We start from the raw sequence: 144,179 nt of genomic DNA, 5'->3' as shown, positions 1-144,179 counted from the left end.
ACTGCTAGATAATTTGTTTCACTGCAGACAAGAAAGGCAGCATATACATATACAAGATCTGCCTGCTACCAAACACAGAAATCAAACCCTAGGTATCTAAATCTTAATGCCTTTTCCTTTCACCTTTTAAAGTCAATGGACTTTTGACTGTCTTTTCCCAGCCTTGAAACTGGAATCCACCTGTCCATGATTACACAGTTGTTCTATCTGGTTTAAGCCATGCTAATTCTCCCTTCACCATCTTTACCCCTTACAGCTGCTTCAGGAGAGGGGACTTTTTATCCTGAAAAACAATCTTCCTCAAAATGCACCAAGACAATAAAGGGAACAGTATTTCCTTATAAACAATTTCTCTCCCATGATAACACAATTTTAGGGAAGAAAAGCAGAAGATGACAGACTTACCGGTTGGGTGTTAGTCGAGACTCTAGACTACCAGATTTCATTGTGATTGTGTCTGTGAAGAGCACATCCTTTGCTGGAGAAGCTAGGGCTTCAGAATGTGACAGAGAAGGGTGCATCCTCTGCTGTTGTAAGCGTTTCAGCGTTGCATATCCAAAAGCATCTCGAGAACTGGTATAACTAAAATTATAGTCAGCTAGGCTTTTTATAGTAGCAAGGGAAGGAGCTTTTAGTGATTGTGCTCTCCGGGGAAGCGTGTGCGAAGACCCTGGTGGTACCAGGGAGACAGAATTTGATTTTGACAGAGGGAGGTGGTTAGATTGTGGGGTTGAACACTGAATTGTTTTAATAGTCTTGGTACTCACCACAGTACTTAAGCTCCCACAGTCAGTGTCTATATTGGTAGAGTCCACTCCCATAGTCTCTCGGGAGGGGCTTGAGCTCATTGAACTTATGCCACTTGTAGTAGTATCTGTATTGAAACTCAAACTACGACTTTTGAAATGAGTCTGTGTTGTAACTTCTATTAGTCTCTCTCGGCTGGTGTTTTCCCTATGATTTTCATGGCCAAGACTTTTGGGAAGCTTAAGGTCATTCTCACCAATACTTGGGGTACTATCTGCATCTTCACTGTGCTTGCTCCCAACAAATGAAGTTTCTAGTTTCAGAGTGTGAATTTTAGGAACCTTGAACACTGGGGTGAAGTCATCCCCCCGTGTAAAATCCATGCTGCTGCAAGGTTCTGTTACTGTCCGATTTCGCCTTAAGCCCATCTTGTTCTCTGAGGAAGACAGCTTGCCTCCTTTAGGATCACTGCTGCTCCTCTGCTTTTTATTGGGTAGGGTAAGAGAATTCAAGATGCGATTCTTGACCAGTCTGCGGGAGGAGAAAAAGGGGAAGGGATTGCGATCTTTATCCTTCAAGGGCCCAGTACGGTCATAGAGATTCTGTTCCGCATCTTCTGAGATATTTAGGAAAAAGGTACTAGTAGAAGTGCTGCCAATCCGATCGTCTTCCAAGATGAACATGCCTGAAATGAAAACAAGTGCTCATATTTTCGATCCATTACAGTTTGGATAACTAAGGGTAGTTCTGCAAAAAAGCTGCATATTATATGAAAGCAACAAGTAGGGGGATTTCTTATATTATAAAAGGCAGAAGAATATAACAATCTCCTGGAGTTGAAAGGAAACATTTACCAATATCATTTTATAATTAGGCCTATAGCCTAGGACATTCCCCCCTCCAATAATACCTGGATCTCCCCTCAGCATATTAATTATGACAACTATTTATGAAACTGTCTTCACCAACTTAAACTTTTACGTAAATGTTCTTATTTAAACATGCATTTGAGATCCATATTTTCATGTATTTCTGATGTTGATCACATAATTAACAAATGAAAAAATGATTTTTCAAAAGTAAATTGTGCTGAGAATGGAGCCCAAACATAGGTTGAAAGTCCCACTAGCTCTTGTATCATGGTCCCAATCTGGATCTGCCACACATTTGCAATTTACTTCTTAAAAAGCAAGCAACTGCTAATTATATGGTTTCTGAACTAATGTTGATCTCAAGTTCTTGAAAAACTAAACTATCCTTTCCAAAAATGAGTTCACAGTGGTGTGTATCTGGGTGCCTTTCTAGCTCAAGGAACTACTGATTGCTACTAGCAAAACAAGCAAACTAAATTCACCAGCCAACAACTACATCTCACAACCATAAAGTGTGCCCATCCCTTTGCTAATTTATGACTGGACTGACAATAAGCATCATTTAGCATAACCTAATTTGGAAATATGTTCTTTGTCCACAATAAACCAGAATTACAAATTAGCTTTAAAGTACTCTGTTGATGGCTTACAACATGATTCTAAGCAATCTCTGCTCAACAGGAGGAAAGCAAAAGAGAATATATTGACCTATGAGCTAGCATGAGCTAATCTACACTGTAGTTTATGAAGTACGTGCAAAGAAAAAGGTCACCCTCAAAATCTACATGTTTTTCTGAAAAAAGAGCAAAACATTTGTTAGCTACTAGTGTTGCCAAATAGCTTACTTGATGGTGCAGATTCACTTTCACTGTTGTGTCTTGAACTGGTAGATTCAGAGTTCAAGCTAAGTGTGCTGGGAATAGAAGAGAGTTCATTGCAGAGTTGCTCCACATCGTCAGGGACTACCGGCCAAGGCTGCCTACGACTGTGTCTTACTGCATCCCAATTATGATGCTTCAGAATATCACAACCTTGCTTTGTTTTGGCTATTAGGCCAAGCACATAGACACAAGTCCTGTGTTTACAAAACAAAAGTAAAATGAAAAACTATCATATTTAAATTAAATGGGAATGCAATGTAGTTGTACTATAGAAAAAGGTTTTCTCTGTATCTTTTGAATTTCCTGTCCCAGGGTTGTCTATGGATCCCCAAAATATTCAGTGTAGCCCCCAAGAAGACACTCCAAACATTGCTACAGTATTCAAGTTTTTAATGCAATAAAAATACAGAACTATTAAATACATGGGGAATAATATCAATAGCTTTAAATAATTTATTTCCCCTTTTTTTCTTTGCCAAATTACACCTGAATGAATAACTGTTTTCACTATTTACTGTTAAACAGTTAAACTATTTACTGTTTAATTGCTTGGCTCACAGACTTCAGTTATTTATCTCCCATATTATTACAGACTGGAGGTAGAATAGATGGTAAACAAGAAACAATAAAATACAAAAAAGGTCAGGAAGATGTAAGCATGATTTCCATAAGGGGTTTACAAAATGTTTCATTCTAAAAAGGTTCAAGGACAAAACTTTACACAATGTTCTGAGCATGAACTGGGCTGTTTTAAGCAATCTGGACACATTAAGAACTTGAAACAGAGCAACTGTGCTTAAGCTCTGACTCCGTCCAAATCGCTTAAAACTTTCTGTTTTGCACTTGGGAGGGGATGCTTCATGTAATTCCACACCTCTGAGATACTTCAAAGTATAATGTTTTGCATAACTGTAATGACTACCACACACAGAAAATTTGCTTTCAAGTGAGACTTAAAATACATGAGATTAAACAAATTGCTACAGGTACTCCCTGCTTAACAATTCATTCATTCAGTGACCATTTGAAGTTATGACAGGACTGAAGGAATGGTATATTTTTTTTTATCCCACCTTTATTATTTTTATAAATAACTCAAAGCAGTGAACATACCTAATACTCCTTCCTCCTATTTTCCCCACAGCAACAACGCTGTGAGGTGAGTTGGGCTGAGAGAGAGTGACTGGCCCAAAGTTACCCAGCCAGCTTTCATGGCTAAGGTGGGACTAGAGCTCACAGTCTCCTGCTTTCTAGCTTGGTGCCTTAACCACTAGACCAAACTGGCTCTATTTATGCCCAGTCCTCAAAGTTATAGCTGTTGGAGTGCCCCTGTGGTCACATGATCAAAATTCGGGCACGTGGCAGCCCACCCACATTTATGACTGCAGGGTGTGCTTCAACAACCCCTATCCACCTATTTCCCCCCATCTCTGCCCTTTTGGCCCCCTGCACTCTGCAGCCCCTGCTGTCTTGCTTCCCCCAACTGACCTTGGCCATCGTCTTCCTCCCGCTGCTACTGAGGGGTGCCCAGCCTGGCTCTTCATGTCGTAGCTGCTGGCCACACGAGGCCTTCTTCCTGAGGTCTCATGAGGAAACCCTGCGAGGGCTCAGGAAGGCCACATGAGATCTCGGGAAGAAAGCCTTGCATGGCCAGGAGCTACCTCATGAAGGGCCAGGCTGGGCACACCTTGTCAGCAGCGGGAGGAAGACAACGGCCAAGGTCAGTTGGGGGAAGCAGGAGCAGTGGAACATAGGACAGCTTGCACGCCCTCCCACCCACAGTAGCAGCCACCCCCAGCCCGGCTGCACTTGCACCAGGCCACTTACCCACCCACCAGCCTGTTTGCAAGCCACCCAAGACTCACGACATCCAGCTGGCTTCTCCATTGACTATGCTTGTTGGAAGCCGACAGGAAGTTGCAAGGAGCTGCCTGCTTAATGACCCATGATTCTCACTTAACAATGGCAACGATGACTGTCAGGATTGCAGTCACTAAGTGATACAGTCACATGACATTGTGCTTTATGACCGCATCGTTTAGCGACAGAAATTCTGGTCTCAGTTACCATCATTAGCCAAGGACTACCTGTATTTCCAACTTTCATTTTCTTTTTATGGTTGTGAGGTGCCCTTTAAAACAGACATTTTTTTAACAAAGTACTGTAAAGGTAAAGTGGGTCCTAATGAAACAGCTGGAAGAGACAAAGAATCTCTGGAGGCTATGAGGCCTTAGTAGAGAACAGTGAAGGAACTAGGAACGTAGCTAGGGTGTTGTGTGAGTTCTAGCAGTGGTGAACTTCCTTGGATGAGGGGTTGCTCCTTCACCACTTAAGGAGGCCTCAGTTTGTCTCCTCCTCAAAAAACCATTGCTGGACCCCACTATACTGGACAATTTTTGTCTAGTATCTAATCTTCCCTTTTTATGAAAGGGGTGGAGAAGGTGATTACACAACAGCCCCAGAGGACCCTAGATGAAGCGGATTATCTGGATCCCTTTCGGTTAGGATTCAGGCCTAGGTTTGGGACAGAAACAACATTGGCTATGCTTTTAGATAATCTCTGGTGGGAGCAGGATGCCGGTTGTGCATCCATCCTAGCTCTGCTTGGTCTTTCAGCGGCTTTCAACATCATGGACCACCCTCAATCCTTCTGGAATGGGTCTGGGGATTGAGGGTGGATGGCACTGTATGGTGCTGGTTCTCCTTTCTCCAGGGTCAATACCAGTCATTGGTGATTGGGGGAAGAGATCCCACCCTTGGCTCCTACTGTGTGGGATGCCACAGGGTTCGGTGCTCTCTCCACTCCTCTTTAATATCTACATGAAGCCATTTGGTGAGCTCATCCATTGCCATGGGGTGAGGTATCATCAGTAGGCTGATGATACCCAATTATACATCTCTGCCCCGGCAAATTAAGTAATGCTGCTGATGCCTTATCCTGATGCATGAAGGCAGTGGGGGTCTGGATGGGGAACAACAGCTGCAACTGAATCCTGGCAATACTGAGTGGCTTTAGGTTTTTGGGCCTGCTGATTCTGGGACTATTCCATCTTTGGTGCTGAATGGGTTGCACTGCCCAAACAGATCTGGTGCACAACTTGAGGGTCCTCCTGCACTCATGACTCCTCCTCAAAGAACAGGTGGTAGTTGTGGCTAGGAGGGCTTTTGCATAGCTTCATGTTGTGTGCCGGTTGTGCCCGTTCCTGGATCAGGAGGCTTTATTCACAATCATTCATGCTCTGGTCACCTCCTGGGTGAACAGACCACTGTAATGCACTGTACTTGGGGCTGCCCTTGAAGAGTATCCAGAAGCTTCAGCTGATACAGAATGTGGCAGTGCAGGCAGTTATGTGTCCCCCTAGAGCAGCACACATTATACTGCTACTCTGCAAACTGCATTGGTTAGCAGTTTGCTTGCGGGTCCAATTCAAGGTGCTGGTTTTGCTCTTTAAAGCCTTCATGGCATGGGGCTGGGTTATTTGAGGGACCGCCTCTTCCCAATTACATCTCCCATCCCATTAGATCTGGCAGAAGAGGTATGTTGCAGATCCCATCTGTTAAGGAGTTACATCTGATGGGACCCAGGAGACAAGCCTTTTGGCATCCACCTTGTGGAACATCATCCCCTGAGGTGAGCTGGGCCCCATCTCTCCTGATCTTCCAGAAGTCTCTTAAAACCTGGTTGTGCCAAAAGGCCTGAGGATCGCAAGGGAACAATAATTTGATTAGGTGGCTCCATTGTTTATAATCTGATGCTCTCTCTCAGCCTTTTACAATATTTTTTTTAACTTTTTGAATATTTTTAAAAATTGTTTTTATGATTGTTTTGTACACCACCCAGAATATGCTATATGAGATGTGCAGCCATATAAATATGATCAATCAATCAGTATGATGGGATGTGCATCACTTAAGGTTGCTAGGATGACACACAGCACTAGAAAGCTTCAATTTATTCAAAAGTAACTCAATCAGTAAAAGAGGGGAAGACATTGCACTGTCTGTAAAGAAAAAAAAAATCTTTGCAGATAAATTCAGGAATCAGAGCATGGTAATTCTGTTGAAAGTATTTAGGTAAGAATAAAAGGAGAGAAAAAAGCAAAAGTAAGTAGAAGATAGAGATAAGGCCTATCTTCTGAATTCTGCATTAGATGATGAGTTTTTCATAAAGCAATGTAACATTAACAATATGGTATTTTAATTATCCTGATATCTGCTGGGAATCTTAACTCTGTCAAAGATCTAACAATTTTTATCGTCTCTTGGTGATTGCATTTGTCAAAAAGTAGAAGAAAGAACAAAGGGATCTGTTATCCTAGACCTAATCCTCACCAACTGGGAAGGATTGGTTGAAGAAGTAAGAGTGATTAGATTAACTGAGAGGGGAGGTATCCTGTTTCAGACTGAGAACACAACACCAGCTTGATTTATAAGTGGTTACTGACAAGCAGTACTGCTCTAAGTTACAAAAGTGGGCAGACAGCACGCAACTCTGTGGAAAATACAAGGAAGCATGACTTTGCTTGGTAGCCAGCAGTTAAGAGAATTCAGTCCAGCTTGGACAGAAGTATCCAACGGAATACTACAGGACTTTGTCCTGGGCCCTGTGTGTTCAACAATTTTTTCATTAACTTTTAGAAAGAAATTTAGGAGACACAAAGTGTGCAAATGACATATATTTGGAAGGGGTAGCTAATACTTCAAGATGAAAGAAAGAAAAATAAAAAAGATCTAGGCAATTTGAGCAGTGGGCTGAAATGAGGAATAGTTAAAGAATATGGGTATATTTAGCCTACCAAAAAGATGACTAAGGGAAGATATTAATCTCAAGAATTGTCACACAGGAAAAGGAGTGGACTTATTCTCTATAGCTTCAGAGGGCAGGACCAGAATCAATAGATTAAATATACAAGGAAGCAGGTTATTGCTAGGAATCAAAAGGAAATTACTGACTGTACAAATTGTCAGCCAATGGAACAGGCTACAAGAAGAAGCGGCTAGTTCTCCATGGTACTGGCCTCAGGCCATGATTATATTTTAATTGAAATGTGAGCTCTCCTTTGCTAGAGGCTTTCAAACAGGCTAGATGGTCATCTATCTGAGATGCTTTACTGGATCCTGCACTGAGCAGAAAGTTGACCTCTTAGGTCCCTTCCAACTCTATCAGTTCATAAAAAATTAACTACTGTATATTAATGATACCCAGACAAAATAAAATACACACAGACTCTTTACAATGCATTTCCAGTTTTCATGTTCTACTTACCCTCTAATAGACAGGACTTCACAATGTTGGGCAAGTGCCATTATATCAGGTATCACATTTTCCTCTTGAAGCAAATTCAACCCCCAATTTGAAGATCCAATATTTCCCTTAAATATAAATATTTGTGAACAAATACAAGATCAAGGCATGGTTGACAAAAGATAAAATAGCAACTTATAGACTTAAAGAGATTTTGCATGAATGCTATACTGTTTCTACTTACAGAAGGATCAATTTGTCTCCCCAATGGATATTCTTTTAAAAGTACTGACATCGCTTTATCATAGTCTATTTTTCAACTACGCAAGGAATATAACTTTTAAAATCTCCTTAACCCATTTCATTACTCTCACCAATAGAAAAATATGGTTAATCTGGTTAGTATTACAGAATTGTAAAATTCCCTTCTTCCACTAGAGGAGTCTTCCTTTGTAGAAGTAATGGGAACCTCTAGATCCAACCCACAGAGTACAATTTACTATACTCAAGATTCAACTCTGAGATCAACAGTTTTTTTCTCAGATCAACAGCCCAAAGTCACGTGATTAGAATAGTAAATTTGATTACTAATAGTGTGAAATCCATGATTTATTAACCAAGAAAAAATTGTGTTACTCAAGATGATGGCAAAATAATTTTGGCAGCCAGCTACTATGTTGTTTTTCTATTATTTTCAGGAGACGGACCAATGACATTTTGCAATATTGCCCTAATTTTTTCTTTGTAATTCAGGTAAGTTAAACCAATCTGAAAGCTAAAGAAACCTTTTATTTTTCCCACTGGAAATAAGCAGAACATAGGGTTACTAATGTTCAATGGCTGGTGCCAAATTTTGACAATGTTTATTTATTGGTTTGTTTAAGCATAGATCATATGTAATCTCTGAGGCTTGAATATTGCAAAAAGGAGAATCCATGAAGGTTGCTGTTATCGTTGCTGGACATAATTTAAAATTAATTATTCTCCCAAATTATTATTTATTTTTTATAATTTATATGCCTTCCTCCAAAACCTCTTAGAGGAATATGAGAAGAGGCCTTCTTAATGACTGTTCCAAAGTCCTAAACTCTTCCAGTTAAGATTCTAAGCTAGAAGTATAAATACAGTTCTGCTGACAATTATATTTTTAAAAGCTTTTGCCTTATTGCAAGTTCATTTGTCTGTCTAAATACAGATATATTATCTGTGTATTTCATTCATCATTTATTTTAATTATTTAACATTTTATTATTAGCTTTTTTAAGCATCATTTGCAGTAGAAAAACTGAATATAAACAAACCCTCGCATGTTATTTTACCTCTCTATAGCAATTTAGCAAACATTTTTAGAATAGAAACAAACTGGTAACTACTGATTTATATTTCATTGTAGAAATATATATTAAAAAATGTGGTAAATATTTTTTAACTAACCAGTGCCCAAAGAGCAGCTTTTAGTTGCTTAATCCCCTCCCATTTTTCCAGCATAGGGGAACGGACAGTGTAACTCAGGTCAGGAACAATACTCTAAACAACAAAAAGAACAATCACAGTGTAATTTATATATCAGATTTAAATTATTTATCAACTGTTATATTCTATTTCCAGATTACAGCAGTGCTCATTATAAAGTGTAAGTATTTATGCATTTTGTCACATAATTTAAAAACAAAGTATTTTATATTGTTAATAATTTCTTTAAGAATACTACAATATAAAACGTGATAATATGTTAAACTGAGAATGTCAATAAAATATTTACTAAACAGAATGTTTCATTTCATGTGAGAGGGGCTGGGGAACATGTAAGCTTCCCAACATCCTTCATCCTTTTCCTTCATTCAGAATCGCTTCAAAACTAAGATGTTTAACAAGGCTGAAAACTGAGCTTAACACGCATATCTCTTGTGCAATCTACTACCATTTCACACTGTTATCATAGTAGCTCCATAGCAGCATCTTGCATTTTATCATAGTGTAGAACAGAGAATGAATGCAAAATAATGCATGCATGAAAAAACAAACTGAGTACTTCCAATTATGACATTCCTTATCTGGAGATCTACGTGAGACTAACACTTCATCCTAGGAAGAGCATAACTTCCAGAAATTCAAGTTTGGCTTAGTGTTATACAAGTGCAAATGCAAGAACTGATTGATTGATTGACTGATTATGTGTCATCAAGTCCTTTTCAACTCCCAGCGACCACAGAGATGCAAAATGCAAGAATAGGAATAACCAATTTGTTTGTCTTCCAAAACTATATACAATCAACTGAAAAGGGCTGTTCACCTAGGTAAACAATACTGACTATTCAATGTTTTCCTTTAAATTCTCTAAATCCATCTCACTGCCATGCCATGTGGGAAAAGCTCCGGATGAAATTGCCTTGTGTTTTTTATAAATAATTATCAATTAAGAATGCATCCTCTTTAGATTACAATGTTCCATTCCAAGAAGAATGAAATATATGCATTAGATGCTTTCAAAGCTGCAGAAAAGGGTTTCTCAAAATATACTAAATTGTAATAAAACTGCAGGTGGTCATGAGATTGGTTATTAATGCCAGCCAGCTGCAATACTGAAAAACAAAGGATTTTAAAATAACCATTCACCATGTGCGAATGGTGGTAGCAGCGGTGGTACTGGAGTTTTTCATTTGTTTTCTTTCCTTATTTTTATTGGTTGATACCGCTTTTCTTTCCTCATTTTCTTTTTTGTGTATTATAACAAAAGTAAATTTTAAGAAGAAAAGGTAATTGTAAAATAACATCTGGAAAATACACATTTTTTAAGAATTGATGAGGGTGCACCATTAATATTATAGCATGAATCTCTCACTACCTTTACCTTCTACAATTTGTCTGTAATACAAACAAATCCTAAAAAACAAGGATACATTTATAATTTAGAAGAGGCATAGACAGGAACTCTAAGATAGTATGTCTTGGTGGAGGCAAAACAGTGTCACTGCAATGCAGGACACCTCCCTACTTCTATGGACTAAAGAAATGGGGCTTAGAATACCAAGCATGAAGAAGCAAGAACCTCAAGAATCAATTCTATATACACCTCAACAGTTACTCTCACTAGTTAAAAAGAGAGGGAGTGTGCAGGAATACTGGCAATTGTTTAACCTTATGTGTGATTTCACAATTCCTGATTTGCATATGGGGCCAATGCTGTGAAAGCCAAGCCAAACTGCCTTGTAGCATGGCTTACGCTACACGCTTCTGAACCAGTAATAGGCAAATAAATGCTAAAGACAATGAAAAGAATATTGCATTTTATTTAATATTAACTTATTTGAATCAGTTACATTAAATTTCCTCACCTGAGCTTCCAACAGATGACAGCCTGTTTTGTGGTGTACCAATTGGCCATAGAGGTGAACTGGCAGGTAGACATGTGGCCGCTGCAATCTGTGGGGAAGAAAAATGGTCGGATTGCACTTAATTAATTATGACAATCTTAAAACCAAGTGCGTAACTATAGGCATTGCTTTAACAAATCAGTCAATATTCTTTTACCTTTGGTTGCTCCGACGAACATAATTATCACCATCAACAGGTTTGCGGTACGTAGTAAGTGCTTCATTTAATTGCTCTTCTATCAGCTCGACATATTTTAAATTGTACTCCTAAGATATAATGGAATATAGAGATTTTCAGAAAAAAAAATTTTCTCTAGCAATATTTGTATTTATAAACACGCTATCCAAGTAAGAAATGTTCTATAATTCCATTATGGTAAAATACTCACTGGAGACAGATTTTATAATCAAAATGCTGCCAAAAATATCTCTCTGTGAGCGACAAGAAGATTGAGCAAGATCAATCTAATGTAATTCCCATTGGATCAGGTTCACAATCTTACAAAATAAGTTTGGCTATCCTATACAAATATCCTATTTGGTTCTTGGTTATGAATTTCTTTTCTATAACCAAGTGGAAGAGTTGCCTTCAATGACAGTGTATCTCCATTCCCATTCATTCAAAAAGCAAGATGTTCATCCTGCAATGTAATCAAAGAATAGGCTCTTCTATTATTGAATCCACACAGCCTCTTTCAGTAGGGCAATACTACAGGTTATGTGGAAATGTTAGTGTAATTCCAGTAACCACTTCTTCTAATGAAAGACAGTTTTGGATGGGATTAATTTAATGTAGAGGATGTGGGTTGTGGAAGAGTAGGCTGTGGAGAAGTATTATGCGCTTTTGGTGAACTTCTGAGTCTGTGTCAATCAAATTGGTTACAGTTTAAAAAAGAACCCATTACATGGGTCAATGCGTAACTTTTAAAAATTGCTTTCTCTTTATCCCTGACTATCCTTCTCCTATCCAAACAAGTTTACAGATGATTTATCTTCAAACAAATCTAAAACCTTACTTCTTGCAAAACAACTAAAATCTGTCCTTTCCTGAAACAAGAGAAGTCAGTTTTCTTATTTGTTTATGCACACCTTGGCCCACTGAACAAAAATTCTGGTTTTTAAAGGAAAACCACAGTTCCAGTGTCTGCAAGATTAATCTTTAAATTTTCACAAGCCATTTATATATGAAAGCAGCACTTCACAATGGATTAGAAGAACAATGCCAAATATTGTACTGCAACTTAGCAACCTTAACAAATCCAAGTAGGCATGGGTCATTCAAGCCCATTTTACTTTGTTAATATAGAAGCATAACTAGACAAAGACAGGAAGAGGCTACTGTATCAATTTCACGGCCACTTATCATTAAACTACTATAAAAAGTAACAGCTTAGGGCTGCCCTATGCCAATCAGAACAGTCTAGAACATTGTTTCTAAAACCTTTTTCTCTAACTCTTCCCACTTTTAAAAATTATGAAGGACCCCAAAGACCTTTTGTTTCTACAGATCGTATTTATTAATATTTATCATATTAAAAATTAAAATTGACACATTTGCTGCTGCTACCGCTTCTCACAATTGTTTGATGGGATTTTAATACAGTATTATTTTTCAACATAGGCTGGCAAATAATTTTGATTCTGTGGACCCCTGAGAGGGTCTTGGGGGACCCCCAGGGGTTCTAGGACCACACTTCAAGAAATACTGGTCTAGAAGATTATACTCTAGGAATGGTATTTAAAAAAAAACATTTTTAAAAATTCAATTTTGAAGAAACTTAAATATTAAATATAATTAATGCTACTTCTTAGGGTGTACTTGCAAAATTTCCATATATGCACTATATTCCTTTTCATAAATCAAGGCATTAGGCACTTGTGTCCCTAATGTTTGCTGCTAACAAGGTAGGCTTTGGCTCAGATAAAACCTTGGCATAATAGTTGATGCACATATAACACTGAGTTTGAGAGAGTGATTCCAATTAATTAAATACCTTCTGCCATTTCTCCATTTGTTTTGTTACATAGCCTCGCTCATTTAGATAGGAAAACCCTTTTGGGATTGATAAAAATCTGGAAAACAAAACAAAACAAAAAAACAAACCACAGTTTATAAATATTTACAGAGCAAATGCAGGTTAACTAGCCTGTTTTCATCTGAAGTAAACATTAAATGTTTACCTTAGCAGCAGAAGCAAACCCTTGTCTCCTAGATGAGAAAGTGCTGGTTTCATCTGAATGAGGGCATGAAGATTTGCCTAAAAAAAGAAGAGGGATGGAGTTAAGTTTAGGAGATAGTAACTTCCATTTCACGTATTGTCATACTGGAAATCTCCCTCATCAATTCAAAATCTAAATCAAATCTGCATATTTAATTTTATTTAATTATTCTACAGTATTTATAACATCAAGAAAAGCATAATAACAAAATCCAAATCAGTATTAAAGACAAAAAAATAGCCAAAAGAGAAAAGCAAGGATAAACCCCAAGATAAATTCCAAGATAGGCATCCACATTCAGTTTATATATATATAGTAATCTAAGCATTATTTTCATAAGCTGCCTATATTAAGTTATATTTATTGAATATTTGTGCTTCTTTCCTATTTCAAAAATGCCAGCCTTGAAAAATCTAAGTTAAAAGAAAAATAATTCAAGCTTCTCCTAAATTAAGTTCTGCATTTTATTCTTTTTGGAATTACATTTGGGAAAAGTCATCACAACACATCACAGCATATATTATAATAATTTTTATTTTTATTACATTAACCCCCTAAGTAGAATTAAGATAAAAAAATAAGCTAGGTTTCTTCACCAACTAAAGAACAAGGAAAAGCTCTCACTTTGTCTTCACATGCCTCATCAAGGATATCAAGTGCTTCAGAAGAAATGGCTTTATTTTTGTCATGAAGCTGTGTGACAAGTAACTCAATTCCCCAATTACTGAAGAACTCCACATTGGCTCTCAGCAGTACTCGGAGGTGTTTTGTAGCATATAACCTACAGTTCTATGAAAGAAAAAAAAAACAGATTAATGGAAGACCCAAAATGGAACATGGTAAGGAACTGGTTTTACATATACAAAATGTCATTATACAATCAATGTTAATGTTAATGCCAAATCAAAAACAGGGTTAGGAGTCTACTTGATCTATAAGCCTCAGCCCTCCATAACATTTTCCCCAAATATAGTGTATTTAATTGAAAGAAAGATTAGAAAGATTAGGTCCCCTGCCCCAATATTCTGCTTAAATAGGGAGGGGGAGGGATAATCTTAGTTTTGTTGTGACTACAGTAAAAGAAACAAACAAACATTGTCTATCAACCTTCCAGGTTGTGGGGGGAGAGATTTTAAATTCAAAATCAGATTTCTTTGGGTTAAATATGGTATGTATGAGTATTTGAATGTGTATATGTATAGTGGTGCTTAAAAGTTTGTGAACCCCTTTGAATTTTCAATATTTCTGCATAAATATGACCTAAAACATGGTCTGTTCTCCACAAGTCCTAAAACTGGATAAAGATAATCCAATTAAACAAATGAATCAAAAACATTATACTTGTTCATTTATTTACTGAGGAAAATGATCCAGAGCTACAGATGTGTGTGTGGCAAAAGTATGTGAACCTCTAGGATTATCAGTTCATTTGAAAGGAAATTAAAGTGAGGTGTTTTAATCAATGGGATGATAATCAGGTATGAGTGTGGGAGGTCTTGCTTTATTTAAAGAACAGAATTGTGGGTGTTCACTATCAAAGTTTGATTTTCGCGACATAGGTATGTGGAAGTGTACTATGGCTCGAAGAAACAATATTTTTGAGGACCTCTGGAAAACAGCTGCTAATGCTCACCAGGGCAGAAAAGGGTACAAAACTATTTCCAAAGAGTCTGGACTCCACCTGTCCACTGTCAGGCAGATCATGTAGAATGAAGACAATTCAATACTGTTGTTACCCTCCCCAGGAGTGGTCAACTAACCAAGATCACACCAAGAGCAAGGTGCGTAATATTCTGGGAGGTCTCAAAGAACCCCAGGGTAATGGGAACCAAAGGCCTCTCTTGCAGTGGTGAATGTCAGTGTTCATGAGACCACCATCAGCTGATACAAACAAACAAACAAATAAATAGCTTACTTTTATAAGGTTTATGTGCAATATTATATTTATCTCTTACCATCTTTCAGGTCACTCCTTCATAGAGGTATGAAGGGTGAGAGAAAGTGACTGAATCAAGTCACTAAGTTAGTTTCAAGGTTATGTCTGAGAAAGGATTCAAACATAGTTCATCATTTTAGCTTCTATACCATACCATGAAAACATGAATCCGGCTTTCACTTACATCGGTTGATGCCGTTAGGATTTTAGAAAGGATGACTCTTGCTAAACCATCTCTGCTGTAGTCTAAACTAGAAACTGTCAGTTTGAGTAAGTGATCTTGATTCTTCAAGGAACACAGATTAAGGAGACTGGAAACAAACGAACAAAAAATGAATGGAATTCTAGTAAGATATGGATATATACCTATAACAAAAGCAGAGTCTAAGAAACTAAGTTCCTTGTTAAGAAAAATAGACTGATCTTAAAAATCCCTTTTCTTTTCCTGCTCTTCCATTGGTGCCTCTGCCACTGTCAGATTTTGAAGTTATTTGGGCCAAAGAATAACTGCCTAAGTTACTTGCCAACAATGTTATATATTATTATGGAACTGAAATAATGCATATTGATTTTTCCACCATGTTTTTTTTTTCCCAGAGGAAATGACTAGTGCTTATTCTAATTACATTCTATAAATGTGAAATGTTTACTTAGAAAGCATTATGAATATATTTATCTTCTTCAATAGTCTTTACATTGCTTGTAATTTGTGTGCAACATTTTTACAAATAAAATCTAAAATAATCTTATTCCTCCAAAAGTAAAAACTTAACATCAACTAGTCACAGTTAATTATAGTTACCACACATTCAGTTCTATAGAAATTATGACATATTAAGATAATTTCTATGTTTACGTTTCTGCAACCCTAATATTTCAAAAACTATTTTTGTAACCGAATACCTACCACTGAAATACATTACACTTTTCAAGCATTTTCACTCCATGGGGATGACAGGAGAGGGTACCAAAAAATAAGAAGTAGTGCTGACTAAGAGTGTTAAGTAACCCATTGTTCTGGAGACTGCGTTCTGGTTTCATTCCAGATGAAATGTTAAGCCAGTGTACAATATCTCTTACTAACTCTTCAAGGTAGCCATGCCCATCCTGCTTTAAAAGGAAAGAACAAAAACTTTATTCAGGTTATTTTTAGCAAGATTTTCCTTGTTCAATGAAAAAACACAATATATTTACAACTTTTCTTGGTATAAAACAAACAACTGCTGAATTCCTAGAAAGGTAAAACCAAAGGAAAATATTTATTGTAAAATTTCTGTAACTTGAATGATTTTTAAAAATTACGCTTAAATTAAAGGACATGTAATATAGAAAAAATATAAAAAATGTATGTGACAATGACAGGAAATTTTTTTTTACGAAATTTAGACTACAAGTGAAATGTGGAGACAGTCAGTCTTGATAATGCCCTCAAATGATCTTGACATAAATTGAAAGTCATTCCTATGGGGATTATGGCAGTAATAAATATAAACAATCCACAGGCAGTCCAAGTTTTTCCAGAGCTAACAATGGAAAGAGAAAGTGGCAAGTCAAGGCCAGGATTTGACAGAACTGAACTTAATTTTCTGCTGCTTTCTTCTGCAAGTTAGTGAGTTTTGCCAAAGAAAATCAAGCAAAAAAGGAACCAGAGCAAGCAATTTTGATTACCTTTTGCACATCACAGAAGGTTAGGAATGCAAAAGGCAAACATGTAAAAACTTTAGACAACTGTTAAGTCTGTATCTACCTTTTGTTGCACCTGCCTTCCTTCCTTCTTTCCTTCCTGTCTTCCTTCCTGAGGGGCAAAAGGGCACGTTGATTGACCCATGTATCACTTCCACTCAATATCCTGAAGCAGGTCAGGCCAGTTTCTCAAAACCATGCCACCTTTTAAATTTTAATTTCTAAATGCACAATTATCTCTAAAAATGCATCTTCTGAAGCATGAAAGCCATGAACTACTTGGCTAATGTACCAAATAAGGCAAGTCTCAGGAGGTATAACTAGCATTTTGTTTCTGAACTGACTGCAATTTCTGTTTTGTGTGTTTTGATTAATAAACTTCGGGATTGACTGGTCTGCATTAATTAGTTATTTTTTAAATTAATGTGTTTGTTCCAAAATATTGTACTGCCTCCAGTATTAAAACAGAAAGTGCGGAATTATTAATTGACAAGCAGTCAGACTGAGTGGAAAACCTAATTAATCAGGCACCATTTAATTAGGCTTATTTTATATTCCCCTGAAGTGCAGAGTTAAGAAGAGGAATAATCATTTCACCAAAAGATTCTAGGCAGGTTACACTCTTTTTGTTTTTAATTTATTTACTGAAGCAGAACATTACCAATATCTTTTATATTACATTTTCCACTGTGACCCAGAATAAACAATACATCTTATGAATTCTATTTTTGCCCAAAGATTAAGCTGCATTTACTACTGAATTTTAAAGATTCAGAATTAAATACTTCCATTTAAATATTTCCACTTTTGCTAAACCTGGTAAAAATGGTATGATTTTGCATTTAGAGTATGTTAAACAGGAATCTGCCAGTCCTTAATTATGGCTTAAAAAAAAATCAATTTTACCTCTTCAGATTCAAGGAGAAATTCAGTAAATTGGCAACCAACAACTGTGAGTTGTTTTGACTTTGCATAATCCAGATCTAGATTGGCATACAATTTACTGCTAGGCTTGTAAAAATACATCAGCCGTCGTACAAATCTAGCATCAAACAAAAGAATGAGGCAATTAAAAAAAAACACTAAAGGCTTTTTGACAATGTATGTATATGTTTATAGTTATTTATAGTATAACAGAATAGTTTTATCATTTCAAATTTAGAGTCAATATAACATTTTCACAAAATCACAGTGACATTAAATCTAACTGCTCCCTGAGGTCTATTGCCGAACTATACTCAATAGCCTGCTAAGAAATTAGAGATAACTCTTTTTATAACTGTTTCTATTTTGTAAGGCATTCTACTTCAAGAAATGATTAATCCAACCTCTTTGTCACTGGTTCTTGCTAGTTAACAAACCTTCTTTTTTATTCCAACGAGGCATTTTTTTCCAGACTGAGGTTTTTTATGCAGTAACTCTTTATTTTAGTTATTCATACCTCCAATCTACTGTTGATCTCAGTTATACAAACACATTAGATATGTTAAATAAACATCTTAATAAATGAATAAAAATGAATCCTTCTGCCATCCTTGTTGCTATTCTCAATTGGAGCATGTAAGTTGGTGAATTTCCTTTTCAAGCTCAATACTTCTGAACTCATGTATATAGGCAAAGATCAAATGATATATATTTTATATTACAGAAAAGGTAGCACCAACTTATCAGGAAATCTGTTGTATTTCTTAAGACATATAAAATAAATGAAAATAAAACATTGTCAAAAGAGAGCACTATTAACAACATATAAGCTAAAGAAGACTCTAGTTATGCATTTTCAAATCTGCACTCTGAATTTCTGAATTTAATATTTAAATCCCACAAATCTTTCTCTTTTATGTTGCTTATCTGCAAATGTAAACAACTACTCTTGATATCCCTCTGCTGACTTCAAATAAGTAAAATGCTTTTTCCTGAATTTACAAGATTCAATATGAAATTTTGAGAGAAAATATATTGTATAAAAGTGGCCAATTAGGATAAAAATCAGTTATTTTTTAAATTGGTGAAAAGGAAAAAAAAATCTTTGTCTGCCATCTAGTACTTACAGAATCTGTTTTTTATTTAAATGAAATTTATGAGAAATATAATGTAACAAACAATAAGGTAATGTAACAAACAATAAGGTAATTTAAGAAAAAATGCATTATGTGGGAAATAAGTAGGCATTATTAGAGGCATTTCTTCAATAAAATAATGCCACAAATTGATAGAGCAAAAAAAAGTTAATAGATAAGTTCATAAAGGCACAAAAATTGTTCTAGTAGAAATCAGCTTTTACAGTAAACGCAGTAAAATACCAGAATTAAGATTTCTATGAAGACACTAAAAAATGCTAAGTGGTTCTCAAAACAAGAGACAGTTCTTACTGAAAGTTACAAAAGTGGATGGGAACTGTAGTATTACAGAGCCATCATATGATATGAGGTACCATGCATGGCGGGTACCCCATTTCTGTTCTTCTGCAACTCAAACCTTGCCTAGCCAGCTAGATTTTGAACTGTGCAGGTGTACACAGGTGTGCTTATATATGAGTAAGTGAAACTTTAGATCACAAAATGGCCAACAGAATTCATATATCTGCTTTTGTTTCCATGTGTTCTGACCCTCTGGATAAATATAAACAAGTATGACTGGAAGAGTTATAAAGATCCTTCTTTATGATGCTGTGTGACAGTATCCAGTGTTCTCTGTGACAGGATCTCACAAACACAATGGTTAAGATAATATTACAACTATTACTTTAATTTCAAAACTCATCCATTTGTTCAACTCCATTAAGAATAACCTCTTGTTGTCTATGCCCATTACTAGAGGGCTGGTAGTTCATCATCTGAAAATAATTGTTTATACCTGATCTTTCTTATGTGAATGCCACACTGGATCTAAAATAGCTGAAAATAGTTTATTTACAAGAAATTAAATTCAAATTTATTGGGGGGGGAGAGAGACAATCCAATTTCTTTTTATCTAACGTATCAGCTGCTAGCTAAAATATTATAATAACAAAAATGTCCAGGACAAACTGAAATATTTTTGTAATTATTTTTCTCAACATAATAGATAGTTACATACCTGTGCAACTGTTCATCCTTGTTAGCCTTTAAGTTAATATTTGGCCACTAAAAACAGCAAATACAAAGCATAGTAAGAATTATTTCAATTAATTCCTTATATTTATATTCTTAAATGTTGATTAGGATATCACTGTACTGTATATCTTACCTTAAGTATGGTCCCTATCAGATTCCAATTCCATTCCAGATTTTCTTTGTGATGAAGAACTTGGCTGTCTCTCAGATTCATTAATAGTGCTTCTTCTGTATCCTTCAGCAGCAGAAGGAAAAAGAAAAGTAAGTTTTACTGTAAAATTACCTCTGTGTTACTATCACCACATTTCAGACTAACCAAACCAAAATGCATAGTTTTTAAAAAGAAAATAAAACCAAAACCTTGGAGTTGTATTAGCTTCTAGTGATACAGGCTCCCCAAGACCCATTACAAATGAAAAAAAAATGTTAGTCTATACTTAGAATTGCTAACCATTATAACAGGAAAGTTTAGGTTAAAATTATATAAGTATTATGTTTTTGTGTTTACAAAACCACAGATAACTCTACCTTTAGAATAAAGATATCTTTCTGCACCCGATACTGATCTCTTCGCTGATGTGTTGACATGGCTTTCTGAACAATGTGATCTAGATGAAGACTGTAAGGTTTAGGTCCTCTTTTCTTCATTTCATGAAAGCGTTTCAAGCAGTTCAGTGCAGCACTGGCTCGTCTACCAGAAGAACGTGTTAATACAATTACTGTACTTAATCAGGATCTGAAAGCATGGTATATTCTGTAAATCCCAGGGATTTTTTATGCTGAGATGGCTTTCAAGCTTAATAATGGCTTGAGCAGAGGTCACCTTTATGATGGGGCCTGAAGCATAGAATGTTATAAAATAATGTTATTTGAATCCAATACAAACTGAGTCCCATTTCAGGAGTCTAAGTGAAATAGCAATTATACTATTCTGACATTTTTAAATGTGCAGGCTTTGGATCTTTTCATTTGTTCTATACCATACAAGTAATTACGAGTTATAAACAAAAATTATTTGAATGTAATTTACATGTAGTGCTATAATGATTGATTCTACAATATATTGGTTCTTACACCAAGATTACACTCCTATCTTTAAAATAATATGCAGGAGTATCAGTGCCACTAGTGGAGTTTGCTGTAGTGGAGAAGAAATTGGTTCAAAAATGAGAATGCAGCATAAATGTACAGCATTCAACATATGTAGTTCTAATACACGGCTATAAATTTAAGTCACGGGGAAACAACTACTGAAAATGTCAACTAATAAAGTTCAAAATTGAAATACAACATGCAAGGAAAACAATTGGGAATTTCAAAACAAAAAAACAAGGAGATTATATTTGCTTTCTTTTGAAAATAGACACAATCTGTCTTAATCAGTATTTTGGCAAGAGAAATTTTCAGATGAAAATAATAATACAGGAAGCAAAAACTGCTCACTAGTGGGTTTATGCAACTGGTGTTCCAGTGCTGATGGAAAGCTCTTTGACGGAGCAGAGATTTCCATCAGCAGAAAGAAAGGAGGCAATTTTCAATGAGCAGAAATTCTATCTATCTTTCTGACTCATCAGTAGAGATATCTATTTCGATGAATAAAATGTATAAAGATGTACCCTGATGTTCAAGAATGCTGAATGAATACTTTTAGCGTATCTTAAGCATGTTACTAAAATGTATGCTTACAGTCTCTTCTCCTTTACAATGTCAAAAGAAGCTGCCATATTCATTAAAGTTGGTAAGCAGTGTAAATGATGGCTGTGACAATGTGGAAGAATGGTGTTTGCCTGAAAAACAGAAACAGCTTTACAGGTTTTGAAACAAAGTCCAGTTTTTTCCACCTAGCCACCCTTCCAAAATGAAAGCTGTTTTACTTTAATGATATAAAATCAGAGCTTATATCAAATGATATAATTAATATAAACACCTTATTAAAAAAGCAAATACAGGTAGTCCCTGGGTTAAGAACACCTGGTTTAAGGACAATTCATAATTAAGAACAGAGCCCACTGTAGCAAAATTCGAGTTAAATACATAATGATTTGAGTTAAATACACAATGGTTCAAGTTCACAATACTACTTAAACAGTATTATACAATAATACTGTTCTGGCTTACATACAAATTCGATTTAAGGACAGAGCTTGGGAACAGAACTCATACTTAAACTGGGGACTACCTGTACTGAACTGGGGAAAAAACTATTGGAAAACGCTCTTTCCTAATTGCTTGTCTTGCTTGTAGACAAAGGAAATAGTCTACTAGCTCTCATGGAAGAGCCATTCACAAAACATTATCTGTTAATTAAAGCAGTCAACAAGCAATTGGTCAATCCTAATCTAAAAAGGAACAACCTGCTGAAATGATAAATTATGACCTCATAATGTTACTTTAGTAGAGGGAGTTCTCAGCTTAATAAAATAATCTTGACTGTGTTTTCTTAAACCAAGAACAGAGGGAGATTTCAGGATCACCAGCAATGCACTGAAAACACGCAAGGATTTTACAGTGAACTGCCCAATTTTTTACAGATGAGGCAACCACTGTTATGCACAACACCAAACCCAGAAAACCATTAGGCTTTAAGGTAATAAAAGAGGTGTGGAGTCCTTGGTGCTCTCTGAGCTTGGTTGTTTGCTTGCAGATGTTTCATTACTTGACTAGGTAACATCATCAGTGCTAGTGAAGTATGGGGTTTGCTCCCTGTTTATATACAGTAGCTTGCCCTGCCAGTGTTGATGGAGGTGTGGTTTTCTCCTTGGTAGTTCTTGATTAGGGTATTATTTTCTGCTTGACTGTTTGTCTGGTGTTAATCCCTGCTTATCTGGCTGTTGGTTGCTGGAGAAGATGTGTTCTGGTCTTTTTGTTTCCTTCTTAGCTTTTTTATTATCTCTTTTGAATGGTGTGTAAATGTGGTTTATCTCTATGTATCTATTGATGGCAGGGCAAGCTGCTGTATATAAACAGGGAGCAAACCCCACACTCACTAGCACTGATGATGTTACCTAGTCGGGTAATGAAACATCTGCAAGCAAACAACCAAGCTCAGAGAGCACCAAGGACTCCACAGTTCAACCCTGAGCTACAGATATTGTCTTCTATTGAAAAGTAAGAGGGAACAGAAAGTAATGTTTGTAACGTTCTCTCTCTTTTACTAATGTAAGATGACAACGTGAATGTATCTTGGCATCTTTAAGTTTTGAACATTATTTCCTTGTCCTTTACTTTTGGAAGTGAATCCCTACTCTTAATGACTTTTAAAGTGAATAGCAGCAAATCAGCAAATGAAAGTAAGTCTTTCTTACCATATGCAAAAGTTCTCCTAGTAAGATGGTTGCTCTGACAGATACATGATCATCACTGCTTGTAATTACTTCGACTAGACCCTGGAATAATTAAGAAGTGAAATTCTAGGTATATAGTGTACATATGACACTCATGTTGCTTTACATTGAACGTACTATTCATACACACACACTGAACATACAGGGATAATTTTTTATAATTGAATTTAAAATTTGAACTTACTTCTAAGAGGCCATTTCTAATGAAAGCAGAAAGAACCAGGGCCAAATAATTGTCCATGAGGTCAGGCCTAGATAAAATAAAAAAAATAAAATAAAAAAGCCACAAACCTTCATGTTAACCTTTTTTTAACCTCTCATATTATCAAATTGATGCAAAAATGTGTTTCCTGTCGGGTGGCTAATAGTTAAGTACCTGGATCTGGCTCGGTGAGGTAATATAACTTTAGCTTCTGCAGCTACAAAGCCATCAGAAAGTCTCCAGCTGTCCTGAAAATGGCTTGGATCTGCACAAACAAAAATATGAAGTAAAAAAGTCTAAGTTTAAAGGTGGGCCACAGAATACCTGTAAAATTATTGCACAGGACCTCTCATTTTATTTGGCATTATTATTTCTCATTGTTTTCTTAGCAGTTTTCTTCCTATTCTGCAGTGATGGAATATATTTACATAAATACTGGGTAATGACAGTGATGGTTCAAGTATAAATTATTTTTAAAAAGTATTTCAAATACTAGCAATTTAGACCACAAATGACTTCCCTCAAAGGGGCCCTATATATATCATAAATAAAATGCTTACAGCTTTTTAAAGTCACAATTCAAGTTCATAAAAGAAAGATTATTGCATCATTATTGCAATTTAGCTGGGGTTAAAGCCCCAGTACAGCAGCAGGTATAAGAATGCTCCTCAGTCATTCCAGCAAATAACATCGAGCATTTCCCCAGTTCTAATACTAACCTACACTGAGAAGTGCTTCTATAAATTCTTCTGTCACAACAGGAAGAGGAAGGCGAAATATATCATATAGAACTTCAAGCAAGCCTCGCTGTAACATAAACAGGAATATGATTACAAAGATGAGCAGAAATGTTTTTTATATGAAGCTATTAGTCAAAGCAAATACAACTTAGACATTAAAAAAATATGGACTACTACCTTCAAGACAGCTGATCTCCTGTCACAACTGCCAAAATTTTAACTGTCTGTTAAACATTTACCACAGGGAACTTTTTTTTTTTTCAAATCAGTGGGCACATTTTGAATGTTGAGAACATGTGATGGATGCACTGACACTCTAGCTGTCATAGGATGGGACTGACCATTCACAAAATGGCTATCATGGTAGACGTGACATCTAAAGCAACAACCAGTTACAAGAATGCAACTTGGCAAAATTGGCTTTGTATTAGGTCCTCTAGCTCCCTCTCCCCAGGGTACTTTGTACCAATCTGATTTACTTTTGTTCTTCTGAAGAAAGGGGAATAGATAGGCATACTGCACAATAAAGCAATAGATTGCAGTCACCAAATGTTATTTTCAAAGAATGCTTTGTGACCTATAGGCATTCTTGGTAATAAAAATGATGTGTGTGGTTGGTGCTTGGCTTTCCAACGTTTAAGCTTTCCATTTAATTTTTTTTTTTTTTTGGTTAGTTAAAATAAATCTAGAATGTGTTTTAAAAGTTGCATGGAGCAGAGAGTCTGGTAGATATCATCTAAAAACATACAGATACCCACAAGTACTGTGTTGGGAACTTAAGATTTATAGTAATTAAAAATACAGGAAATAAAATGAGATTTTAGGCTTCCTTTAAGGTTTCCCTGAAATAGAACAAGGGATATAACTCGTCTTTATACAGATTCAAAACCTGTGGTGGAAGAATGATCTTAGTGTTCAACAGTGCCATTTTCTGCTAGGCTGATCTACACAACAAACCATTGGAAGAACATGAAGGTACACACAACTTTTGAACTCCAACCTCAAAGGGGGGATTATCACTTGGTGGTAGTATGGGTGGCAGGTCTCCACAGAGGCATCTATCCTGTAGAGTAATCTCCACTCTGCTGTACGATATACACCAACACTGGCATGTTTTAGCAGTCTTTTTTTTTTTAAGTCACCTTTTTATAGTGGTCTTTCTCAGCCATTATCTTCCCCCAATATCTCTAGTTTTAATCAACTGCTTTTACTTTGCTTTTGCTCTAAATTTTTTACAATGATATTAAATTGGTTTGGGATGCTTTGTAATAGAAGCTCTAGAAAAATATTTGTAATAAATAAAAAAAAAAACAATCTGCATTGGGCTGAAATAATGCATGTCAGTGAATATATGTCAAAAGGAGTAAATTAAGTCTATTGAATATGATGGTAATTCCTCATGCTTCCATTATGGAAAGTACATTTAAAGTTTTTACATTCTACTGTACTTTAAACCAAAATGTGATTTATAGCCGCTTAAAACCAAATTTGCAGGCAATCCCCATAAATACAGAGGATGATGCCTAGCAATGCTCCTGACACATCCTCACTCAGGTGCCTAAGAAAATAATCATACATTTCCTAGATTAACAACATTGTGAGAAGTGAATATGGCCTGTGAAGAACATGTAAATCTTGCAATTCTAACTGCAGAAGTTGAAAACATACCCGCACTTCCATGTTAGGTATACATAACACCCCAATAAGAGATTGGATCCCAGAATTCCCAGGCTTACATAAACTAATTATACCTGAAAACAAAATGAAACGCATAATTATATAATGGAAGAGTAGGATTATGTATTATGTTTTTACATTTGAACACATAAACAGAGACTTCTGTTAAAGTTTCAGAGGCTATTAAAGCCCAAAAAGTTGGCAGCCAATAAATTCAAACAAACATTTATAGTAAAACAATAAAGAACAAAATGGATGCATCAATACAACAGATAATTTAAACCATCTACTTGTCCAGTGCACGTTATTGTTTTTTCAGCACTGAAAGCTAAGCACTTAATTCATCCTTTTTTACCTGAAAAATTTTCCAATCTACAGATTGCCCACACTAATTCCCCAAAGTTTTGTTTCAAGGAAATTCTGCTTTATCTATGAAGCATATTATTCTACTTACTAACTTCGGTTAAAGTGAGAACAAATGGCCTACCTGCCCAAGATCGAAATGCCGCCACAATTCCCATTTTACTAGCGGAAAGCCGTGCTTCTCTGTCCTCTCTGTTATAAAAACATTAATATGTAAAGACTCTGGAGTTATACCAAAATTGTTATGTTTCATTGTTTTTTAAAATAGTATCACTGTTAAGAGCATATTCCACAAATTAGGAATCTGGGAATAGCAGAGAATGGTTGTGTACTTACTTGAGCTGTCCTTCTGCAGTGTCTGGATTGTGTCTGTAGTGAAAGTCTGTGTATGGAGCTAAAATCCGCTACAATAAAGAAGATTAGTGTCATTTCTATTACCACTGTGCATATTATTATGGTATTTAAATCTATTTATATGCTTTTGAAAATAAACCCCTCTTTTCCTATATAATTATCTATATTTTTGCCAATCAGAAGCTTCTTACTTTTTATTAGAACTGGCATGAGCAGTCAATCTGGGCTTTAACATGAAAACATGCATCTTATCCCTACATTTAAACTCAAGTCATCTAGCTTCTTACTTTTAAAGGAAAGGATGCAGAAAGATAAGGGATTGACAGATGCTATGAACCAATCTGTTTTCTAACTTTATAAATACAGTATCAATTTATTGTGAGAAAAAGGATAATTCATATATACAGTACTGTGCAAAAGTTTTAGGCAGGTGTGAAAAAATGCTGTAAAGTAAGAATCCTTCCAAAAATATATATTGTAATTGTTTATGTTTATCAATTTACAAAATGCAAAGTGAGCGAACAGAAGAGAAATCGAAATCAAATCAATATTTGGTGTGACTACCCTTTGGCTTCAAACCAGCATCAGCATTCTTACACTTGCACACTTTGTACACTTGCACAAAGTCAGGGATCTTGTAGGATTAGAGTCAGGTGTATGATTAACCAATTATACCAAGCAGGTGCTAATGATCATCAATTTCATATGTAGGTTGAAACATAGTCATTAACTGAAACAGAAACGGCTGCGCAGGAGACTTAAAACTGGGTGAAGAACAGCCAAACTCTGCTACTAATGTGAGGTTGTGGAAGAGAGTTTCATGTCACAGGTCATACACTGTGGCAAGACTGAACACAGCAACAAGACACAAGGTAGTTAGACTGCATCAGCAAGGTCTCTCCCAGGCAAAAATTTCAAAGCAGACTGGGGTTTCAAGATGTGCTGTTCAAGCTCTTTTGAAGAAGCACAAAGAAACAGGCAACATTGAGGACTGTAGACGTAGTGATTGGCCAAGGAAACTTAATGCAACAGATGAAAGAAACATCATGCTTACTTCTCTTCAACATCGGAAGATGTCCAGCAGTACCATCAGCACAGAACTGGCAGAAACCAGTGGGACCCAGATACACCCATCTACTGTCCTGAAAAGTCTGGCCAGAAGTGGTCTTCATGGAAGAACTGCAGACAAAAAGCCATACCTCTGACATGGAAACAAAGCTAAGTGACTCAACTATGCATGAAAGCATAGGAACTGGGGTGCAGAAAAATGGCAGCAGGTGCTCTGGATGAGTCCAAATTTGAAAGATTTGGCTGTAGCAGGAGGTAGCTTGTTCACCGAAGGGCTGGAGAATGGTACAATAATGAGTGTCTGCAGGCAACAATGAAGCATGGTGGAGGTTCCTTGCAAGTTTGGGGCTGCATTTCTGCAAATGGAGTTGGAGATTTGGTCAGGATCAATGGTGTCCTCAATGCTGAAAAATACAGGCAGATACTTATCCATCATGCCATACCATTCGGCAGGCGTGTGATTGGCCCCAAATTTATTCTGCAGCAGGACAACGACCCCAAGCATACAGCTAATATCATTAAGAAATATCTTCAGCATCAAGAAGAACAAGGAGTCCTGGAAGTGATGGTTTGGCCCTGATCTCCATATCATTGAGTCTGTCTGGGATTACATGAAGAGACAGAAGGATCTGAGGCAGCCTATATCCACAGGAGATCTGTTGTTAGTTTTCCAAGATGTTTGGAACAACCTACCTGCTGAGTTCCTTCAAAAATTGTGTGCAAGTGTACCTAGAAGAATTGATGCTGTTTTGAAGGCAAAGGGTGGTCACACCAAATATCAATTTGATTTGGATTTCTCTTCTGTTCGCTCACTTTGCATTTTGTAAATTGATAAACATAAACAATTACAATATATATATATTAAAGCATTCTTACTTTACAGCATTTTTTCACACCTGCCTAAAACTTTTGCACAGTACTGTACATATGCAAGTATCAAATTTCAATGTTAATAGATTATGTTCTGCTATCAAATGCCAGAGCTCCAAAACTGTGTGATACGCAGGCAGTCCTTGCTTAAGGATTGCCCTGTTTAGCGACCGTTTGAAATTACAACAGTGCTGAAAAAGTAACTTTATGACCAGTCCTCGCCTACAACCATTGCAGCATCTTTGCGTCACATCATTGAAATTTGGGCACTTTGCAGCTGGTGGGCATTTATGACTGTCACAGCATCCCATGGTCATGGGATCGCCATTTGTGCATCTCACAGCTGGCTTCCAACAAGCAGAGTCAATGGAGAAGCCAGTAGTAAAATCGTAAGTTGCAGTCACGATATCTCGCTTAATAACTGCATAGGAAGTGAGGTCTTAAGTCTGTCATGGTCACGTGATATCTTGCTTAATGACCATGTCACTTAGCAACAGAGTTGCTGGTCCCAACTGTGGTTGTTAAATGAAAACTATCTGTAAATAAGCAATTCAAGGTTAGAACAAATAGATACATTAATAAAATTATATTTAAAATTACCTCTAATTCTACATCAGCTCGCACATACTGTCGGGTATTTGGATGATTAAGAAGATGTAAGACAGTCGTTATGAGAGCTTCATTTATACGGCTTAATTGACAATCTATTACATTTTTCAAAATGGTACTTAGACCACCACGGAAAGCAACTATTTCTGGATTCTGAATTGCTGAAAGAGAATGATTCCATTTTAGAGAATAAGTATTTTAATATTTTAAGAATATTTAATATTAATCACATTTCCACAAAGACAAAAATCTTATATTTAAATGGTAACATTAAATTATATCGTAAATTCATTTTTCAAAATGCTATGAAATATTTCTAAATTCTCTAAATCTTTCCAAGATTACATAATAATTTCACTACCAATCCGTAACAGATTCCTTACAGAAATGTTGAGGACTCTTATTTAACACTCATTTTCAAATTGTTCAAGAACAGGTATTTAAAATTTAGAAACACGTTTTAATATGTTCAATGGGGCTTACTCCTGGTGTGCTGTACAGGATTTCATGCCAAGTCATGTACATTGCAAAGAATGACCCAATATTAAGGAGAATATAGATAATCAATAATTCTTGAGTACTGTCAACTGGGTTGATACAACTGACACAGAATGCTTTGAAACAGTTCTAAATTATTTCAAAAAACATATGGGAAGGGGATGTGATAAAAGGCTGGCACAGCTTTGCAATCTACCATACAGAATGCCCATTCATTCCAAGAGATTGATGATTCTCTCTAGTAGAACATAAAAACCAATAAAGAGCCACCATCCACCAGTGACAATGGATCTAAAAGCCTTACTCTATATTAGCATCCTATTGCAGCAGAGATGTATTCCTTGTGAGATGCTTGATTGGTATGGACAGGCAAGGGGCTAAACCTGCTCAACAGCAGCAATAGTCCTTTTTCAAAAATATTTATCATTTTGCAGGTTTTAAGGAAGTATCTTGTAAGTTTATTTATTTATTTATTTGTTTATATTTCAAATTTAGATACTGCCCATCTCACAAAAAGTGACTCTGGGTGGTTCACAATAAAACAGCAATAAATATTAAAGTACAATAAAACAATATAAAATAGAATAAAAATAGAATAAAAACATTATCTATTACAAGACTTGGGCAACTTGTGCACTGCTTATTATTTTTAATTAAATTCAGCCTGGCTATGGTTATTGATATATTTTACTGCTGCTGAATGGTTAATCTGCAGAAGGGGCAGATTGCAGACCCCACCCGTCAAGGAATTTCGATTGGTGGGGTCTAGGCAGAGAGCCTTTTCTGCTGTAGCGCCCGCCCTATGGAACATCTTGCCGCCTGAGGTGCGGTGTGCCCCCTCCCTCATGGCCTTTAGGAAAGAGATCAAATCCTGGCTCTGCCAGAAGGCCTGGGGGCCAGAGGGGGGCCCGCATCTATGGAGATGGCTGGTGGGGTGAGGGGTTGTCCCCCCCAGCATCTTACAGGTTTTTTAGGGCCAAATTATAGGAGGTTTTTAGGCCATTTTTATATATGTTTTTAACTATTTATAGATTATGTCTATGTCTGGAGAGGCCTGTGTTTTTTTATTATTATTGTGAGCCGCCCAGAGTCACCCATTGGGGGAGATGGGCGGCATACAAATTTGAAAAATAAATAAATAAATAAATAAATAAATAAATTTATGGGAACTGTATGCTCTCTGGGTTTTTTTTGCTATCCTCAGGGTTTTGTGGAGCTATATCATTGAGATAAAAAGAAAAACTAACCAAAGTCAGAAAATAAAATCAACCTTCATATGAGATCAATTATATAAACATAGGAGGCACCAACACAGAAAGATTTTTAAAAGGACAAAATAAATAAAAGAAACGTATTTTATTAGTACTGTAGCATATATTTTTAAAGATTGTGAGAAATGTTCAGAACTCTGAGAACTAAAAAATGAAAAGAAACACCAGGAGAGAACTATCTCAATCCCTTTATGTGTTTGAGCTTTCATGTATTTTTAACCCTGGTGAAAAACAATGCTGGAACAGATGAATTTTGGTGTCATCATGTAACCATTCTTATGTTCTTAAATAATCTGGTATTTCAGAATTCTAATAGAAAAGAATATATGTAGCTCAGGGTTGAACTGTGGTTGAACATCACTGCACTGATGATGTTACTTAGTTGGGTAATGAAACGTCTGCAAGCAAACAACCAAGCTCAGAGAGCACCAAGGATCCCACATTTCAGAATTCCTCTATCATTCTACTTCACAAAATACCTACTGTTTACTTATGAGGCATTAATTATATACTATTAAAATTTAACTTACAATACATTTTAAAGAATTTTTAAACTATCCTTATTCAGTATCCCATATTTAACTGAAATACTTTTTAAAATTCTTACCTAATTCACAGATAATAGCAATACATGCTCGAACCATCCTGTCCCTCTCCTGAAGACCATCATTTCCAACAGCTATCAAAGAATTAGTAACTGAACTGGGAAATAATGAAGCATTCACAGTGATCATCTGCAAAGAATATATATATAAAAAGGAAGAATTTACTGCATACATAGCACAATTAAAGAACAACGCAAAACATTCCGTTATCTGTATTAAACTGTATTTCACCCACTTGAATATTTTGTTTTGGTATTCTGTTCTTATATCTGTAACTTCTTGTTTAATTTTTTTTTTTTTAAAGGTAAATGGTGTACTACAACCATACAAAGAAGCCATAAGGGAAAGGATTGCTGCTAGAGCATCAAGATCTTTTTATTCAATTTATCCATACAAATTGAAGAATAGCAAAAACATACTCAAAAGCTACTTCAGAAGCTGCTGAAATGTGCTCCAATAAGAATAATTTCTCCGTCTGAAAAGTTCATATAAATAATAAAGTCTATAGAAAAGCTGGGAATATGAGAGCTTCATACAGCTCCAAATGTGACTCCGAAAGTCCTGTATGCCATTAAAAATAGGTGCTTTTGAGAGAGGCCAGTTTAACTGCTTTTTTGAGATGGAATTTTAAACTAGGGCATCAATAAAGTAAGTAGAATGGAACACATACATTTTGACCCAGAGTTTAGTTGCAGCTAACCATGTCCTGACTTCCAATAGGCCTTGTCCTGTCCCTTAAAGGACTACAGTATTTGGTACACAGCTGAGCAGCGTTAAGAGGGCTCTCAGAAAGTGGGCCTGAATATTACAGAGCCCTTGAGATATTATATTTATTCACCAGAAGCCCTGCAGAGGAGCTAAATGTACTAAATGTTACATGATTGTATATGCTTCTTTTATTTGATGTTTCTCCTTCCATATCTTAAGCTTTTCCTGAAAGTCCTCTGACTCTGTTTGGCTTTGGAAAGGCACAGGGGCTATAGGGAGTATGAAGGTCAGAACTGTGACCATGGATGAGGGATGCAACCAAACTAATACTTATCTGTATATTTGTTTTATATTTATAATCTTGTTTATATCATCTTAACTGAATTTCATTACCAGTTTTCCATATTAAATAACCAAGCTATCTGCAATATTAATTATTTTACAGTCATATAAGATTTGATATGGATAATTTAGTAAATGATGGTATTATACTGTGAGTCTTCACATACCTTTCTGACTAAACGAAGTGCTTGTGTTCGTTCTACTTCATTACTCTGCTGAATATCTATGCATCTAAAATTAAATATATATATATATTTATGTACATATATTTATATCTACCTATAAAAACATGGTTTATTGTATTAAACATTTAATGTATTAGTCCCTTGTATTTAGGATTCAGACGTTAAAATTACAGCAAGGGTCCTTTATTATTGGCTGACTTGGATCCAGAATCTGTTTCTCACATATACACAAAGCTTCCTTCCTTCCTTCCTTCCCCAGAAGATGACCCTGTGGAATACTTTTGATGGAAAAAAAAGGACAGGTGATGTTTTCCCTATACCTGTTGAAAATCTACCTCCAAAAGATCTGCAGGGAGAAGTGGCATCTTCTGGTTCATGGATTGGAGACTGCACAGGGGTAGCACAGGGAAGAAAGAACAAGCAAGAACTATGTTTTTCACTTCCTCTCAAAGTATGAGTAGAACTGTGCTGGTAGCTGAAAATGCTCAAATCAACCCAAAATTATTTTATAGGATACGCAGATGAGATTCAAGTTCTAAAGATTGCTGAGGCAAAATAATCCAAACAACTATTTGCCTCAAAGCCTCCACCATGAAGTGTTTCAGTTCATTTACTTATAAAATGACTGTAGCTCTACTGCTCCAAATCCAAGTATCAACAAAATAACATCCTCAGCAAGAACAACCCAAGAGTTACAAAATATACCGCAGGCTCTAAGAGGACCTAGACGTGGCTTAAAGCAAAAAAAAGGCCTACAGAAGTTAATTGTTTTATATAAAAGTTTGGATGAGGCATACTGTAATTTCAGAAATGTTAAAAAAATGCTTCAATATGTTTGCTTATGTGACTGAAGGAGAATTTCTGTACATACATGAATCCTGTACATACACTGAATATACATATGGATGGGATCGTGATTCCTATGGGAGGAGGCCCAAGTTACAAATTGAATAATAAAAATGGGCACTGTTGAAGGGTCATATAAATAGCAGATTCTCATGAAAAATCCGAGTAATTCCAAATTGCGTTATGGTAGTATTATTTGGTAATTACCTGGCTATCAAGTAATCCACTTTCAGTTTTAATACCTTCTGTAAAATACTGGAGTCTCTGATAAGGTATCGAAGAGCTCGGAGTCCTGCTGCTCGCACCTCTTTTGCTTCATTTAGTAAAGCTAACCGCAAACTGTGATGATAAAGAAGTCTTCAGGCTATAAATGATCAAAGTATATCCATTCTATATTCCCCAACCCCATTTTATGTGATTAACTTGCTACGTCTGACTATGCTTACTTTAACACTGTAATACTTAAAATGTGAGTAAATACCAACTCTTTCTTTTTTACAACACTTTAATCACCAGCTAATAATGTATAAAATCCTGTAAATATGTCATTTAAAAACCATTAAATATCTAATGTATTATATGTTTAGGCAAATTAACTAAATGAACATGAATCTAGAGAGTGACACATAAACATAAAACAAAATTTTACACTTTGCTGTAAATTTTAATTGTTGAAACTAAGTCAGAATTCTTGGTACCACAGAAGAAACATCTTTGGATCTTTTAAAGAACTGTATAATCCCAAATTTGCAAAGTTTTAAACAATTTATCAATCTACCAATGCCAACTGATTAAATTTCTTGGCTTTAGTTTAAAAAAAAGTTATAAAGAGCTTAAATTTTCCCAAAGCTCATCTCTGTAGTTTCAAGTATACAAACAGAGGCCAATTATTCACTGCTTTCAATTAAGGAAATCCTTCCCCTTGAAACACATGGCCTAGTGACATGTGTTTTAGATGGCCTTGGGAGCTATTTCAGAAAATTATTAAAATTTAAATTCTTTGGCTATTCCATTGTATAGCCAGTAAAGATTCATTAACTTTACGCATAAAAAGTGCTAGTTTCTATTGTCTGGATTCATTTGCAGCTTCTTATCAGAATGATCAAAAGTGAAACCACTATGGGGTAGAGAATCACTACACAGATAAATGTTTTCAATCTTACACTGGTATATGATATTTTTCCCAGAGGTTTTCAGCTTAGCACTTTACAAGATTTTGAAAGTCAGAAGAATGGCCAACTGGGTAAAAAAGCACATGGAAGCGTGTTTGCAACTTTTAAAAAGACCTACGCTTTTTTCTAGGCTTGTGATGGCCTTTAAAGAGTTGTAGACAGTTGGTATGTTTACACTATCACAGGTCCAGAGCACCAAATCTAAAGCATGGCATAGCCCTGATACTTATATTAAATCCCCTGTATATGCTTAAAACCATAACAGAACAATTCAAAAGAATTTAAAAATTAAAAAGAATAAAAGTAATATTTACTCAGATACGAACAATCTTGAGATAAAGATGAGGTCAATAAGATCTTTTTTTTATATCATTAACAGATATTTTTTATTAATGTACAAAATAAAACTGATATTGTTAAAATTGTTTCTGATTTTAACACAGCAGTATAATGCACTCATTTCTGTTAGCAGAAAATGAGTAAGACATAATTGTCCAACTTAGCTGTAAAAGGAAAGACAATGCATTTAAGTACTAAATAAAGTATTTCTCTAACACCTCCAAAAGAAAATATGTCACACTGACATCTATAACATATTACAAATTTATTGTTTTTACAAATATATCAGATCAAATCATAGCATATTTTGTAGTATCTATCTGCATACTCACTGTTTATAATTATTTAGATTCTTTGCTATCCCAACGTATGGCTAGTAATGTCTGGTTATTTATTTTAAACAAAAACAATTTTAATGTAAAGGTTTTCTTTCAGGTCTTTTACACCACAGGCTTATGTTTAAGGAATAGCCTGGCCATATATCCCAACTGTTCATCAGGAACAGGAATAACAGTCAAGCTAATAATCTCTATTGCTCACAACTGTTACTGGATCTGGTGCCCAGCCTAAATCCACATTAAGGTTCCGTTTCCACATTTCTTGCCCATCATGAATGAGAATTTCTAGCACTTAGTTCTAATTCTGCCATAAGCCATCATAATTCTCCTCTGGATAAGGCCCCTTTCTGATTTGTTCCAATCCAGAACTTCAACCATCATATTATTTACAATATGTAATACTTACCATATGATGATATCTTCATAAGTAAAACCTAATTTTTCTTCAGTATGACCAGCGTTACAAAGAAGCTGCAAGTAAACATATACATTTCAGTACTTTTAATAAGATTTAATTCATAAATTCAACTAATCATTTCCTCACACCCCACTAGCTACACTGTTTCCCAATTAACTAATCTGAGCATTTTTCCAGGATATTACAAGAGGAGGAAGAAATGGCCTGGTTGAATTATTCTCATTAGTTTTTGTCTAATTATTTTAAAAGATTACTTCAAAAAAGGCAAGCTAATGATAACTGGATTTACTGAAAATCTGCTTTATTTTTCAGATGTATCCAGGATTCTATAATTACCTTAAAAGACATTGCAAGATTGTCAGGTTTGAACACATAAATTAAAAATGACATATAAATTATTTGGTCTCTCTGAAAACAGCAACTCCACACAATCCTGAATTTTAAAAAAAAATGATTATCACTCACATCTTCATCCAATTCATTTTTGTGGTAATGCTACTACCACTCTTATAGCAAAACTCACCAATATAATTTTCATTCAGTTGCCTGTAAATACATGTTAACAAAAATAATAAAAAATGATTAAACTGTTTGATAACCTGCTATGTAGGTCATTTGTCACAGTAAGGATGTACTGTATACTAAATGGCAGATAATCTTAAAGGCACAGATATTAGAAAAATGAAGCGTCAGGAAATGCAAAAAAGGCTTGAGACTTTGCACCACCAAATTTTATTTAGAAATATTTTTATTGGAAAACAAGTGTGTTATACTAGTATAAGCACTTTGAAAAGGGGAAATGAGATAATAGCTTAAAAACTGTATAGTAGTAAAGGAATAATTTCTAATGTTTTTCACTGTGTTTTTTTTTTTCTTTCATTGTTATTTCAACTTTCTAAAGCTCCTAAAAGAACTGGAGTATGTAACTGCACACCAATTTTCTCAGAGTTTTTTTTTCTAAAGAGCAGCTCTTGGATTATATAATACGTAATTTTCAAACTGCCTCCACATGGTCTCCACAATATCAATGGAGTCATATAATTATTACTTGCTGAAAAAATTTTTTTAAAGCATGTTGGGACCTTTAGTTATAAGTGTCACAGTATGAAGCATCATAGTTCTACCTATTTAATTTATAGAATTTCTAAATTATGATATACCAGAAATATTTTTTTTTCACATATTCCCTTTTTTCTTTTCAAAACTACCACCAAGCTAACCACAGGAACATTCCAATAACCCAAAGAATTTCTGGCATTCTATAAAACATGGGGGCAGCTCTTTGGACATTTAGGAATGTGCTTGAGATCTGCTCAAGCATTATGTCTAAACAGAGCAAAAGCAACACAAGAAAGAAACTGGCCATACAAATGACCCACCTCCGATATTTCAAACCTGCCCTAACATTCTTGACAGTAGAGGGGAATTTTGGGTGGGGAAACCTACAGTAGGTGTCTACTTATTTTCACTTGAATACAAGTAAAAAATGTTACATGTAGAAAGTGAAATAAAGAGAATACACCTGTACACTCATGTGGATACAGTCACAAGAAGCTTCTGAACCAGCTCTATGAATCTTGCAAAAGATGCAGCTGCTTTAACAATATAAAGAGATGTCTGCATACCCATGCACTGTGAAGCATTTCATTTGAATATTTCACAAAGTACTACAAATAACTTTTTCTTTTCCATATCGTTGCCATATAGGATTGAAGTGACCCTGGACTGGTTTACACTGTTTGACTTTCTGGCAATTGGTTAGTACCATTTTATTCATCTTTCAATCACAGAAAATTTAATGGGGTACATCAAGTTCATATATTTCTTTCCTCTCTGGGGCACAAGGAGCTCAGAAGCCTTCACAAGTATAGTAAATTATCTGCAGCTTGCCATGTTATCAAAATCCACACAAACTATTATTAATCCACACAAACTAATTAATTTAAATATTATAAATTAATTATTAATATAAAAACAAGTCAATTCCAAACCAGAATTATGAAATTGGGATCTTTCAATTAATTGTAAGATTAGGTACTACAGTTAATCATAGTGTTTGGATGACTTAGTAAAATCCAGGTAATCTAAAACAGAAGATCAGATCTCCTTTTCTGTTGCAACCTCAAGGAGAGTACAACCTTGAGATTTATTGAGATTTGTTCTCATATTACTAAATTTACTGTATTGAGGTTTGTTCTCATATTACTAAATAACTAGTGTTAAATCTAAACAGTTTGTTCCTGCTCCCTTAATAATCTATTTTAATAATCCAAATGTCTTTCTTCAAAATTGGTCCTCACATTTGCTGGGCACTTTTAATATGTTAAATATATCAAAATGTGGGAAGTGATTGTTAAATTCTCTAAAGTTAAATAATCCACAAAAACGTAAGCATAAATAGCTATGACAAATATATACGTTGTCCACCAAATCTTGCCTTTCTACCGTACCTAGATATTGGGTAAAAGGGAAGGGCTTTCTTTATCCTGAGTTGCTTTTCTTTGTTTTGTGCGGAGGTGCGTGTGTGTGTGTGAGAGAGTGAGAGAGTGAGAGAGAGAGAGAGAGAGAGAGACAGCATCACTGAATTGAATAAATTAAATTAAATAAACATGCCTCGTTTCTTGTGAATTCTAGAACATACACACATTTAACTGTATTCAACACCATTGGTACTTTTATGTATGTTCTCAACATTTTCAATCATTTACCCAGCTGGTATGAGGCTTTTGGTAAATGGAACACTGGAACAGCCCCTCCCTCCAGAGATACAGACAATGGCCTCTTTTCTGCGGTTCTGAAAAGCAAGACCTGGCTTTGGTCTCAGGTCCAGGGTTGATGTGTTTGTGGGGCTTCTGGTTTGACGTGATTTGTGACTGTTATGATTCTTTTAGTCCGGGCTGCCTGTGATGTTGTATGCTTTTAACTGCTTTTATTGTTTTGTATTTGTAAGCCACCCAGAGTCTATGGGAGTGGGCAGCTACTATAATGTTAATTAATTATTTAAATATTGTGGTGTGTGTCCAGTATTTGTCTGGTTCCACTCATTCCCCCTTATCTCTGGGAAGAAGTCCAGAAATGGCATTCTAAGGTTCATGCTGGAACCCAAAGCTAACACTTTGGCAGAGCCTTAAAACTGAAACGTACAACCTTCAAGGTCATAAACTGTAGGGTTGCCAGAGCTTAGCTCCTGGATAAGCATCTCTGCCTACTTATTCAGTCTCACTGAAAATAAGTGAGCTTCTAATTCAGAGATGGATTGCAATGATCATCATCTGAAAGCTGACCTTCCTTTCACTTCAAATCACACAAGGAGTTATTATCAGAAGTGGCACATGACTTTGTTTCCTTCTACTTTCACTTAGTGCACTGAAAGCTGAGGGCCCTAAGTGAAAAGCAGAAACCCTGTCCTTGTTCTTTCAGCTCCTTTGTCTCTGATACTGCCAACACAGATGTCTATGTTCTTTTGCATCCCTTTGCTTTCTCCTCTCTGCTCCAGTGTCTTCAGAGGCTTCTGCTTCCTGATTTGATCTGGTTCATATGGCTGGCCAATCTTCCCCCAGTCTCTGAAACTTGGAGACCACACAGCCTCTTGACTGCAACCTGTTATTGGTATACCAATTTGCTGGTCTGATGGCTGCAAGAGTTGCCTCCTCTATGCTCTTTCCAAACCTTCTTTTCTATTGTTTTCATCTCTTAAAATGGAACCAAAAGAAAAGCTCTTGCTTCCTCCAAAGAGGTTGGATTAATGACTGAAGGGAGGGGTTTCCATTACAGAAAGAACTGCTTTCAAGCTAGAACACTGGAATGAACTCTTTCCTGTTAGCACCATCTTCAGTGACAAACTACATAAAAAATGTAGTTTGATATAACTTTATAATTCCTGAAATTAAGATCCATACACCACAAACTTTAACATAAATGCAGAATTATTACTTCAAAAAAATTACAATTATTTATTACCAATATTTCAACCATTGATAATGTACAGAAAAGCTTCAGATTCCTGGGTAGTTGATTTGTTTGAAATAGCAAATTTATTCAGATAGTATAGAAATGGAATCCTCACAATTTTTATATTTTAAATGTTAGTACTTTTACAGTGACTGGAGATTGACAACAGTATGGTGAAGAAAATATATACAACTTCACCGTAACAATGTAACTGCTGATTGTATCAGTTCACATGATGGAAGAGAGTAATCTGAAGAGAGCAGGCTAGAAGTTACTCACTAGCCTACAGCAAGTACAGGAGGAAGCTAATGCAAATTAAGTATCTGAACCACTACATTTTTGCCTATTGTTGTATCTTGTTTTTAATGTTTTTATTTAGTAACCAACCAGAGTTGTTGGGAGTCAGGCAGCATATACATTTTAATAATAATAATAACAACTTAAGAGTACCTTTAGCAATTCTAATACAGATGGAATCTAAAGAAGAAACTAATTTCTCCCAACTATTGCCATCTTTAATTATGAAAATAAAAAAAGAATTTCTTTCAGGCAGCGTGAGAAATTAGAAGTTTTACACCCTCACAGTGTACTGTTTAATTTAGGGTTGGAAACACATCAAAGGAAATGGATTTCATCTCACCTAATGTTAAAGATATAACCATCAGGTTAAGAATATAACCATCACCTCTTCTTTCCCCATACATCACTTTGGAGAAAAAATTAAGCCTCTTTACAGGAATCCCTGTCCTCATGATCAAACGTTAATTTCTATTTTAACAAACTGCAGATGAAGAGAATAAGGTAGAATCAAAACTATTCCTTGATTCCTTCTACACTGATACTGTTTCATCCAAAGTTCCATCCCTTAATTCCAAATTAGGACATTATCTCCATTGATCAATGGCAAGAAAAATAATGTGATTATGTCCTGGGCATTAAATATCACAAAACTCACAAAATGCTATTGCATTTATGCCAGAAATAAGAGTATAAGAGAGCAGTTCAAAGAACAGAGAATTTAGAGATCAGGTGTTACACTTCTCTTCTGTTTTGTGTGCATGCTTAATTTTGTGAAGGAAGTTTATAAAATACTCTAAAGCAGGGCTGGCTTTAGGTTGAATAGGCACTGATCTAGGGCATCAAAGCTTTAGGGGTACCAACACCACCCCTTCTTCTGAATCATTCCAAAAATGCAAAAACTTCACATTGGCAGAAGACGGTGTCAGCAGTCAATGTGGCCCAGAGGTGTCATATGCCCTTGAGCAGGCACTGCTATATTTGTCTATGAGCAAAATGTATACTAGGGAGCTGCACTGGTTACCTCGTGCAATTCAAAGTGCTGGTTGTTACCTATTATATCCTATATGACTCAGTGCCTGAGTATTTTAGAGACCACTTTTACCCGCACAATATACAATGCATTCGGAAAGCATTCAGACCCCCTTCACTTTTTTCAGTTTTGTTATGTTGCAGCCTAATACTACAATTGTTCAAATTCATTTTTTTTCTCATTAATCTACACTCAGTACCCCATAATGACAAAGTGAAAATAGAATTTTAGAAATGTCTGTAAATTTATAAAAAGAAAAAAGTGAAATATCACATTGGCATAAGTATTCAGACCCTTTACTCAGTACTTTGTTGAAGCACCTTTGGCAGCAATTACAGCCTCGAGTCTTTTTTAGTATAACGCGACAAGCTTTGCACACCTGGATTGGGGGATTTTCTGCCATCCTTCTTTGCAAATCCTCTCAAGCTCAATCAGGTTGGATAGGGACTGTCGGTGGACAGCCATTTTCAGGTCTCTCCAGAGATGTTCAATAGGGTTCAAGTCAGGGTTCTGGCTGGGCCACTCTAGGACATTCACAGAGTTGTTCCTAAGCCATTCCTGTGTTGTCTTGGCTGTGTGCTTAGGATCGTTGTCATGTTGGAAGGTGAACCTTCGGCCCAGTCTGAGGTCCTGAGCGCTGTGGAACATGTTTTCACTGAGGATATCTCTGTCCTTTGCTCCATTCAGCAGTCCCTGCTGCTGAAAAACAGCCCCACAGCATGATGCTGCCACCACCATGCTTCACTGTTGGGATGGTATCGGGCAGGTGTTGGGCGGTGCCTGGTTTCCTCCAGACATAACGTTTAGAATTGAGGCCAAACAGTTCAATCTTGGTTTCATCAGACCAGAGAATCTTGTTCCTCACAGTCTGAGAGTCCTTTTTTGCAAACTCCAAGCAGGCTTTCATGTGTTTTGCACTAAGGAGAGGCTTCCGTCTAGCCACTCTGCCAGAAAGCCCAGATCAGTGGAGGGCTGCAGTGATGGTTGTCCTTCTGGAACTTTGTCCCATCTCCACACAGGATCTCTGGAGCTCAGTCAGAGTGACCATTGGGTTCTTGGTCACCTCTCTTACTGAGGCTCTTCTCCCCCGATTGCTCAGTCTGGCTGGGCAACTAGCTCTTGGAAGAGTCCTGGTTGTGCCAAACTTCTTCCATTTGAGAATTATGGAGGCCACTGTGTTCTTGGGAACCTTCAGTGCAGCAGAATTTTTTTTGTAGCCTTCCCCAGATCTGTGCTTTGCAGTAATCCTGTCTCTCAGCTCTGCAGGCAGTTCCTTTGACCTCATGGCTTTTGCTCTGATACAGTATGCACTGTCAGCTGTGAGGTGTTCTATAGAGAGGTGTGCGCCTTTCCAAATCATGTCCAATCAATTTAATTTACCACACATGGACTCCAATCAAGGTGTAGAAACAGCTCAGGAACTATCAAGAGAAATGGGAGGCACCCGAGCTAAATTTCAAGTGTTATTGCAAAGGGTCTGAATACTTATGCCAATGTGATATTTCACTTTTTTCTTTTTAATAAATTTACAGACATTTCTAAAATTCTATTTTCACTTTGTCATTATGGGGTACTGAGGGTAGATTAATGAGAAAAAAAATGAATTTGAACAATTGTAGTATCAGGCTGCAACATAACAAAATTGAAAAAAGTGAAGGGGGTCTGAATACTTTCCGAATGTACTGTAGGTCACCAGGGAACAGCTGCTATGACAAGGTGAAACTGAAGGAGCTTGATAGTGGATGCTCCCTGTGGGGTCTCCCCTCCTAGCTTGCCCCAAAGCAAAAAACTACTCATAGTTTTCCAGAAAATTGTAAAATATTGGCTTTTGAGAATTGATCAGTGTGAAACCACGGGCAGAAGAATGGCTTTTATTAATCTGTATTATTTTGTATTATGATATAGTTATTTTATTATTTTATCAGTTATTGCATGTTGTACATTGCCTAGAATACTAGTCAGTTGAGGCAGTAAGTAAATCTTAGAAATATATAAATCAATAAATCACATTTATTCAAAATCTCAATTTCTATCTTGAAAATGTATTCAATATAGGGCTGAGCAGTTCCTCTGACATGCCTCTCTGGATCTGCAAAAAGGAGGCATAAAACAGCTGCAGGCTCAGTTGATTGCTTCATGGCCCTTTCAAGGTCTTCTGCACAAGAATGCAGATACCCAGAAGATACTTCTGCTGAAAGCAGATCCAGAGTTGTTTTGTATACATCAAATAATCTGCACATGTCTACTCAACATGATTCATTATCACAGCCGCCACATTCTTGTTCAAACTCTTGTACTGCAAAGTTGTGGACATCCAAGTAATTTAAAACAATTTAGCAATCCCATTATTACTTGATGACATTATCATTCCGTTGCTACATCATTCCACTACCATTTTTCTAAAACATAAATATTATTTGATTCACTAATAAAAGTTAAATATAATACTGCAATAGTCACCACATTTCTTACCTTAGTAAAATTATTCAAATGGCCAAGTTTTCTCATATTTGAAACCCCTTGCAATTTGGCCACATTTTGAAGAATTTCTCTCAAGTTATCAGAGGGGTCTACAAAAGAAATGTGATATAGATAGATGAGACTAAGACAAACCATAGTGATATAGATAGATGAGACTAAGACAAACCCCCAAACAATGAAAAGCATACCCTTTAGGAAACAGATCAGAGTGAAGCTCCTTAAATTACCTTAATATCTATCTTTGAGCATTCTTGTCATGTGTTTTGATACACAAATCTATTCTACACTGGGGTTATTATTTATTTTTAAATGTGTGCCTTTTTCTGATCCAAAAGACAAAATTCTACCCAAATTAAAGACTGAAAAATAACTTATTTTATGCTAGTCACCCTGTAATCAATTGCTACGGCACAGAACAATATTAAATATTCAGCTACCATCAATGCAGTAAAAAAACTAAAAAAACTCTGCTGTAATATCCAGGGAGAGAAAGAAAGAAAGAAAGAAAGAAAGAAAGAAAGAAAGAAAGAAAGAAAGAAAGAAAGAAAGAAAGAGGGAGGGAGGGAGGGAGGGAGGGAGGGAGGGAGGGAGGGATTCAAAATTTTGAAGGAAGGGAATGTTTTAGAAAATATTATTTTCTAAATAATAGAAAATTGTGAGATTCCAAAGATTCTTTTTCAAAATGAGAATACCACTTAAATAGAAAAAAAGAGAGTAAGAGAGAAAGAGAAAGAGAAAAAATATTTTATAGAATTTAAGAAGTAAAATTTACTGTAAACCACCCAGAGTCACTCTGCAGTGAGATGGGCAGTGATAAATGTAAGTATAAATACATAAATATAAAAGCTACAAGCAAGAGATTACAAAGAATGGTATTTTATACCAACAGTATTGGTATAAAAGTACCACTAATTTATAAACTTTGATTTTAAGGATGAGTAACAGATGTTACAAGTTGCTTTCCTACAATTTAGTATCATCGACAATATAATATGGCCAATCTATATTCTTTTGTTTTGATCATTTAGAAGAATATTGCCAAGAATAATTCTAGATTCAAATGATTTTGCTATAGAATTTATTTAGATTTCATTAGTATTCATTTAGTATTGCCAGTTCACAGAGTTATTTAGAAAATCTCATTTCACTGACAGAATAATAAAAAATCAAACTACAGGTAGTCCTTGTTTAGCAACCACAACTGGGACCGGCAAGTCAGTCATTAAGCAAAGTGGTTGCTAAGTGAAACCATGACTGTACTTATGATCTTACTTCAGCTTTCCTTTGCTTTACAGACCTGCAAAGATTATAGATGCAAGGATTGGTCTCAAAGTTCCTGACAGTCACCGTCATAACTGAGAACGGTCGCTGTACAAGGCAGTCATTAAACAAGGACTACCTGTACTTTCTCAATAAGGCTCCATAAAACAAAAACATTCCAACTTGATCGAGTGAATGTAACAGCCAAAATGTAGTTGTATTTTCTTTCTCTCAAAGTAATAATGAAATATCCTCCAGTCACAAAGCTTTAAAGGCATATATGACATATTATAATGAGTGGCATACCTTGGTTATGAAGCCTGCTCCCAAACATTTTTGGGATGAATGAAATACCTAGCCAGAGCAAGTTCATATCCCCCATATTCATATTTTTTAGAAAAATAATAAATAACAGTTGCCACTTCTAACTGAAAATATGAACAAATAAGATGGTTCCAGAAATAATACCTTCCCATTATTTTCTTTCTACTCTTTTTGAATACTATTGTGTGACAGAGTTTAGTTGGAAACATATGAAGATAAAACAGGATTTCATTGGGACCACATTAAAAGGAAGAAAACTATGATCTCAGTTGCACTGGTATTACCAGAAAGTTAAAGCCTCACACACAACTTGCAATCCCAGTTGTGCAGGAGGGAAACAGGAATCAATAGAGGCAAATATGTGGGGCTCAGGGTTGAACTGTGGAGTCCTTGGGGTTCTCTGAGCTTGGTTCTTTTCTTGCAAATGTTTCATTACCCGGCTAGGTAACATCTTCAGTGCTAGCTCAGAGAACCCCAAGGACTCCACGGAAACAGGAATCTCAGTTACATGAAAATGACAGTAGTAAACAGATGGAATTAATAGTAGGCAGAGTTCTAGCTATCTTATGCTATGAGATGGAGAGGCTAATAAAAAAAGGTTTAGGGGATTATCTGCAAGCCAAGGACTGTCTACTTCTACAAAAAAAAAAAAAAAAAAGGTATCAGATTAACAGTAATAAGATAGAGCCAGTACTGGTTTAAAGTAGATAATACTGGAGATGATTAAGAAATAATCTGATCTTATACAAATCAGTTTTTTGTAACCTTGAATTGGTTAGATTTCTTCAAATTCTCTCTCCATATATATGAAATAACTATAAACATGGCAAGATACTATTTATTTTCCAGATATGTCTGGTTCCCTGCTACTCCATTATCATTACAATAGGGTCCCCCCATCGCAACTGCTCAACCTATCTTTTCCAGGTGGGGGAGAAGAGCCTAGAAATTTTGAGAAGAATTGAAATATGCACAATAAAGTGCCAGAAATGATGCCAGTAACACCAGTGGCAGAAGAGAAGTGAAACTGACCAAACATGGATATGTGCAAATGTTCAGGGCTACTCCATGGTGGTAAAGGAGGTGAAGCATACTTATTTACTGAGACCTTAATCAGCCAGTGGCCTACGAACTTCCTACTGAGAAGTTCTCAGTATCTCATGATCCCCCACTTTGCATTTGGCTGACAAAGTTGTTCAGATTTGCTGCAGCCTTAGCTTTGCAGGGGCAGTATCTCTCGTGGTGACTAGGGCACCCTTACCATATTATCTGGGATTCCTTTTGGCCTGTGACTTCTGAGGAAGTGGACAGGATACTGTCTCAGTTGTCCCCTGCTACTTGTTCCTTGGACCCCTGCCCATCCCAGTTTTTATAGACACTAGGTACAGTGGTGACCATCTGGATATAGGAAATTGTCAATACTTCTTTATGGGAGGGGAAACTACCTTGAAGGAACTACCCTGACAAGGCCATCCCTAGCAGTCTTGGACAGCTATTGCACAGTCTCCTATCTCACCTTTTTGGGGAAGATTGTTGAGATGGTAATAGACCAACCTCATGGCACCCTAGAAGAAGCAGATTATTTGGATCCTTTTCAGTCTGGATTCAGCCCTAGATATGGAATAGATCATTGGCTATTCTCTTGGATTATCTGTATTGGGATGTGGATGGGGATAGTGCACCCTTCCTGGTCCTGTTGGATCTCTCAGCGGCCTCTGACACCATTGAACTTGGTATCTTGTTGGGCCACCTGCAATTGGGGATAGGAGGCATTGTTTTGCAATGGTTCTGCTCCCTCCTCAGTGGGCAGTTTCAGTCTGCTATAGTAGGTGGAAGGAGAGGTTGGCCCAGTGGCTGCTAATGGGTGGAGTGCCACAGGACTCAATTCTCTCTCTCTTGTGTTTTAACATCTATAGTAAACTGATGGATGAGGTCATCTGACAATTGGGGATATGATATCAGTATGCTGGTGATGCCTAACTATACACTGCTATCCCATGCTACAAGAGAGATGCTGTTGATGTCCTTTCCCAGAGCTTGGAGGCTTTGAGGACTTGGATGAGAGACATAGAGTAAATTTGAATCCAAGTAAGGTAGAATTGCTGTTTGTACATTAGGGTTCTCTGTTGACACTAGTATTATCCCTTGACAGACAGGCACTACCTATGAAGGAGCAGCTTTGCGACTTGTGAGTCCTTCTGAGTTCACATCTCCTGCCTGAAGGCTGGTCATAGCCATGGCCAGAGGAGCCTATGTTCAGCTCTGGTTGATGTATCAGTTGCAGCCTTACTTGCTGCAGGAGAACCTGGCTATAGTAACCCATTCCCTCATTACCAACCAGTTAGACTACTGCAATGTACTTACATGGGGTTGCCCTAAAACTGCAACTGGTCCTGAAAATTTTTTTAACAAGGTTACCACTGTACATCACTTGTATGTGAATTTCATGAAACAGGAGAAATATGTTATATAAAAAGATGTAATGGAATAAAATAAATTAATGGATAACCCCATTCAGAAAGTCTTGCAGTTGTCACCTTGCAACTGCATTAAGACTAATGAAAGCAGAGCTTAAAAAAAACAGCCAATTCCTATCATTAACACCAACTTGATGGCACATAATCCACCAATCAATTCATGTCCATGCTGCACAGAGAGACCATGTTGGCTGTAATGGCACTCTTTAAAAAAAACAAACAAAAAAAAAACCATCCAAGGCATCATCATACATGTTTTGCTGCTAAACAAAATATTTCAATGCTTGAAATTATTTCTTCATATGCCAGAAGCATTTAAGTAATTTACTTGCTTTAAGATCCTTGAAGGTTAGTTGGCATCAGTTGCTCCAGTTCCTGAAAATTTCAGACTGAGTCACTATGATATCCTATAATGCACTCTAGTTATGGCTTTTCTCAGAAACTTCAAGTGGTTCAAAATGCTACAGCAAGACTATTTTAGTATTTACCACATTTATTTTCAGATCTATATTCCTTGTTGCATCATACTTTTATCTAATATTCACTGCAAATAAATCAGGTCCTCAGCCCATCATTTGTATATGAAAGTACACGTACATTCATATCCCCAACCAACCAAAATACTTAACTGCTACCACAAACAAAGAGTTCTGTGTGGTGTAGCGGTTTGGGTGCTGGACTAGCAGCCGGAAGACTTAGGTTTTAATTCAGGCTCAATTGTCGAAGCTCACTAGTTAACTTTGAGTCAATCACTCACTCTTAACCCAGCTTAATTTATAGGGTTATTTTTGTGAAGAAAAATAGAAGGAAGGAGGTTATGTACACTAACTAAAGCTCCTGAATAAAAAAACAGGATATAAATCTAATAAATACATAAATAAATGTTGTATTTTATTTTCTTGCCAATGGAAACATGGGATGGAAAATGTAATACATAAAGACAACATCAAGAGAAGACAAGAAAACTTTGACCATTAATGTTTTTTGATCTCTCTCTGATCTTTCACTCTGGCAACTTCTGTATCCTTTGTGGATGCACTTCAGTGCATTAGTTCCACAAGATAAGAATGGCGCCAAAAGGTGACATAGAAGTTATGCTCCATAATATTCCAGGAGATCCAATTCTGTTAATTCTGCATCTGCAGAAAAATGCAATGCACTATCATGAAAAATGGGACAAGATATAACTGACCAACTGTTGAATATGCCTAGATAATCTTGATTGGAATTGCTCTTGATGACAGTCCAGAACCTGCAATTAGACTAGAATAGCATCTTAACTGTCAACTAGCAATCATCATTAAGGACATAAATTTCAGTAGTGAAAGAACTTCATTTGCTGGTGATTCAGTATGGACTTAAGTCAAGGTGCTGATTCTGATTTTTAAAGCTCCACCTACCTAGATCTGGAAAATCTGGGAATACACTCTTTCCATACAAGCTTACATAGCTATTAAATCCTCTAGATGGAACCTTATTGTGGATGCTTTCCTGATTGGATATAAGGATGGTATCTACTAGAAACAGGATTTTTTCCAACAATGAAGAGAATATTCATTAAATACTCTCCAACACAAAATGAGCAAGATGTGTACTCTTTTGAAAGTGGTCTGTGACCATTTATTTTAAGATGCTTTAAGGAATGTTTTTTAATTTAGTTGCTATTTTTCCTTAATAACTTTTTAAAATATTATAAATACACCTGAACTTTTTATAAGTTATTTTAAAACCAGTAACACACATACATGCATTATATCTGTGACAATTACCTATATAGGAATCTCATGCAACTTTCTCTTTAAACTTTACAATGATTGTACAAAAATGTAATTTATACTAGCAAAAAGGCCTATACTGTAATATTGCTACAAAAAGGACTTTGGACTTGAAATTAAAGCATATGGATTCAGACTTTCATGTAAATTGGAATTAAATCAGACAACAGCTAGCTTTGACAGGGTTTTCTTCAGAAACACACATTTCAAATTTATCTTTTACTACTGCTAGTACAGTCCAATAACAATCTAAGGTTAAGAACAGAAATATCTAAACACAACCCAGGGTTCTATCTTATATTAAATTCCCTTCCATTGCTTTCTTAAAAAGATCTCTTATTAAAATGGAAGACTGCTGCCAATCAAATAAGACAGAACTGGATTAGATGGATAAATAATTGGATATGAACTACTTTGGATTTCCATTAAAACAGTCACCATATGAAACAGAATTCTATTGCAATAGTTTTTGGCTCAAAAACTTTAGCTATGAATCCTTCCTAAGTCTTTCAATACATGTAGCTCTAGGGAGACATGGGATCTCTTTCCCACATCCTGGCATGAAATGAGACACCCAACCTCATCTCCTTACTTTATGGTTATATAAAAATTATATTGTCAGAGAAATTTCTAGACTGTGATTGTTTATAAATCCTATTCATAGGTCTTCTGGATTTTTTTCCATATTATGAAATGCCCTAATGATACTTCATTTGGAATGCAACATACTATTTCTGTCACCCATCATGTAAGTTTTAAACTTTAAAATCTATAAAGCTCTCACAGGAATAAACAGGATTATGCATTTGTAATCCATGAAGTCAGTGTATATATTCATGATCATTTTTGACAATACAGAATAACTACTACTATCCTAATGTGACAGATATTAATGTTTAAATTTATATACACAAATTTTGATACTGAAATTGTGGTTTCCCACACTAACCATTATTTTTCAATCATCCAAGAATGTCACTTTATATAAACGTCCATGTTATGTGATAATATGTATTTAAAACAAGGGACTCTCTGTTCCTCTCAAAAAAACAAACAAAAGCTTATTTACATTTTTTTGAAGTTAACTAAAAATGGGCAAGTAGAAACTGCATTTGGTATTGAGATGTTGTCTACTTTTTCCTTAGGTGGAGAAGTAAGGAATTATGCATACTTTTAGCTATTTCTTCTTGATTCCAATCCCATCAAGTACAGACTGGTTCCTGTATTTTTCCCAAGTAGAGCTAAAAAATAATTGATCATCCAAGCAAATTTCAGTTACTTGCCAGCACACCAATTGACCATGGCTCAATAAACCTGGATTTTTCAACCATCTTGAGGACCATAATGACTGACTGCTGGCTCACACTCAGCTGGTGAGTTCTAAGTTACTGAATTGTGGGTGACTGACACATAATCTGTAACAATGAAAAAAATTGTGCAAGCAGTTTGTATCATCTTTCTCTATTTTTTAGGCCTTCTATGAAAAAAAGAAATAAAGGAGTACAGCATATCTCATCTCCAAACCAGCATACTCATAACTGTTTTATTGACTAATTGATTTTATTTATTTCAGTCAATTTATATGGCTATCCATCTCGCAAACACAACTATGGGAGACTGACAGAGTTAAAACCATACAGCCACTGAAATAAAAAGAAAAACTGAAGACAAGGGCAACAACACACTATGGCAACCAAGGATACCAGCAACCAACACACCTGGGCTCAACTTCTCTAATTCCCTGACCCCCATGCCTGGGAAAATAGCCAGGTCTTAATGGCTTTCCAAAAGGCCAGCAGGATTTGGTCTAACCTAATTTCAGGTGGTATGGTATTCCAGAGGGCAGGCACTGTGACAAAAAAGACATGCTTCCCAAGTCCTACAAGATAGTACTTTCTAACTGATGCAACCCAGAGAATAGGATACCACAGGATAAACAGAAAAAAAAAAAAAGCAAAACGCAAAAGGCACCACTTCCACATCATGTGTAAAGAAGTACTACCTATGTATATAACACTGTTAGTTTTTACATGGATTATTTAATCATGGATTAAAAAGATGCAAATTATCTTTCTGACCACATGCTGCTAAACATGTTTAGCTTTCTTCAACCCCTCATTCACCATTCAAAAGTAAAAACAAATTAAAAACAGGGAATATATTTAAGAACTATTATTCAAAGATCGCTGAACTAAACTGACTGCATGAACACATATAACATGGACTATTCTAATGAAGCAAGTTTGAAGAAATAACAGAATACATTATACATTAAGGGTGGTATAATAATGTAACAATAGACAGAATAGTATGGGCACAAGAAAAACAAAATGTCCTTGAGGAATACAACGTTTTCAGTATCCTCATAAAAGCTGTCAAAAAATCCCAAGAAGCTACTTGACCCTTTTTAGAGACCTTCAATATATTTTTTCAATAATGTAGAAAATAGACATATTAATTAGAACAGCAATAAAAAGAGATAAATGTTGTCTATCTAGACACAATCTGTGATCATTTAAATGCTGTAATTCAAAAAAGAATTTAAGTAATGACTATTTTCTCCATTGAATTTCCTATTCTAAAACAAGTTAGCCCCAATTTAGATTTTACAACAGCAGTATGAAGATGTCTATATTAAAGTCCAGCAATCACTGCAGTAATGTCCAAACAGAGAAATCACATGCCCTGTGTGAGAAAATCCAGTATCTTTTTGCATTATGTCATTTGGTAGGACCATTTAGACCTATTGGACTAAAAACATTATGGATTTCATTGCTCACTTTTGGATTTACCTTGTGCTATCCTTTGTACTACATATTATTTTGTCAGAAGTTTATGCACTTATTCTCATTTTTTCCCATATACAGAACTGTACCAAATATTCCACCCTGATTACAAATTACTTCAGTATTTGCAGTTCAAAGAATTTGTGAATCCTAATGCGCAGTACTCTAAAATCTATCATCATTTTATCTACCCAAAATTGTATCTAAAACAAACATTCTGCCATTCACTAGTGAGGAACTGCAACCCTGCCTCCCAGAAAGAGCATGGTAGAAAGAGAAAAAACAGCCCTGCTCATCTGTTTGGTCTAAGGACGAGAACTGTAGTTTATTTCTTTTCTAGAAAGAACACATTGCTCTAAAAGCAGTTCTGAGACTGACAGAATGTACATTCCGAGTTCTGTTGTATATTTATATTATTTTAATACACTAGATACTGCCTCAAGGAGTATGACTGAAATACTCTGTTAAACAGATAACAAGTAATGAAATAACAGTCACACTGAATACTAACAGATAATTGTTTTATGTTTAAACAGCATGTTAACAGGATATTTTGCTACAGTTGTGTTTATTTTAAATGTAAAAGGAACATATATATACCTATAAATTAATTCTGAAACATTTGAGTTTTTCAAAACTGTCACTATGATGATAGTTTCAGCTGCCACCCTGCCTTAAGATGCACATCTAATCATAGTAGAAATCAGCTTGCCTGGAGACTGTCAGTTAGGAGGCCCTCATGACTATCAACAGGCTCAGGCAAAGGAGGCCTATTCCCAAGTAGACTGACTCACCAAATCAATTTTTAAGCTGAGTGTAGGAGGGGAACAGAACGCCTTCAGAAAGACCATTGAAATGTATATAGTGCATAAACGCTCAAATGCTGCTAACAACTCATCTGCAGCAAGCTGATATTAAATAACAAACCTGAAATAGGTTAAGTTGCACAAACAATCTAGGGTGGAGAGAACAACATACCTGCCAATAACCCAGCAGCTGCTTGTTGCCCTCAATGCTCCCCCTTCCCATGTGTCAAGACTATCTCAGCAAGCAACTCACCAGAATGAAGCATCCCCTGCATTTATCCTCCTCCCATAAAACAACATCATGACTTTCACTATTTGCATGGCAGATACGAAAGAGACCGTTTGCCTTTCCTCATGTCACCCTGACTTCACATTCCCTCCCTTTTCAAGAGACCCAACAAATACCAACTTAGTTTAAGCGGGTAAAACGCCATCCCAGAACCAAGGGGGAAACACAGAGCACGAGGGCTTATTTCTTAAGAGCAAATAAAAAAACACCCCCCCCCCCAGTAAGGGAACGGCAGGGCCCTACATTGAGGAACTAATTTACTCCGCTTCATGCACCGCAACCAGGCTGAATGAAATATTACTCACAGGGAAGTGATCCATCCCAACAAAGCTTAATCCTAAATAAGGGAGAAGGAGGGGGGGCGGCCGGGGGTCATTTGTACACTGGCAATCTTTCTAACCGAAAATCGTCCCCGCTCCGAGAAATGGAGAAGCGGCTGGCCAGCGCTCTTGGGCGACCCTCCCTTCTGCCTACGGAAGACTCCCCGGGCGAGCCTCCACCCTCAGCCCAGACTCCATTCACTGCCATTCTGAAAATGGGAGCCGGCGACGCGAGAGGCAGCGGGGGGCTCCCGTCCCGGCTCCCGGCAGGCCCTCCGTTACCTCGGGTGAGATCGAGGGGGACGTTCTCCTCGCCGCTGTCGTTCCGGCCTGGAGGGGAGAAAGGAGAGACAAGAGCAGGAGCTTCGGTTAGAGATGGAAGCCGCACCGCGGCTGTCGAGCAGCCAGCTGAGGCAGGAGCGAGGACGGGGCGCCGGAGAGACGCCGCTCCCTTCCCGCCTGCCTGCCTGCCACGGTCTGGGCCTAGCCCAGGTTCTCCTCACCTCGGATGCGGAGGTGCCTCAGCGAGCGGGCGCGGAGACTCACCGCCATGTTTACGGTCCCGCAGTCACAACACCGGAAACCTTGCCCGATCTCGCGAGAGCGGGCGGAGGAGACGCCGCTCGACTTCGCCCGGCGGACGCGCTCGGCGTTCTCTCGCCGGCAGTCGGGGCGGAGCGGAGCAGGGCGGCGGCGCTGGGGGCTCCCGGAGGGCGGAGGGGATGCGCCGCGCTCAGCGGTGCCTCGAGGGAGCGCGCCTGGAAGGGGGTGAGAGGAGTGGGAGAGCCGCAGTGCCGCCGCCGCCGCCGCGCCTCCTTTCCGCGGTGTCTGCCTCCTCTAGCCAGGTGGCGGGGCCCGCCTGACCTTATTTACCAATAAAGGTGGAATTAGATGTGCGCGCCTCAATAGGATGTGTAGCTTGGGTGCGCGCGCGCGGATAACTTAAACGCCTCCGTGTACCTGCCTACTTGGTCTGTGTGCACCTTCCAGTCAATGTGTATGTTTAGGTACTGAGTTATATGTGCATGTGTTTTATATATATAAAATATGCCTGCATGTGCGCGTATGTATGTGTGTGTACATATAAAATGCATACGTGTGGCATATGTAAGCAGATCCCATTCTGGCATAATACCACAAACAGGGTCAGAGTAACCAATACTTTTTTTTTTTAATGTTCCAGAAAGAAAGAAATGTATGTAAGCTTTGTAGGGGTGAGTGGATAGTTTTGGATACCTGTTTTCTCTGTACAGGTGGTCCTTTTTTAATGACCACTTGTACAGCTACCATTTGAACTTACAACAGCCTGAATGAGTGGTTGTTATGGCCATTGCAGCACCCCTGTGGTCACTTGATCGCAATCCAGGCAGTCCATGCTGGCTTGCAATGAATTGCAGTGTTGCAGTGTTCCATGGTCATATGATCACCATTTCTGACCTCCTTTGTCAGCTTCCTACAAGCAAAATCAATGTTATATTTTCGCTTAACAACCTGTGGTGATTTGTTTAACAACAGCAACCAGAAGTGCCAGAATTTCCATTGCTAAGTGGTGCAGTCACGTGACATTGCGCTTTACAACCATGTTGCTTAGTGATGGAAATCCCAGTCCTAATTGCCATTGTTAAGTGAGGACTGCCTGTATCTTTTCTCCAGTCACTTCAAGAGGTTCAGGCCAACAACTTGTGTTAAAATGATGCATAAGGGTTGCTTGCATGTTCTATTTATTCAAAAGAATGGGGAATGCAGTCCCATTTTACTTAATGTCTGGATAAAGCTCCCCATATGTAATTCCCCCACACATACCCCTCACATTTACCTTGCCTTTCATCTGGAAGCTCCGGGTGGCATTGATAAGAGCTTCTCATTTTATCCAAGAGAGTCAAGAAAATTAAAGGGTGAATGGAGGGGACGGAGGAATCTAGAAGCTGGATCTCCTTCATTCCTGATCCAACACCTAGTGTAACCACTATTCTAGTAACAGATTCTAATAATTTCATATTCTTTCTTGCACACATTTTCACCATTTTTGCATTGTTTACTTACACATCTGTCATATATTCATACTCCTTCACACACAATGTTTATGTAGCCTCTCATTGTTTCAGTCTTGGTTACACAAATCCCTTTTGCACACGCATGATACTTGGTTTAATACTGTTTAGTATTGCCTCCAAATGGCTCCGTGGGTTTTGACCTCTTGTATGCTGCAGGCAGAATCCCCATTTCTGTGAGAAACTTATGCTCTTAATATTCTAAATAACTTCTCTACAACCAAACAAATGATTAAGGAACATGCATTTCAGTTGATAAAAGTTGGAAGTCTCAAAATTGGTAGGTGTAATCTGTTTATCACCATCACATATTAGCAGGTTTGGTATCTTGGAGCTTGCTTGCACAACCAATCCTACATCTGTGTCTTCTAATGAAATTTTAGGAAAGTTTAGGTTGAAAGAACTCAACTCCTGATGACTTCATGGACAGTCCATGCAATTTTCTTGGCAAGAGCAAGTGGTTTGCCATTGGTTTCTTCTGGAATTTTTCTTCAACTTTCTAGTGTAACTTAAAGCTGTGGCACTGCCTGGCGCTCTCCCATCCGAGTATTAATTAGACCTGGGCCTACATAGCTTCTCAGCCCTGTAATGTTGCCTGCTCAGAAGTAAATCCCACTGTGCAATTTAAACACATAGGATTTCAATTGGTATCTAATACCTTATTAACGTCCCTGTAAATATAACAATTTTAACTGATTATCCAAAGTAAGATTTTGTTGTATAGGAGTTATTGTAAATGGTAAAAAGATGGCACCGTGATGCCCCTTTGCATTTTGTATAATTCCTTTATGAAGGGATGAGCCCCATAACAGAGCTGAAGCTCACTGAATCTGCAAAAATGCCTACTCATCTATGCCCTCCCCTTCCCTGAACCTCATCATCTGAAATTAGTTGAAAAAAGCCTCCTACAGAATTAATTAGATTGGTGGTTTCTGGAAAGACATTTCATTCTGAAGGATAAGCCCCATTCTCTGATGTTGGATCCATGCTATCTGCTGGATAGGACTGGAATCCATCAACATAGAGCTTTATATGAATATTACAACTTAAACCATGAAAAAATGGTGATTGGGTTTAACAGCATTTTTAAAAATGATATTTTAATGGCTGCATAAAGTGCAGTGTCTCTTATATGTTCCGAAAGTGGTGTTTTTTTAAAAAAAAACCAGTAAGTTCAGTTCATAACTTTTACATACAAAGTTTCTCACTTCTAAGACTGTGGTTTTACTCTGAAAAATGACTGGTTTTTCTTTGAAAAATGTCAAATGCTTCCTGTTTACACTCTATAATTTTGCCTTGACTACAATGATGAACATTTTTTTGTAATATCCAGAGTCAAGGCGCTAAAATGGGTGTTTGTGTGTGTTTGTGTAGAGAGAGGTAGGGAGGGAGAGGAATGTGAGTGGTGATGTTTATATATAATGTTAAGCCAGAATTTTTAAAATTATGGTTAATTAAACAAGCCATAGTGGCTTAGTTTGTACACAATGTACACTTTGTTAAGCAGACAGAGCATATTAAGTTGGGAGAGTATGTTAACCCTGTTGAATGCATGAACTGAATAGCACAACTTGCAGCCAGTTTTTCTAGCTCTGATTCTATTTATTTATTCTCCAACTAATTAATTAATTAATTAAATTATTAATTAATTATTTTAATTTAATATGTGTAATTTAATTATTAATTAAATTAATTAATTAATTGCCTGCCCCAATCCTGAAGACTCAAGTGCGGTACAAAGTTAGAACAGCAAGACAAAAAAAACCATTATACAAAATTAAAATGAGATCATAAAAAGTTAAATAATCTAAGGACTGAATGCATGCTGGATTAAAATTGTTTTGATCTGCTTACAGAATGATAGTAAGGTCGGGGCTATCCACACCTTCAAGGGGAAGGTTTTCTATAAAGTGTGGCTCATGAATCTTGAAAGGAAGAGACATTGAAAACAGGTTCTGTTGTGATGAGACTAGACAGTCATCAAACTCCGTGGAAGGAAATATTATACTCTTTGCTATGCAAACCTGATAAATTATCAAGTTTTGTCATTTTGAGCTAAAAAAGAACCCAAAATTGGACAACATCATAACATCTCTCTTGCAAGTTCTCATTCCTGATAATATACCCATTACCTGAAAAACACACCAGATGTACTTTTCCCACTTCTCCCATCTGCCTCTTTCGACTTCCTTCAAGCTGATCGTGCCCTGTATTCTAGAAACCAGGCTGATGACTGTTTAGTGGTTATGACACCTGATAACTGTGATGCTAGTTAAGAGTAAATATGAGCACCTTTGAAATGAAGAAATATGAAAAGTAGCAAACTGCCATATAGAAAACTTGAAATCTTTATTTTTTTTCCTAAATCAGAACAAGTTTAAGAACAAAATCTACAAAGAATAAAAACTTAATACAATATCCACACCCAAAACTCCTGGATGCCATAGCAACATGCTACTATAATTAAGAGTTCCAAGGCTAGAATCTGAGCACAAAAGAAAATGTTGAAAAATGCATAAATTACATTAACTATTGTTCACTTAAAAAAAAATGAAATAAGTTTTACCAAGCAATTGCCATTATAAATTTACCAAATAAGTTCATTATTTCTCTGTGCAAGTCATATTCTGTCCATCATGCTAAAGGTTTTCACATGCATATTTGTATGGCTAGGAAACAGCTGTGCAGATTGGAGCCATTTATGCATTAGGATCCCTTAGCTAGAATTGCAGCTATGTAGGGTTGCCCTATGATTGACAACATTGTGGATCAGAAGCTGAAGCCTAATATCCCGTTTGTTCCTTCTGTATTCAGTGCACTGTCTAAACATTGTGCCATGCTGTGCGTGTATATGCATACATTTCCATACTTTTTCTATTAAAACAGTCTTTTCCCCCATTTAAGGAGGGTTCTTTATCACCACTAGTAGGGTGACTATCAGAGGATCATTAGATGGAAACCCCTTTTACCTAATCTTTTCAAAAAGATGTCAGACAAGAAACATGACTTGGGACTATGTTCATAGAAGACTGAAATGTGTGATGAAATATTTTATACTACATTCTACAACATAGAGGCCATCCAGTCACCAGTACTGTGTCTAACCTCTCCAAGTGCTTGCTGTTTTCCTTAACCTGGGTGGTTGGGTAGAGAGATGAAATGGAAAGAGGAGGAATGTTACTGCAGTCTTCATATAATTATTTGGATATGTTATAATCTATATTTATCAGAAACAGTCACTTTTAGGTATACACAAAATGATTGGGGCATGGACTGTTCAATGAATAGAATAACTAGTTTCAGATGGGCTGTGTTGAGACTGAAATGGGGCTGTTCTGTTCTGTGTATGGATAACATGTCCCTATATTGGGAAGGTGGCAGGCCAGAGGGATGTACTGTTTTGGGACATTGGCAGTGGGAGTGGAGGGAAGGAAAGAAGTTAGATGCTGGAAAGTTTGAGGGTGGATGGGTGAGTGAGATGTCAGTCTTCATGCCAGACGCACCAATGAATCTCAGCTCTCCAGACCCTGAACTCCACATTCAGGAATTTGCTTAGAGCAGAAGCTCCCAACATGGCGTGGCTTTATTGCAAATAAGAATGAATCCATATAAGCCCAGAGAATCCGCCTACTGCAGTACAGAGAAATGAAAGCTCTATCTTAATTCTAGGCCTCCATTTCAAGTCTAGGGAATTTTGGCTGTTTTCTTCATGGCCCTGAGATTGGGAAGCACCTGCTCAGTGGTGTCACAAGGGTTCTCTCTGTGCTAGTTCCTGCCTTGCCAACTTCATTCTTTACAGTCTGCCATGCTGGGAGCCGCTGAAGGGAAAGAGGGGCTGACTGGTAAGACATGCCAGCCTTGTCTTACTCCATAAAAGGACTCGGGGATCCCTTTTGCTTCAGCTTAAACCCCAGAACAAGAAAAATTCTACTGGGTTTTGTTTTGCTGAAACAAGGGCCACCTGGAATGGTCTGACAGGACATCTGAAATGTGGTTGGTTTCAGTCCCTATATTCTGCAGCCTTTCTGCTCTCAGAAAATGTGTCTCCGTTTTGCCCATTCAAAAAAATAGAAGTCTTGTCCAACTGAAAATGAGGAGGAACCAAAGGAGGTAAGATGCATGTTGCCAGTAATACTAAGAACTTTATTTAAATAGATCAGAAACAAGCAACTTACAAAGTGGTTAGGTAGTTAGATGATAAGAAAATTAGAGGAGGAGGAAAATGAGGTTGAAGAGAAGCTCACTTAATTTTTTATTGCAGAAGATGTTGGGCCTGAACTTCTATTTTTAGGAAGAGAGTGAGAAAACAAAGTGAAGAGTATTGACGAGAGGCAAAACTCTCAACAAACAAATTACAAGGTTATAAATGTGTCATTATGAACTCGAAAGTGAAATTCGTAATATTCTAACTAAATGTTTATTCAAGATTTGGTATTTGTACACAAGTCTAGGAAATGGTACATATTTATGGCCATCTTTTAAAGGGAATCTAAGGATCTAAGAATCTACTGGCTAGTTCTTACACCATCTCTTTTAGAAAAATAGGTAGAAAGTGTAAAAGTCTGTGTGTCTGGGTGTGTGTGTGTGTGTGAGAGAGAGAGTTTGTGGAAGGAAAAAAATAGCTTGCACAAGGCACTTCTGTGCTACAACTATTTCCAACCCAAAGTCCCTTAGAAATCACTTTGAATCCAACCTGCAGTCATCTTCACTTCTGTTGACCCCAGAATGTAGAGAACACATAAAAACACCATGAGCCAATTACTGTAGTGCTGACCTCTTTTCTTCCTGCTTACCAAGAGTATTGGAGGGTGCAAAGGATATCATCAACAAGCACCCCATTTTCTCAGCTGTCCGGTCACAGAGTTACAGATATCCTTTGCACCTCAGCTTCACATTAAAATACACTCTCCCCTATCCATGTTCTTCAGTACATATATTTATGTCCATTTTTCTGGCTGTTGTTGATTATAAAAAATATAAACAAAAGCACCAAACCTCTCCCAGGGGTTCCCAGGTATTTTACTGCCATTCCTTTATTACATTTAAAAACACCTGTGGGGTGTGAAGGTGCAATGATAGTAATGCTGGCAATTTTGCGGTTGGGTGCTTTCCCCAGTAGTAGCTGGACTGGAGGAGTCAAGCAGATAACTTGTAAAAAATGTTTTAAACATAAAGGAATAGACTAGTTCCAGGAACAGGATGCTGAACTTCTGCAGCGGTACGGTAGAGGAATAGTTATGATTGGCAGTTTGAAGGAGAATACCATTTTTTTCAATAATTTTAAGAAAAGCAGAGCAGAATCAGAAATATCTTGACTCATTTCCCAAAACTAGATGATGGTGTGAAACCAGATTGGTCTGGAGCTGGTCCTGAAGTGATATGAAAGTGCCCTAGAAGTGCACAATTCCCTTAGTGGCAGGGGAAGAAGAGGGTAGCTATTTATTAGAATTATATACATATATACTGATACGACTGGCCAAGTAAGATTGAGAAAGAGAACCTGTAGTCCTCAAGATGTAGCTGAAGTACAACTCATAGTATCCCACACTGACGCCATGATGGCTAGAGCTGCTATATTACTCAGCAACATTAGCAAGGCTACAAATTACCTACCATTGTAGTAAGAGGGAGGTTTGGTAGATAAGTGAAGGCAGTAGTCATAGTTACAGATCAGACTTTCCTATGATTAACTGAACCGTGGTTTACTTAATTTAAGGTTCCACAACATATTGAATGCTAGATTAAAATATGATTGGCTGGTTTGTACAGCTGCTGTGAAAAAGGCCAGTTCCATGTTTGGGGCCATTAAGAAAGATGAAGTAAAATGCATGGCCAATATGATAACGCCTTTAAACAAATCTGTGGTGTGAACTCTTTTAGAATACTACGCATAGTTCTGGTTACATCTTTAAAATGTTATTGTACAACCGGAAAAGGCCCACAAAAGGGCAGCTAAAATGATCAAAAGGTCAGAGTATCTTTTTTCCCCAAGAAAATATTATGTTTGAGGATTTGGGGCTGAGAAGAAAAAGGTGACATGATAGAGAAGGACCCCAAATATATCTGAAAAGTCAGGAAATTCAGAAGGGATAAAAACATTTTTTTAAAAAATTATTACTTTTTGTGATAGCAATTTTCTTCTTTAAAAACAAAAAGTAAGGTGGGGAATTGTTACCACAAAAGGTAGTAATCACCATAAACTTGGTTTGAAAAAGGATTAGGAAAAAACGGGGAGCTTAAAAATATCATTAACAACTAATCATGATGAGCCTACCTCCTAGGTCAGAGGCAGATTGCCTCTTCGTACTAATTCCTGAAGAACACGAACAGGTTTCTAAGGCCCTGATATCTTGCTGGAATGCTCCTGATAGACATCAGCTTGATCACTGCGGAACTAGGTAAATGTCTAGTTGGATCCTGTATTACTTCTCAGATTATTTTCTTACATGTTAACATGCATGTATTCAATGCCCTTGCAGGCAAGACATACAAAACAAAAATGGCCAAGGCTATTTCATTCACATTTTCCTTATCTAATAGAAGTTGCTTGTTATGGTTGGAGTCAGCCAGATGTTTAGACCGGATTTGGCATCCACGTATCGAGTCCTTCCCAAGGACCTGGGATAGGCAGAAGTTGTTGTTGGGTGGTGTTAAAGGGATCGTCGCAGGATGGAAGCTGTTCCAAGTACAGCTGCCTTTTGCAACTGACTGATGGTGATTTTGTCAATGCTGATGGTGTTCAAGTGGTGCTTCAGATGTTTTGGGATTGCACCCAAGGTGCCTATAACTATTGGTACTATCTTTGCTTTCTTTTGCCATAGTTGTTCTACTTCTATTTTCAGGTCTTTGTATTTTGTGATTTTCTCCAGTTCTTTCTCTTCTATTCTGGTTTCTCCAGGTATTGCAATGTCCACTATCCAGACTTTTTTGTCTTTCCTATCAAGAATTGTTAAGTCTGGGGTGTTGTGTGGCAGGTGCTTGTCTATCTGAATTCTAAAGTCCCAGAGCACTTTAGCTTCTTCATTTTCTATTATTTTGTCTGTTTTGTGGTCCCACCAGGTCTTAATTGCAGGCAAATGGTATTTCTTGCAGATATTCCAATGCACCATTGTTGCTACTTTGTCATGCTGTTGTTTGTAATCAGTCTGTGCAATCTGCCTGCAGCAGCTGACTAGGTGGCCCACTGTTTCTTCAACTGCTCTGAAGAGGTAGCATTTGCTGTCTGTTGCTGTCTTCTCAATTCTGGCTTTGTATGCATTTGTTCTTAAGGCTTGGTCTTGTGCAGCCAGAATTACCCCCTCTGTCTCTTTCTTCAACTTTCCTGCTCTTAGCCATTGCCAGGTCTTGTTATCTGCTTTGCCTGCTAGTGTGTGTGTGTGTGTGTGTGTGCGTGTGTGTGTATGTGTACTGGCCATGCAATATTTTGCCTTGCCATGCCTGTTTTCTATTCTTCATTTGGTCTTTCTTATAGGCCAGTTTGGTTTCTTTGGTATTCGGTAAGCCTTCATGATGTATTAGTTTCAGTGCATCTTCTTCACTGTTTTTCAGATATTCTTCCAGTGCTCCTTTTTCTTCAACTGTCTGGTGTACTTGCAACATTCCACTCCCACCTATGCTCCTTGGTAAATAGAGCCTGTCTACGTCGCTACATGGATAAAGGGCATTATTCATTGTCATTATTTTTCTGTTCTTCCTATCCAGGGCTTTTAGTTGAGTTTGAGTCCAGTCCACTATTCCAGCTGTGTATCTAATGACTGGAATTGCCCAGGGGTTTCCACTGGTATTTCTGCTACTGAGTTTGGAGTTTAAGACCTTCTTCATTCTTCTGATGTATTCACTGCTAACTTTCTTCTTGACTTCAGTGTGCTTGATGTTGTCAGCCTGAAGGATGCCCAGGTATTTGTAGTGATCTTCATCCAGACTCTTGATGTTATTTCCATTGGGCATCTTGATTCCTTCAGTTTTCTTATTATTATTATTTACTATTTCTATTTTTAGAAAATTAGTAATCTACCCATGTATGTATATGTGTGCAATGATGAAGTTTCAGTTCCAAAAAGTTCTTTGGGAGTGTACACAGGAACAAGAATGCAAGACTGGCCAAAAGCTCATTAAAGGAGCTACATCTTTTCTCAGGATCACTATGATGACTGCATTTGAAGTGAAGCCATAGGCATCCATGGAGGGCAAGTGAGGTCACATCATATCACAAATGACAGCACAAGAAATGACATTACACAAGACAAGTGACATAAATGATGTCACTTGCCTCAGTTATACAATGTAAATGACGCATAATACACAATTACTGACATTTGTACAATGACAGTACAACATGTATAGTCCTAGCTTATACCAGATATCTATAACTAAAGCTATTATACTATCAGTTCCTTGGTGAGGTAACATGTTATCTGCTGTTTGCAAACAAAATTGCTAATTAATGCATCCTGTTTTATAATTCAGGGCAGGATGTAAATTGAAAGAAAAAAGAATGACATTTAATTGAGATAAGTACAAAACTCTTTACTTGGGAAAAAAAATCAAGTGCATAAGTATAGAATGGGGAATAATTGGTTTTCTATGAGTATGTATAAAAATAATCTTGGAATCTGCTAAGAAAAATGTAATGTTAGGCCACATATATAGAAGTAGACTGTCCAAAAGGCAGGAACTGTTTCATTATATTCTGCATTGGTCAGACCAAACTTTGTGCATTCTGTCCAGTTCTGAGAACCACTTTTTAAGAAAGATTCAGAGAAACCCAGATAGGTACAAAAGGACAACAAGCATTTTGAAGGGATTTTGTAGTTCTGAGAGACTGTGAGAGAACTGGGGGGAAATGATACTACTTCAAATACTGGAAGGGATGTTGAGCTGAAGAAAGTCACGTTCTGTTCTCTACCATCCCAGTGAACAATGGAGTAATAACCTTAACTTACAGACAGAGATGAACAATGTTTGAAGAATGAATGGCCACACCTCAATTTTCCAAAGATCCACAGTAGGCATGGCTCATTCTTCAGCTTTTTGGTGGGTTTTAAAGGTGGAGATGGGAAGAAGAGACCTCCTGGAGATAACCCCCTTTCATTTACACTCTTAAAACCATCCCAAATGTGAAAAACAAGTTGAAACCTTGCTGCTGAAATTCAACCATTTCCCCACTGAATTTCAGAGGTGTAACTGCAGGATATTGGCTGTCCATTTTTGAGTCATAGGAAGGCAGATTCTGCCTGAATATTAGGACAGACTTCATAGTGAGTTCAGTCGCAAGTTGGACTAGATGACTGCTTCCAACTCTATGATTTTGTGTACTGAAAGGTAGATAAAAATAACGTAGAACAGATGAAGTAGAGGGACCATGTCTGTGGGCACGCTGGGACATTTCCACAGCCCATTATATGAATACGAGAAGGGGCAAATAAAGGTTGCTGATATTATCTCTAGCATTGTAAAGAGAATATTCTGGATTGTGTTGGTGGGATTTGCAAAAGAAACCTGGCATGTTTTCCCCCAATGATATAACAATGTCCTGATCTGAAGATTTAGCTGATGGTTGCAATCAAGAGCATATTTGTGTAATGTTATCATACTTCTGTGATAAAACCTGCTTCACAGTCCAGAAACTGGTGGAATAGCTTAACCAAGTCTTTTGTACATACACATAAATCCTGAATGTGAGTAATGACTTTCTCTCTTGCATCCACCAATCAGAGAAGGTGAAGATTGTGCCGAGATGAGGCCTGGAGCTAATCATTGTCATATAAGCAGTCTAGGAAAGAGGGAAAAATTAAAAAGTCAGTTTTGGATAAAAACCTCCTATCCGTATAATTAAAAACAAACCAATAGAAAAATATTTCAGTTGGCTTCATACTTAATCGTCAGAATTCCATTTTACTTATATAACATACCATCTGCAATATCATCATATATTTCTTCATCTCTGTAAATTTAGAAAGAGGAAAAAATGAATTTAGTTGCTTTTGTATACATTAGGAATCAAGAAGAAGCATTATACTGAGCCACACCATTGATCCATCGAGCTGTGACAGTTCCTCTCCACAATTTAGCCCAGATTGCCCCATCTTACCTGCAGATCCAGGTGGGTGAACATGGGTTCTTCAAAGCTACCAAATACAGTGTTTGCATATATATAGTATATAGTGATCACTTTCTGGCCCCTTTCATTAAACAATGTCATCTATCAGGATTCATGAAGTGTGGCTTCTCTGTGGCACTGCCTGCACTCTGGAATAACATCTCCCCCAAAATCTGTACTGCTCCTACCTAACTGACTTTCCAAAAACTATTAAAAACCCTGTTGTTTCCCCAAGCCTTGGGATAAGATGGTTGTGGAGCCCCTATTTTTTTGGTTTTTTTGTGATACTGAGTTAGCCTTCTGGTTGGGTGTGCTTTTTATGTATTTATTTATTAATTTAAACCACTCAGAGCTGTTGAGGAATTGGGTGGCATCGAAATTGGGGGGGGGGGGGGAGGGAGAGAGAAAGAGAGAGAGATGGGATTCCTTAAAAAGACTTTCCTGCCTAGGCTTTTTTAGCCCAGGGAGAAATGTGTGTCTCTCTCTGTGTATATAAAAACGTAGAATTATCTCTCACTGACAAAGGAACTGTCCTTTTTTCAGTGCATGGAATGATTGTGATGTCAGAAGAGACTCAGCCTCTTCCTCCATTGGCAGGTTGTTAGGACTCATTTGCATTTGGATAGGGGACCACCAAGAAAGAACTGGAAAATGTACTGGAAATTTGGAAAAACATTCTGGAGAAGATAGTGGCAAAGCCCTTCTGTGTTGCTGCTATGAAAATCCCACAGATGCTTCCATGAAGTGACTTTATTTTTTAAACAATCTTTAAAATATAAACTTAGGATGAAAAATAATTATCCTTATCAAAAGTCAACAGGAAAAAAAATTTGGCTTCAGATTCTTCAAAACACTTTGGTTTCTCTGTTGTTTTTAAAAGCAACTATTTGTCAGCATTTGTATATAAAACATTTTTTACTAACCCCCAAAATATAAACCATTTTTAAACTATCCTTTAACTTAGAGAGAGAGAGAGAGAGGTTTACTATGAAACTCTTGAACTTACTCAGGCGCTATGCAGCTTCTTTGGACGTAGCCATCTGTAAAATTAAATCATATGTACATAGTTATTTTCAACTTAAGCTGACATCTCAGCTAAGAGAATCTAGACAGAAGAAAATTCTAATACAAAAATACTGTTTGTTATCTTTCAGTTCCATCTTGACGATGTGAGATGTAGTGGCATTTTGCTGGAATGAAGACTATCTGTGAGATGCACAAATTGTCCATCCATTGGATAACAATCAGTTAAGTTCACACATTATAGTACGTTATTTTTTTCTATTTTACAGCCATGTATAAAAATCAGACAAAAGTTTTTTTTTTCTCACATCACTTGCTCTATTTTTGTATTGGACCGAAACCAAACTCAGTGATCAAGAGACGAGCTGCTAATCACCAAGCATGCTTCAATTCCATCAATGCTTCCATTTCCCAGTTCTGCAAAACCAGTTTGAAGATAACCTGAAAACATCCATTTTGGCCAGTCACAGAACTCTGAGAAGGAGTGAAAATCACTGTCCCAACCCAAGTTGGTTGTCACAGGTCCTGCAGCAAAACAAACACACACACCCCTCTGTGCCACACCTTCCTTATCCTTCCTTATCCTTCCTTTGTGTAGCTATCTGCATTGTGGTTCCTATGGTTGGGAATTAAACACATGGCACAACTCTCTTCTCCTTGGAAGACCTGCTAGGATACCTCCTAGCCAGGAGATGAAGCCTATAACGGTATGTGGGAATGACCTTGGGAAACAGGAGGAAGAGCTGCAGTCTAGACAAGCATCATGCAAAGGTATCTCAGCCCACAGAAGGAAAAGGGATATGGGAAGTGTTTCAGAAGGGATCCTCCCTAGTTTTCTGGAGAGTAAATGTATAGGAGGGGAGGAATACTTGCAGACTTGCAAGATTCTGTTACTGTAACCTTACAATAAAGGTAGTGTTAGTACTCATGATTTGCTCTTCTTATCTGGATTACCTCGAAGGGCTGACACTGTCAAACAGGGACAACATTATGAGATCATATTTGTGACATTTCCACTGGAACTGCAAGGTACATGATGGCTCAGGGGCATGAATTCTTGCTTCATCCCATTTCCCAACAAGTATCTGGAAGGCTGGTGTGGGTCTTCCGGGCTGTGTGGCTGTGTTCTGGAAGTTTTGTTTCCTAACGTTTCGCCAGCACCTGTGACCGGCATCTTCAGAGTGCAGGAGCACAGACAGGAGCAGTTCTCTCTGTGCCCAGGAGCACAGACAGGAGAGAACTGCTCCTGTCTGTGCTCCTGCACTCTGAAGATGCTGGTTACAGGTGCTGGCGAAACGTTAGGAAACAAAACTTCCAGAACACGGCCACACAGCCCAGAAGACCCACACCAGCCATCGTATGCTGGCCGTGAAAGCCTTCGACAATACAAAGTATCTGGAAGCTTCAGCTGGCACAGAATATAGCAGTGCGGGCAGTTATGTGTGCCTCCAGAACAGCACATGTCACACCTCTGCTCCACAAGCTGTATTGGTTGCCATTTTGCTCCTGGGTCCAATTCAATGCTGGTTTTAACCTTTAAAGCCTTTCATGGCATGGGACCAGGCTGTCTGAGGGACCGCCTCTCCCTGATCACATCAGCCCATCCCATTAGATCTGACAGAGAAGTCATGCTTCAGGTCTGGTGTGTTAAGGACTTACACTTGGTGAGTCCTAGGAGGAGGGCCTTCTCTGCTGTTGCACTCACCTTCTCCCCCCTGCCCAAAGTGAGGTTATCTCCATCCCTGTTAATGTTCCAGAAGCCCCTCAAGACCTGGCTATGTCCTCAGCCCTGGGGGTCCCAGGGGACCGGTGACATTCTAAGATGGCTGCATCACTGTGGTTAATATTTACTGTCTCCTGTGCCTGGTGGTTTGTATTTTGATTGTTTTATATGTTTAGTAATGGTTGTTTTTATATATTTATTGTTTTACTTAATTGTTGTACTCCGCCCAGAGTCCCTTTTGGTGAGATGGGCAGCCATATATATTTGATAAATAAATAAATAAACACCTGCAATTCCCCCCCCACCTCCCCACCCCCAGCCACCAAAGCCGAGGTATCACAGCACTTTTCTGCCCCTGCTCATGTCACAAAACGACAGCTTTGCTGATCCATCTAATCACCAGGGGTTGTTTGCCTCTCATGATGAAAGCCTTACAGCCAGGAAGGAAGGGCAGGGTGCATTGGCTGTCACCCCCCCCCCATGCACCCCCTTCCTCTCTCTTTCTCATCCTCTCAGCCCAAGAAAACAGAAAGGAAAATATATGGTGTCAGAAACCCTGCAGAGGAGGAGACTGCTGCGTGGAAGTACCTGTGTATTGGGGTATATACATAATCTGCACATTGCAAAAGTGCGCTGCCTTCTGACAAGAAGATTGCATCATGAAGATGGAATTCTGCCCCTTTGCCAGCACTATAGTGCAAACAACAAAATCTTGTTCACCTTCTCTAAAAGATCTTGGGAGCAGCCTTTTTTCTCCAAAATGTTCAAACTGGTGTTTAAAAAGATGGCATTGGGCTTATTTTCTATCCCGGTTGTTTGTTGTTTAGTCGTTAAGTCGTGTCCGACTCTTCGACCCCATGAACCATATTGCGCCAGGCCTTCCTGTCCTTCACTGCCTCCCTGAGTTTGCTCAGTTTCATGCTCATTGCTTCAGTGATGCTATCTAACCATCTCATCCTCTGCCGTCCTCTTCTCCTTTTGCCTTCAATCTTTCCCAGCATCAGGGTCTTTTCCAAAGAGTCCTCTCTTCGCATTAGGTGGCCAAAGTATCTGAGCTTGAGCTTCATTATCAATCCTTCCAATGAGCAATCAGGGTTGATTTCCTTTAAGACTGACTGGTTTGATCTTCTAGCAGTCCAGGGGACTCTTAAGAGTCTTCTCCAGCACCACAGTTCAAAGGCATCAATTCTTCAGCACTCAGCCTTCTTTATGGTCCAGCTCTCACAGCCATACATTACTACTGGAAAAACCATAGCTTTGACTATGCGGATCTTTGTCAGCAAGGTGACGTCTCTGCTTTTTAATATGCTATCTAGGCTTGCCATAGCTTTCCTCCCAAGGAGCAAGCGTCTTTTAATTTCATGGCTGCAGTCTCCATCTGCGGTGATCTTGGAGCCCAAATAAATGAAGTCTGTTACTGCTTCCATTTCTACTCCTTCTATTTGCCAGGAATTGATGGGTCCAGATGCCATGATCTTAGTTTTTTTAATGTTGAGTTTCAAGCCAGCTTTTGCACTCTCCTCTTTCACCCTCATCAAGAGACTCTTTAGTTCTTCTTCACTTTCTGCCATTAGGGTGGTATCGTCTGCATATCTGAGGTTGTTGATGATTCTTCCTGCAATCTTAATTCCGGCTTGTGATTCTTCCAGCCTGGCATTTCTCATGATGTACTCTGCATATAGGTTAAATAAGCAGGGTGACAGTATACAGCCTTGTCGTACTCCTTTCCCTATTTTGAACCAATCAGTTGTTCCATGACCGGTTCTAACTGTTGCTTCTTGGCCTGCATACAGATTTCTCAGGAGACAGGTAAGGTGGTCTGGTACTCCCATCTCTTTAAGAATTTGCCACAGTTTGTTGTGATCCACACAATCAAAGGCTTTTGCATAGTCAATGAAGCAGAAGTAGATATTTTTCTGGAACTCTCGTGCTTTCTCCATGATCCAGCGAATGTTGGCAATTTGATCTCTAGTTCCTCTGCCTCTATCCCGGTAGCTTCTGCCTTTTAGGATCAACCATCAACAGTAGAGGAACCAGCAGTCAAGAAATACGCCGCAGACCAGCACTTGGCAGAGCAGCCACGAAGGCCTTGGAAAAGATATTCAGATACCATGATGTGTCTATACCTACAAAGATCAGAATCATGCTAGCCATGGTATTCCCTGTGACAGGCTACGGAAGTGAAAGTGGAGTTTGAAGAAGTAGGATAGAAACGGTATTGATGCTTTTGAATTTTGGTGTTGGAGAAGACACCTGAGAATACTGTGGTCAGCCAAGAAAACAAAGAAGTGGATCATCGAACAAATCAACCTAGAATTCTCACTCGAGACATAAATGACCAGGCTCAAATTATCATACTTCAGACACATTATCCAAAGACCTAGCTCTCTGGAGAAGGCTTTAGTGCTGCGGAAGGTGGAAGGAAAGAGAAGAAGAGGATGACCAGCAGCAACGTGGATGGACTCAATTAAGTAGAGATGAGTGCACCAGTGGAAGAGCTGAAGGACCAGGTTAGGGACAGATCATCATGGAGAAAAGCTGTCTATGTGGTCACTAGGAGTCAAAAACATCTCGATGGTACATAGTTAACCAATCAATTGTGCTTTCTTGATGTGCCCTTGCTGAGTCAGTTTCTCATATGAAAAAAAAACCCCAGGAGTAATTAAGAGCACTTCCCTTCCTAGCAGTTAGATTAAAAACTGCAAGGCAAACATTCCAAACTTGATAACACAGTTCCCTCCTTGGCTTTTGAAATCGGAGTTCCTGCCATTCATTTCAAGGCAGAAAGACTTCCCCTTAAATGAAGGATTGCAAATTCATTATGACTCTCATGGGGAAATGAGCTCATATCTAGTGTATTCTAATCTTCTTTCTTCTCTCATCTAAAAATAATCCTTGCCATAAGCAAAAGCTTTAGAAAAAATCAACTTTCATACTGAAAAAGAAACTAGTTTTATATTACTGGGGAGAGAGGAGAGAGGAAGGGATAAGGGAAAAGGTGAAGGGAAAGGTGAGGGGTGGATTGTCTCAAAGAGCAGCTAGGTGTGGCACTGATATTTTTGCAGTAAACACATTGCTAATTTGTGTTGTTTCATAGGAAGTTATGGTAGATTTGATCCATGGGAAATAGTGTTGAATTTTCTAATAAATTTCAGCTGAGCTAATCATATATCCATCCCATTTTGCAACAATAAATCTACTTTCTCAAAGCAAGAAGCTCACACGATGATTTATTTATTCTACTTTGATATAGAAATTACATATTAGTTCGTTGGACTTGGCTAACCTATCAGAAACAAGAATTTTTATTGTTAGTCTCTATATAAATACTATATATAAATACTGTCCCCAGAATAATTCTGTCCCTGACCCATCTTCTCATTATTATATCTTGACTCTTCTTTTCCTTGATGTCAAAAAACTATACACATAAAATGTTTCTCTGTCAAGACCAAATGCCACACATCCAACAAAACTGTAATGCACACACATCTAAGTGATAATAAAATAAAATGTGTTAGGCTTTAAAGTGACACAAGACAATCTATGTTTGTGGAGCAGTAGAAAGTAGTGAATTTCTGATACTGTTAATCCAAAAGAAAAGTTCACTGGAATGTGTGTGACATTTGAAGTTTTCATGAATAACGTCTCTTACGTCCTGCCACACTGGTCTTAGAATCCACCTTGTATGAGATAGGCAGCTATATAAATATGATAGATAGATAGATAGATAGATAGATAGATAGATAGATAGATAGATAGATAGATAGAACCATATTCTATGAATGTCTGACTGTAAAAGGAGGATGTACATTTATTTTGGGGGTCAACTGCTAACACATCACTAGCTGTCCATGACAACAACCTGAGCAATAGTTGGAGTTGAATATTGATATTCAACTATATAATAATATAAATATAAATATAATGTATAATATATTTATTATTATAAATATATATATATATATGTATATATATATTTATAATTTATATAAATTATAAATGATATATAAACTATATAAGTAAGATAGCAATGGAGCAAGAAAGATTTCAGCTGCAAGTGGAAACTCCCTAGTTTGAAAGTCGCTCTTGTTTTAGCTTCAATCCCATCCTCTGAAATAAATCATTCAATTCCAGTCAGTCAATACATAAAACTTGGGCCACTAAGAATAAATGCTCTCTAAAAGATGCTAAAATAAATATGTTATTAGGGCCTGCCTAAACGTTAACAGGGAGCTGAATGTGTCTTTGGAAGGAGAGGGTCTCATAAATGTGGCCACCACTGAAGAAGTCTGGTTTCTCTCGCACACCGGCTGATGTAAGCCATCCAAGCAATACCTCCATAGCTGATATCAGTGCTTTGGCTGGTTGTACAGGCATAGATAATATTTTAAGATTGGTGCTCCCACAGCACCCTAAGCCATGATTTGTTTAATTACAGCTTGTTGAATAAGCCACAGGGAATGATTTTACACAACACAGTAAGTACCAACAAGCAAACCACATTTGGGCTTGAGTGAATCAGCCAAAGAATTGTGCCCTCAATAGCTCCAAGTCTTATAGATGAATGCTAATGAATAAGGCTTGGGAGCAAGTAGGCAGTCCATGCAGATGATGCAGGATCAATGTAATATGCTCCAGAGGTTTAGACTTCATCAATATCTGGCCTGTTACACTCGGTATCAACTGCAGGACCATCTTCAAAGGCCTCCACATGTCAACTGTATTCCAGAATCTAATCCAGGTAGAACCAAAGCATGAATAAGTTAAAAACTCCCTTGAGTTGAACTGGGCTTCTGCGGATTACTTAGATCTGTCCATGTAGTTTTCTTGGCAACAATACAAAATAGGGATTTTTACACAGTCTAGCTTTCAGCCGTAGGATCAGGGTGGTTGGTGTGGGGAAAATAAGAGGAGGGAGCATTAGGTATGCTGCCTAGAGTTGTGCAAAATAAAGGTGCAAAATAAGTCAATAAGGATTTTCCTTGTTTTTTCTGAATTTAGACAAGGTTGGCTAACTGCTGCCCTCTGCTGTAGACATAACAGGGATAAAATCAGAGAGAAATAATGAACTGGTTCACTGCAGCAAGTTTCACCTAGAAGCTGACAAGGCAGATGATCATTGTTTTTAAGAGAAGATGGGGTATTCTTGTTGTTGTTGTTTTTTTTCCCTACAGAGAGCCAATTATGTTTTATTATCAGAAGAATGTCTTCAGGGATTTTATAGAGTTTCTGTTCATATCCAGTTGATTCAATTCCAGGAAGCCAAAGAAAGGTCGGTAGCTTTTCCTAGCCCAGTATCTTTGGAAACAGTAGTCTATAGCGGTGTTTTTCAAATTTGTCAACTTTTAAGATGGGTGGACTCCCAGAATTCCCCAGCCAGAATTCTGGGAGTTGAAGTCAACCCATCTTAAAGTTGACAGGTTTGAAAAACACTGGTCTATAGGAACCATCATCCCCTGCCAGTGTGGCCAAGGGTACCAGCATTTTAAAGCAGTTTTTTAAAACCCCAAGATGTAAAAATCTGATTTGATCCAAAACCAAATAATTTTTGCTGTGCGGAGTCATAATTTTTATTTATTTATTTTAAAAAATCGGTTTATAAGTTTACCCCATATCAGAGATGACATAATGGAAGGATCCACATAGTCACCAGGAGTTGACTTCAATATCAGTGAATCTTTACCTTTTAAGTAACTAATATTCACAAGTCATTGGGGCTTACTTCTGAGTAAACATGTATAGGATTGTACAGTAAGATTATTTATAGATTGTATATTTATTGAAAAAAGTTTAATGAACGTTTTGGGGGTTTGTAGACTTTTTTCAGAGAAAGTATATATGACCTCTAAAAGAATTTGTTCTTTGTTGGTTTAATGCTTGTTACCTTGGAAAATCTCTTTGCTGACTTTTAAAAGGAATACAGAAATATGTATGCATGTGAACATACATACACACAGAGACAGTTATACATATGTGTTAAGATTAGGTTAAAGAACACAATTTTTTCCCTAGGCTATTCATTTCTGCATCATTCGTGCCATCATTCATAACTTCTATGGAATAACAGAATAAATTTTCACCTTCCTACTGCATAGTATTCCTACTTCCTACTGCATAGTATTCCCTGTAACAACAACAACAAAAAGAACTGGTAGATAACAACCTCATTTAATTGAACTGTATCATTTTTTTTTTCCTTTTCCAAGGATTAATCAGTCATGGCCATTGCCACTCTACCCCTACTGGAGTGGAGAATTTGGCATCAATGTGGCACTTGCAGAGAACCCCAGAGATGATCATGGAGAAGGAATATGACAGTTTGCAAAATATGATTTAAGTACAGGAAAAGAAGACAACGTTAAAAAGAAACTTAAACTAGCTCCACCTTAATTTTCTTTTATATGAGAGAGGAGGAGGGAAGACATCAGGCTTTTGATTCTGTTACTATAACTGTTGCTATAATTGATACTATATCAATAAAGTAAGAATTCCAGTGTGTCTTATGGAGTGTGTTTCCTGATCTGACCTACTTTGAAGGGCTCATATGCACTCTGCCAATGATCTCCTTACGCTTGAGAGATAATTGGGTCATCAACCATCTGCCATCTTCTATGTCAGCACAACACCAGCTACAATACCAGTAAATATAGGAGTTCCTCCCCCTACCATCCACTGCCTGCAGGCTCCTTCCTTCATAATATACTTCTTCCCACATTAACTATCAGATGTGGCTGTTTCTTACAGTAATACAGAATAAAACCTGAAAGAAAGTGGTTAATGTACGTAACTGGTTGATGCAACAGATTACTTTTCCAAAACTTACACAGAGGTGGACATTTTAGCAGGTGAAACTTCTCTTAGCTTAGAATAACAGATTAGAACATCATTGATGTGGCAACATTTGCTGATGGTATCACGTTATTTGCCGCTAAGAAATAGCAGCAAAATATAGCTTCAAAGGAATCTTTCCAAACAGAAGCAGTGGGTGTTAAATAATAAATGCAAGTGTGATGTATTGAATACTGGGAAGAAAGAAACTTAATTTCATATAAATGCTGCTGGGGTTTGAAGTGATTGTGAGTACAGTAATCAGGAAAAAGATGTTGATGGATAGCCTGAAAATGTCAACCTTCTGTGCAGCTGCTGTGAAAACAGTAAATCCCATATCATAATTCAGCTTTTCCCAACCCTGGTGTTCTCTAGATGTATGGAATTCAGCTCCCATAAGCCCCCAGCCAGTAAGGCACTGTTGCCAAAGTCCACACATCTCAAGAATGTTCAGGATGAGGAGGCTGTTGTAGATCATTAGGAAAAGAAATAAAGTTAATCTAAGAATAGCATAATTCCTGTTGCATGAGCATTTATTTCAGAAGGAGAGAACCAATGACAACAAGTGCATTATATTACACAAATACTGCAATTTACATATCTGAGTCAGACATTGGGATGCAAGTATGCAAGGACAGTGTTTGCATGAGGACATCACCACACATGTCATTTTGGAGTCATTGCAACTAGCTACAGATGCAAATCTATGATGGATCTACCTTTGAAACATTGCGCATCAACTTTGATTCATCACCCATTCTTTCTTGATCCTATCACTTGGTGAATTACCATTCACGCATCTTAAATAAGCCATTCCCATTGCATTCAACTTACTTTTATGTTTCTCCTGAGATACCCAGCCGTTACTTCCTTCTAATAATGTGTATACAGAAGCACACTTTTATACAAAGTTGGGGGGGGGAGTTTTTTTTCTTTTGGCAAACTGACCCCTCACAATAGACCACAACATTTGCATCCATTTCTCTATTTTTAGTAAACCACCCAGAAAGATATAAACATTCATCTGCTTGCTCAGGCTTTGTGCAACATATGCAAATCATTCATTCAGTTTTCCCCTTTAAAAAAATACCCAGATATATTTCTCAATGACTTGCTGAAAAACAAAAAACAGTCTGCAGAACTGCAGCCTGGCATACCTTGTTCATTTGCACTGCTCATATCCTTCCAGTCAGTATTCTGCCAAACACCTTCCCACTCTTAATAAACAAATCCCCCTGTATTCATTCTCACTACTTTCCCCTTTGAACAGTAATTCTCCCAGTCATCAGACACAGAAAACACACCACCACTCCATAAGCAAACCACATCCATCTTTTGACATTTCTCCTGTGACATCAGCCATGCCATTTTTTCAATTTCACAGATCATTTATGATTCCATTTCATCTGTTTTTACTCAGAAATATGTATAATATTTGTTTTAAATCGACTCTGACATATCACTGTTATTCCCATATGCTTTCTCAAGTACTCCTCCAAATATTACCTCACTTCAGTTTGCACCCCCAATTTTTTACCACTTTTATTTTTAATTCCATTCATTCTGCCAGGGGCTCCTTCCTTCACCCTTTTCACTCACTTCCAAAGCGATTTGTTTCCATCAAAATTGCTCTGCATTTCTTTGTTTTTTTAATCTTAACCACTCCTTGCTCTCTCTTCACTGCAGCTATCTTTTTCTCACTCTACACAGCGTACACTTTTTTTTTTTTTTTTTGCAACAGTTATTCTCTTTTTTGTACTTCCCCCCATCCTTAGCCTCCTTAACTTTGCCATCCCACCAAGCCTCCTTTTTCATGGCTCTGATTGGTACGGCACATCTATGGCGCTCTGTAACATAATTCATTTCGGTCTTCTTCAAGCAGGAACAACACACATCAGAAGAGGTGGCAGGAGGAGGCAGAGATGGGTGGCGGGTAGTGGGTCACAGAACTGTGGTGGGGGGACATAGGAGGCCACACCTGAGCCTCTTGACATGGCTCCCACAATCTGGCAAGCCTCATGCAAGTCCTGTGCCACAGACTCTGCTCTAATGTGATAGACCAAGTAATGATACATTGGATAGAACACAATGGACCCCTTCAGATAGAACGGAATATTAAAAAGAAATCTCTCTGAGAACCAAAAAGATTGCAAAGTTATGCTTTAGGATGTTGCATGCAATCCTATTTACTGAAGTAACGGTATGAATGGTGTCCTTTGAAGGCTCCATTTATGATTTACGATGGGCTACATCTCTGGATTCCAGAAGGCAAATAATGTAATCTCACTCTGATTTAGGAGTATCCCCGACCGTTAAGAGTTTTGAACTTAAAGGAGGAGCAGAGCTGTAGGGAATAGTGCCAGTTCCTGGGGGTTTGTAGAGAAATAAACTGAAAGGTCACACAAGCCTCAGTCTGCATTCCTATAATTCCAATCCATAATACCTCCCTGGGGAAAGAGATGGGTAACAAGCAGACTTATTCATGAGAACCAGGTGCCTTCAGAAAAGCAAGCTAGAATTACCATTCCATTCAGCAGGATGCTGAATAAAGGCAATTGGCCACAATACCATCATCTAGAGGCTCCTTAATAGATTCCAAGAATTATTCAAACAAAATTATATTTTGCCCACATTACATGTGGTAGGAAAAGTTTCCCTTCCATAACCAACTAACCTCCCAATATGTTGGGACTACAACTCCTGCATTTCTTGGCATGCTGGAAAGAGGTTCTAGGAGCTGAAGTCCCAGTGCATCAGAAGGATGATAAGATGTAGAAAGGAAAGCTCTTTATGAAGGAGCCAACACATCACCAAACCTTTGTCAGCTCTTCAAGGTAGACCAGACTAGGAAACCAAAGTCATGCATGCTAATACTACTTTTCTTATAAGGTTACGGTAACAGAATCTTGCACGTCTGAATGCTCTTCCTCCCTCCCTCCCCTTCCCAAGAACTAGGGAGGTCTTGTCTGAGACACTTATTCAGGTTACAGTTCTGACCTGACTCAGATTTCTTTTATCTGACCATTGTCAGATAGCGGCTCTTCCTCTTGTTCCTCAAGGTTATTCCTTCTGTCCATGACAACTTTGGACTCTCCAGGTGGGTAGGACTGCAACTCCCAGATTTCTGGAGGTCATGCTAGGCTGGGAATTTTGGAATCATGACCTACTTGTTCAGGAGAACCCCAAATTTAGAAAAGTTGCCCTTTTATTATCCCTTTGTCACTGATAATTGGTTCATAGAGAAATGACCTAGCAAAAATGACCTAGAAATAACCTATCATATCAGTGAGGATGTTCTTGTATAGAGATAGGTCTCTATATAAGTACATTTTAAAAATCATTCCTAGGCCGTTTTCTACAAGATGTATTTGTAAAGTTTTCTTTCAGTGCAATGGTAGCATCCAATATCAAGCTTTCATTTTCCTCTCTTAGAATGAAGGATAAGGGAATTCCAGACAACTGGAAGCCAAACCTGTCTTGTTTTCTCCTGGAGGCCACATTCATTCAGTCCACCTTTATCCATCTAAATTTCTGCAGCCTCATTATTATTTTCCTTTCACTAGAACATGACAGATGGTTTGAGACTGCCCCTACGTGAAATTCATTATCATTGCTGAAATATGTTGATTGATTTTTCAGTTCTTGATATTAACTAAGCAGCACAATATTGAAAGTGTGTGACTTAGTGGCACCGACTATTCAGTTTCTCCTAACCACATGGGGCACTGGGGTGTAGACAGAGAGTTAGGGGCTCACTCCTAACTCACCCCTGTCTTTCACTCTATCCACTCTTTTGTCTATGAGACTGCCAATCTCAGGGTCTTCCTTTTGCCTTTGTTCCCAAAGCTTGCATACACGAAGCCTTTTGCTCACTGACTCTCCCCTTATTGTATATTGCTGTGGCATATGCTTTTTTTCGGCCAGGCTGGCTGCTGGTGAGCTGATGTGAGTCAGCAGAAGGAAAGAGAAGAAAATGGGGAGGAGCAGCTCAGCTATGGCCTTAGGTGCAGCTCCCCATGTGCTGTCATGGGGGAGATGGGCTGCCCTGGCTGCTAGCCAGGACTATTGTGGGGCAGATGGAGGCAGCATCCTCATTGGTCAAGCCTCATATATAGGTGTTGGGGTCTTAAGCCCTGGAAGGGAAAACCAACCTTCTCAGTTGCGAGAGAGAGAGAGAGACACACACAGAGAGACAGACAGACAGACAGACAGACAGACAGACAGACAGACAGACAGACAGACAGACAGGACCACATCTGAACCTGTGCTGTTTTGAGGCATCAAGACAGATGGAGAGCCTTTGGACAGACTGGATGGGAAGCTGGTGGCTGGAAAGGGACATTGCTGGGAGTGTTCTGGGCCACTGGACTGTGCATTTGCCATTTCCTGGCCCCAGAGAGAGAAGAGAGGTGAAAACATCGGCTGAAGGCTTCCCTAGGAGAAGTGAAGACCCAGACAGAGGGATGTGCTTCACCCAGAACCCAAGACAGTTGGGGATACAAGGAGGTGGCTGCCTGCAGAAGGACACCTGGAGACCTCAAGGAAGCCCCAGATTAGGAAGAGCTGGGCAGAAGACCTAGACAGAGGTGCATCACTCAACATCAACGTAGAGGGAAGGCTGTTGGAGTCCAAACATGCACAAATAAAGGCTTTAGGCATGCACCAGAATAAATCAGCCTTTCTCTCTCTCAGTAAAAAGCTGAAGAGGAGGGAGGAGGATAAAGTTGAGCGGGGGGGGGGGGGGTTAGTAACTAAGCAATGGAGAGGATGGTCTGGGAAAGAGGTAGGGAAAGTTGGAGTCTTGGAGAGGCTGGAGGGAGGAAGAAACTTTGTACTGGGAAGTTTGGACACACTGCTGTAAATAGTTCTGTTTTTCCCTAATCCCTGTAAATCTTCTACTTTTACATAGTAATAGAAACAAAAAAGCCTCTGTCTCTGTGAAGCAATTGTTCTGCTTAAAGTCACACACACACCCAGCTGTAAAAGTACCATCAGTCACACTGTGACAATTGCCTTAAATAAACCCACTTTCTCTTATAAACTGGCTTTGCTGACCCTGGCTTCCAGCTCACAGGAACGCTCACGCATCTACATGGGCAAATTTACTTTTTCCAACCCAAAACAGCTACTACTGCCAGCACAATATTCAGAATTATATTCAGGCTGGTGCTGGCACCCAAGAACCTAACGATGACCCAAATTTGTGGCTAGGAAATGCATCAACGTCTTAGTTCATGAATCATGCTAAGTGAATAATGTGGTGTGTTTGCCTTGGCTTTGTGCACTGGATCAATGTAGCCACTGCAGTTTATAAACCTTGGCTTATGGCTGGAATAAAACTATCCAACTGGAGTTTATTTAACAAGACCTGGCTAAACAAGTTGTGGCTTACTGTGATATATGAACCCAGCCCTTCCCTCCAGTTATAGATGAGTATTCTCTGCCTCTTGCTTTCCCCACAATCACAATGCATTCTCTCTCTCTCTCTCTTTTTTTTTGCTGCAGATTATTTTAACCATCAATAGGTGTGTCTCAATGTAAAAGAGCAATAGGACCTTAGCAAGGACCTATTAAAAATAAATAAAAAACATTCAGCAGTGCTCAGAATAATTATGTTCTGTAATTAATCTGAAAATCGTTTGGGCCATTGCTAGTAATGCCTGTCTGGCCCACAGTGATCTTGAAGGTACAAGGAGCCTCTATACTTTTATTGTTCTTTAAAAGTGATTAGATTATAACCCCCATTATCTCTTACGTTTGGCCATAAGCACTAGGGCTGATGGAAGTTGGAGTTCAACGATATTTGGATGGCCACAATGCCCATTCTGCTCTACATAACTTCCTATTCTTGCATAACAGAAGCGGGAGATGATTTTTCTTGTGTTTTAGTACTTACATTTTCCTTCTTCATTCCTACAGAGGACTTTAGTATCATCCACATTTTTAATAACCTCAACCGTATCTCCTGGCTTGACTTGCAAATCTTTGGAGCCTCTTTTCTTGGGGGATGGTGCTCTAGATATGGTGGTGGTATACAGAACTCGAATATCGCCTTCATACTGTGGAAATAAAATGAATGATAGTTTACTTGTACAAAAACATTAAAATCACTACTTAATTCTTAATTTCTTCTTAATTCTTGCCTGCAAGATATTTAGGGTGCATGTGTTTAAAATTACCACTGGATTTTTATTTGTTATTCTTTCCTTTTTTTGTTGGTTTTTTTGCTATAGAATGATAGATATTAAAACAAAAGTCAAATGTCTGTTTATATACCTAGAATGGCAAATTATTGTTCCTTAATTGCAAAATACTCCCTGGGCAATGACTGAGTGAAGCGAGGTCAAAATCTTGTGGCTCTGTGTACAGTTTAATAAAATATAACCTTGCTGGAAGATTAGGCTATTATCTGACACTCATGGTTTGTTTCTTGACTTTCCCTCCCAAAGCATACAGTACAAGATGATTTGATTAGATAGTGAGTGATCTTTGCTCAGCTATTCTTCTCACCTGATGAACCAGGCAAGGGACTGGATAGGTTCTATATCAGGATCCTATCCCAGTTGGGGAGTGAGTCAATGATCCAACTGTTGCTTCTCCATCCCATTCCTGACATCATAAAGCAGTGTTTCTCAACCTTAGCAACTTTAAGATGGGTGGACTTCAACTCCCAGAATTCCCCAGCCAGCCATGCTATCTCTTATCTGACCCTTCCCTTGGCAGCATCTCTTTGCCCAGTCTTGCAAGGTCTTTCCCACATACCATTACACTACCTAAAAGCACATGAGAGTGTTGGCACAACAAGGACTTTGGGATAATTCCCCTGTGAAAAAACACTGCAAAATCAGGGGTTTCTTAGCTTAGGAAAAAAGTGAAAAAGAAGACCATAGCTGAAGGGTATAGAAATATACGCAGTGTGAGAAGAGGAATCTGAGATCCTGAATGAACTTCTAGGATCATTCAGGAGATTCAGGACAGATAAAAGGAAACTTTTCTTTATAATGGTTATACTTAATCTGTGAAATATGCAATGTGACATGATGACATCCACCATGTGGGATGGCTTTAAAAGAGGATTAGACAGATACTGGGAGAATAAGGCTATTCATAACTAGTAGTCAGGATGGTAATATTTTACTTCCAAGATGCAGGTGAAGTCTCTAGGCCAATCAGTAAGGAACATGAGTGGAAAGTTCATATCCCCTCATATCCCTCAAGTTCAAATGCCCTCATATCCTGCCGGTGGTTTCTCGGAGATTTCTGCTTCACCAAAGTGGGAAGAGAAGCTAAACCAGATAGCCTTTGGTCTGATCTATCAGAGCACTTCTTTTGTTAATCAGTCATGCAATCCAGTCCTAGGGGTACTGGATTTTACACCTTCAGAAGAGCAGTTGCACTGTATAGGTGAGCGAGGAAGCATATAGTGCGGTGGCAAGTTGGATGCAAGGGTTTTTTTTGGTCCACGGAGAAGTGCAAACCAAACCATGCATCGTGCTCTTCAGAGATTTGCATGTCCTCTGGATCAAGACTTGAACTCTCCCATGAGACGACTGAATGACTTCCCTTTGCAATTGTACCTACAAACAGCTTGGCTAGCACTGTTTATAATGAGGAAATATAATACCACTTTCACACTTTTCCCAGGGGAGTGAAAGATGAGTAATTATTCTCTAAGGCAGCTTTTTGAAAAGTGTCTTGGTCAGCTTTGAGGAATTAACCTTTTAAAGAAATGGTCTAAGGTTCTCAACCTTGGCAGTTTTAAGATGTGTGGACTTCAACTCCCAGAACTCCCCATGCTTAAAGAATGAAAGTTGCCAAGTTTGAAAATTACTGCTGTAGAGTATGGTGTGAGGGCAGTGATTGAAAATGCTTGTTTTCAAGGCCCTATCAGATGGCATTTTTGTATAGATGGGACTTGGAGGGAATTGACCCAATTCATGCTGATTTGGACAGGCAGATGAATTCAGTAGAAGTCCGTTCCTGAGATAGTTATTTTGTCAAATGTATTTATCTGTCAAATTTAAAAGGCTGCCAATTCCATAAAGATCTGAGCAGATAGCTCAGTCTGGAGCCATTCAGGGCCTTAAGGGAGACACACAGCATCTTAAATCATACCCAGAACCAACCAACAACCAATGCAGCTCCTGAAGCAGTGGAGTCACCTGAATATTTTGGAATACACCTATCGCTCCCTTGGCCACTGCATTTTGTACCAGTTGTAGCTTCCAAGTCCTTTCTAACACCATCCCCTTGTACAGCACATTACAATATTCCAAGAGCAGTAACTACTGTAAGGCACAGGGTTTCCCCATCCAGAATTGCTGCAGTTGCTGAAAAAAATGTCACTGTACAAAAGTCCTCCTGGCCACAACTGCCACCTGCTGCTCGAGAAGGAGTTATGAGTCCAAGAGGATCCCCAAATTGCAAGCCACCTCTGCCCAGGGCAGTACAACTCTGTTCAGAGCCGAAAACAATTTTCCCCTGGAATTACTTGGCTCAGAAAAAAAACAAAGCCATCTATCTCGAAGGGATTCACTCTGAGCCTGTTCCTCTCCATCCAGGCCCTGACGATCTCCAAGCACTGGGTCAACACTTCTACCATTTCACCAGTTTGGCATGGGACTAAAATGCATAGCTGGGAATCATCAGCATATTGGTGAAACTGGACCCCTGGCCAGTATTATGGGCTCTTGTGAAGATAGGAAACTATATAATGGTCAGATGTTCCATTGATATGTTTAGGATTTTTTGTCACTCCACTTTATTTAACTCCCTTTTCCATTACTAGCTGAAAGGTAGATTGCAAACAAGCAAACGAATACTTACTTTGAATTTTTTCCGAAAATCTTTCTCTTCTTTATCAATCTTCTTAAGCTTCTGTGAATCACGTCCATCGGATTTGCCCCTCCCAAAGTTCAAAGATTTTATATTTATCCCTAGGCTAAAACAATATATTGGGATAAAAAAAGATAACCATCAGTGCATTACTTTGGTATATTTATAGACAGTTGCAAGTTATTTGTTATATTTACTACTTTGTACAGCAACTCAGCCATCCCCTACTCTGTGCAAAAGAAAACAAAAGGCATTATTGAATAAAACCTTTTTATTGATTTTAACTCACCTAATTTCTTTTGGTGGGGGAGGGAAGTCAGTTGATTCAACATCATCATAGACATCACTATCTCCGGAATCTAAGAAAGATTTGGGAAAAAAAAGATAATAGTCATTTGTTATGTTCGTATATGTAGTTTGGTGATAAATTTGGACAAAAATAATAAGTCAGGATTTCAATTTCAGACATGACAAGCCATAGTTTAAATCAAACCATTATCTTTGTTATCTTAAAACTTTGACATTGAAGTTTGCAGCTTAGAAATAAACCATAGTTTGTTTCCTGGGTTGTGTTAGCCATTCAAATAAAGTTTAGTCAAGGCAAAAGAAATCATGACTTAGTGTTATATGTAAGCCAGACCACAGTACATTGAGTAACAGAGAATCTGGGGACTATGGTATACCATGACAATTATAAACCAGAGTATTACACGATCTTTCTTATATAAATGGTGTTGAACAATCTAAAGACCTTCTGACCGAGTTAATTAAGAATTAGCTAATGCATTTCAGAGCACTCTTGGCTTATTTGTAATATTTCTGGTTTGGATTGTGTCCTCTGTTTGCTGCCAAGCTGCATTACTAGTTGTTGTTAACCTCACTGAGCTGGAATCTGGAATTGCTTGGAAACAGCAACACATTTTAAAAGAATTCACTTAATATTATGTAGGCCCAAAGCTAGTTGTCAGTATTTGTTGCCATTAAAGGAATGTTATGCTTGTCATTGCAGATACCCCAAAATGTCCCTTCCAACAGTCTCTGGGCTCAAACTACATATAACATTAAAAGCGTTACAGTTACTCCTTGTTTAGCAGCTGCCTCGTTTAGCAACTGTTCACCGTTACAATGCTGATGGAAAAATAACTTTGTGACCAATCCTCACACTTACACCCTTCACAGGTCTGGAAAGCAAAGGAAAGCCAAAGTAAGATCATAAGCACAGTCGTGGTTTCACTTGGCAATCAATTCACTTAACGACCAAGTTGCCGGTCCCAACTGTGGTCACTAAATGAGGACTACCTGTATTTGAACTGGTGTTCGGTTAGAAAGTAAGTCATTCAGGGCCAGCACGGAAGAACAATGGCATCTTTTCCACAATTCCAAACTGACTGTTCTGTGAGATAAAACTTATAACAATACTGTAGTAGCAAGAGGATGTACCTAATAGACTCACTTCAAGGATGCAGGGTGTGTGCAGTGCGGCCCATTTCATTCTGACCCCACCAGAAAACCGGAGTAACTGAGGGAAAGTAGAATGAATTATGGGGAAGTTGCTGCAGTGGGCCTCTCCCTTCCTGCTAACATTAAGGCAGTCTTTACATAATGATATAACCAGAGGGTTTTTGTTGTTGTTGTTTTTGTTATAGCAGGACCCATTATGTCAGGACTGGGACCGGTACAGTGTAGATGCAAAGCAGGCAGAATTGAAATTTCTTCTGCTGCTTCTGCCAGAAGCAAAACGACTCTTCTCTAATTGTTGTTTGGTGGAAGGAAATACAATATGGCTGGTGTGGGTCTTCTGGGCTGTGTGGCCGTGTCCAGCTGGGCACAGAGAGAACTGCTCCTGTCGTGGTCCTGCTCTCTGAAGATGCCGGTCACAGATACTGGCGAAACGTTAGGAAACAAAACTTCCAGAACACGGCCACACGGCCCAGAAGACCCACACCAGCCATCGTATTCTGGCCATGAAAGCCTTCGACAATACATCGAAATACAATATGTTCACTGATACTTGGATAACAGGAGAAAGAAGAAAAGGGATACAGGCTTTGCATACAAGAAAACATCTATGACATTCCTACAAGTTAAACCAGTGTTTCTCCAAAGTGGCTGGCTGGGGAATTCTGGGAGTTGCCAAGTTTGAGAAACACTGAGTTAAATCTACCATATCCAGGCTGCAAAAGGTTAGAATTTTTAAGATCTCTTTGCTGCCATCTTATGGTTAACCAGATTTCCGCAGCCCAGATATAGTAGTCCTAATTCAGGTCAATCACAGTCAAAGAATTTGATCCAACCACTTACCCTTCCCTGTTTGTCTTGCTGAAGGTATCCCTCTAGAAATAAATTTAGAAACAACCTTAATTAATAATGTGAAATGGTGGAATTGGTATTATCCCAGCTTCAAATCAGATGTGGCCAAACACACAGGTCTTCAGATTACAGTGCAAGTATCTTAAATTCTTGCCATTGAACATACATCCTGAGGTTCGTAGGTTCAACATCAAGAGGGCCATAAGTTGTCCATCTTTGCTTTAAATAATTAAGTGACACATCTATGAATATTGTAATAGCAAGAACCTCTGCCTTTTATCCACTTGAACTTTTCTTGGCTTTGTTTCTTGGCTATATTTAGGTATCTATTTTTAAAGCTATTATACCACTCTGAAATAAATACATTGGCATGAAATAACTTGAAGGACTTGAAACAGTTCCAAAGTATTACATAAATGTAATATATTATTGTTGCTGACCCCATGCTACACCCACAGACTGCAAGCTGTAGCACATGAGATAAACAATAAAGAAAAACAAGTAGGGTTTTCTCTCCATTGGGGATGATTTGTAGCGTAGCTGGGCCCCTGATCTTGTTTAAACGGAAAAGAAATTTGATGAAGGACCTCCTGCACATGTTTTATGCTGTGGTATAGTCAAATCATCCTACCTTCATCTGCAAGATATAGAAAACTGGTGTATATTATATCAGAAAAAGATGACTTATAATAGTTTTTGCTCATGATTGTAACAATTCCACATCCAAACTGTAGCTTCAAAGACAAATCTGAAATAACTGTCATTTTTAAATTCAGAGGAAAATCCATTTGCAGTCAATTAATAGGTCCATTCGGATTAGGAAATGCACTGGCTTGAATCAGACCCATGCAAACTTTGTGTTGTAAGAGGGCAGGCAATAGAAACGTGGAAATATTTCTGCTAAACTGGAGTTTATATTCTTCTTGAAGTGAATACTTCCTGATTCTCCTGTTCTTTCATGTGTGAAAAAAGGCAAAGGAAATTCATTCTATTTTTTCCCCCTCACATTTGATCCTTTGCAACTATTGTTTAATTCATGAAACACAGCAATTCCTTAAGCATCTACTCTGAGTGCAGCTGTATCACATCAACAAAATTGCTAGCAATATAATTAAAGTAGGACCATGACAATAAGTGCTTCCTACTTAGCACTGAAATCCTATGAAATCCATACTGCCAGTGACCCACTAGGAGTCACACTCCACCAGAATGTTTTCCTGGGCAAACCCAACTGATGTGAATTAGAGCCATACAAGGCCAATCATTTTGATTCCAGTGGGTCCAATCTAGCTGCTCTTGATTCTGCTACACAGAATGGTACACTGAGTCTGCTCTCAGTAGAAGCCATCTCTCCTTGCTTCCTAGCAAAACCGCTTCTCCTCACATGCAATCATGATAGCCAAAAGACAGAATATGACCCAGTTTTTCATAGTCAAGTGGTGTTTCTGTAGCTTGAGTTATGTCATGCATGTTTGATTTGTGGCTAGTTAGGCTGCTGTGAGAAGTGGTTAGTAGTGCATAATCATCATTGTATCTGTGGTATTAGCTTTAGTGAGCTTTGCTTGGGTTACTTTTCACAGCAGTCTCTTACAAGGAACTTTCATCTTCAGTCACACTGACTTTGGGTGCTGTTGTTCGCATACTTTTCTTTTGGCAATCTTTTCCCTTTAAAATCTTCAAAAGTCCCTTGGACCAGGTGTCACTCTTCTCTTCATCCTGTGACACAGATCTTTGAAGTATGTACACAATTATTAGATAGCAGAATAAAATCCAAAAATGTTAGCAAGTACTTTGGCCTAATGGTTTAATTGAATAAGCAAGAATATGTATTCAGGGAGCTGCTTGTAGATTATTTAGGGCAGTGTTTTTCAAAGTTGGCAATTTTAAGATGTGTCCACACATCTTAAAGTTGTCAAATTTGAAAAATACTGATTTAGGATTACACTTTAGGCAGCTCTGCCCATAGATCAATAAATGGTTGCACTCTTGTACAAAAATATTTCCTACCATAAACTTACGAAGGGTGCCTATCACACATGCACACAAATGCATCTTACTACATGTGTGTGTGTGTGTTTTTAATCTTTATTCAGTAACTACATGTGTTTAGAGATGTGATTATCATGCCTACAGTTGTTTGCTATGGAAAGCGTTAGCATTAACAGTTATACACCATAATTTGCTATATGAAGTATAGATGCCCTGACATGTTTAAAATGTACACCCCAAAATAATGTGTGGATATAATTAAGATACATTTGGAAACTTATGCAACGTTCTTGTGTGCTCATATGAAGATAAATTGGGATTGGTTGCTCTATAATGTGTGAAATGGGCTAAGGTGACAACTACAATAACAATAACACAGATGACTCATGACTTTAGCCCAGTCCTAAACCTGTATACATAGAAGGAAATACCAATAAATTCCATGGGATCCAGTGAAGGAAATAGTCATAGGATTGAGTTCAGAAAGCAATTTGTGATTAAATATGTGTATAATTTCATTTTTAAAACCTTGCAAAATTTGCCCAGTGTCCAACTTGTTAATTTCCTAACACATTTGTATCTTGAGCTAACACTTTTCATTACAATTCATACTTACTTTGTTAGAGCTTCATCATCTTCTACACCATCATAAATGTCATCTGGTGGAGGAGGTGGAAACCCTATTTTAAGTGGATGGGGGGAAGAAATAGGTAAAAATGGAGTTTAGAAATCAGTTCATCTTTTAGTTTGAAATTCTGCAGCAAGAGGAGTTTATGGGTACAAGGAATAACTGCAGAATAGCTAAGGTATATATACAATTCCCTAATACACTTAAAGTTATTTACAGTGCATCCAATACATTTCTACTCAGAAAATCTTACTGAGTTCAGATTTAAGATGGACAGATCTCCTAGTTTACAGAAGACAGTCCTCAATTTCATTCTTGCCCAACCTGGGGCTTTCCACACATGCTGGACTACAGATCTCATATCTCCCTGTCAGAGAAGAGTGTTCTTTTTCAAGACAATCAAATCTAAGCTGGCATCTTGTTGCCCATTAACAATAGGCACATACTTAGTCCTCCCCTGTACAATGGGATGTCTTGTATGGATTTTATGATGGATTAAGTTATATTTAATAAAGGTCTGGGGAAGAACCTGATCAAATGAGTAATATAGCTTGCAGATTCAGTAGTTATCCACTCTCTCCATTTGGAACTACTATTAAAAAAGTTAAAATATATTCAATTTTAAAACAAATATGGTGATTATGGTTCAGGCTTTATTTTCATGATCATTGTTTTGAAAATAAACCTGTTTACCCTGAATCTTTAGCACAGGGCAAACTTTTCTGATTTTGCTTGGTGCTGAATGGGAGGTAGTCAGAGGAAGAGGTTTTGATTGGCTAAACTTGAAAGTCCTCTTTATTGGTCTCAAATTAATAGGAATATTTTAGTAATGGGAGCATTATGAGTTGATTGATTTTTGTGGTGTAAACAAGTTACTTGCTAATTGTTATTATGAACTAGAGTCGTAATTTTACTCTGAATTATGACTGCTGAAATATTATTAGGAGAATCATCTTATTTTGAGTTCACTTTCTTAAGATGAAACCATACCCATCTTAAACTACTCCAGTTAATTGGTAATCCACTGTTTATAGATTAGAATCTTGTGTGAATACAGACATTTGGGGTTAATCCTGTCAGCAATTATTAAGCAAATCATAGATTTGCTTAGCATTCAAAACCTACGTAGAAACCACAGCTTAGTCATGCTGGACTGGCTGACAAATAAATTGTAACTGAGGGGTTCTTCTGGGGACAGCAATCACAGGAAATGATGGGCACCAAATAGTTGCCATAGTTGGTTGGCCAGTCACAACCCCCTATATACCAAAAGGTAGATAAAGCCTTGTACAGTAGCTACCCACCATTTTATTTTCCAAGAACGCCTCTAGGCTCTGTGTGGGGCCCAGAAGCATTGTTGGAAATACAGGTTATGCTTCACATGGATCAATTCTAGGTTTCTATTCTTAAAAAGAATATCAATGGATCTAATTGTAGCTCCCATATACAGTGCTGAGGATTCCTGGTATAATTGTTATCTCAAGACATGAGCAAAAGTAGAACTTACCTCCCATGGCACTTTGACTTCCACTTTGGCCATAAAAACAAACAGAGCAAAACAAAATGTTGAATGCAAAGAAAACCAGACATATTTGCACATGCACGCATAGTCCAATTTAAGGGTCAATCACTCTCAGCAATTCTTTTCATACTGCTGATCTCTATAATTGTTATTTGAGAAAAATGACAGCATTTTCTGGACCAGTGGTGACCTTTGGAATTTTAAGAATCTGCCATGGGTATGGTCACAGAAGGGTTGACACAAGGGGACTTTGTTCTATACAGAATTGTATAGAACTATATTCATGGTTTACTCAGTTATCCTACTGGGTTGGCACAAAATAGCCAGTTACATTCTAGCCCAGTGTTTCTGGACCTTAGCAACTTTAAGATATGTGGACTTCAACTCCCAGAATTCCCCAGCCAGCTAGGGCTGTGTAATGTTCTGGATTCAAAGGGAGAAAGGTGCTTTACAGCTGTTTTTTTTTTTTTAATAATTCTTTTTAAAGAAATGTTTAACAAGATAAAAACAATACAAGTTTTAGAGAAAAAATAAAGAAAAATAGTGACTAGATGAGAAAGAAAATAAGAAATAGAAAGAAAAGAGAAAGAAAAGATATAAAGAAGCAGCTTCCAATCTTTTTAACAGCAGTTATAAATGCATTTCTATTTCGCCATCTCTCTCTGAGATTACATCATAATTTTCTCCTTTCCATAGTCTACCCTTTCTAATCATCAGACCTATAAATAACAAGTTCCTTTTTTTCTTTCTTCAGCAAAAAATCCATAAGGGGGTTCCAGTCGCTATAAATGTGGTTATTGTCCTTTCCCTAATCAGACAAGCCAGTGTTGCTGTCTCTGCTAATTCTGTCATCTTCACCAACCAATCCTCCTACAGCAGGGTTTCTCAACCTTGGCAAGAAGTCTGGACTTCAACTCCCAAAACCCCCCAGCCAGCATGCTGGGCTGTTGAAGTCCAGACATTTTAAAGTTGCCAAAGTTGAGAAACACTGCTTTACAGCATATGCACTGTCAGCAACTCCTTACAGCAAAGATGTCTTTCCCCAGGACTGCACTACAGCTATGTGATTCGGAAAAGACTCAGCTGCTTTAAGAAGTTACCAGCAATGCACTCTGATGCATCCTTTTCACTCTGAGTAGTAGTTTCTCTTTGCTATCTCCTATAAATCCCCCAAGATATTCTGTACTATTCCTAGCTTACCTTTTTTTTTTCTTTTTCTGGGCATTGGGCATACTTTAAAGTACTGCAGTTCAGCCACTCAATATATTTATTTTCCATATAGGAAGTGTGCCTTCTTGGTCACTGTCCCTGCCCTCTGGAACATCATCTCATCCCTCCCAGATACAGAGCGCCCACTCTCCGGGGTTCCAGAAGGCCCTTAAGACCTGGCTCTGTTTCCAGGCCTGGAGTTTATATGTTTGTGGAGCCTATGCCATTTTTTTTAAAAAAAATGATTCTTGTTATGGTTGCTTTTTAGTTTGGGTTGTTCTGTTATGGTTTTTTACTGTTACGTTATTATGGTTTTTACTGTTTTAATTATGCGGTCTGATTTGTAAACCACTCAGAGTCTTTTGGAGTGGGCGGCCATAACAAAGTTTCATCATCATCATCATCATCATCATCATCATCATCATCATCATCATCATCCTATATGAGGCTTATAGGTATAAAAATGGCGCAGCATGTCAGCTTCCCATTTTTTTTTTTTAATTAAAAGATGAATTTTTTTGAAAAGCAAAATTTAGTGGCAACTGCAGATTTGTCCAGCACATCTGGAATAAAGCAGGTTGGGGAATATCTAAAGATGTGGAAGGATAAATCAGCATAAGAGGCTGGACTGCACATTATTTGAGAACTGGCAATTCTACTTAGTGGTTGGACGAGGTGCCTATCGCTTCGTTTACAAGTCTGTGACCTACCTGCTGATACTGTCCTGGTCCCCAACATCATCATAGACTTCTTGATCACTGTCTGGGTGCTTTGGCTGAACGTTGATGGGAGGCCGTGGCTTCCTTTTTAACGAATCATAGTCAATTGCCACCATGGTAGTTTTAATGTAGCCATCTAAAACAGATATCATTTGGTGATGTAGTTGTTTCTGCACTAAAAATATATCTAGGACCTGAAAATCATCCTGTGAAATGTATTGTGGTATAGAACAAAGAGCCAGAAATGATCAGTTGAGAGAAGTTTTCCAACATTCTGAGGCCAATTCAAATTCTTAATGTTCTGCAGGTCATCTTAAAGCCAGTGGAACAAAATGTGTCCTGCTAATTCAATAGATGCAAAATATATTACCTGAATTAGAAAAATAATTGCCCTGTTTTTGCAGATTCTTAAGGCTTGTTCTCACTGAGATTATAAATCTGATTTTGTATAGTGCCACAGACACTATAGTTCAGTGTTTCTCAACCTTGGCAACTTTAAGATGTGTGGACTTCAACTCCCAGAATTCCCCAGCCAGCATGGCTGGCTGGGGAATTCTGGGAATTGAAGTCCACACATCTTAAAGTTGCCAAGGTTGAGAAACACGGCTGTAGCTTATGTGTTTCTCTGTACAAAAAAGAAAATAAGACACAGTATGTGGAAATCGAGCATATCACGTGAAAAACTGGGATTATGATTTTTCTCCTTCCTATATTAATTTTCTATAAACACTGTACAAGACATTATTCCATTATGTAAGCTCTCATTGGTAATCTGAAGCCAGACAGTCCAGGTGCAATTTTATGAATTCCATGGAGGCAAGAGTTAATGTAGCAGCCCCCTCTTAAACCCACCATGTGAGATAGGGAGGTATCCCACAGTCTATGCATTATCCCGGCCAGAAAAGAAAAGCTGATAAAAATGAAATTAATTCTGTATCATGCCCTCCTAAGCTGTGGTACAAGGTGTGCAAGACAAAAGGATCTCTCCTTTGAGATTGCGTTCAATATCACAAGACTATTATGGAATAAAAATGCAAAAATTGGTACTCACATGGTGGAAGAAATAAAAAACACAGAGCTGCTAAAATGGCTAAAAACGCCATAACAGAATCTCCCATAAAAAGTTTGGGGAAGAACACAAGGTATGATGCTTCTGTTGCTCAGAGCTCCCAAGAAGTATCAAACACATAATAATTGGGATTGTATAGATACAATAAATATCAGAGTAGACCTAAACACAAACATCAATATAAACAAAGAACACAGTTCTTGGGTAACATAATCTTATTTCTCTAGAGTATAGACTACTTTTGAAACTATGTCTGTACCAATTTGTGATTTGGAAAAATCCTGCTTGTGCAAATTCTAGCTTAAATCTGAGCTGGAGGGTAGGTGTTCCACCCTGCTTGTTTCCAGCCTCTTTCCCAGCAACTTTTGCTGGTTTTTAGAAGGACAAACCATTCCCTTCTTTAGGAGAAAGGGAGGGATTTGGGGGTAACCTCCCTGTCTGTGTGAGCCAGAGCATGTATTTGTTCCTTCTGAAGAGGTATATTCCATGTCTAAGATGGGTGAATGCAGCTATCGATATCGTTCACCACCAGAAAAACCCCAAATGTTGATAACCATTGCACCATTAGAATTTCTCACAATTCTGAGAAGTGGGGTGAGCAAGAACAGCAAAGATCTGGCAGGAGAAGCATGTTGCGGGTCCTGTCTGCTAAGGAGTTCCAGCTGCTGAGACCTCGGAGATGAGCCTTTTTCTGCTGTGGTGCCTGCCCTTTGAAGCATCATCCCCCTTGAAGTGACGTTGGCCCAACCCTTATAGCCTTCTGGAAAGCCCTCAGAACATGGTTTTTCCATCAGGCCCAGGGATCCTCTGGCAGTAGGGAGCCTGCATGTCAGCTGCACCATGCATAATGTTCTGATTCTAACTCTCTTGTGATCTTGTTCTTATTTATGTTTAATTATTTAAGCATGTTAAGTGGTTTTATAATGTGTTTTAGTTGTTGGTTTTATTGTACATTGTCCAGAGTCACCTTGTGTGAGATGGGCAGCCATATAAATTTGAGAAATAAATAAATAATTCAATGTAATAGATAAAGAAACAAATGCACAGCTGCAAGAGCCATGCCCTAGGGATGATTCAGACTCTCTAAGCAGTAAGCGAACACAGTTTTTGTCACTTGAAAAAAGAATGTGTAAAATTATTAGCATGAATTCATTTAATTTCTGCACATTATAGTATACCTACAGGAGCCTTTTAATCTTCCCAACCATTTCCCTTCTGGATTGTCTGTGACGCGGAGTATTTCAATTTGATCTCCTTGTTTGAATGACAGATCATATTTTCCTCCTTTAAAGTCTGTGGTAGCTCGTGCCTGGTGAATAACTTCAATGCGACCCACTAGCTACATAAAAGATGAAGAAATGCATGTGGTTAGGTTTAGTGCTTGGAGAGAGAGAGAAAACCAACACGTAGCTTGAAAGAACAGGCTGTTTAGGAGATAATACTAAAATATAATTCTGTGATATGAGAATGAGACCTCTCCGCCCCATAGGCTTTATGCAGTCTCCCTTCCCTGTAGTACAGTTAGTCCTCAACTTACGACCATTCATTTAACAACTGTTTGAAGTTACAATGGCACTGAAAAAAGTGACTTATGACCAATCCTTGCACTTATGACCGTTGCAGTGACCCCATGGTCACATGATCAAAATTTGGGCACTTATAAACTGGCATGTATTTAGGATGGTTGCAGCATCCCAGGGTCATGTGATTGCCATTTGCAACCTTCCCAGGGAGCTTCTGACAAGCAAAGTCAATGGGGGAAGCCAGATTTGCTTAATGACTGCATGATTCGCTTAATGACTGCAGTGAGTCACTTAATGACTGTGGCAAAATAGGTTATAAAATTGGGCATGACTCACTTAATGACTGCATTACCTAGTGATGGAAGTTCCAGTCACAATTGGGGTCATAAGTCAAGGACTACCTGTAAAGCTACAAGAAAGAGCTTAGAAGCCCTTCTGTTTTGATAAACTCACTTTGCTGTGTCCTCTGAATCAAGGGTTTTGTTGCCAGCTGAGGGAAAAACTTAAGTGGGAACAAAATCTGGACAGTGTTCTTTCTTCCTTCCTTGGGGTGGGGTGGGAGAACATGCAGCTCACTTCTGAAAATGCATGAGATGACTAGGATATTTGGTATTTCCTTTCTTTTCAGCAAAAATACCCCACATGCTTACAGAAGTATAGGGCTCTGTTCAGAGGCTGATTCTTTTCTGCAGCACTTCCTGGAATGACTGTGACCATGCAATCTCAGTTATTCACATGGCTATGCTGTTTTTTTTTACAATAGAGTGAGAAAAACAAACAAACAAAAAATCCAGCATTTGATTTATTGGAATAAGACTGATTATTATCTACCACTTTTATTGAATGATCTGGTTTTGTAACTTTTCAAGGGTATAAATAATGAAGAAAATATGCTTGCTAATTAATATCCGGGAGTAACTTGATGGAAATATAAAAATCGAAAGAGCCAATAAAATGGCAATTTCTGCTAGAAGTTTTGTGATAGCAATTGCAAAATATTTTTTAATGAGTTGAGGAATAGCTATGATTCAAAAGACCTTTTAAGACATTGCTTTATTTAGTAGATACATATGTCTAAATTATTTTTTGGGAGTTAATGTTTAATGTATTACTTCTGTATCCATAGCAATCACACAAAGAGCATTTTGGGCCCCCTTGAGGCAGCAATAATTTGAAATGCATACATTTTTTGAGTGAATCCTATCTAATTCAGTGGCATTTACTTCTGAGAAAACCTGCATAGGATCATGCTGTGTGGATAGATGTACCAGGTGCAACCTGGTCCTAAAAGTAGAACCTTAAAAATTCCACATTGTGTTAAGTCTTCTGGTAAGAATGTACATTCTCAGATATTTTATCCCAAGAGTAGGCCATCAGGTGCCCACGGTACTGAATATCACATGGTCTCCACCAGGGTCTTTAAATCCATTTATTAAGATAACTCCATAAATGAAGAACTAACCTGCTACAAAGTAAAATCCCAAGCTTTTACAGCATTTTCATTTCCACAAATGCCTTTGGGTGCCACATAAGTTCCAGAAATATTCTCAGAACATAAAAATATGCCCAGTCCTTTTTTGTGGAAAAGGGGCAAATGTCAATGGAGTAGGTAGAGAGTATCCTGGGAAGCTAGAGGGTGTGGTGAGGGTCAACTTCATCAATTTGCCTTATGGTAATTAGAGGCTTTGTGACTGAACCCACCTACCGTGGCACCTTCACACGAGGACAGCCATTTTATGAAAACACCTGCAACGTGATCCCAACATTCCAGATATTCTCTATTGGCTGTTTGCCTATTCTGCTTATTCATATTTTATGTTGGCTCTATCAATCTGATTTAATCAATTTGATTAAGCAAGGATTGAAATATTAACTTTTGCTGTTAAATAAAAATACCAAGTGGATATTTTAGCAACTTTGAAAAGATAGACACATATATTTATTCCAGTTTCTTGCATAATTTTCTTGAAAGAATTCTTACCTTGAACTTCTTTCTGAGTTCTTGCTCCTTTTTATCTTTATCCTTCTGTTCTTTCTTTTGATCAGATTTTTTCTTTTCTTCCTTCTCTTTCTTTTTATCAGCTTCTTGTGGTCTGCACAATAAACAGGGTGAGACATAACACACTATTCAGTTCTAATTGCGCCCCCAATTTTTTTTTTTTTAAATTTTGTGGTTCTATTTGAGGTGCAGCTCACAGTTTTGGAGAAGGGGGGAGACTTAGCAAGACCTCTTGAATCAGCTGATACATTTCTCTTTCCTCAAATGAACATTTCTGAAGAGCATTTTAGAAAACAATGACAGAAACAATTTTCCAAAATGCCCTTGTAATGGGAAGTGTGTGTGTGTGTGTGGAGGGGGGAAGATGGTGACTACCAACCAACTGGAGTAAATCTTGCCACTGCTTACATCTGCTATTCTGACTTTCTAAATAGGGATTTTGAACCATCTTCTTTTCCTGTATACAACCCCTAGCTTTACTGGAAAGGTCAGTAAATTGAATAATAATCTGCTTTCTTAATCATCCTAATTGTTGGTGAAATCCAATATTTTGTAACCAGCCAAATCCCATGGCTGCGAGTGGTTTCCTAACTGCTTTTGAGTTGTCCCAAAATAACTTCTGATTATGCTATCAGATTTCAGACAATTGCCAAAGATCTCCAGTTTGCTTAAAAACTGTTGTTAAGCCCTCAGAAAGGACTTAACAATCCCCCTGTGATGGTATGTGGTAATGACCTTGGAGACAGGAGGATCAGACCCAGCCTAGGCAACAGTGATAAGAGGCAGCTTAGTCCACAGACAGGGGAAAAGCATGGGAAGCGTTTCAGAAGGGACCCTCCCTAGTTTTCCAGATACTAAAAAGAGAGGAGGGGAGAATCTTGCAAGATTCTGTTTAATGTAACCTTAAAATAAAAATAATGCTGATGCTCCTGGTTGTGCTTCTTTTCTGGACTACCTCACAGGGCTAACATCCATTTTGCAAGGCTCAAAGTTATTTTTCCCCTCCAGATTGTGTCAGTGTAGCTTTACAATAAAGTAGAATGAGCTCATATAGTTGTGATTCCTATCTGGTTTATCTGGTGAGGTTGACATCAGTCTTGCAAGTATGAAAGTACACTTCTCCCCCACCCCACCCACCCCTTTCTCTTTTCAGCCCAAGAAACTAGGGAGGGTCCCTTCTGAGCCTCTTGCCCCATCCACTATCCAGCTGCAGGCTATGCTGTCTCTTATCTGACCCCTTGGCAGCATCTCTTCTCCCAGTCTCCCAGGGTCTTTCCCATATGTCATTATACTAAGGACTGAGCTGCCTCTTATCAGACCATTGCCTAGGCTGTGGGTCTTCCTCCTGCCTCCCACATACCATCACACTCCCCCACTAACCTCCCCGCAAATGGAAAATCCTGACCTGACCTAGCCCCCCTACAAAGCCTAAGTTCAGATTCTGATCAGGAAAAATTAGTCTGCTTGGATAGGGTGGACAATCTTCACACGATGTAATGGATCTGTTCTCAGAGCTCCTGATTTTTTTTTTTTTTTTAAAGTTAAACAGTGGTAGTGGAATCTGGAAATGGACAATGAATTGGCAAAAAGAGCTGCAATGCTTTTGGCCATTTAATGTATTGATACTTCTTTCCAGCCTTTTGTAATTCAAGAAATATTGGAATAGCTAAAAGCAAATAGATGTATTCACAGTCAGAGCACGTACCTCTAAAATATGCAGGAAAAGAAAAACCATGGATGATCAGGGTATATTGGACATTGGTAACCAGAATTCATGCCTAGAATGCCTGAAGGGGAGCCTTACATTCTCTTTTGGATCTTTTTGCATGCAACTTTTAATTGTGGTCATTATTTAATCACAACTACGATTATTATACTACAATCAGGGACCCACTTTATAAGTAGAGTTGTCTTTTTCATACCTCATATCATTTATGTCTTCATACATTTCTCCATCACTGTTCTGATTCTATTAAAAGTTTATAAAAAAAAGTTTCAGTTTTCAGTGAAAAATAAGAATATCCAAATGCAAAAAATTATAAAAGTTGTAGTTTAAAACATTCCAAGAGTACCAGATTATCTATCCTGGGGAAAACATAATGATATCAATGGGGCAAGTTAGTTATAGCTCACTTTAAAATCCTGTTATTTTTCTGAGCATAACAAACACCTGACTCTCTGTCGATTGGAATCCCATAAATTAAAACATATGCAACTTCCTGCAGCAAGATTGGCAGGGAACTAGTGAGTCAATGTATCTCAAGAAAAAATATGGTTTTAACTTGGTACCCAAAAGAAAGGACCGTAGCCAGTATAGTATAGTTGTTAAAGTAATGGACTTGGACAGGAGTAACCTGTCCTAGGTTCAAATCCCCTTTAACCACAAAGTATCCTGAGTAGGTTTGAGATGATTTCTCCCTCCTCCTCCTCCTCCTCCTTTGTAGCCTGTTAACTGTGAGCTAGAAATATTTCAGCAAATAGATTTAAAGGACATGGATGATATTATGTTCAACTCATCCTTGACATTCCAAGAAGGGAACCTGAACCAGATATAAAATGGTGTTTTCCAGCTTCTTCTGGCACAAGGTGTGCCATTCAGTCTGTCTGAAGTACATTGTATTGAGGTAAAGACACACACAGGGACCTGCTCTGGCTGACCACCTGAAAGTGCCACAAGTATGCTCCGCTACTCCAATTCCTGGCCATTAGTTTTCAGGGCCATTTGCTTTCTGGTACCAGGAGAGTCTGGGCTCTCCTACTGTGCCCAAAAGCCCAAGAGCCATGTCGCTTGCCAAACCATGGTTGGGAGGAGAATCACTCTGTGGGATTGGTAAAATGATAGCAGAAGACTTGCATCTCTTCTGATGCCAATTATGAGCACCAGAAGAAGCATTCCTGCTCAGCCTCTTTTCTTCCCCTGGTTCTTATGAGGACTGCTTCATTGCTGAAGCAGGATAGGATTTGAAGTCTGGTTAGCACTTCTTTAAGCTGGCAGACTTGCTGGCTTCTACACTGGATAGCAGCACCTCGGTAGGTCTCTGAAAACCAGAAAACTGAATTCAGAAAGTGCATCCTTGATTATCCAAATGAGCTAACCCAGCATTTTGTTTCTAAGAAGGATCTTACTGAGAGTGGCTTCCTGTGAGTTTTCAAAAAAAAAAAAAAAAAAAAAGCCAAGGTATAAATACAATAAATAGTCATGGGGAGAATGACTACAGAGAAGGCCAAAGGTGATATACATTTGTAGATTATGAAGGAGAATACTTACATCATCTCCATTTCCAGTACCTAATGGATAAAAAGGCAAAACAATTGCATTAAATTATTTTGCAGGAGGTTGTAGGGGGAGGGTGGGTTGGGAAGCAAGGGGATCAGGCAGATGAAAGCCATGAGGCAATGTAGGCCCTGTCTGTTTTGCCCTGTCCTGTGACATTCCCTGCATGCCTCGAAGGGATGGACCTTGTGGCACAATGCCATGACACTGTTTTTATTATACACCTTATGATCTCTATATATGCAACAACACTTCTATGCAACCTTGTAACCTTGGTCTAATCAAATACTAGTCATTGTATAATGTGAATGCTGCAATGGAGCATGACTTGCACCAGTGGCTTATTTTAAACTGTGTACTTAATCCGTAAAACCCCTTCATCTTTAATGTACACTATTTTTTTTTAACCGTTTACCTTCCCAGGGCTCTGCATGCTTCAAAAATCCATTGAAAAACATATTTTGGACCTCACCATAGTGGGGAAGACTAGGTTCAGGCAATCTATGTGCCTGCTCAGTCTGCTTCCTGATGCTATTTATTGGTGGGTCAGACCCTTCTTTCGATCTATATGAATACAGACTTCAAGAGTCCTTGAAGCAGGAGATGGACTCTGTAGAGGCAGATAAAAGGCCCTTCTCCATTAACTCTAGTCATATACAAGGAAACCAAGGAATCAGCACACTTGTCAGGACATTCCAGGGTGGGGAAGTCAGTGTATTAAAATATCACATTTTTGCATTTGCATGTGCAAACATTGAAGGTGGTTTATACAATTTGATTGTCAATATATTTGAACCCAGAGTCCTGGCTTATTTCTGATTTGTTATGGAATCCCACACGTGCTTCTTATTTATCCTCTATGTATGATAATAGGTTTTCTTACCTTCTGAACCAAATCCAACATCATCATAACTTTCTTCATTTTCTTGGCCTCTACAAAACAGCAAAAGTGAATTTGGTAAGAAAAAGAAGCAGATCCATTGGAATATATTTTCTTTTTAAAGTGAAAGTCCAGTCTAGGTCTTATAGTTTGTTGGAAAAGGTGCAATTAAGGTTTCTGGAGTCTGTTTATAATAAGTAAATATATTCAAATGTGATATTTTTTCCTAGGAAGGATACCCATGTTTTTAATGCTTGCACTTGCAGAAATTGAACGAGGACTATTTTCTGCATTATTTCCATGCTAGGAAAAGGCATGCTTGGTACAAGTCTGTCTGCCATTGTAGCCAGGCTAAAACAAGACCCCTTCCAGTCCCCAGTCCTACATTTTTTATGTAAACAGGGCAATATGGCTAATCTATTATGGCTTTCACACAGTCCTCCCAAGAAATAACTTTTTTATTGTCACAATGATACCAAATGAAAGTGAACACTGGCTGAGTCCATACATAATGTGATTTGATTGATATTGACTTGGCTTGTTGTGCCAATGTAGTCAACGGGCTTTGTAGACCATAATTTATGGCTCAGCATGTTGAATGAACCTAGTCAGTTGTAGCTTGGTCAACAAACCATTATGAAACAAACATAGCTTATTGCTATAGGTAGCTTATAGCAGCTGCTTATTGCAACTCATTGCAATGAATACTAAAAATTATGTACTTCAGTATGACTGCGTGGAGAAGACATTTCAATGAGGAGAAGAAGAGAGATTCTCCTCACTTTTTAAGAAGCAAGAAAATATGGAAGAAGGACTATAATTCACAATTATGTACCTGAAATCAGACCTGGATGGGAGGTTCACTCTTGGGGGAAGAACAGGAGTTTGTGTTGATGGATGGAAACCTGGAGGAGGAGGAGGCAACAGTAAGTCTGCAGACTGCGTGGCAGAAATAGATGGTGGAAGTGGAGGAGGCAAATTCACTGAATGGGATGGAATGGAGCCTGGAATGGAAAGAAAAGACGCTTAATATTTGTGAAATCACAATCAGTTCCTCTCCACAAGTTCCTCTACTCTAGCTCTGCGGTCTACGTGGCACATACTGTTATCAGATCAGATGTTGATTAAACCATTATGCTTTTCCATAACGTCTGCTTTGGATAAACTGGCCATATTTTAATAATTACAGTTTACCATGTATATGATCATACATGCTTTCATTCTTTGCCTTATTCCAGAAAACAAGGAAACTCAGAAAGCATTTTTTTTATATCATGCAAAATGGCTCCAGGGATCAGTGAGAAGTATCTTAGTCAAACGCCCCGCAGTAGCTTTTGTTCAAAAAATGTACAACCACTCTGTACCACGCTAATGTGGAGTGACAGGAGCATGTTCACATTATTATATATTTATAGAAACTTTTTTAAAAATACTGCAGATTGACACTGAAAGAGGACAGAATGTACATGTCTGAAACCCAATAAATATTGCAGAATCCAGATAAGCCGATTCTTCCATTTCTAATATTCAGGAGGAAATAGCCAAAGAGATCAGGGAGATGACCCCTTCTGACCCTCACTGGCTGGAATATTACACTTTGTGCTAAGTCAGGGGTTAGCAGTACATCACTCATGATTACTATGTTGACCAACAATATCTATAGCCAAAATAGCAAGCACGATTTAGGGTGATGATGCTGAAATGTCATATTTGGCAATCTCATGAGGTTTCTAGCTCGGGTTATCAGATCTCTGAACAGGCAAAGGAGGACATGGACAACTGGAAAGGAGGACAAATGGCGGGGGAAAGGAAGACACACTAACTGTTTAACTTTCTTGGCATCTGTGACAAAAATTACAGTGAAAAACTGCAAAAAATGTACTTATATACTGTAATATACATGAAATGTATATGAAATTACTTTTTCCAGCATCAGAAAGCCTGTTTTTTCAGTTGCAATATTTTTCCAATAAATCTTTATTTTCAAAAACATATGCTAGTGATAATATAGAATCAACAACAATGCACTTTTCAAATTTCACCATAGAAATGCATGACAAGTCATGTGATCTACAGACGAGATTGATCACTGATTTGAAGGGCTGGACTGAAGCCAATTGCTGGAATCAGGAAATAAATTAAATAATGTAAATCTAGGCTGCTGAATCTGGACAAGGGAAAGAAAGCAGCAATTTACAAAATCATAACACACAAAAGTTTGAATGACTACTGTTGTGAAATCAGTCCAAAACAACAACAACAACAATAATAATAATAAAGACACACAAAAACTTGGATAATGTAGGTAGCCCTCGTTTAGTGATCACAACTGTGACTGGCAACTTGGTCGTTAGGCGAAGTGGTTGCTAAGTGAAACCGTGACTGTGCTTATGGTCTTACTTCAGCTTTCGTTTGCTTTACTGACCTGTGAAGGTCATAAATGTGAGGATTGGTCATAAAGTTACTTTTTCATCACCATCATAAGTACGAACGATTGCTAAACAAGGCAATCACTAAATGAGGACTTTTTAAAATATAATTTTTATTAAGAATTTTAATTACAGTAGTAAAAACTAACACAAATTAAAAACTAAGAAAAAGAAGAGAATGAAGAATAAAAAGTGCAGGAAAGAAAGAAAGAAAGAAAGAAAGAAAGAAAGAAAGAAAGAAAGAAAGAAAGAAAGAAAGAAAAGAAATAATATAATAAAGAAAAAGAAAAGAAAATATATAAAGACGTGACTTCCAATCTTCATCACAAGTATAAACAAATTTGGTAGCTCTTCACCCCCTACAAAGTTACAGACAGATATCTCTTCATCCCATTTCCCATCCCTCATCTATAAGCAAATCCATAAAACATCAACTTTTCAATCCTGGTGCCAGCAAAAAGTCCATAAAGGGTTGCTAGAACTTTGCAGAAAATTTTCTTATTTTAACCTTGATCAGATGAACCAACTTTGTATTCCTTTTACTTCTAATTGTCTTAATCTTTAATTCAATCAAATCTTGTCATAGAATTTGATTTTCCTTCAATTCTTCTTTATCCCATCGCACCAATTTTTCAAAGCTTTAGCAAGCCTCTTTTGTAGATCCAATAAGAAAACTTTTTCCAGGTCATTCTCTTGGTTTATCATTTGTATTTCCCTTTTAATTTTTAAAACTTCAGCCAGTTTCTTTTGTATATCCAAGAAACTGTCTTTTTCCAAAACATTCTCTTGGCCTGTCATTTGTAGTTCCACTTTTTGTACTTTCCTTGTCTTGTCAGATAAAATTTGTTCAACTCTGTCATTCCTTCATTAACATCTTTTGGACATAATCTATCCAAAGAAGCAGACATCATTATTGACAGTGTTGATATTGTAGCTACTAATTTCTGGCTCCATTTGTCAAAGATCTCCTTTAATATTTCCAATGTTATAAAATTTTGTGTCATTTTGTCAGTCCCAGTATTAACTGTCATCAAGAATAGGGTTGTATTTTGTTTCTTCTGCTTGGAATCTTTAGTTTCCTCTAATGTTCAGTTTCTAAAATAATCACTTAACTTTGTTATGACTTACAATAGCCAAGACAGCCAAAATAAGTCTGTTTCCCATGAGAAGCTGCTTATTTTTTATAGTTAGTTCCAAAATCTTATAGTAAAAGTCAATATTCCAAATATATCTGGATCCTTACTCAATTTATAACTTTCTTAGAGCAAAATCTTATTTAGCTTTTTGCTGTTTATTTCAAATTCTTTAAGTTCTTAAGCTTATAATTAATTTTTCTTTTGTTAAGAGTTGAAGATAAACTCACCCAATGAAGCCTTTTTAAACTTGTCATTCTGAAGGTCTCTAACAGTTTTAAGACAGTTAATAGCTAATTTCTGAAAGTGATTAGAAAGTGAGGTTTGCAAACTTAGTGTCCGTTAAAAGGCTGTGCCATGGTTGCGAGTGAGATGATTGATCCTGTCATCTCTCGGCACACAAACCTGTGGAAAACCGGTCCTGTAGTCTCCCCATGAGGGGCAGCCGTCTGGAGCACATGTGGGTGATCTCCCATCCACTCCTTATCTGGAGAGATTCCATTTGTGGTAGAAGCACCTTTTATCTTATTAGGCGGGTGCATTAATTTCCCCTCCACTTTGTTACTAATGGAGTATGTGAAACTACCCTTGAAGATGGTGCAGAAAGATGTTAGTAGAAAATGCTTCAGCAAGAATACTGATTGGAACTGGGTGATAAGAATACTTTGCAATTTATATGGAATTTACTGGTTCCCAGACTGTTTCAAGTCCCTCTTCAAGAGCTTGGTGTTAACCTGAATGTTCCTTCATGGCTTAGGACCACAGTTCCTAAAGGAACACCTCTTCCTTTATGTTCGTACACATACTCTGAGGTCATTTTCAGAGATTCTGCTCTAGCTACTTTCCATATTGAGATGTAGCAACTGGCAACTTGGAAGCAGCTTTTCCAGTGGTAGCTGCTCATCCCTGGAAAGTCCTCTTTCTTTTCAACTCCAAGCAATACCACTTTTATCACTGTCATTTATTCAGATATATTTTATTAAGGCTTCTGCTTTTATTGCTCCTAAAAAAAGTATCCTTTTTAATTATTATGCAGTTGCATTTTTAATAGTTTTAAAATGTTCTCATTTTTGTTGTAAGCTGCCAGGGGAAAACCGATTTTTGAAGGGTGGCACACAAATTTAATTAATTAAATAAATAATAAACTTATTTTAATTTGGAGGAGGTATCTGAACCATAATACAAAATCATGTGATGGTCCCCAGCCTCTGAAAAGTCTGCCAACACCACCATCTCCTGCACTAGGCACAAGGGGTCTTGATTTATTTAGGCTTATCCAGAGCCAAATTTATCAGGAATTTATCCCAAGAACTTGACTGATTTCAGGAAATAAAAATTTTTATTGAATGTATTCAAAGCTTACTGAAGATTTCCACAGGTATTTCTTCTACAAATTACACCAAGTCAACTTTCTCAGGCACTAGGTTTTGAGCACTATTAAAAGCAAATATACTAAAATATAAATTTGAGAATTATAGTTTGAATTTTCTAACTCCCTCACATCCAGATCTCTTTAGACTATACTTGATTTCTTCTTGTTCAGATTCCTACTGTCACTGGGTGCATTTAAGGGTTCAAAGGATTTGATTGAAAGAAACAACATTCCAGCTTTCACCCCTTTTTTTATTCAAACTACTGATAAAACGGTGAGTTTCATTTCCTGCTGATCTATGGAAGTACACATTTCTAATAAGTCAGAGCTGGATTTAGGCCAACTGATGCCCTAAGCACAGCCCAACAATGGTGCCCCTCAACAGAAGCAAAACTCTCATGCCATGAGACAGAAACAAATGTGATATCTTCAAACCAAACTTTTAAACTTTAATCATTCATCATGCCAAAGAAAACATTTTTTTAACAACGCAGATTAAAGTGGAATATGGCAGATAAGGACAATTACCCCCCCCCCAAAAAAATAAAAGACTAAAGTTGAGTGTGTCAGTGAAAGAGTTATGGGTAGCTAGGGGGGAAAAAAATCTGTGTTGCTCCACTTCCATTGGTGCCCTCAGCATGTGCTTATTGTGCTTAATGGTTAATCCAAGCCCGCTCTGAGAACCAACATGGACTGTTTTCAGTGGTGGCAATATGTGTAGGTCAGGGTTGAAATGTTGGGATCTTGGTGTTTGCTGAGCTTGGCTTGCAAATGTTTCATTACCAAACTAGGTAACACTGACAGTGCTTTGACACAGGGAAGTGGAGTTTGCTGGCTTTTTATGTGTGTCAGGTTGTCCTACCTGTCTTCTTCTAGTTTCTGTGCCTGTTCCTGATCCATCCACCTGGCTTGGTTGGCTGCACTGTTTCAGTTGAGATGATCTCTGCTTATCGTATTGGTTCTTGCTTATCTCCCTATTGATTTGTTGAGTCTTTGTCTGCTTTTTGGAATAGTTGGTAAACTATTCTCTGTACAATATGTGTCTATTAATGGCTGATCCATCAGAATGCCAGGCTTGTAGGAAATCTTTAGCATTTTTTTTAATTTGGCTTGATCTAAAATAGCTACAGTTTCCCACTTGAATTTGTGGTTACATTTGTCTATTGTATTGCAGAATTAAAGAATTTTCACTGTACATTCTGACAGCCAGCTGGAATTCATGGGTGCATGCTGCTAATCTGCTTGTTTGTCCTACTTAGGGCTTTCATATTCCTTGCATTGCAAGTTTTAAATAATTCCTGCTCTGTCTTCTTTAGCTGATGGATCTTTGGGTTGGCTTAAAATGCTTCGGAGGGATTTTGTTTGTGTGTGGGCTACTGTGATATCTTGCAGTTGAAGTAATTTGCTGTGGTTTCTGAGATAATTTTGATATATGGTTACCCAGCAGTTAATGCGTAGATAAGCGGAAACCAAATACAATAGGCAGGAACAGTCTAAGATGAAATAATACAGCCAAACCAAGCCAGGTAGGCCAGTCAGAAACAGATACACAAACTACAGATAAACCTGATCAAGACACAAGTTATACAAGGTAGCAGCAGTTGCTACATATAAAAAGGCAGCAAACACACTCCCTTGTGTCAGAGCGTTAATGATATAATCTAGTTTGCAAGAAGAAAACCACGCTCGCCAAACACAAGTTCCCGACATGAACTATTTTCCCCTCCCCTTCTCTTAAGACAGAGTGTCAAAAGTACAAGTGAAAGCATTTTTTTCTGAACTCCAACTTTCCGTTCTAGTAAGCTCTAAGCGTGTATGAGTGTGTAGATTATGATCTAAGGTCAACATATGTGTGCATTATTCTAATTCTACCCCTACCTACCCTTCCTAATTCTAACATTAAGAAAGGGATTACAGATACTAGTGGCAAGACTTCCTCTTTCTCTGGATCCATCAGATGAACTCATAGTTGGTCTTGATCTAGTTGGTGCTTGTTTGACAAGTAAAACCTTTGATCTTCTCTCTCATCATCTTTAACCCCACTGAGAGTTCTCTGTGATGAACAAGTAGCAAGCCATGCCCAGCCTTTTCACCTTCAGCACTCTGCTCTGGATTGTGCTCTCAAATGCTTTGGACCACTCACAAACACTGCCTAATGCACTTGAGGATCATTAGCCATCTTTTCTCTGAAATGAAACCAACATCCATCTTAAACAGCCACTAGAGCTAAGTCCAAGTTAGCCGTTTTAGCTGCCAACCATCACCTCAGTTTTCAAGCTTTCTCCTTCCTACAGTGCTCCTGAGTGCTTTAAAACCTCCCCCTTTGCCATGTGATATCCCTCTATCTCTTATAAGAAAAAAATTCTTTCAGAGAATAAACTAACACCTACTCTCAGCTCCTTATCAGCAAGGATATTTAACAAACATTTGACATGTTGGGTATTTTACAAGGCACTTGTTTCCACATCATATTTTTCTTTTGTTTCTTTTAAATATTTCCAAATTGCTTCAATAACAAGATTCATTGCCTACTTTATCTGCATTTTGCAGTTGATTGCCTTAAGCTAAATTTCTTTTATCTTGGCTATGATAACATACAGAGTTCCAACAGAAGAGAATACTGTATATGTAGCTCAGGGTTGAACTGTGGAGTCCTTGGTGCTCTCTGAGTTGTTTGCTTGCAGTTGTTTCATTACCCGACTAGATAACATCATCAGAGTGTGGGGTTTGGTCTCTGTTTATATACAGTAGCTTGGCTTGTCAGTGTTGGTGGGGTGTCACCACCATCAAGACTACATCTCTAAGACAAGCTAAAAAAAGGAAAACAAAACTCCAAACCAAATTGCTCAAGCTAAACCCCAGAAGCAAAGAGGTATCTGAACCCAAATGGGTAGTCAACATGGCCAGCTGTCCACTAGCCACTGCAGAACATAATATCCTCCAGAAAGGCCTCAACTATAACATAGACTATGCTAATCAATTAGATTTTTTTGTGGCCTTAAAAGCAGCACTTAAAACCACAGGACTTGACACAGAGACCCAAGAAAGCATAAGGCAGACAGTCATACCACAGACCAGAAGAACACAGAATCAGAATCAACTCAAAGCAGAGGACAGAGTAGCCCTTACAAACCTAAAGGAGGACCAAACCATCATCATCCTTCCAGCAGACAAAGGCCAAACTATGGTTATCATGGACAGAACACAATACATACAAAAAGTGAAAGAATTACTGTAGGACAAAGAAACCTACATCCCAGTAAACACCAATCCAATACAGAAACTAGACAACCTGATCAAGAGAACCCTCAATGACCTAACCAAGAAAGGTCAAATAACAAAAGAAGAACAATGGCGGATGAAAAGCAGTGGGCCCACCCTCATCTACCTCAACAGTGGAGGATGAAAAGCAGTGGACCTACCCAACCCAGATAAGCAGGGATTAACACCAGACCAATCAAGCAGGAAACAATACCTTAATCAAGGAACTACCAAGGAGACAAAAAATCAAGCAGACAAACAATCAAGGAGAAAACAATACCATAATCAAGGAACTACCAAGGAGAAAACCACACCCCCACTGACCCTGGCAGGGCAAGCTACTGTATATAAATAGAGAGCAAACCCCACACTCACCAGCACTGATAATGTTACTTGGTTGGGTAATGAAACATCTGCAGGGAAACAACCAAGCTCAGAGAGCACCAAGGACTCCAACATACAGAGTCCCATGATTTCCTGACAGGATACCACTCCTTACCAGAAGTTTGCCTTTTGATTTGAACTAGTGAGTAAGAAACAATGCTTATTGCACCTCCGATATCTTATTCACGCATGTGTTCACTCTTTGTGCGTTTCTGTCTTTGTGTATAAATTTCAAATGATCCTGTCCATAGGATCTCTCACAAACAGAGAAAGAAAGAAAGAAAGAAAGAAAGAAAGAAAGAAAGAAAGAAAGAAAGAAAGAAAGAAAGAAAGAAAAAGCCATGATGCAAGGTCAGACTACACAGTCCATTTATAATGACTTCTTCTAATATGATCAACAGTAATGGAGCTGGAAGGGGAGGTGTCTCAGTTTGAATGGAGCAATAATGCTGTTTTATGTCTATTGGGAGGATGTCCAGTTATCTGCCACCATGAAGCTTCTCAACATTAAATCCAAATGAAAATAATACAGTATCCAGAATGGCTGGCATTTCATAAGATCACCAAACCTGAGAGATGTAGATGATTTTGCCCAGGTTTTAAGAAACCTTGTAAGAAAGTGCTAACATTTCACCCAAGATCTCACTGCCTTGTAGCAGGCTTTAATCATAGAATCAGGGATTTGGATGTTTATTTGTTAGATTTATGTCCAGCTTTTTCTCCAGGAGGTCAAGGAGACCTACAGTGGGGCAAAAAAGTATTTAGTCAGCCACCAATTGTGCAAGTTCTCCCACTTAAAAAGATGAGAGAGGCCTGTAATTGTCATCATAGGTATACCTCAACTATGAGAGACAAAATGGGGGAAAAAATCCAGAAAATCACATTGTCTGATTTTTAAAGAATTTATTTGCAAATCATCGTGGAAAATAAGTATTTGGTCAATATCAAAAGTTCATCTCAATACTTCGTGATATATCCTTTGTTAGCAATGACAGAGGTCAAACGTTTTCTGTAAGTCTTCACAAGGTTTTCACACACTGTTGCTGGTATTTTGGCCCATTCCTCCATGCAGATCTCCTCTAGAGCAGTGATGTTTTGGGGCTGTCGCTGGGCAACACGGACTTTCAACTCCCTCCAAAGGTTTTCCATGGGGTTGAGATCTGGAGCCTGGCTAGGCCACTCCAGGACCTTGAAATGCTTCTTACGAAGCCACTCCTTCGTTGCCCAGGCGGTGTGTTTGGGATCATTGTCATGCTGAAAGACCCAGCCACGTTTCATCTTCAATGCCCTTGCTGATGGAAGGAGGTGTTCACCCAAAATCTCACGATACATGGCCCCATTCATTCTTTCCTTTACACGGATCAGTCGTCCTGGTCCCTTTGCAGAAAAACAGCCCCAAAGCATGATGTTTCCACCCCCATGCTTCACAGTAGGTATGGTGTTCTTTGGATGCAACTCAGCATTCTCTCTCCTCCAAACACAACGAGTTGAGTTTAGACCAAAACGTTCTACTTTGGTTTCATCTGACCATATGACATTCTCCCAATCCTCTTCTGGATCATCCAAATGCTCTCTAGCAAACTTCAGACAGGCCCGGACATGTACTGGCTTAAGCAGGGGGACACGTCTGGCACTGCAGGATTTGAGTCCCTGGCAGCATAGTGTGTTACTGATGGTAGCCTTTGTTATGTGATTTTCTGGATTTTTCCCCCCATTTTGTCTCTCATAGTTGAGGTATACCTATGATGAAAATTACAGGCCTCTCTCATCTTTTTAAGTGGGAGAACTTGCACAATTGGTGGCTGACTAAATACTTTTTTGCCCCACTGTATATAGAGATTTCTTTTCATTTCATCCCACAACAATCTCATATGGTAGGTTATGCTGAGAGTTTGGCCAGTAAATTTCCATGGCTGACGGTGGACTTAGATCTGGGTCTTCCCAGTCCAGGTCCAAACATTAAGTACTACACATTTGATTCTGCACCACACTGCATCAGTACCTTTTCTGAAGGAGAATTCACCATTTCCAATTGATTCAAGTGCTCTTACTATAAAAGTTTTTCTTTTTTTTAACTTTCATTCAGAAGCTGCCTTCTTGTAACTTAAATCCATTATTTATGTCCTGCAGTCTAAAATGAAGAATCAGCCTTGAACTTGCTGAAATATCATGGGATTTGGGGGTTTGGGGCCACTAAGCAAGATTATTTGATGGTACCTGTAGCCTAAGAAGGTTGTCAACCTTTAGTATGTGGATAGGTACAATTTCCTTGAACCTGCCTAATCTTTTAAAGCCACTCAAGGCAGTGCTATCATCACATCATGTGGCAATGAATTTCATATCTATCCATGCATCACGTAGTAGTGGATAAAAATGTCCAAATGGTGCAATAATGAAGAACACCCATGCACAAATATATTTAATACGCAACATGAGCAATTAGGACATGGCTAAAGGTATTCATGTGTTGATCATATCAAAATTAGACTACTACACATTGACTAGGGATGATGTTTGAAGAGCATCCAGAAACTTCAGTTGGTTTTAAATGCCATGGTTCTACTGCTAAGTGGTTCTTGAAACCATAATCGTAAAGTTCCCAAACTTAAAAGATCTACACCAGCTGTCCACTGCAGATTTTCAATTGAACATACTTATTAGGTTTTATATTTGTAATTAGTATACTGTATTATTTTAACCTCCTTCATGGATCACTGCCTTGTCGTGGCAAAGGGGCTTGGATAACTCAATGAAGCCATGAGCTATGCCATGCAGGGCCACCCAAGATGGACAGGTCATGACAGAGAGTTCTGACAAAATGTAGTCCACTGGAGAAGGAAATGGCATCCCATTCAAGTATCCTTGTCAAGAAAACACCATGGACAATGTCAAAAGGCTAAATGATATGATGCCGGAAGATGAGCCCCTCAGGTCGGAAGGTATCCAATATGGAACTGGGGAAGAGTGGAGGGCAATTCCAAGTAGCTCCAAGAAGAGTGAAGTGGCTGGGCCAAAGCTGAAAGGACGTTCAGCTGTGGATGTATCTGGAAGCAAAAAGAAGGTCCGATGCTGTAAAAAACCTGGAATGTAAGATCTATGAACCAAGGCAAGCTGGATGTGGTCAAACATGAGATGACAAGGTTGAAAGTTGACATCTTGGGAATCAGCGAATTAAAATGGATGGGAATGGGTGAATTTAATTCAGGTGGCCATTATATCTACTACTGTGGGCAAGAAACCCCTAGAAGAAATGGAGTTGCACTCATAGTCAATAAGAGAGTGGGAAAGGCAGTAATGGGGTACAACCTCAAAAATGACAGAATGATCTCAGTGCGTATCCAAGGCAAACCATTCAATATCACAGTAATCTAAGTCCATGGCCCAACCACTGATGCCAAAGAAGCTGAAATTGACCAGTTCTATGAAGACCTACAACACCTTTTAGAACTAGCACCAAAAAAAGATGTCCTTTTCATCATAGGGGATTGGAATGCTAAAGTAGGAAGTCAAGAAATAATGGGAATAACAGGCAAGTTTGGCCTTGGAGTACAAAATGAAGCAGGGCAAAAGCTAATAGAGTTCTGTCAAGAGAACAAGCTGGTCATAGCACACACTCTTTTCCAATAATACAAGAGACGACTCTAGACATGGACATCACCAGATGATCAATACCGAAACCAGACTGATTATATACTTTGCGGCCAAAGATGGAGAAGCTCTATACAGACAGCAAGAACAAGACCAGCAGCTGACTGTGGCTCAGATCATGAGCTTTTGCAATACTGCAAAATTTAGGCTTAAATTGAAGAACGCAGGGAAAACCACTAGACCACTCAGATATGACTTAGATCATATTCTTTGTGAGTACACAGTGAAGGTGATGAATAGATTTAGGGGATTAGATTTGGTAGACAGAGTGCCTGAAGAACTATGGATGGAGGTCCGTAACATTGTACAGGAGGCAGCAACTAAAACCATCCCAAAGAAAAAGAAATGCAAGAAAGCAAAGTGGCTGTCTGATGAGGCTTTACAAATAGCTGTGGAAAGAAGGAATGCGAAAAGCAAGGGTGAAAGGGAAAGATATAAACAACTGAATACAGATTTCCAAAGAACAGCAAGGAGGTATAAGAAGGCCTTCTTAAATGAACAATGCAAAGAAATTGAGGAAAACAACAGAATGGGGAAAACTAGAGATCTCCTAAGGAAATTGGAGGTATCAAAGGAACATTTAGTGCAAAGATGGGCATGATAAAGGACAAAAAAGGCAGGGACTTAACAGGAGCAGAAGAGACTAAGAAGAGGTGTCAAGAATACACAGAAGGACTATACAAGAAAGATCTTAATGTCCCTGATGTCCATGCTGGTGTGATCACTGACCTTGAGCCAGACATCCTAGAGAGCGAAGTCAAGTGGGCCTTAGGAAGCATTACTAACAACAAAGCTAGCGGAGATGACAGTATTCCACCTGAGCTATTTAAAGTACTAAAAGATGATGCTGTTAAAGTGCTACACTCAATATGCCAGCAAGTTTGGAAAACACAACAGTGGCCACGGGATTGGAAAAGGTCAGTTTACGTTCCAATTCCAAAGAAGGGCAATGCCAAAGAATGCTCAAACTACCGCACAATTGCGCTCATTTCACATGCTAGCAAGGTTATGCTCAAACTCCTACAAGCTAGACTTCAGCAGTATGTGAACCGAGAACTACCAGATGTACAAGCTGGGTTTCGAAGAGGTAGAGGAACTAAAGATCAAATTGCCAACATTCGCTGGATCATGGAGAAAGCATGAGAGTTCCAGAAAAAATCTACTTCTGCTTCATTGACTATGCAAAAGCCTTTGATTGTATGGATCACAACAAACTGTGGCAAATTCTTAAGGAGAGGGGGTACCAGACCACCTTACCTGTCTCCTAAGAAATCTGTATGCGGGCCAAGAAGCAACAGTTAGAACCGGTCATGGAACAATTGATTGGTTCAAAATAGGGAAAGGAGTACGACAAGGCTGTATACTGTCACCCTGCTTATTTAACCTATATGCAGAGTACATCATGAGAAATGCCAGGCTGGAAGAATCACAAGCTGGAATCAAGATTGCAGGGAGAAACATCAACAACCTCAGATATGCAGATGATACCACCCTAATGGGAGAAAGTGAAGAAGAACTAAAGAGCCTCTTGATGAGGGTGAAAGAGGAGAGTGCAAAAGCTGGCTTGAAACTCAACATTAAAAAAACTAAGGCATCTGGACCCATCAATTCCTGGCAAATAGAAGGGGTAGAAACGGAAGCAGTAACAGACTTCATTTATTTGGGCTCCAAGATCACCGCAGATGGAGACTGCAGCCATGAAATTAAAAGACGCTTGCTCCTTGGGAGGAAAGCTATGGCAAGCCTAGATAGCATATTAAAAAGCAGAGACGTCACCTTGCCGACAAAGATCCGCATAGTCAAAGCTATGGTTTTTCCAGTAGTAATGTATGGCTGTGAGAGCTGGACCATAAAGAAGGCTGAGTGCCAAAGAATTGATGCCTTTGAACTGTGGTGCTGGAGAAGACTCTTAAGAGTCCCCTGGACTGCTAGAAGATCAAACCAGTCAGTCTTAAAGGAAATCAACCCTGATTGCTCATTGGAAGGATTGATAATGAAGCTCAAGCTCAGATACTTTGGCCACCTAATGCGAAGAGAGGACTCTTTGGAAAAGACCCTGATGCTGGGAAAGATTGAAGGCAAAAGGAGAAGAGGACGGCAGAGGATGAGATGGTTAGATAGCATCACTGAAGCAATGAGCATGAAACTGAGCAAACTCAGGGAGGCAGTGAAGGACAGGAAGGCCTGGCGCGATATGGTTCATGGGGTCACGAAGAGTCGGACACGACTTAACGACTAAACAAGAACAAAAAATTATTTTAACTCTGCTTTTAAACTGTCTTTTTTAAGTCATAGGTTTTCTTTTACTGTTAACTTCCTTGACAGATCTCATTTTTCCAGCAAATAAGATTAAGTCAAATAAATGAATTATTGAAAGTATTGTCAATCAATGTGATCTAATTAAGAAGAATTTAAGCAAGCAAAAGTGTTGAAAATACACACAACAGGAGGAACAGGAAAACGGAAAAGTAAAATGTCACAGTAACCCAAATAGAATAGAAGGTATAGTTTTAATAAGAGTTTTAATAGCACCAGGACCAAATTAAATGTGAGCAAAAAAAATCTGCTGTCATCTTTTCATAATTATAAGATTACAAATATCAGCAACAAGGAACAAGCATCATTGCTCATATTTTTTTTTTTTTGCAGGGTGTCATCTTGGAATTATGTTTGAGTAAACTTTGTGTGGAGGAGACATTGAGACTCTTTCCTCCTACTGAAAGCAGGTAGTAATAGTAGTGGCTGTTGTTGTTTTCATACTTCCCTAAAGACAGAAACGTAATAAAGACATATTTCTCATGCTATTTTGTTTACCTCTTGGTAGACTTCCAATTTTAGAAATTTTACAGCAAACCTTAATGAAAACCATAGCATAAACTAAAAGAAACAAAGACAGAAACAAGAACTGAGAAAGAAAAAATGAAGTTTGGGTTAACATTTAGGGGTTAGACAACAAGTTTTGCTTACTGAATTGGAGATCATGCTACATTAAAAATGTGAAATTTACACAATAATCACATACTTCACAGTGATATAATGTATATCAGTGTATAGCGCATAGAGTCGTGTGTGTTTTAGCATATATAAAAAAAGCCGAGTTGTCCGCAGGGGAGAGGACAAAACAAAACCAGGATTGTGGGCAGGACTGTGCAAGTAAAGCCCTGCCCCTTTTTTGTAATTTCATCTACCATCTTGACTTTTTTGAACCCCCCAATCCTTCCTCTCCCTGGATGGCCCTATCAGTAACTGCTCTTGGAATCAAGAAAACAAATGTGCTGGAACATTTAAAATGTAGGGCCGGGACAGGGAAATTCAAAGTAAAGTCTCTTACCTGGCCATTGTTCACCGGGTGACCTTGGGCCTATCACACTCTCTCATGGTGTGAGTGTGAAAATAAAATAAGGGCATTCACCAACATGTGCTACCTTAAGCTTGCAAAGGAAAGTGGGATGAACATATATTTTCCACCTATCAGGCAACTGTACAGCTCTCCAGGGATCATGAGCTTCACAAGTCTGAAACTCCAAATTAGGAAAAAGCAGATCCAGAAAGATTCATCTCCTCCTCTTTCTCTGAGGTGCTAAGATTATCCACAAAGCCAGCTGGAATAACCCTAATGGGATAACTTTCTTTATCTCTTCTTACAGCCTGTTTCTATGTTTTTTCTACATCCTTAAAGGAGGGACGGAAGTGAGCATGAAATGGCAACTTCTCGTGATATAATTTTATCCCTCTTGTACAGATGGAGTTCCTACCTGAGCCCTAGATTAGAGATTACCTCAAGACACGTGGAATTATTACTGTTGAAGCAGAAAACAAGTTTTGAGAACAACAATGTTGTGACATCTACAAAGCAGAGGGTGGAAGGAGAAGGAAATGCTTAGCAATGTTGTGTCACATTGTTGCTGTTCCAAATTGCCTTCATAAGATCACTTTGCTCAAAAAGCAAGAAAACATGCACTGGTCTTTTCATTGGAAGCAAAAGACAAATGAAGGAGGGAATTGAGAGAAGAGAATGGCTGTTGAGGAAAATTAAGTACAGCAAATCTTCTTAGCACCTTCTCTTCCAGTCACACTTCTGGAAGTTATTTTTCACCTTTCAGTGTAAGTCAGAATAGAGTCCCATTATCATCTAGTAGCAAATAATAACCACCCCAACCAGGTGCCTGTTTGAGACTGCAAACCCTGAATTGGGAAAGATGTACAATGCAGTCTAACACAATTAAATAGAATTTATTAATTCTTTATTAAACCACTTTATTAAATCCATGGGACATGCTCACAGGTGATCTCTAAGCATAGAAAAGCTTTTGCCAAGCATAAAATCAACCATAAATCATAGACACGTTACTTACGTTCTCCATTTTTCCTGAATTTTTCCAGGTCAACTGTTGGAGGCCTATTAGGTTTCTGTGGGGCTGGTCCCAATGTAATTGGTGAAGGTAGTGTTTTTCGTCTGGGCAAATTTTTGTCTTTCTCTTCCTTTCCAATGTTATTGGCCCAAGGTCCTATTGTAACTGTTCTAGATGAATTGGCCAATTTAGTAGCAGTTGTACCAAATGTAGAGCCAGAATCTTCTTGTTTGTTTTGTTGGAAAATATTCTTGATTGGTTTTGGTTTTGCCTCTTCATTCTGTTGCCCAACAGGTTTGGGGAGGATTTGAGGCAGGTTGTTCTGGTTACTGACAGGTTTCAAAGGTGGGAAAGGGCTGATCAGATTAGTTTCATTTCTGCTCTTGTCCTGTGGGTCTTTGAGAGGTCGGATGGAGCCAGCTTTCGACTTGAGGCCCATGGAACCTGGTGATCCCTGATTAAAACAAGCACTTTTGCTGGAAGTTTCTTCACCTTGGATGAAACTTTGACTTGGTTTTTGGCTAATAGGTGGCTTTGGAAAAGAAGGCTTGGGGTTGTTTTCCTGTGCAGCACTGGTGAATTTTTGTTTAACTCCAGCGACCTTGGAAAAGACAGGCTTTGCCTCACTTCCTGGAGGTTCAGGTTTGAAGACCCTCTGATCCAAAGGCTTCAGTTCATTCTTCTGGGCAGGAGAGCCAGGTAACCTCTTCTCAGGAGCCTTTGGGAACACTGGCTTGGTTTCCTCTCTTAGTCCTTCAGAAGTCTTGGGACCCAAAGGCTTAGGGCAGCTAGTTTTTTCATTAGCTTCTCGGCTAGCAGCCTGAGCTAGCATCTTCACCTTGCTGGCCACAGGGCCGCTGTGCAAAGGAGGTGCATTTAAATCCTTCCCTGATGCATCATGAAGAGGTTTTGTGGTCAAAGGTGATTTAAGCGATGCAGGTTTGTAACAGCTGCTGGGCTTGGCAGGTTGACCAGCATTTTCAAGCTGAGAAAACTTCTCAAATGCTGCTTTTTTAACCAAAAGAGGTTGCCCCCCAGCTCTGACCTGATGGCAGTGAACATCCTCCGCTGAGTTGTTATTAAACTTCGCCATAATGGACTTCACATTTGCCTTGCCATCCTGCAAAGTAGAAAGAAAGCACAGTCAGGAAGGTCTTTTGCAGCAGTGTTCACAAATGCTGTAGCTACTTTAAAGGCTTTCCTGGTTTGAGGCTTCTGACTCTCCTGATCGGTTAGAGATATCACAGCGTTAAACTTCCTGTATAGCTAACAACGTTCAACATTTTGCTACATACTTCTTGTGGTTATAGAGTATTTCAAGACGTTGATTGCAGACAAGTGCCATTTTGCTGACTAGATCATTCCTTGCTTTGCTTGCCATAATGTCTCTCTCTTCCTGTTACATTTGCGGAACATGCTAGCGATGGTTCAGCTCTGAAACATGCGCACCACCGTATAGGCTGAAGCCAAGGCGTTCCATATATTCTTCCAGGACCTGCACCATTTAGCAAGAAAGCTGTTGGCTAAGTCTCAATTTTTCTTTGACAAAAACAGAAAGCAAAAAATAGCTCCAAAATCGCAGGTATAACCTTAGCCTTTGAAGGAGGAAGGAGGAGGCAAGGCATCCTCAGTTTTTCCCTTAATCTGAAAGATATGCTACACGCAATTAGAAACTGAATTTTGTTAATGCTGCCCCTGCTGTGTCTCATTCTGTGGAAGGGCCCTTGCAACAGTGGAACTGTTGATGGTAGGAACCAAATATGTTAGCACACCTGCAACATGTTGAGATTAGCAATATAGATATGGCTGGTGTGGTGGAACACTATGGGAGTAATGTCCCAGCAGCCCAAACTAATACATGGGTACGGTGGCTGACGCAAGATGTCCACACGCAAATTTTGTAGTCTTTTCTTCTGGAAACATTTTGCCTATCAGTATATAGAAAATACAATTTACAACAAATGGAAAAGTGCGCTACAGTAAAGAGCCCTGAAAAGAGAAAGTAGTTTGGTGGAGACCTGGGGGTTCTCTGAGTTCAGTTATTTTCTTGCAGATGTTTCATTACCCAGCTAAGGTAACATCTTCAGTGCTAGAAGGGAGTGGGGTTTGCTCTCAGTAGCCACAAGCTACTCTATATAAATAGAGTATACCCTTAGCCGGGTAATGAAACGTCTGCAAGAAAACAACTGAGCTCAGAGAACCCCAAGGATTCTACAGTTCAACCTTGAGTTACAGATATTATTTTCTAGACAATAGCTCTGCATTCAGTTCTGTTTGTCACTGGATTGGACCTTGAGCTCCTTGGTGCCTGGGAAGACTTTGAAGTCCTTTGTCTTTCCTCATTTGTCTTATGATTGACAGTATTTATGTTTCTTTACATCAGGAATACAGAGCCAGTTTGTGTAGTGGTTAAGGCAACAGTCTAGAAACCAGAAGACTGTGAGTTCTATCCTGCCTTAGGCAAAAGCCAGCTGAGTGAACTGAGTCACTCCCTCTCAGCCCTAGGAAGCAGGCAAGGGCAAACCACTTCTGAAATCTTGCCAGGAAAACTGCAGGGGCTAGTCCAGGCAGTTGCCAGGAGTCAAAAACTGACTTGAAGTCAATATTAATAACAATAACAATAACAACAATAATAATATCCCACAATAGGATATAGAGAGGTCAAAATATACATTTCATTTTTCATCTGGGTTGATAAATCCTCTGTGGAAAACATGAAGAAAATTGTATTTTTTTTTCTTTTTTCCCCCCTGGATTTCATTTTTAGCATAATGGAGCAATAAGATTTTTTTTTAAAAAAATTGTTTTGCAACATCAGTGCTTAAGTTATTCTTAACAATTAAATACAAGTCTGAGGCTATAACTAAATATCTCACTGGCTTCAGAGACTATCAGTCCCTTCCAAAGGCTTTGCAACCACCCAGTCCCCAAACCATACTGCGCCTTCTAGCACTGCCAAGCCAGCAATTATAGATTTCAATTCGGGCCATTCCTTCCCCCTTTCCCCCAATGACTCCATCACACACGTATGCCTTGGGGCTACAGGACACCTAGTCAGCAATATACCAAGCAGTCACTCCCAGCTAGCTGGAAGGCATGCGCCAGGTTTGGGTGTCTTATTTATTTGATTTATATGATCGAGTTTGTATGCCTTTATTTATTTATTTATTTATTTATTTATTTATTTATATGAGCGATATACACCAAGTTTGTGTGCCTTATTTATTTATTTATTTGATTTATAGGCACCACCCATACAAACTTGGTGCATAGAAATCAGATAAATAAATAAATAAATCACCCAAACCTGGTGCACATATAACGCGAATAAATAAATAAATAAATCATACAGATTTGGTTTATATGCGCCACGTTTGGGTGTCTTATTTATTTATTTACTTGATTTAAATGCACCACATTTGCATGCCTTATTTATTTGGTTTATTTATTTGATTTGTATGTACCAAGTGTGTACACTTTATTTATTTATTTATTTGGTTTATGTGTACCAAGTTTGTGTGCCTTATTTATTGATTTGATTTGATTTATGTAGCTGCCCATCTCACACAAATGACTCTGGTTGGCTTACAAGATTAAAACAAATGAGATGTCTTCTCTGGTGGCTTGTTCTCCTTTGCTATAAGATTTCCTGGAATGGATTTTTCCTGAGAGATAACCTTCCTCCTCCCTGGCCCCATTGCATCCACTGCTACTCTGACTGTAGTACTATAGGCAGTTTTTTTTCCTGCAAAGTAACAATGGGAAAATAGCTCAGGACTAAACATGCACAATTTTTTAAAAACAATCTCAGCCACTGTTGTTTCTCTAAAGTTGCTCAGAATGGATTTTGTAATAAGCTCCAGGAAACCAAATGTATTATATAGAGGAGCAAATAAGCCATGAGGGTGATGGTGCTCCACTGGCTTCATCTCTGTTGCTGAGTGCACTACTAGACCATCATTTGATGTCCTTATGTTGGGTGTGAACTTCTGAAATGAAGAATCTTATTTATTTGCTTGCTTGGTTGGATTGCTATTAGGGCTTATATGCAGTTCTGAGTGGCTTGCAGGGGAAGAAGGTTAACAACATTAAATCATAAGAACAACAACAACAATTGCAAAAAAGAAAAGAGTTACAATAGACTTTATGCCAAGAGGAATAGTCAAACACAAAACCAGTTCCCAAACAGGAGATCTCTACTTATAGCAAATCTGCTTCCATGGCTTTCCTAAACAGCCGTGGCTTTCCAAAAAACCAACAGGGTGGTATGCAGCCTGATCTTGGTGCAATGCTTTCTGCAGGAGGACTGCGACTAAAAGGCTTGTCCCCATTATCATTTTAGATGACACTCCCCCCGAAGGGGAAGAGACCCAGGGAGAGTCTACTCTCCCAGATCTTATACCACAGCTGTTTGCTTAACTTTCCATATGCCTGGAATCCCTCTACAATCAGCGCTTCCAGGCATGTGGACGTTTATGGATAAGTAGTCATTCACATAGAGGTTTCTTCATTTCAGGCATCCATGCCAATGTGTGAATGCAAGAACTGGAGCCAAAAACAAGCTTGATGCTGAGAATGGGGCAGAAGCACATTGCTACTTCATGATGAAACAGCCTCGTTCTTACAGATAGTTCCTGAAGAGGAGTACTAAGGAAGACTTTTAATTATCACTCATCTTCTGAAGCAGTTCAGCTGTAGATGTTTTCAGTATACCACAAACTATCTACTGAAATGCGGACTTCGATGCAAGTGCAGGATAACTCAACCCTAACTCAACCACATCAGCAAAAAAAAAAAAAAAAGTGTAGTAGGGGAGGAGTCAGTAGTAAAGGAAGTGGAAACTCTCGGGAGAATAACCTGCACTTTTAAAGATATATGGTTTATTATCTTTCAGTGAGCCATAGGGTTTACGTCTTAGAGCAGGGATTGGGAACCTGTAGTAGTGCAGAGCTGTTATGAGTTGGGCAGCGTTATAAATTTTGCAAAGAAATAAATAGCAGAACTACAGTTCCAACAGTCCTAGCCAGATCCCCAAGATTGGTCTAGAAACTCCTTTGTATCTTGTTTCAGAGTTTTCATGAACATCGATTCTACCTGGTAAGCATTGCAGCAGATAAGGTTCCACCTTCGCATGGTTGCAAGTTGTATTATTGTAAGGATAGTCCAGGAAGCAAATGGCAGATTTGTCCAAAAGTACATAAAAAGATGCAACATAAGGGCAGGACACTGAGTTCCATCTTCACTATGTTTCTTTTTATGTAAGTCTAGACATTCTGTAAGCTTTGAAAGGTAATGTATCACCTCTTCTATACTTCCTCCTGCCCTTTACACTTACATAATAAAAATATATGGCAGTAGATCAAGAAAAAAAATCGTTACTCCATCCAGTTTAAGTATTGTTTAATTTATTTCATCACTCAGGGTGGTTTTGTTTTTTGTTTTTTTGCGGGGGGGGGTTGGTTATAGATTTATAAATAGTTCATTCATTTCTCAAGTCTTACTAGCTTGTGCTGATCACTGGTATCAAAGGATTGTTCCTTGTTTCTGGCAGCTTTTGATATTTTCTATACAAATCACATTACATTCAGGGAATAGGCCCATGGTTAGAAAGTTAGGGGAAAGAGAAACCATGGTGTATTAGAGATGAACATTTATGACCTGGACACATTTGGTACCATGACCTGGGCTTACTTCAGCACCAAAATTAAGCCAATTGCTTATATCCCTTAAAATAACACGGTTGGAAGGCTCTAGTTTAAGCAGCTGAGTTTAGCCCAAAGAAAGTTGTCGTTTTAATATCCTGAAGCAGTGCAGATGAAGCTACCTTAGGGCATTCTATTTTTTTATAATAATTTTTATTCAAGTTTAAAAACACAAGGATAAAAAATGAATACAAACTAAGAAAAATATAAAAAGTAAAAAAAAAATCAAAAAGTGCAGAGAAAAAAGGGGAAAGGAAAGGAAAAAAATACAAGAGAAAAGAGAAAAGAGAGATATAAAGAAATGACTTCCCCCTTCATCAAGACTAGTACAAACAATTTAAATAACTTATCAACTTCTCTAACATGTCAGCCAAAGATCTCTTCTTCCCATATCTCATCTTATCTATAAACAAATTATAAAGCCTCATCATTCAATCTTAATCAGCAAAAGTCCATTAAGAGTTACCTGAAATAACAACATATATATTTTAACTTTAGTCAAATAAATCTGTTTCATATTCCTTTCTTTTACTTTTAACAGAATAACTTTTCATTTTCTCTAAAAATACAACAAAAATGTCTTCTTCCCATATCTTATCTGTTATCCATAAACAAATCTTTAAAGCCTCCTCATTCAAACTTAATAAAAGAAATCCATTAAGAGCTACCAGAATCAGCAACAGATTAAAAATCTTAATATTTAATCCCTTCAAACAGGGCATTCTAGAAATGGGAACATCTCAGCACTTTGTTGGAACTGGCCCTGAAAATAAGTCATTTATTTATGATTTCTTTACGCCTTTTCTTTTTACGAGGCTAGAAAATATGAGCTAATATTGGAATATCAGTGCTTAATACCTGGGCTTAACTTTCTCCTTGCCTTTTCATTGAAATGGGAGATTGTGCAAAGGGATGTTTGAACAGCTTTTGCTCAAAGACTGCTTCGAAATAGGAATGAATGTCAAGGCTGAAGACTGATGCAACGTTCTCACATCAAAATTAGTGCACTCTGCACTGTGCCTTAATCAGTGTAGCTTTCTCTGCATTACTAAAAAGATGTTAACAGCTTCCTTGTGAAAATGTAGAATGTCTAATAGTTCTAGTTTTAGTTGTTGTACAATTGATGGAATTAAAGACCGAAGCAAAGATTACTAATAATAAATGAGCAAGGGAACTTTGGTATTAAAAAGGTTCCTCTCCTCTAACCTGACTGGTTTTCTGGGGCTGCACATCATGCTGCAGCTAGAAATAAACCGCAAATAAATATGTTGGGCATACAGTATATAGTCCAAAGAAGAACTGAAGCAAGACTGATGGATTGATGGATTGATGTAACTGATCAGCCACCTTACAGGACTGTTTGCTGTTTACCTCCACTTTTGTTCTCTTGGTTTATTTGTGAATAGAGGAAGTAAATTCTCATCGACACCAGGGTTCTTCCTTCCAAAGGAAAGGAAAGGAAACACAGTAGCACTGACTCCAAACCTTCTTTCTATTTGTGGAAACAGGGAATAGGCCATAAACTTTTAAAATTCCTATCCGTGGGTTGTGCACGCTCAAGATCTATATGCAAAAGATTGGCCCTTCCTCGAAAAGTTCCCCTTTGCTCCAGTTAATTTTAAGGGCACATAGACAAGGAAGATCGTCTTACAATAATTTGCCAGTTATTGGGTAAGAAGGGCAAGAAAGGGAACAGAAAAAGAACCAAGCTCTTTGCAGTTCAGATGAGCTTGGGAATAAACGTCGAGCCCATGTGATTTCTCTGAAAGGAGAAGCAGTGGCTCTAGTTCTCCATTTATTTGCATGTTTAGGACTATGTCCTAGGACTAAATTGTTCAGGAAGTTGCATATTGCTGCCTTTACACTAGTTCAAGCTAAAAAAAATGACATTTTCTGGTAATAAAGGCAAATAGAGAGTTCCTCTTAGTTCCACCCTCTATTACGATCCCACTTGAGGAGGAAAGTCCCTTGGGAAGATGAACCCAGAAGAGAAATGTTAAGCTACTTCTTAGCTCTTTTTCCTCAAACCTAGATTGCTTCTTTGCTTTTATTTTATTTTATTTTATTTTATTTAAGGAGAGGAAAAAATATAAACATTTCCATGTAAAGTACAGCTTCAGACCAATTCTCTCTGTCCCAGCAAGGACACTTATCCAATTTCAATTCAGTTCAATTTTATTCCCTCTATATGCATCCATGATTTGTCCTAGATTCCAGTCTATCTTTTTATTTTTGTTTTAAAAACAACTAGCATATTTACACTGATACATCAGTTTTTCAATAAGTAAAGTGCAGTGCAACCACACGGGCAGCCGGTCACAGAAGTGCCATGTAACTCAACCAGGTGGGCAGCTGACTTATGGAGCATAAGGTACCTATGTAACATGGGGATATTTCTCCCTGAAAAACTAATTAGAGCCAGAGTTTTAAATACATTTTTATACAGGAAGCTCCTGTGGGCACCCCTGTCCAATTTCATTGCAAGCAGGAAACTGTGGTTAGAGAGAGAGAGAAAATTGCCCTGTCAGAGCAGAGAGGGCCCTCAAAAAAGATGCCCCCTAGATGATCCTACCCTTGAAGATGGTCCAGAAACTGTAGTGTCACGTGCAATGCAGCCACCTGTTTGTTAAGGAGGACAACTAAATAAGACAAATTGACTCCTGCAATGCCATCCATACTGTGTGCTAAGATCAGCTGGAGATACCCAGTGTATAAGTTCCTCTGTGGATCTGAGCTGCAGTGTCTGAATCACACGTGGGTTTTGTACCCTGATTACCTGGGTACAAGTCCCACCCCCCCACCCACCACTGTCTGGTTTTAGAAAACAGCTTAAGATAGACAGACTTTTGCATGACAATGCCCAGACCACCTTTATAAGGTTGAAAGAATTGCTAAGTTGAAGGACCTCTTCTGACTACCGAGCTAACACATTATCCACCTTGAGTTAGCAGAGAACAGTAATCGCATGAAATTTGCTGTCCCTGTTTCCAGTCATAATCCTGCCTCCTTGTTGCCTCTCTACTCTTCCCAGTTACTGCCAGCTAACTTCCCTCCCCCCAAAATGGAAGACAAAACTTAGCAGATTTTGTATATACCTTGAAGCGGTCCTTTGATGGTGTCAGAATATGGGAAAATGCTACTTTAAAATTAGTCCTACCGAGGACACCTTAAGCCTGTCTCATTCATGGTCTGAGGACATGATAAAACCATTGCTATGGGGATAGGGCAGAAAAACAAATATTGCCAGATCATGCTTGTGCTGTGGTTAGGTGCAATGGGGAAGGGCTTTAAGGACATATCTTGCAATCAGATCTGCCCCATTCTTGCTGCAGGATTGTGACTGGGGGGTGTTTTTCTCATCATCTGGTGAGATGCAGGAGGAGGAGAGCAAAGCTGGAGGACTGAACCAATCACGGTGCCTATCATATGCTGCACACCCCTAATCAGGATAGCACCATTCAGCAAAGTCAGAACAGAGGCAATAGAAGCAGGATGGGGACTGCCAATGGGGGAGCAAAAATCATGCCAGGGCAATTTTCGGCCAGTTTAAGGAGCATGGAAAAGCCATTGGTTGTGATGAATGGCGTTAACTTATATTTTTTTATTGTATGTTCTACTGTTTTTATCATTTAGGAATTATTTTAGGGTGGATGGTTTCACTGGTGACTCTTCTTCTGGGTGCTGTTCCAGACTCATTTGAGAGGAAATATGATATGCAAGTAATATTTATAAAAATAAGGATGATGTTAATGATCAAGAAACAAATAGAACGTACTATGGGTATTGCCTCTCGCTCTAATATTTTGTCTTTTTTAAAAAATTAAAAAGTATCTGTTCATTCTATTCTCATATGCTACATCATGTTTGTAAGGGAACAAATAGATCTACTTCCCCCCCCCCCCGAATGCCCCCATTTTTACCTCCCCCATCCTTTGTAGGTGGACAGGTAGTGCTGATGGCATTTGCCACATTTGCTGTGTCTGTCTTTTGTTCTCTTGAACCCTCTTACAAAGGATATCAAAGTGGCAAGCACAGAAGTCTCGTTTTCAGCAGCACACCCATTTTGTAAGAAGTTTATTTAAAAAAAGTTTTCGCAAATTATTTATTTTAGGGGGAGCTCCTAGACTGGTGCGGGGGGGACTTTAAGCAACTGGGATTTTCATTAAAAAGGGGGAGTCTAATAGCAAAATGCCAAGTGATGCTCCACAGTAGAGAGGAAGGAATACCTCAAAATCTTTTTAAATTTTTTGTAAACAGCATGCGAACAGTTTTCATCTGAAAAATGGTACAAGAAGCTGCAGATCCACCCTGCCCCCTGAAAAATGAAGATAACATGGTTATCTTCAAAGCCCTCACTATGAATCTGAAAGCTGGAATAAAGTTATCCAAAATCTCCAGGTTCTTCTGTCTTCAAAAATATTTATCTACTTCTACAAATCTTTTAAGATTTTCAGTGGAGAGTATCTTGTGGGGAGATAGATCTCATCTAAAGAAGGGATTTTCTTGGTAGAGGCACTCTCCAGAAGTTCTTCTGGCATGAATTCAATTTGCTTCAGGCAAAAGCCTTTCTTGTTTTTCTGATGTGGTTCGACATAGTTGAACTCCTGCTGACTTTTTAAATGCTATTTTGATAATTTTGTGTATGATATTATAGTTAACACATTTAATCATTTATTTCCCAATCCATATTTACTATTTTTTATTTATATTCCAATTGTGTTACAGGTAGTCCTTGTTTAGCGACCAAATTAGGACCAGAAGCTCTGCCGTTTAGCAAAGCAGTTGCTAACTGGGAAATCACATGACTGTGACTGTGCTTTCCTTTCCCCCTTCCCCCACCCATTGGAATGCCCACATCGACATTGGGATAATTAGCAAGAAGGTTTGTATTTACATGCATTGGAGAGGAAGAGATTACAGGAGAGTAAGCAGGCATACAACAGGGAATGCACATCAAAAGCAATAGGAGCATGCTATGCAAACAGCAGGTGTATTCCCCATTGTGTGCCTGCTTACTCTCTTGCATTCCCTTCCTCTCCAATCTCTCTGCTCTGTGAGGGAGAGGGAGAAAAAAACAGGTCAGGCCTAGGAGAGATTGCCTAGAGATTGCCTAGAGATTGCTTGGTTTTTTTTTTCTCCCCTGACCCCTTGCTTAAGCAATCTCTCTGCTCTGGTTGGGGGTGGGGGAAATAAGCAATCTCTTTAGGCAATCTCTCCTGTGCCTGACCCATTTTTTTCTCCCCACCCCCCTCACAGAGCAGAGAGATTAGAGAGGAAGGGATTACAAGAAAGTAAGAAGGCACAGAATGGGGAATACACCACTTGTTTGTGTAGTGCACTCGGAGCTGCCAGTGCCAGCGCATTCCTTTCAATGTGTATTTCCTGTTGTGTGCCTGCTTACTCTCTTGTAATCCCTTCCTTTCCAATCTCTCCACTCTGCAAGGGGGAAAGAAAAACAGGTCAGGCACAAGACAATGTGTACTGAGTGTAATGGTGACTACGTGACTGAGGGATGCTGCAAAGTTTGTGAATGCATGCCTTGGTGACAACGTTATTTTTTCAGCACTATCATAACCTAGAATGGTCACTGTACAAGGCAGTCGGTAAGCAAGATCAACCTGTATTTTTTTTGTTATTCTTTTGTAACCCACTCTGGAAATATGATTGAAAGATTATACAAAATGACTTGTCATCAGTAAAATGAATAAAGGGAGAGGGAAAGCCAAATGTAAGGAAGAAAGATTACAGAAAGAAATTAAAATGAGTTTGTGCTAATTCAAACACACACACATGTGTTTAACACACACACTTATAGTCATTCCATTTTTTTTATCTCAACCTTCTGCTCAAACAAGTATGGATGATGGTTGTATGGATGTACCTTCAGATAGTTCTCCGTCAACTGGATCATTATCAAATTTAGACAATATTAAAGGTACTGATTCCTTCTTTGGAATCATATGGTAAGGAACTGTACAGCTGAGTGTCACTAATACATTAATGGCATCCCACTTCTAACCTCTGAATGACCTCTCCCAGCCATTTTATGTAGATGTGTATCTTGTTCATGGTGGACAAGATAGAACTCTGTAGAACAATATAGATCATCAGCCTAGGCATCAAACTGTAGCCACCCCCACCCCCACATCACTTTCTAGATACATCTGACAGAAAGGACAGAAGCAGTGTAGATCAAAAGCCAAATTCCCAATCCTGCCAGGTGGTCCAGGAAGATATCATGGTCAATGGTATCAAGAGTTGCCAAGACCGCCAAGAAAACTAGCAAAGCTGCACTCTCTCCAGTATCCAGAGTAGATCATCCACCAAGGCACAAATAAAGTCTCAGTATCATAGTCTCTATGAAAGCCCTACTGAAATGGCTCTAGTCAATCATAATTTAGGTGCATCTGGAGATGCAAGGCTACCACCTTCTCAATTATCTTTCTCCGAAATGACATCTTTGAGACAGACTTAAAACTGTACCGATTTTCAAATCATGGTATAGTTTCTTCAGTAAAGTTCTTATAACCGCATCTTTCCTACCCACAAGAAGACATTGATCATCTGTCTTAACCATTGAGCCAGTCCTGTGCTGATCATTTGAATCATCCAAGTAGGACAGCGGCTATGTAAACAGGTAGTACCACTCATTTCTCCACATCCTCAAGTTCTACAAGCTGAAAAATAAATCCATAATAACACAGCAAGCAGTTGCCGAAGTTTTATCACTATGACCTGCCCTAACCCTCCAGATAAGTAATTTATGTCATTTCTGAATGGCACTTGTATGCAAGATTATTTTTAACTAAAGTGCAAGAAATATACTTTTCACCCATGAGAATTTCATCAGAATTTTGTTGCCCTTTGAAAAAGAATGCAAAAACTATTGTTTTGTCCATAAAATTGAATCAAAATGGTTGAGAGGGAAAAAAAAAAAAGGCAGATGAAAATTTCTAGATATCTAGGCCTAGTTCCAGGTTTAAATCCATCCTCAGCCACATAACATATTGGCTTTAGGCTGATCATTCCCTCTTAGCCTGGCTGAGCAAGATAAAATTGGGGAAGACAGGGATTGTAGATTAGGACTATGCAAATCTTCAGTGGGGTGGGCAAATCTGAATCACTAAAAGCAGGCCTGCAAAGTGAAGCAGAGGGATGCTTTGAGTTAACAGAGAAGCCACGCCACTTTAGCTGCTTCTCTGACTCTTTGGTAGTCTTTTGTGCTCGTGCAGAAGTCATTTGCCTGAAAATGAAGCAGACTGGCCCCACCACCACCCTTTTCGAGACAGAGAGTTATTGGCTCTGATGCTTCACTTTGAGCACCAAGCTGGACTGTACCCACTTTACACAATTTCGATGCCCCTAGTTTATATGCCACTTTGAGTATTCTTATTTGGGATAGACCTACAGCAAACCAACCAGCCATTTCTGTGCTCTTTATTCTGCTTTCAAAGATTCAGAATCTTTCAGTGCCAAAATGTATTGCTTTCTTCCTAGCGGTGGCCATTCTAATACTTTGCATGGCTCATTTCGCTTCACAGCTAAAACAACCTAACTATTATCTTGCAAACAATGCATGTTCCCTCCAGCTTTTGCATAGAGTGTCATTCTTTGGTAGATGACAGCCTGAAGACAAAAAGAAGGTCTGTCTGCAGTTCAAGCAATTAAGGTGTTTTTCATACAATTCCAGCAAATGGAAATAGGTTCTTATCAGCACGTCGCCACAAAAGCTACTAAACAAGCACAGCAAAAATAGACGTCCAGGCTCCTTTTCGAGGACTGGAGATTGCTACACACATGGGTATCCTTCACAGTGTGAAAACATTGCAGGCACATTCTTTGAAACACAACATATCAGCTGTGTTCTGAATGCCAAGGCTCTAATTGTTTTTCTAACAAGCTGACCCTGGGCTTTACTCCGGAAGGAGGGAGAGAGAAGAAAGCACAGGGGTAGACACCCTTGAATCTGCTGCCTCCCTCAAGGCGTAAGTTCTGTAATCAATTAGTCACTAATAGGCACCAATTGGCATTGTCTCAAGAATTCCATTCTTCGGGATGACATCAGTGCAGTACAACTTAAAGGCATACGTGTAATACTATACTTATATAAGCAAGCACATATTTATGTAATTGATTCCATCTGAATTCTTATTCCACCTCGGCACACTTTCACACTTGGAGAGGGCTAATGAACAAGGAGCAAAACTAGGAAGGAAAAGTCAACAGTGGGATATCCCTCCACATCTGTGGGTCTCAGCAGCTGCTTGATAACATAGAATCTGGTCCTGGCATTGCTCAAAATCTGCATTGCTCTTAAGACACTGAATTATTCACCTAAAAATGGACACCTCGGTTTGAACGTCATGTTGCAGCTGCTATGAGGGTGCATTATTTGTGAAGAGGGAGTGGGAGCAATGCAGATATAGGAATGTATATGAATTCCTTCTAAGAACAAACGTCCATGAAGATTAAAAGTTGCTCCTATGTCAGGGCTTTCCAAACTTGACCACTTTGAGTTGAAGTCTACACATCTTAAAGTCACCAAGCTCAGAAAACACTTTCCTATGTTCACCATGAAGACAGGTTCATGGGAACACCTTTCATGTACCAGCAATAGCACAAACATGCTTCTTTTTGTAATCTAAAATATTTCTTTCTGGCATAGTTAGTTATTAAACATCTAGCTTTGAAAACATTGGTAAGCACAATTTCTGCTTTAATGGATATGAATACTGTGCTGATATCTCCTTTCCAATTTTCTTCAAATCTTGTTTCCCTGCTAAAGAGGCTCCTGCTTTTCTAACTGATTCTCAGGATGTTTGGAGAAGGGGATAAGGCAAAATAGAAGTGCATTCCCATTAAATGGATTTTTTGACTTAGCAAATTGTGTAGTTATTCTGCAAGACAGAACAGCTCCAGCACTCATGGTAACTAAGATAATTTTTACTTTATTTATTTGGTTCAATTTTAGTGCCGCTTGACTCCAGCCGACTCTACGCAGCTCACAATATTAAGCATCATTAAAAACACCAATACAAAAGATAACAAGTGCCAGAAGTTCAAGAGGTTTTCCATCAAACTGAGTGAGAATAGTCATATTGCTATTACTGGGGAGAAGGGACTGGAGGTGGGTTTATTATGTTTCAAAGCATGATGGCTGGCAGAGGTCAATATCAGTGGGCTCTTCTGCTGGCCACCATGGCATATGGAAGATGATGACTTGGAATGGAAGAGGAATAAATGGTAAACAGCATGAATTAATGAATGAAAGGCAAGGGGAAAAAGTAGATATGTTGTGAGTCTGAAACTAAGAGAATGGACTAAGGATGAAATAAATGTGAATGCTTGTGGTTTGATCTTGTTGAGTGGAGTTGAAGAATACCTGCCAAGGAAGTGAAGATGTAGGTTTTATTGTGAATGGAGGGGCTGAAATGTATGCCACAAAGCACAGTACTAGTTATTCTAGTCAGTTTAGACTTATTTTGCCATTACAGGCAGCTGTTATCAGCAATCCCAACCTTAATTCTTCCAGACAGCTGATCGCCAGTTTATCAATCCCTCTTGATTTTCCCTGCATAGAGAAACAGGGTGTAGTAAACTGTTGCCTACAGACTTGATTGCAGCTATTAGAAAAAGCATCTGGCTCCTAAATTTTGATGTCTTTCAGTGGTGATGTATATGTAGGAATAATGATAGACCTTGATAGACAAGGAGCTTTCCCCTTAAACCAAGAGCTGAGAGAGTTGGCAAAATTGTCTGATAAATGTATGTCCTGGGTAGAATGAGCAGATATAGATGTAAGAGTGTTTACAATTGGAAAATATTTAATTTAATTTTTTTTTTCAGCCATGTATTCACCCAGTGGCTCAAAACCAAAACAATCACTCCTGGATCAGTAATCCAGAGTTAATAAAACTGGCCAACATTGCTGTTAGGGCTGCATTGTTGGCAGAAATTTGAGATGACAAACCAGTAGGATTAATACTTACAAAGAGTAAGCAAGTATACTTCCAAATTTAGCCTAGCTAATCTGCATAGGTTACATAAAGCTGAACTAAAGGAGGAAGACCTCTTATGGACCTTCTTTTAAGGAGATAATTCCAACAGCCAGCCAGGGTGGGCAGAGTCAGGCCAGGGCCTGAAGGAAGTTCATGAAGAAGTTCCACCTGTAACTTAGTGGCTCACCATAAGAGGAAGCCACACACAGATCCCTACAGCTTCTAACATTTACTGAAATACCATGTCTTTCACTTGTTGAGATGGGTGGCTGTACAAATTAAATAAATACTAAGTGTTTTTATCCCTACTGGCCACCATTTATTATGCTGCTTCAGAGAAGAAGTCCATTTATCTCAGAAAAATAAGAAGGTTCTACCCATTCCTACATTTCCATATGTAAAAACACTTATACACATTGACATATGAGACTCATTTGCCCATTAGTGTGAATGTACGCATAACCCATCCATTTCCTGCTCTAAGCAAATGCAAAGTAGATTTAAATATATTATTTGCAGGATCATGCAGGCCTCCATGGGTGGGAAACAGGACATTTACAGCATAAATCAACACCTGCTTAAAGGGATCAAATTCACCTAGAGTTGAGTTTTTCAGCTTCTCACTCCAATAAAGGTGAGCCTATGAGTTATTGTGGACTGCGATTCCTATCATCCCTAGTCTTCAGACATGCTAGCTAGGGCTGATAGAAACATCCATAACATTAAAATTACTCACTCCCTTTGTATTGCTCTTCTCGCATCTTTCAAGTGAACCCAAACAATGGAGTGAACTCACTGTCCTAATCCATATTTTGCTAAACACAGTTTACCAAGGAAACCAAAAATAGCTGTATTCACCATAAATCATGGTTTAATGACTCGATTTACATTAATACTATGCCAAAACCAAAGTAATGTAATTCCTACAGCAGCCAATACACATAGACCAGCTGTTTATATAAATGTGTGAATACAGTTGTTAAATAAGTTTTCTTTTCTTTTCAGTAAATATAAATACATTGAAAGTCTGTTTCTATTGTGAAAGAGCCATTTCATCCATGATGTTTGTTGTCAGGGAGAGATGAATACATGAGGAATTTGATCCTTTTGCTATATAAAATGCCTTGCTAAATGTGCAGATCAGAACCTAGTTATCCACTAGATATTTATCATCCCTATAAGAATGATAGAAATTGTAGTCCGATGCATCTAGAGGACTGGGGAAAGCTGTTCTTATCAGACACTATTCCACTGTAAAAGTGTAACCTTGGATGCAGGTTTGATGCTAACATTCAGAGGAAAAGAGATAGGTATAAAATATTGCAGTTAAAGAGGTAGTTTTTATGCCTGGGGAAATAATTATTCCATCTCTTTGCTGAAGTGGGTATTCCTGTGATGGATGAGAATCTGGACTGCAAAAAGCTGGATACAGAAAACTAGTTAACTTTTTCTGCTCAGATTTGTAGATGAGAAGGAAATATTTAAGGAAAGAAGGAAGAAGCTGCAGAAAATGTATTTTTTGACCAATTGTCCCTAACAGGTTCATATAATTAACCTATTTTCAAAAGGTTTCTGCATGCATAGAACTTTATGTATGGTACAGTCTCCATGTATAATCAGAAGCATTGCATGGCCTAGGATGCAAATATCACAAAGATCTACATATATCCTAAATCCAGGGCTTTGCAGATGGACTGGATTTGAGCTCTTTCTAGCCAACACAAACAAAACAAACTGCCCAAGATCCTTTGGTTCTGCAGAATGAGGATCAGGGAAATGCTCCACCGTGTCTGAAGGGCACCAAGTTGGGGAAGGCTAATATAGGTATCCATATATAATAGCAAGACTGCCATGGGTGAAGCCAATAATTCTATCACCAGTGAACAACACTGACAGCTAAGCTGATCTGTAGATCAGAGACTGATCTTACTTTGTACCCTTGGAGAAAAATGCAGGGTCAACCAAGCAACTTCCCTTCATGTTAGTGTTCAAGAAGTTACTCCTATAGGGAGTAACTCCTACTCCCTATAGGGAGTAACTTCTAACTCAATGTCCCAGAAAGGAACTTCTGCCATGCACTGATGCAGCTTTTCTGAAGAAGAGGAGAGCTTTGGGCTTGGCAAAGGCCCGGGAAGGGATCTGGCCTTAAGCTCAGTCCTGGCATCCCTAAGCAATTTCTCCTGCCATTCTTCACTCACATTTAAAACTTTGGTGGAAAAAAAAATCAAGTCATTAGCATACTGTTTGTGCATTTCCTGCATAACACTATTTTTTGGTCATAAGCAAAGCCCCTGCATGCCCTTGTTGCAATCAAGCTTACACTATGCTGATTCAGAACTTGACTATGTAGCTTGTTCTATTGTACACCACACACCCTTGGTCAACACTGATGATAAGAACAGAAAAACCACTGTCCATTTCTTCTGTTCCTCTTGCTTTACTTTTTCTTTAATTTTCTTTTTCTTTCTTTCTTTCTCCACAAGCATTGACTTGGGCAGATACACACACAAAACACATGAAAATGTGGGGTTTTTTTTTAAAAAAAACATGCCCAATGCAAATATAATCAACTATATTTTATTTTGCTTCTTTATTTTGTCTGCGTGTAAGCAATTCTACCAGAGGCTCAAAAGCTTCTCTATACTAGGCACAGGAGTATAGGACAACACTTTCCAAGTTCTGAAAAACAGCTGAAAGATTCTGGGAATGCAGTTGGGATTTTTCAAAGAAAGAAAAAATAAGATCTCTGCTAGATAAGTTCAATAGTCTTAAATCAGTTCAGACTTGCTCCCAGTTACTCCAGGAGTTGAATGCAGGTTTTGGTTAAATGCTATGAGAAGGTTTCTAAAGTCTTTTCCCCATTCTGATGCTCTCTGGATGCTTGGACTACAGTTCCTAGAATTCCCAGCCAACTGATGAGAACCATACTGGGGATGGCTTGTATAAAGCTTATCTGTCTAAGTCAGTCATTAAATGAAGCTGCAACTGTACTGAATGATCTTACTTCAGCTTTCCTTTGCTTTACAGACCTGCAAAGGTTGTAAATGTGGGGATTGCTCACAAAGTTACTTTCTCATCCCTGTCCTAACTGTGAACAGTCGCTAACTGTGGATTATCTCTCTCTTGTTTAAAGTCTTGACAATTTAAGTTAAAGAGCAATGCATTTATTTCATTTTTTCTAATGAACTAAGTAGGGCAACAGATTGATCAGAGTTGTAATTTCATGTCCATTTATCTGGGAATTAGCTCTCTAAAATCAACAAAGTGTAATTCTAAGTTAACATGTATAGGATTATGCTATCACTTGAGTGGAATTTATCTCTTACTATGTTCACTTTCTCCTTTTCAATTTTTCCTTCTGTCCTTAATTCCAGCGCATGTGAGTATAAGAATGCCTGTAAAGCACAACAAAGTACAGGAAAGCACTTTTATCTTATGTGAAAGATGAAGCTGTATTTTGGTCTCATGATGCTAAGAGAGCAAATGCCGACAGTCAGTTGATTAACCATTCTGTTTGCAAACTCCTAACATCTGACAGCTGTCCTGATGAGGAAGAAATATGCACAGAGAATGATCTCCAGATGTAATTCTAATCTATTTCAGTAGTCTTTGACTCTTGCAGCTGTTTCTGCCTACCAGTTTCAGAAAGCCCACAATTAAGTTCATCATCTCTTTGCTACTTTAAGAACTCTTGTTGCATTTAAACCCACTTTTCCTCCAAGAACTTCAAGCAGTTTGAATGGTTGTTTACCTCCATTTTATCTTATCAACAGTGCTCTAAAACAGATTAGATTGAAAAATCTAATGAACTACAAGGCAGGTAACTGCCACCCCTATTTTTACTCCAAACACTAATCCTTCCACATCTTGTTCTCAGTTCAGTCTACGGCTACCATCACATAAGCTGAATGGAATCTAGTTATTGTCTTACTATTTAATAAAGACAGGGTGTAGGTCTCTGCAACTTGTTTAAAAGTGCAAAAGCACGAGATTATGAAATAGTATGTAGCTGTTGGCTGAACTGAAGGAATTGAAATTTAGGTGCCAGCTACTATGAACAGCTTGCCAAGCAGTCAAACTCCTCCTATTGTTTTGGGTTACTTTCCTTTTTTATCTGCTACAGTGAAATAAAGAATAAAGATAAGATCCTTCACTTACCATTGTTGAGAAAACTCTGTGCTCGCTTGCCTGCTCAAGACTGCCGTGTTACAAGAGGAACATTTTCTTTGTCCTTTGTCTGGAACTTCCTATTTTGAGTGTTCAGTGGTTTTATCCAGCATCTCAAGGAAAAACTTCATTAGCCCAATCCATGCTTTGCATATTGTGATCTGGCATCTCACAGAGTGTATAGCAAGAGCTTGAAAACACACTGTGCAGTTTGAAAGGAAAGGACCAGTGAAAATAGAGGTTAGTAGCTATAACACCTCCAGAAACAAGAGCTACCTTATTAATACACACAAACCATTGCCTTTTCTCATTAATACTGATTCTGATTTTGAGAATTTAAAGTTCTGTCAGAAAGGATTTCTCCTAGCAAAATGAAGTCTTCTCCCATTTCTCTGAGGGCTAGCTCCCATCTCTCCCAACCTACCACCTCAGTTTAAGATCTCCCTCTGCCACAGCTCTTCTGACATTAGGGCTGCTCACTTTTGCACATCCTGTGGTTTGTTTAATCATGGTTCATGAAACAAGCTGTAATTTACTGGGTTCACATGAGATAAAGACGTGAGATATAAATCAGAGGGGATAATCTCTGGGAGGCCAAGAGATTTTGCAGGATCGGAGGCCCCTAGAATAGACGAGGCCACATTATATATACAGGGTTTTTTTATTGTTATTTTTTTTCTTTGTCCTATTAAGTAAATAGGCAGCCCTTTCCCCTTAAATACTCACAGCCCACCACAATGGTGCAGAAATAAATAAATAAATAATAAAAATTGGCTCTACTCTAGTAATATAATACAATTGGTCATGCTGTCTAGAAGGACCTCAGTGAACCCCGGATGACATGAACATTTTCCACCTTTATTCTACATGGAAATAATTTGCTCTCCCTCTAAGTTACAGCCATTCCCCATAAATGTATTTACCATCTTATTATCCTTCATTGCTTTTCATGTCAACCTTTAGCCATTGTAACTAGTTTTATGTTTCCAGATGGACCGTTCACAGTGCTATTGTTCAAACGACATTCTGCAGCTATTCCACTTTTCCTGCTTTGATGATTTTTTTTCCCAGTGGAAAGAAAAAAGGATTGAAGAAGTTGGTAGGAAAACAAAAGAAAGATAAGAACTTCTGTGCAATACACCCCCCCATAACATTCTGCAAATGAGGCAGATTGATTGCATAACAAAAGCCTTGCAGTGTGTTTCCTTTGTCAGACAGGAAGGGCGTAAATGTTCAAAATAAAGTCAAACACAGATCCCAAACCTATTGATCTTAACAATCTTTGAATTTTACTGCATGCAGGCAAGAGATCTGGTCCTACCTGTAGACTACATTCATTGTAAGAGCTCTTAGTGAAGTGGCTTTAAACAATGTCTTTACAATCTACCGTAATTCCAGAGAAGCTGGTCATTGATCAGGAATAAAAGATTGTGAAAGTTGGTATATTCTGAGATGACCAAGTGAAAGACCCACAGAATTTGGACACAATAGAATTTAAAATAATAACAAGAACATCGAGCTGTCTTGTAAATAATATTGGCCAGAGCTGTTCAATTTGAACCCTATAGGCTGCTTAAAAGTTATAGAATTGGTCTCCGGGTGGACAGAGTCAATTGTTGTGGCCCATTATGGGCTCGGGGAAAGAGGACTTAAAAAGCCAAAATGGATGTGTTAAACCATTTTGTCAATGGATTTTGGTGGCCTGATCTAAAGGTTATAAATTCAGGGGATAGGAAGCTGCAAATGGCACATGATTTTAGCTTTTCTATTCTCTGTACAAGAGATCTTTAATGTGTCTTTATTATTACTGATTAGCCATTAGGCCATATCAGAATACAGAATACAAAACACAGAACATTAATAAGACCATATGTTAAAAATAAAATAAAGGAAACAACTTAAGTACAAATCATATTTCTGTATCACCCCTATAATTTACCCCAGTCAGATCCACATACGCAAATCTCAACTGTACTGTTTGTTTAAATAAAGGACTGTATTATATGTGATTTTTGAATTCTGACTGCACATAAAGTATGTTGTTTTAATATGAGGATCGCAATAGGTCATTCATCTAATGTGCGATCCAAGTTACTGGTCTCTCTTTTTTTTTTACAATTGACATTCAAATAATATATGTATTATGTCTTCTATCTCTGGAGCTCCGCAAATATAAGTATGCTCGTTATAAGGGACTTGGTTAAATCTTCCATATCTAACCATTGTGTCCAGCTGCTCAAACCTTACTCAAGTAAATACCGCCCTAAGATGTTTAGGCATTTCTATATTTAAATACTTGGCAGTTTGAAAGGTACATTTATAACAGCTCATCCATTTCAATGTGCCAACCTTACTAATGGTGGCTATGTCTCTCTGTGCTTCAGTATCCAAGATACTTTGTGCAACAATCTTTTTAGCTTGTTCTCCAAAAACAGTTGGACAAGAGACAGGGAGACCATAGCTTTTGATATAATTTGTCAATAGTACAATCCAAGAGGTCTGTAATTGAGATTTTGTCTCTTCTATCAGACACAATTTTGGGAGTCTGCCAGTTTCCATAGCATTGATTTTGCACCAATAATTGCAAGCCCTGATTTTAGACAAAGAACAAATTGTATAAATTCCCAATTCGGCTCTAACTGCAGCAGCTGAAGTCCTTTTATCCATGCCCAAGATACTTCTCAGATGCTGTGATTGTGTTTGTTCCAATGGTGGTACATATTTTAGGCCCCAAATACAAGAGATCAGGCCCCAAGTACAAGAGATCAGAAAGCATTTATTAAAACAGTATGAAAGACATTCTTCAAACTGCCAGTGGCTAATTCACATACCCATGTCTGCTATGTGAAGACTGTGGCTTCTATGGATAGATCTGCGTGTGTGAGAGAGGCACTTGAGGGAAAGCACATGCTCTCACATGGCTACAGTTGCTGCATATTAGTCTATGACTCTGAGAATACATGGAAACCTCTATTTTCCAGACCTCAGTATAAGAACTTCTCATGCAGCAGACCAAATTTCCATGGGGATTTACATTATTTGCACAGTGACATTGTCACGCAAGTGACATAAATTGTTATATACTTCTGTCTTTAGTGGATATTTGTGAATAATGGATCTCCCCTAATTAGTACATTACAATAAGGTTTCATTACAATGTGTGCTCGAATGAAGAATATGGATCTGAACTATTATTAATTATATTTATATACTACCAGGTTGCAATAATGAGAAGCCAGTCTATAAATATATTTAACAACTATTTAGAATAAACCAGTGAAAAAAGCAAGAACACAAACAATATGTTAAAAATATAACAATCGAAAAGCTTGTTAATGGTGGAGAGAATAAAACAAAATTGGAACAGCAGTCTTTCATGCAGGATGAAAATATGGATCTTCAACAGATGCCTAAAAGATTTTATAGAGTTTGGGGTTGGGGATTTGGGACAGCATTTCAGAGTGTAGGGAAGCTGACCCACCAAGAACCCAGATATAGTATTATTCAGTTCTCAGCTTATGCAGGACAATGTCCCCTATTTTGCTTGGCAGTTGATCAGAGGTTCTGTAATGGTAAAGATGATCTGTTGGGAATCCCCTGCCCCAAGCTGTTTAAGGCCTAATATGTGAGAAGAAACAAACTTGAATTTGTCTCAGTAGCTCTTGTGTTTCAAATATTTCAATCTTTGCTGCTTTCTCCAAGGCCTCACGAAACAAAAGAGTAGAGTCTGCAGCCCAGGGACCTCATATGGCTTTCCAGAAGTATGAATTTAACCTTTGACACCCCAGATTCTGTGGTGTAATTTCAGCAGCATTAGCCTGCATGGCTGCTGCTGCGGTTTCCATTCTTCTCCACTCTGCTTCATCCTCTCCTCCTCCTGCCTGTCTGCCTCTTTCTCATCCAACCCCAAACCCAGGACTGCACCTTCTTGTGGTCCAACTCCTTCCCAAGCCACAAAACCTTATGCCCCTATCTCATGTTTCTGGCCATGTCCTCCTGCCTTCCTTCCACTCTAAGCAGCATTCCATCGTGTAATGATATTAATTAATTTATTTAAAATGATTTATATGGCTGCCCATCTCATTAATGTGACTCTGGGTGGCCAAAAAAGTTAAAAAATACAACTTTAAAAATATACATATTAACCAACTAAAAGACAAAGTGGCTGCTGAAGACATCATGCACCAAGAATGTAGGCTCAACTAACCTCCCAAGCCCCTTGCTTGGAAAACAGCCAGGTCTTCAAGGTTTTCCAAAAGATGAGAAGAGTTGGGGCCAACCTAACTCAGGTGGCATGGTATTCCAGAAGAAGGCACAACTACAGTAAAAGCACACTTCCTGGCTCCCACTAGATGACAATCCCTGATGGATGGGATCCACAGCATGACCATCTTGCCCGACCTAATGTGTCAGGTACAAACCATGGGAGTAAGGTGATACCTCAGTAATTCATTTAACTTAATTTTTTTCCTGCCCTAATTTTGATCTGTTTGATCCCATTTGCTGTATGCCCTCCAACAAAAGTTGTACACACTTGCTTTACAAGTTATGTGGATGTCAAAGAACCACGGGAAGTATCTATTCCTTTGTAAAACTTTAGAGGGGTTGAAGGGGCCTGTACAAATCAAGCTGCAGTACGTTTTCTCTAATTCTCCACCAAAGGAGAATTTGGATCCAAAGACAAAAGACATTACAGTAAAGAGGATTTTAGGCATAGCAATGCTGCATTAGGATGCTGACCTAGCAGATATGTTTGACCTTTCATGAGACTGTATCACATTCACCCTCCCCCCACTTGGTTTTTTTAACCTTATTTAAATAGCTTCTACAATTTAGCATTTCAGTTTGTGCCCAGCCTGGAAAGGACAAGACATACCAATAAAACCTGATTTACATCACCCAGCAGGCTCTACTCACTGTATGGTTGACAAAGAGGACAGCTGGTGGAGCTTTTTTGGAAGATAGACCAGAATAGTGCTGCACACATAGTAGGGTGAACTTGTTCATGACAATCACCATGAATTGCAAGTAATCAATGGCCAGAAACTTTAAGCCAGGATGGAGAATGTTTTTTCCCAAAGTTCTCTAAGGGTTGTGGTGGTAGTGTCATGATGGTATGGATGGGACAGGGTCAACATTTTCAGACCTTCCTTTTTCTTTTTAGTATTTTTTTTTTAAGTAGAATACAAAATTTATCTAAAATGTTTCTCAAAACCAACCTCCATTGTACTCCCATTCCTAAACTCTCACTTCCTTTCCCTCCCAACAGTGAACATTTTACAGATAAAGTAGATGGAGAATAGAGAATTCACTCCAATTGTAAATCCTTAGGCAACAAAAGTAGCAGTATACAGAAACAAGAAGGGATAGGCAGCCTTTAGGAAACCCAAAGTAAAAGTAAAAGTAAAAGTAAAGACTTCCTTTAGTTAGGCTCCATTTATGATGACTGCATGGACACAATAGTGTTGTTTTCCTGGCAATATATAAAAGTGGCTTGCCACTGCCTGCTTTTGGGCTAGTTTCCCAGCCTAGATTACAGATCTGGGATTTCCTAGATCCCCATCCTAGTATCAATCAACTTAAGTTTTGTTGTTGTTGTTGTTGTTATTTTTAGATCAGCCAGGTTTGGCTAAATGCTGCAATAAATGTTGGTGGGAGAGAAAAATGACCAAACAGCCCAGTAAGGATGAGAACACTAGATGGCTATCGAATGCTATACTGCAATGTGTGTGCATGTCTCTCTGTGTGTAAAATAAAGTAAATGGTATGTGGCTGATTAGCTGGCACCCTCATCAGGAGAAACGTTTTATTGTAGGTGCAACATGTATGTTGTGATATATTAATTAAGAAGCCCAGAGCTCCTGGTTTAAAATGAAGAGGAAAAGTGTAATCCCATGGAATCATACCTTCTTCCTCTCCATAACTAACCTTCTTCACATTGCGACAAAATAGGTTGATATGGCCATGTTTCTTGTTCTACGTTCTGTTTGTGATGGACCAGTAAAATATCCATTGGGGTGATCCAAAATAAAGTGAACAAGAAGTTCTAGGGAAGGAAGGAGGGAAGTGACACAGGACTGCCTCCCCTTTTTTTAAATAGCAGCCTCATGTTCTTTTTAATGTTAATTTTTCCAGGAAGTGAGATAAAATAGATAAAGTATTGGGTAAAACAGGTTCAAATCCTTAGATTCATAAGGATTTGAAAAACTTAGTATGGGCTAGTTTTGACTTTTCCTCTTTGGATTATT

The 144,179-nt window shown here is 38.3% G+C and overlaps 2 protein-coding genes across 8 annotated transcripts in view; both read right to left on the bottom strand.

The window, feature by feature from the left end:
* RICTOR (RPTOR independent companion of MTOR complex 2) overlaps nt 1-54,403 on the bottom strand; it is a 67,931-nt gene extending 13,528 nt beyond the window's left edge. Inside the window, exons 1-32 of one of the 4 annotated variants that reach the window (XM_088152695.1) lie at nt 54,305-54,403; nt 54,084-54,131; nt 43,756-43,853; nt 35,991-36,055; nt 33,943-34,074; nt 32,872-32,935; nt 31,657-31,783; nt 29,272-29,441; nt 26,716-26,783; nt 26,504-26,571; nt 26,008-26,090; nt 24,319-24,406; nt 23,774-23,864; nt 23,582-23,648; nt 23,359-23,439; nt 21,740-21,840; nt 20,582-20,744; nt 20,187-20,288; nt 20,037-20,083; nt 17,865-18,000; nt 17,023-17,070; nt 16,183-16,385; nt 15,460-15,586; nt 13,964-14,128; nt 13,301-13,377; nt 13,114-13,192; nt 11,277-11,386; nt 11,081-11,168; nt 9,180-9,272; nt 7,767-7,873; nt 2,465-2,694; nt 406-1,432 (exon numbers count right to left, since the gene is read on the bottom strand). In XM_088152695.1, the coding sequence (XP_088008821.1) occupies nt 406-1,432; nt 2,465-2,694; nt 7,767-7,873; nt 9,180-9,272; nt 11,081-11,168; nt 11,277-11,386; nt 13,114-13,192; nt 13,301-13,377; nt 13,964-14,128; nt 15,460-15,586; nt 16,183-16,385; nt 17,023-17,070; nt 17,865-18,000; nt 20,037-20,083; nt 20,187-20,288; nt 20,582-20,744; nt 21,740-21,840; nt 23,359-23,439; nt 23,582-23,648; nt 23,774-23,864; nt 24,319-24,406; nt 26,008-26,090; nt 26,504-26,571; nt 26,716-26,783; nt 29,272-29,441; nt 31,657-31,783; nt 32,872-32,935; nt 33,943-34,074; nt 35,991-36,055; nt 43,756-43,853; nt 54,084-54,131; nt 54,305-54,353 (4,202 nt within the window). In that variant the 5' untranslated portion in view covers nt 54,354-54,403. The remainder of the gene's footprint in view (nt 1-405; nt 1,433-2,464; nt 2,695-7,766; nt 7,874-9,179; nt 9,273-11,080; nt 11,169-11,276; nt 11,387-13,113; nt 13,193-13,300; nt 13,378-13,963; nt 14,129-15,459; nt 15,587-16,182; nt 16,386-17,022; nt 17,071-17,864; nt 18,001-20,036; nt 20,084-20,186; nt 20,289-20,581; nt 20,745-21,739; nt 21,841-23,358; nt 23,440-23,581; nt 23,649-23,773; nt 23,865-24,318; nt 24,407-26,007; nt 26,091-26,503; nt 26,572-26,715; nt 26,784-29,271; nt 29,442-31,656; nt 31,784-32,871; nt 32,936-33,942; nt 34,075-35,990; nt 36,056-43,755; nt 43,854-54,083; nt 54,132-54,304) is intronic. The other 3 variants (XM_088152696.1, XM_088152697.1, XM_088152698.1) reach the window with 3 other exon arrangements.
* Nucleotides 54,404-58,184: 3,781 nt separating this feature from the next.
* FYB1 (FYN binding protein 1) lies at nt 58,185-139,238 on the bottom strand. 4 transcript variants are annotated; one of them, XM_088152759.1, is made up of 20 exons: nt 138,855-139,238; nt 137,923-138,133; nt 118,068-119,184; nt 102,321-102,489; nt 101,489-101,538; nt 100,600-100,619; nt 99,254-99,300; nt 97,314-97,425; nt 94,992-95,148; nt 92,732-92,876; nt 90,798-90,820; nt 89,279-89,342; nt 88,265-88,402; nt 86,665-86,696; nt 84,653-84,722; nt 84,355-84,469; nt 81,425-81,587; nt 66,958-66,991; nt 65,764-65,795; nt 58,185-65,624 (listed from the first exon to the last, which is right to left on the bottom strand). In XM_088152759.1, the coding sequence occupies exons 2-20, from the start codon at nt 137,923-137,925 to the stop codon at nt 65,602-65,604; spliced, it is 2,514 nt and encodes an 837-aa protein (XP_088008885.1). In that variant the 5' UTR covers nt 137,926-138,133; nt 138,855-139,238; the 3' UTR covers nt 58,185-65,601. The 4 variants fall into 4 exon arrangements, with proteins under 4 accessions (XP_088008885.1, XP_088008888.1, XP_088008886.1 ...); XM_088152762.1 differs by lacking the exon at nt 88,265-88,402; XM_088152760.1 differs by lacking the exon at nt 138,855-139,238 and having other exon boundaries at nt 137,923-138,166.
* Between the last annotated feature and the right edge of the window lie 4,941 nt (nt 139,239-144,179).

This window comes from Python bivittatus, unplaced genomic scaffold (assembly GCF_059951505.1).
Source record: "Python bivittatus isolate LINGU-HERP-01145 unplaced genomic scaffold, Pbiv_v1 ctg000570_np1212, whole genome shotgun sequence".
In the NCBI taxonomy this organism is placed as follows: Eukaryota; Metazoa; Chordata; class Lepidosauria; order Squamata; family Pythonidae; genus Python; species Python bivittatus.
Note: the sequence above shows the minus strand (reverse complement) of the source record. Positions and strands in the feature narration are given on the sequence as shown.

What these genes read in the sequence shown, in the direction of transcription:
- FYB1 (XM_088152759.1), bottom strand. An exon ending in CCATCCAGGTCTGATTTCAG is followed by an intron (nt 101,539 to 102,320) that starts GTACATAATTGT and finishes GCTGTTTTGTAG; the next exon opens with AGGCCAAGAAAATGAAGAAA. An exon ending in ACTGAAGATGAAAGTTCCTT is followed by an intron (nt 86,697 to 88,264) that starts GTAAGAGACTGC and finishes ATTTATTTCTAG; the next exon opens with AGGGATACCTTCAGCAAGAC.